The 144,179-nt window shown below is 36.7% G+C and overlaps 1 protein-coding gene across 10 annotated transcripts; it reads right to left on the bottom strand.

The window, feature by feature from the left end:
* Positions 1–5,278: 5,278 nt before the first annotated feature.
* CEP120 (centrosomal protein 120) lies at positions 5,279–82,638 on the bottom strand. 10 transcript variants are annotated; one of them, XM_073994105.1, is made up of 22 exons: positions 82,335–82,416; positions 81,998–82,078; positions 77,452–77,608; positions 75,129–75,243; positions 71,549–71,690; positions 63,016–63,086; positions 60,159–60,307; positions 54,598–54,795; positions 52,429–52,656; positions 51,218–51,434; positions 49,699–49,873; positions 47,529–47,678; positions 45,972–46,154; positions 44,010–44,106; positions 43,764–43,916; positions 43,147–43,236; positions 39,341–39,433; positions 38,076–38,237; positions 33,414–33,536; positions 24,997–25,095; positions 11,842–11,987; positions 5,279–7,120 (listed from the first exon to the last, which is right to left on the bottom strand). In XM_073994105.1, the coding sequence occupies exons 6-22, from the start codon at positions 63,044–63,046 to the stop codon at positions 6,886–6,888; spliced, it is 2,529 nt and encodes an 842-aa protein (XP_073850206.1). In that variant the 5' UTR covers positions 63,047–63,086; positions 71,549–71,690; positions 75,129–75,243; positions 77,452–77,608; positions 81,998–82,078; positions 82,335–82,416; the 3' UTR covers positions 5,279–6,885. The 10 variants fall into 10 exon arrangements, with proteins under 10 accessions (XP_073850206.1, XP_073850207.1, XP_015307307.3 ...); XM_073994106.1 differs by having other exon boundaries at positions 82,176–82,416; XM_015451821.3 differs by lacking the exons at positions 63,016–63,086; positions 82,335–82,416 and adding an exon at positions 82,563–82,638.
* Positions 82,639–144,179: the final 61,541 nt, after the last annotated feature.

A 144,179-nucleotide genomic window follows, 5' to 3' on the forward strand; every position in this document is an offset into this window, starting at 1 on the left:
CAGACAACAGTATCACTTGTACCCCAAATGTCAAAAATGTTATGTTCTATAGAGTGCATTGGACCCTATGGATTTTAAGGGTACCTTAGAGTCCATCTGAGTTTGCATATACTCACTCCCTCATCCTTTGCTAGCCAACTTTCTTGGAGCACAGGCCTAGAAATAGATTGGGGTGTTCTAGTCTCCTCAATAGGCTTACCTCTGAAGTTCCCTTATGACTAGCAGCTAATCTAATGTAATTTATAACAAATTGCTTCTCTGGTTCAAATGGGTTTGATAATACTTGTAGTTTCAAATTTAGTATCTCCTCTTACTGAATCTGAAAAAAAAGTTCTTTACATAACCCAATTAACATGTATAATTAGAGCTTTCAGTAATAATGCTGTGATTAGAAACTTTTGTGTACTGTGCATCATAGCAACTGAAGCCATCATTGGGAGAGCAGTGAGTGTAGATAAACGAGAAGAAATCTGTCTGTCTATATATGTTTTATTCTGTCTTTGCTATTGATTACATGAAGGCATTGAAGGCCCCCTGACACTTTCATAATTTGTTAATAACGAAGAAATGTGTAAATCTCTTTCCAAGATACCATAATGGGAAGAACAATGGTAATACTTTATACACAACTATGTAAAGTTTTAGACTAAAAAGCTTCCATATAGTTGCTAAATATATACATTTTAGTTGAATGAATTCCTCAATTTATTTGATCACAGTAAATAGGAGATTATTCTCTTTTATCTAGTAGAAGGGCACACCATTGGGAATTATACTAAATGTGTATATGCACTGAGCGTAGCATTAAAATGCCTACTGCATATATAGAGGAAATTTTAAATTCTGGAGTCATGCCAAAACATACTAGGTTGACAATTGCATCCCTTCATATTTGCACTGCTGGGATCACAGAGATGCTCAGATAGATGTGATAATGACACTGCGGTTCAAGTGACAATATGAGGCAAAAAATAATAGTAGAAGCAGTGGAACCATATGACAATTTTATAGACCTTAGAAAGAAAAAGAAAACATAGACCAAATGAAAATTGGGCCCCAAGCTCTGTCTCTCTTCTCCGTCTCTTTCTCTTTCTGTCTGTCTCTCTCTCAGCATATCTCTCTCGCTCTGAGTTTTCTAAATAATCTTTTTAAGACAAATTTGGAGTGTCATTGTTCCTGGCAAATACTTATACATTGATAAGGAGATAGAAGAGAAAAAAAAATGAAGATTGGTAATAGAGGAGAAGACAGTAGGCTAAATGTGAACTTGCAAATGCAATTTTTACTGCAAAAGGAAAAAAGTCTGTGGGCTAAATTACTTCTGAAAACTATTCACACGTCTTTTTCCTATTTGATACTTTTATTCTCTTTGTGCAAATTTTACAAATTTCAGTTAGTTACCTAAATAAACTTCTGCCAGAAACCAAGAGAAGACCATTAATCTCATCTGCCAACAATGAAGCTAAATCAGGAACTGAAATCTCCTTCCTCAAGGCAACAATTAAGCGAATACACCAAGCAGACCGCTACACTATCTTCTCTGACCTAAACAGAATAACTAAAGATGTATGCTAATAGTAACATCTCAGATTCTTGATTTGACTTACCATCTGCAGGGCATCACATTTTGCTCACAATATGAACTGAATTCAAGTAATGCGATAAGTCTTGAGATTCCAAATTTCAAGAAAACAGATTGAAATTTTAGTAACTAAATCCTTCTTTGCAAATTAGACATAGAAATGAAACCAGTGCTTTAATAATGTTTTTAATCCTGCTCAATCTATTCACTAATATGAGAACTTGCATTGAGCAGTATACTGTAACCTACTAGACATAGACTCTCACTATTGGGTTGACATTCACTAAAATTTACAATTATGTCAAAGTAGGATTTTATAGTAAAGTTTTATTTGCTCTAGCCAAATTTTAATCTAAACTATTGGGGAAAATTCTGCACTCATCCAGTGCATCTGCATGCTTTTGACTAGTTAACATGTTAATCAAGAAAAGAGCTATGCTGTCCAACTATTAAATAAGTTATTTGGAAGAGAAAAGAAATTTGTCGACGAATGTGTGAGTGAAATGTTTCCAAGAAGAAATTATAAATGGACTCTATTTTAGTTCTCTCCTATTACGAATGACAGGTTTAACATTCTTAGAAACCTTAAGAATATAATAACATCTTTAAAAGCCTCTAGGGATCATTGTACATTAATGTATCAGTCAGTAAATTATTTATCTAAAAATTAATCTTCCTAAACAGATTTCCATCCCTCTTCAATTTGAAAGCTAAACTTCTGAGTCTCCACTTCAGCAACTTCATATCTGAAGAGCCTACATCTGTAAAAACATTTCAAATGAAAACACTAAGACAACCCCCAGAGAAGCAAATAAAATGGGAATTAAGTATATAGCAGCCTTTCTACAGTTACATTCCTAACAATAGCAGATTCTAATTTGATGCCAAACAGCGGTTATATAACAAAATCAGTGAGCAATCTAGTTCTTTTAGTTTCAGTAGAACATTTAGGTACTTCGGCAGTTCTGTCTCTATTTCCCCATTTATGCCAATATGGATGGATTACGTGTCTCCAAGACCTGGAAGCAGAGGGCACATTAGCTAGGAAGAAGCATGATCGTACACTAGAGCAAGTGGCAGAAAAAGGGTGTGATGAAACGTCTAGGCTCCAAGGGATATGCTGTTAATACAATTGCCAAAACACAAACGTCTAAGACGGATTTAAATTTTCAAGTCATAATTTAAAATTACTCAGCCAGACTTTAACAGGCTTACACAAACCACTTTATTGGTTAATAAGACCACTAACCGACAGTAAGACAACCTACTACCAAAAAAAGACACTAAGCTAGTAGTGTCTTTACTATACTAGTAATATGTTTTGGGTGGTTTTTTTTTTTTTGGTTTTGTTTTTGTTTTTGTTTTTTTTAATTCTCACTCCAATTTACATCCATGGTCTGGACTATCTCTTAAATTTTAAAAACCAATTTTTTTTTCCTAAATTGTCATTAAAGATAACGACATAATTTTATAAAACATGAAGGCATTACAATTCTAAGTTTCGAGGAGTCTCCAGCTTATCTTTAGAACTTAGGATTTAAATGTAGCCATTAGTTTTCACTCATTTCAGGTTTTGGTAAAGGTGCTATAAACATTTAAGGAAGTACCTTTGATCCATTTCTACAATCAAAGAATGACAAGATGTTATCTTCAGAAATGACTTGACAAGTGACTCTTGTGCAGAAAACTTTCAGCATGAGAACACTGGGTAAGCAGATTTGAGGCACAGTTTGAAGCAAACTTTTAAATTGTGGTAAAATATATAGAACATAAAATGTACCATCTTAATTATTTTTAAGTGTACTATTCAGTGGAATTATTCGCAATGTGTGCAACTATTTCCATTATCCATAATCCAGAGCTTTTTCACCATCCCAAACAGAAACTCTGATCCTATTGAACAGTAAGTCCCGCTTCCTCTTTTCCCCTAGTTCCTTTCAGCCCCTGGTAACCACTAGTCTACTTTCTACATCTATGAATTTAAAGCAAACTTTTTTTTTTTAAGCAAAAAACAATCCAACAAACAGAACTCCTCCACTTCTACAGGGCCTGGGTAGTCAGACCACAAGTTCATAAACCTGTCAGTGAGGCCATGGGGTCCTATTTTCCCCTGCATTTCAGCCATCAAATTTTTTTACATCTATTTTGACAGGTAGACCATACACAATCTTTTCATTTTTTTATGAATTTAGCGAATATTATCTGAGTGCCTACATATGGCCAGCACTCTTTTAGTTCTGGAAGAAACTCAGACAGACCTAGAATGTGAGGTCGCTGCCCTCGCAGACCTCACATTCTAGTTGACACTGCTTCACTTTATCCCCGAACTCTGAAAAAGCACGGAAGAGTGTGCAATTTTGATGAGATACTGATGATATGTGTCAATAACTCCATTTTCAGCATTAAATTGCTAGAACATTATCCACTTTTCACTGTTATATTTGGTCAGTGCTTTAGAGGTGATAGAAGAAAAGTTGAACTCTTTTCCCAATGGATGAATATTATGATGAATATTATGCCCTTATGTTGGTCTTCTGAATCTCTTTATCATTTAATTCAACATCTGATAAAACATATAGAAACTAGTGATAGTTTAGGTTTTCTAATATTTTCTATTTTCAATATCCAATTTGGGATTCCATTATATGAAATGCCTAGAATAGGCAAATCCAAAGGGACCGAAAGATTAGTGGTTGTTAGGGGCTGGGATAGAAGGGAATGAGGAGTGACTGCTAATGGGTACAGGGGTTTCTTTTTGGGGTGATAAAAATGTATAAGATAATGGTGACAGTTGTACAACCTTGTGACTATATCAAACACTGAACTGTATACTTTAAAATGGTGATTTTATGGTGTGTGAATTATATCAATTTTAAAAATGAAAAATTTAGGTATTCAATCAAGTTAGACAAAAAGGTAGTGAGAACACATCTTTTAAGTTCATAAATAGCTACCAGAGGGCCCTTCCTACAAACTGTAAAAAACAGGTTGGTCCATTCTGAAGTGGCTGCAAACAAGCAATATATGCTGGGGCAATCTGTGAACTCAGATTCAGGTTGGGCAGCATCTGGACAGGAAGTAGAGGAGAAAATCATCTGGTCAGACGAGACTGTCTCCCCATCAGCAGAGGCCCTAATACGTCCTTAAACCACACTCAAACTCCCACATATGGTTGAAGCAACAGGAATTCAGGTACAGATAGAAATTACTAGGATTTATCTGCAAGGGAACGTCTATGTTTATACAGACATGGTATTAGATATACCTGGTAGACATTACACACCCTCCTATGTAGTACATGCCTGCATTAAACATGGAAACTAGACTTTTTCCATGAAAAAAACACAGAAATTTTAAAGGTAAATCTGATTTCACCTTCAAATATATGATATTTTCCTGTTATTGGAAACTTATTCACCCACCCATGCCTGCACCCACTCACTGATTTATCTACTGTGGTCATACTCATTAACTCCTAGGCAAAATCAGTGTAAAAACATTTGATGCCACTTATAAATGGAATGGTTATTGCTAAAAGGACTACAAAAGAGAGTTAAGATTTTAGACTCCCCTAGTTGTAAAACAAAAAAATAGTATGTAAACACTTGAGAAAAAAAGACAGTCATTTGAAATAGGAAAACCCGAACACTTTGCCAACTCTGTTTAGAAAAAAAAGAACTCAGGCTGCTCAAGAACTCAGAGATGCACACAATTATGATTTTATTTGTTAAATTACAATAGCCAAAAGAGCTTTACAGAAGGGAAAATAAAATACACATCCATTTTAGAAAAGCCCTTTTTGTTTCTCTAAATCAGAGGCCCCCTCTAGTGTTTGAAAGCAGTCTCAGGCAACACACAATGCAATTGCAGTAAACAGTCACAGCATTTTACCCCAGACCTTTCAAAACAAAAGGCATGCTTCTGTTCCATTCAAGTGGCACAAAAATCAATGAGAGAAAAATAGCTAATCATAATTAATATTGCAAATTCCTGCTATGATTCACAGATTCATTATCCTCTCATTCAGTAATTTCTTTATTATTTACTGCTGGGTTATTTTTTAGAAGATTAATACTCTGTTAATAAGGAAAAAAATAAAAGCATAGGGACTTTAATTTCCCTAATAAGAAATATATCTCATTTAAAATGACAGAAAATTAATGTTACCATATATCCTACTCTGCTTTGATGGAAGTTATTGGTAACTTCCTAAAGTATATACTTAATTATATTTGGAAATCAGAACTTTTTAAAGTACATATATTTTGAAATTCAACCTAATCTGTGACTTTGCTAAAACTTTTTCAGTACTCTGTAAAAGGAGGTGGGAAGCGTTGCTTTGAGGACAAATGTTGGCTCTGAAGAATATGATATAAAGGAACTCTTAGAGTTTATACAGACATGGCACTGAATAAATTCAATGACTGAATCTCGTGCACTTTGAAAAAGATTGACTGAAATTAGGGGGAGTAAAAAATAGTTGATTTTCACTCCATTTTTTCAGCTAATGTCTTTATGTGTCTGTTTCCATGTTCTATTACAGAGGGTTTAAGCTGACAGCTAGTATTACTATAACTGGAAAATAAAAACAAATCTCTAATTTTAACAAAATAAAACAATGCAAACTTGAGGAAGAAACCAACAGAGAAAACTATATTAAGCTAATACTTCATGTTCTTAAAAGTTATAAGTACACTGAGAATTTGAAAATTCAATAGCTCTTGAAACAAATTTAATCTGTATTAACTTTATTTAAACAAATGACCAATTTGTCACCAAACATGACATATGGCTTCTCTGCACTGATCTTACTTTGTTTTCAAACTTGTCACTTGCAAATATTATAAGAAAAAAAGGTCATCTAAAATGAGTTAAACTGGTTACAATTGGTCTCAACTTTTAAAAATTTACATTCAAATGGAATAGGACGCAGCATTTTTAAAGTGCAAGATATACTCTTTTGGCTCAACATGAAATATTATAGAACTGGAAATTACCGCAGTCATTTCTCCTACAACTAACTTAGTGAAAAGCTGTTTTGAAAGTTAGCCATCAGATTATAAACTATGAAAAACACTGAAAAGTCATTTAAAATGAGTATATAAAATGCAAATTACAAATAAAACCAGTGTGGGAGAGGTAGCATAAAGTAAATAAGATCAAATAAATACTATACAATAACATACAAAATTTTGCTTATAAAAAATTGAAAATACCATTTTAAAACATCCATTTTCCTCACTTTTGAAGGTTTTACAAAGAAATTAAAATTTAGAGTCTCTATAAAGCTCTTCCAAATGTTATTAATTACTGGCATTGCTTTTTGCCAAAATCTCTCTGATCTGTCGGTCGAGTTCACTTATTATTCGATCCTCGTGATTATACACACCCGTTCTCATCAAAGTATCCCTTTCTTCTATTAGGCGAGTCAAATAATCATCCAAGCCTTCTTCCAATACACTGCCATGGGGACCATCCTTTTTTCCACTTGCAATCTCTCTGGAATCCTGGTATTGTTTTTGCTCTTGTTGCCTTAACCTGAGAAGTCAAGAACAAATGCCACTCTAGCAACTGTGTTGGTTTTCTTAACGTCACTATTTAAAAACAAAATGATTCAATGGTAAAATAAGGTTTCAGTAATATTTTCAGGAAGAAAACAAAAACAATGTTCCACTTGGCTAGTCAACAGTCTGCACATTTATAAAAGGCAACTTTAAAAACAATACTTGTTTTTCTAATTACAAAATACATGAAAACTAGATATTTTGGAGCTATGTAAAGAAAATAAAAATCATCTGTAATGTGATCCCAATTTGAGTAACATTTTTCTGTATTTCTTTTCAAGTTTAAAAAATGCATATATGTACTTAAAATATGTATGTGTTGAAAAACTTAATGATACTACATATGCAATTCTGTATACTACTTTTCTCATTTATATAGTGATTTTTTTATATCATTAAATGTTCTTCTAAATTGTTTTATAATATTCCATCATTTGGGGTATCATCATTTTGTCATCCTTTATTATTGATCTTTAGGTTGCTCGTTTTTAAACCTTTGTTGTTGCTGTTTTGAACATATTAAAAAAAATTCATTCAACAAACATTTATTTGTGCCAAACAAGTTTTGGGGATACAGAAGTGAACCAAGAAAATTCCCTGCTATTATGGAGTTGTATCTCTAATTATTTGTAGAAAGTGAAATTCTATATGTATGTGTGGTTCAAAGGGCATATGCATGTTAAGGTTTTGTATGGATATCTTCAAGTTATGTTTGTTATAATCTCATTTGGGGATGAGAAAAGGAGAGTAGATACTGACCTGCGATTTGGTATTTCCAATAGAACACTGTTGATCAAACTGTCTTGAAAATGGAGCAGTAATAATAATACTTAGTATATTTTGTTTGTTTGAGACAAGGTCTTACTCTGTCGCCCAGGCTGGAGTGCAGTGGTGTGATCACAGCTCACTGCAGCCTCGACCTCCTGGGCTCAATGGATCTGCCCACCTCAGCCTCCCGAGTAGCTGGGACTATAGGCCATGCCACCACGCCCAGCTAATTTGTGTGTGTGTGTGTGTGTGTGTGTGTGTGTGAGATTTTATATATATATATATATATATATATAGTTTTGTAGACATGGCATTTCACTATGTTTTCCAGGCTAGTCTCAAACTCCTGGGCTCAAGTAATCCACTTGCCTCGGCCGCCCAAAGTGCTGGGATTACAGGTGTGAGCCACTGTACCTGGCCTACTTACTAAGTGACAATAACACTAAGTTTGGATATGGAATATGTTTAATGTAGAACGTACAATTAAGATATAATTTTGGCTGGGCACGGCGGCTCATGCCTGTAATCCCAGCACTTTGGGAGGCCGAGGCAAGCGGATCACCTGAGGTCGGGAGTTCAAGACCAGCCTGACCAACATGGAGAAACTCCATCTCTACTAAAAATACAAAATTAGCCGGGCGTGGTGGTACATGCCTGTAATCCCAGCTACTTGGGAGGCTGAGGCAGGAGAATCACTTGAACCCGGGAGGCCGAGGCTACAGTGAGCCAAGATCGGCCACTGCAATCCAGCCAGGGCAACAAGAGTAAAACTCTGTCTCAAAAAAAAAAAAAAAAGATATAATTTTATATTTTTCTATATTAGTGGCTACAAAAGTATTTTAATTTGCAATGATTCTGATATTTTGTCTTGATTGTAAGACAAAGCAGTTGCATCTAAGTTCCTCCCTTTGAGACTGGCTTTTCTGTGGCTTATTTCCGCTGAAGACTAAGTCCACTTCTAAATTTACACACAGGATGAGGGAGAGGGAGAAAGAAGCAGTGAGGAACGAGTCCTGCTCTCACAGACCAGGATGGCCCCAGAGGGTACATGACTGTTGGCAGAACACACTTTCATTTGTTCAGATGACCCTCTGAAACATGAAACTCCTATAATTCCTCACAAAAAAAAGGAAACTACAGTCCAAGAAGGATACCAAATGTCTTTATCTATTCTAAAACAAAAAGCCTAAACAGTACAGGGCACTGTACTCTGGGACCTGGGTGGGAAATGGAGTGGTTAGTGAGACACTGGTACCAAAGTCTTTCCATGGAATTTGAGTGATTCATGTGGATAAGGAAGGGCAGATTTCTGAATCGTTGTTTCTCCTACGCCAATTCTTATAGCTGTCTTGGAGGACAGGGTCCTCTAGGTAAATTAATGCACACAATGCCAAACTATGTACCAGAAAGTTTAACCATTTCCCTTCTGTGCATCATCTGTCTATGCATATGGGACAAATGCAATTTTTGTACAACTGATAAATCATCTCTACCAAATCTTTGCTAAAATGCAATTATCAGTCATGATCACAATAGAATTTTAGAACCTGATGGCTGAAGAAGCCCATAAAGTTGTTAAAGAAAACTTTTAGAACATTCCTGACAACTGCTATTCTGGACTCTACAAGCACACTCCCTGCCACTAGGAATATATTACTGTGTAGAACTGCTCTAACTTAGAAAGTTCCTTCTTGTATTGAACTCGGTATGCCTCTTTATATTTTCAGTAATTGGCTATGATATTGCCTAAGAGGAGAAGCCCGCTTACTTCTTCTTAATATGGTAGCTCTCCAGATATGTGAAGACAGTTAGCTACCACTTTGCCCAAGAGTTCTTCAAGTTCAATATCCCTCACTCTCTTAACCACTTCTTGGATGGCATGATATATTGCCCCTTACTGTCCTGGTCACATTCCACTGGAAGCTCTCTAGGTAGCTGATTTCCCTTAAAGTGTGCTGCACAGTGGTAAGAACACCCCAGAGGTGATTTACCAGTACTGAATAATGAACACTACTTCTATGAATGACCCTAACTGCACTGACTCTTCGGTAGCCAAATCACACCATTATTAGTGGCCACAGAAGTTCTCCTAGGCTTCTACACATCACCTGTTTTATGTCTTATCTATCACTTAAGTGATTTTTCTTATAGCTTATACAGAGGACTCTGCTTTTGTCTCTAATATATTTAATCTTATTGGTTTCAGTTTTCTCAGAATCCTAATTTATTAAGGCATTAGTAAGACTGTGTATGATCTACAGATTTGATAGGCAACATGGATATCTTTAACCCACCAAATCAGTGCTTAGCAAACAGCAGGAGCTAAACATATATTTGCTAAACTGGAACCAAGAAAGTGCTATATATGACAGCAAAATTTTGGAAGGCAAGGATATTATAATTCATTAAGTTGTAATGTCTTGCAAGTCTATAACATGGTAGATACCAAATAAATATTTCCTGAATAAATGAGAATAAAAGTACCACAGATTGAACCCTGTTAAGCATGGTACTTGGAGCTGACCTTTTACAACTGGTATTTCTTCAATTATCTTTTAAATACAGTTATTTAATTCAGCTAGGAACCCACTTAATATAGTGACCACATTTTTCTCCACTTCATACATGGAGATATAAGATACTGTGTAAAATGTAGTATGTATGCTCTGAACTGCGTCCCTGCCAAATTCAGATGTTGAACCCCTAACCTCCAATGTGATGGTATTTGGAGATGGACCTTTGGGAGATAATCAGGTTTAGATGAGGCCATGAGGGTGAACTCTCATCATGGGATTAGTGCTCTCCTAAGAAGAGACACCAGAGAGAGGACACAGCGAGAAGGTGGCCCTCTAAAACCAACCACACTGGCACCATGATCTTTGACTTCTAGCCTCTAGTACTGTGAGAAAATAAACTTCTGTTTACCCAGTCTATGGTATATTTTTTTAACCAGTCCAAGTTAACTAAAACTGCACTTTGCTCAAACAAAAATATACTAGACCCTTGATAAACTAAGCCAAAAAGTCTTCCCCCAAAACTACCCTCCAAAAAAACTAGAATTCATTTTTATGCTGCTTCCTAGTGATTAATTTTCTAACATGAAACACCGTTGAAGTTGTGATTAAGATGAACACAGCACTACAGAGAAGCCCAGTGTAGCATAGTAGTTAAAAATGCAATCTCTGGAATCAGATTTGAACTCTGGCTCCATGATTTACTAGCTACATGACCTTGAATAATGTGTTTAAGCTCTGTCTTTAATCTTCAATCTCTTCATCTTGAAATTGGTGAAAATATCTTCCTCACAAAGTAGCTTTGAAGATTAAAAAAAAAAAAAAAGAGCTGGGCAATACAAGACATTTAAAACAGTTCCTGGCACAAAGTAAGGGCTCATTAAGAGCTATTGTTACAGATATTAATAATATGACTAAATTTGAAATTTCTTATACTTTATGTAAGTGAAGACTCAGTTCAATAGTAGCAATAATCCTGAAATCACCACATAAAAATAAATTTTAAAGTAGTAATGCTATAAATGGAAACACAAGAGCTGAATGGACTTGCCACAGCTGTATTCATAGCAAAAAAAAAAAAGTTTAATAGTCTTTGGCATAGATTTTTTCTTTCTTTTTAAATTTGACACAAGGCCTCACTCTGTCACTCAAGCTGGAGTGCAGTGTGGCGTGACCACAGCTCACTGCAGCCCAGAACTCCTGGGCTCAAACGATCCTCCCACCATCCACTCAAAGTGTTAGGATTACAGGAATGAGCCACAGTACCCAGCTGGCATAGATTTTCTATTGTATATGTCTGCTACATTTTCTATATTTTTATATATGATCTACTTTATCCTTGAAAGACCTGAAGTTGTACCTTCCCTGAACCAAACTTTGGTTTTTGAAAGAAACACTCTTTTAGTTATTATACCTGTTCAATTCATTTCTTATATCCAACAATTCTTGTCGCTCGGTTTTTACTGTATCTTTTTCCTCAGCAGCCAGGTAACGTAGTCTCATCTGTTCCAATTCTTCCTGCTGTTTTTTAAGACGAGCCATTTGACTTTCTTGTTCCCTCTTGAAAGAAACAAAGAAACAAGCCATATCCTTAATATTAGGAACAAATATTTCATGACTTTGACTTGTGATTATAATCCTATTTGACAACACCCATGATATAGCCACACACTGCCAATTCTTTTTTTTTTTAAGAACAGAATCTCACTGTGTTGCCCAGGCTGGAGTGCACTGGCTAGTCACAGGAGCAATGAAGCACACTAAAGCCACAGACTGCTAGGTTCAAGCAATCCTCCTACTTCGGCCTCTGGGCCCAAGTAGGAGTACCTGGGCCCAAGGTGTGTGCCCACCCTTGCACTGCTAATTTTATGAGTTATATATTATCCAGAAAATACCCAGGTAAGTTTTCTCTAAACACTCTATTACTTCTCTTTTACTATAAGTCATAATCCTTCAATCAGTGATTGATATTAGCTGACTATCACAGGACAATAGATGTTGAAGGCAAGAAAGAGGCTGCTGTCAATACAATGAACTGCTAAAAGACTAGTGGTAAGAGCAGCATCTGAGAAAATCGTTATACAAAGATGTACCTAGAAAAATTCATTAACTGTCCCTGTACAAATCCCTAATTCCACTCCTACTTCAGTAAATATGCCTTTCCACTCTGTTCTCCAGACTCATACAAAACCTATGCACATATGTTTTTAAACAAAAATGAAAACAAACAATACGTTCTAGTTTGCATTTTGAAAAAAGTTTAACAATTCTTCAAGTCAATAGATAAAGTCTTAAAATAAATGAGTAACATTCCACATAATGCATATTCCATGACTTATTCAACCACTTTCTCAATAACAGACACTTTTGTTACTACAAACACTGCTGTAATAGGACACTCTGTCATCTATCACACAGGTTAGCTCAGGAATCCTTAAGTCATTTTCTTTTGTTTAGGATAAAATCCCAGAGTGGGAAAGCTGGGTCAATAGGTTTCTGTTAACTATTTTTTAAAGTATTTATTGAATTGTAACAAAACAGAAAACTGCCAAATGACAAGATGCATTTTGATATATTTTCACAAAGTAGACCACTTACATACTCACCATCCGGAGATCAGACTGCCAGAATCCCAGAAATCTGTGTCTCCTCCCAGTCACTAACCATTCACCCTTTCCCAACGATAACTACTACCCTAATTTTAACACCACAAATAAGTTTTGAACTTAATATAGAATCTGTACAGTATGTATTTGTGTCAGGGTTCTTTCATTTAACATTGTTTTTGAGACTCATTGTTCTATGTAGTTAATCATTTACATTATTATACAGCATTCCACTGAATGAATATACAATTTATTCATTCACTGCTGAAAGACACTAGGCAGTTTCCAGTTTTGAATTATAAATAATGCTGATGTGAAGATTTTATACATGTCTTTTGGAACACACTTGTATGCATTCCTACTGGATATATACATAGGCTTCAAATTGCGTGGTCAGAGGATGTAAGAATTAGAACAGCCTTAGTAAATACAGGTTTTAGTATCCCTTATCTGAAATGCTTGGGGCCATAAGTGTTTTGATTTTGAAATATTTGCATATACATAACAAGATATCTTGGGGATGGGACTGTCTAAACATGAAATTCATTTATGTTTCACATACACCTTGTATACACAGCCTGAAAGTAATTTTACAGTGTTTTACACAATGTTTTAAATAATTCTGTGTGAACTGTCACATAAGGTCAGGTGTAGAATTTTCCACTTGTGGCATCCTGTCAGGGCTCAAAAAGTTCAGATTTTGAAGCATTTCAGATTAGGGATGTTCAACCTGTATTTCCAAACAGTTTGCAAGGTAGTCGTATCAATTCATACTTCCACTTGAGCATTCCAGTGCTTTATATTCTTGCCAACGCTTGGTGATGTCATTTTTTTTTTCATTTTAGCCATTTGACAGGTCACGTAGTAGAATCTCATTGTAATTTTATCTTGCACTATTTAAAGACCAGTGAGGTTGAACATATTTTAATAGTTTTATGACATTTAGGTATCTTTGTTTATAAAGTTCCTATTTACGCTTTTGGTACTTTACCTGGTTGTCCATCTTCTGTTATTGATGCTTATAAATATTGGATAAGTCCTTTGTCAATTTTATAAATTACAACTATTTCCCAGTAGTCTTTGGCCTGTCTTTTCACTCCTTTAATGTTGTTTTTAATAAAGAGAAGTCCTTGATTTTAACATAGTTCAGATTTTTCTGTTTATTCCTTTTTTTTTTTTTTTTTTTTTTTTTGAGACGGAGTCTTGCTCTGTCACCCAGGCTGGAGTGCAGTGGCCGGATCTCAGCTCACTGCAAGCTCCTCCTCTCGGGTTCACGCCATTCTCCTGCCTCAGCCTCCGGAGTAGCTGGGACTACAGGCACCCGCCACTTCGCCCGGCTAGTTTTTTGTATTTTTCAGTAGAGACGGGGTTTCACCGTGTTAGCCAGGATGGTCTCGATCTCCTGACCTCGTGATCCGCCCGTCTCGGCCTCCCAAAGTGCTGGGATTACAGGCTTGAGCCACCGCGCCCGGCCCCTGTTTATTCCTTTTTGGTTAATGCTCTTTCCTATTTAAGACATTTTTTGCCTGTCTCAGTCTGTTAGATATTCTTTTATGTTACCCTCCTGAAGTTTCACTTTTTCCCCATATAGAGCTCAAACTGACCTAGCAATATTTGCTGAAAAACACCTCTTCTCTTGTTGCTTGGCAGTTATTATTACCTGTCACATATCACCTCCATCCATATATGTATGTTTTTGTTTCTGGATGCTCTGATCTATTTATTCTTGCATTAACACTACACTGTTTTAATTACTTCAACTCTTGTAACAATGTCTTAATATATGATAGTGTAAGTTCCTCTACCTTTGGCTATTCTTCAAAATGATTTTAGCTATTCTTGGCTCTTACATTTTCATATAAATTTCAATTTCTAAGGCTAAAAAAAAACCTGCTGAGATTTTATGATGATTATATTGAATCCACAGATCAATTTGGCCAAAACCAGTGTCTTTAAAATATTGATTTTTAATCAATGAAATGGTTTACCTAATGATGTAGGTCTTAACTTTTAATAATAGTTTACAGTCCTCTATATGCTAAGACTAACATATTTGATTGTACTGCTAGATATTTGATTTTAGATGCTACTGTAAATGATAGAACTTTACAATTTTCATTTCCTAATTACTTTAGTAGACAAATAACATTGATTTTTACATATTGACTTTGTTTCCAGCAAACTTGCTAAACTCACTTATTCCTAATTTTAGATACTTCTTAGCTTTCTAAATACATCCGTGTTATCTGCAAATAAGGGTAGTTTTACTTTCTCCCTTCCAAATGACACACTATTTCTTTTTCTTGCCCTATTACACTGGCTAGAACACCTCTAATACAATGTTGAAAAGAAATGGTGATAGAGGGAATGTTTCTCTCATTTCTGATCTGAGGAAAGTTTCATTATTTTAAGAATGTTTTTTGTAGGCTTTATGTAAAAACTCCACTAGATTAACACATTTACTGTCTAGTCTTAGTTTGTTAAGGAACATGACTTTTTCTGCAGCCGTTGATATCTTTTTCTCCTTTACTCTTTGAATGTGGTAAATAACCAACCTTGCATTTGCTTAATAAATAAGCTTCGCTGTAATGCTTACAAGTTTAATATCTTAAACTTGTTATCTTTGATGTTTTAAAAGACTGGCCAATTAATTTTGTCCTTGTAGGCTTTTAGGATCAAGGTTATGCTAGTCTCGTTTTAAAAAGGTGAGAAGCGTTCTTCACTTCCCATTTTCTAAAATCTTTGTGTAAGATTAGTGTTATTTCTTCCTAAAATGTTCACTAAAATTCAAGTGTGAAGACATATGGGTCTGGAGCCTTCTTTGTGGGCAGGTTTTTTTATTACAGATTCAATTTCTTTAATAGCTATAAGACTATTTCTATTTTCTGTATCTTGGTGTATCCGTTTTGGAAGTTCTTTTTTCAAATTCACATGAAATTGTTCATACTATCCTCTTATCTCTGTAAATGTCTGAGATCTGTAGTCTTGTCTCTTTTTTCGATTCCTGATATGGATAGTTACTGTCTATTCTTTTTGTCCTTGAATACTTGCTAAGGGGGAGTAGAGGGGTCCTTTCAAAGACATGACTTTTGGCTTTATTGATTTTTATTGTACTTTTCCTCTCAGAAATATTTCTATTCATCTTATTTCCTTGCTTCCACTTTACTTTCTTCTTGTTCTACTGAGTTTTTGAAAGGAATATTTAGAGAGCAGATTTATTCGTCTTATTTGCTAAACATAACTGCGGTTATACATTTCCCTCTAAGCACAGCTTTCACTAAATTCCACACTTTGATGTGTTTTATGTGCACTATTTTTCAGTTCAAAATATTTTCTAATTTTACTGTGGTCTCCAGTTTACCATGGGTTACGAGAAGTACGCTACTTAATATTCACTCATTTGGGGACATTTCGTATTATCTTTTTACTTCTAGCTTAATATCACTGTGGTCAGAGAACATATTCTATATTACAATCTTCTGGAATGTGTTGAGAATTGTAATTTAATCCAGCATATAAGCAACTTGGTTAAATGTTCCATGTGCACTAGAAAATAGTGTATATTCTGGACTTTTTGGATGAAGTGTTCTAGAATATACCAATGGTTAGTTGTGTTGCCCAAATCTTCTACATTGTTACTTATTTTCGGTCTGTTTGCACCATCAGTTCTCTGGAGAGTTATGGTAAAATCTTCTATCATTATAGATTTACCTATTTCTCTTTTAAGCTCTATTAATTTATCTAATTTGTTGCTGTGTTACCAGGTACAAATGTACAATTGTCATCTTCCAAGTGGATTAACCCCCTTTTATAACTATGAAAACTCCCTTTACCTACAGTAAAATGTCTCTCACCCTAAAGTCTGGTTTGCCTAATATGAAGTATTACTACACCAGCTTTCTCTTAGTATTATTGTAGTATATATTTTCCTTCTGTTAGAATTCAACCATCTTATGTTCTTATATTTAAGGTATCTCTTACAAAGCATATTGTTAACTTTTTAAAATTCAGCTTTTAAATATCTGTCTTTAATGGGAGCATTTGGTCCACTTATATTTAAAGCAATTGGTGATATAGATTTAAATCTTTCCATCTTATGATTTTCTATTCATTCCATCTATTTTATGCTCCTTCTCTCTCCCTTTAATGAAATAATTTGTCATTCAATTTTCACCCTCTATCTTGTTACTAAATAATTTTTAACTCTTCTTTTAGAAATATGTATCCCTCACTTAACAGAATCTAACTAGGACTTTTACATCTTCAGATAATTTAACATACTTTAAACATTTCACTCTCTTCATATTTTTGCACTATTTTTGTTATAACTTTTAATTCTATGTATATTTTAAAGTCAACAAATACTCTTATTGTTTTCCTACAACCAATATCCATTTACAGTTAGCCTGATATTTATTTCCATTGTTCTTTACTCTTCTGTATTTCAAAGCTTTCATTTGGGATCATTCTTCTTCTTCTGCCTGAAGAACCCAAGTATTTCTTTTGCTTCAGATTTGCCATGACAAATTCTGCCAATTTTTGTTGGTCTCAGTCTTTCCTTTATAAATAATGCTTTTACTGGGTAACAAAATTTTAGTTCAGCAATTGTTTTCTTTGGTACTTTAGGGATGCTATTTTACCGTCTTACAAATTCCTTTACTTTTGTTAAAAAGTCATCTGTCAGTCTTATCACTGCTCCTTTGAAGGCAATGTATCTGTCCACCCCTGCTCCCAACAGCTTTTAAGGTTTTTCTTTGCTTTTTGTCAATTTTGCTGTGATGCATCTAGGTAGGTTTACTTTGTATTTATCCTGCTTGCAGTTCACAGATATTTTTGAATCTATGAACTGATAGCTGTTTTACTTTGGAAAATTCTTAGCCAGTATCTCTTTAAATATTGCTTTCTCCCCATTCTTTCTCCAATTACACATAAGACAGTCTCAAAATATACCACTTCTCTAATACATTTCTTCATCATATCACCGATTTTCTACAGTATAATGATGGTAGTATTTCAAACTTCTTGTCTGATATTCCAGAATCTGAATTACACTTGTTGATTAATTTCTACTGAGCACAAGACATAAACAGGCACTCTACAGATGAAGAAATGTAAGCAGCGTGGCAAAACCCTGTCTCCACAAAAAAAAAAAAAAAAAAAAAAAAAAAATTACAAAAATTAGCCAGGCATGGTGACGTGCACCTGGACTCCCAGATACTTCGGAGGCTGAGGTGGATGACCTGAGCCTAGGAGGTTGAGGCTGCAGTGAACTGTGAATGCACCACTGCACTCCAATCTGGGTGACAGAGTGAGACCTTGTTTCAAAAACAAACATAGGAAAAGATGCTCAAAGTTAGTTATTAGTAACTACAGGAATGAAAATTTAAGCCCCAATGTGACACTACTTGGGGCCAACCAAACTGAAAAATTTAAGACATCTGACAATAGCTAACTGTTTGCAAAAATGTGAAGGACAGGAACAATTATATGCTACTCTTGGGAATTGCAAATTAGTATAACCACTTTAAAGATAATTACGTAATATTTAGTGAAACTGAAGAAATTAATGTCCCCTAGTACCAGAAATCCCACTTTTAGATATAAATACTAGAGAAACTCTTACAGGCACTAACACATTCAGGGTTCTCTTATCCTGGATAAAATTGTGCAATATTTATAGAGAATGATTGTATGTATATAAAGGTTCAAAACACACAAAACTAAGCAATGTTGTTTGCAAATAGTAGACTTTTAATATATCATGTCACAAAATTATGACAAAAAGCAAAGGAATAATATCAAATTCAGGATAGTAATTACCTCTGGAAACAGAACACAGAGTTGAGAAAGGGACACAGAAGGCTTCCAAAGCATTCATAATGCTCTGTTTCTTAAACCAGGAGGCAGGTGGAAAGAGGAGAAGAACCTTCTTTGAAATGTGTATTTCATTTTAAAGTTATTTAAAAAGAAAAACATATCTGGGCAAAAATGCACCAAACTCTCTTCTTTGGCTAAGGAGAGGATTACTGGTGATCTGTAGTGTCTAAAGTTACATGGTGCTGCAAATTGAGTAAGTATGACTGCAAGCAGGAAATATGTAATAAAAGTTGATTATTAGCTTTACTCTGTAAAACTAAGTTTTTGATAAAATTTAACATTTTCTAAAACATAAGAAAATCCTTTAAATGTTTGGAATTTTGAATCAAGAATAGGGCATTAATAATAATCACACACACACACACACACACACAAATTAGAGGTTAGTGAAAGAAGTCCTCTCCAGTGCCAGGTGCTCTGGGTTAAAGGATCCTCAATCAAGTGAGTATAATCTTTATTTTGCCTTGGCTGCCTATAAATCCAGAGAGGAGATGTAAACATACATACACTAGACTAAACAGCGGCTAAAAAGTGGCCACTACTTACCCTCCCACTCACACATACCATGTAAGTCTGTGGGAAAAAACTTACAACTAAACTAAGGAACTCAAGTAAAGTTTTCTGAAAATAACCCAGAGCTGACAAGTCAGTAGGAGGGCCTGGATGGTTTCAAGACACAGTTTTTAACCAAGACTTGGACCTCCAACTGTTTTCTTAAACAAAGATTTACATCCCATCCTTGGCTAAATTACTTATAAATTAATCAAATTAATTACTCAGAGTGGATAAGCAGGAGGCTGGACAAGATAGTGCTGATGTCAGCCAATGAAGTCTGTGTTGTTTTAACTAAATATATCAGCTCAGTTTTAAACAGATCTACTGTGCACAAATATGGTAACAGACCCACAATCCTTCCCAAAATATTACTTCTCTTTCCTGTCCTGGGAACATACATACCTACTTTGAATATATCTGACATAAAAATGTTAAAATTGTCTACAACAAACTCATACTTCATAACAATGCTTCATTTATTTTTTTAAAAAGTAGGCTTTATTCTACTTAATGATATTCTAAGGTGTCAAGAAATGTTTTTAAGTAAACATGCAAATAGGTTATTTAGAGCACAAGTAGGAAAGCACACAACTTTACGTGAGTATTTGTAGACCAATGCAATTCAAGTATTTCTTTTGGTTTTAAAATATTTCTATAGTATATCTTGAAGAAGAAAAAAGGAAACTAAATTACCTCTTACAAGTCTAACAAGTAGAACTTTTAACTTTGTCCTATGATATCAAACTTAAGGGTATCACTTCCTTGTTTTCTAAATCAAGACTCATTTTATGTTATGCTTATTTATATTTTACAGCTGTTGCCTTCCCAGTTACCAAAGAACAAAAAAGCTTTCCACTGGGCAACAGGCTTTTACAATTGCAAATCAAAAGAAAAGATTTTTTTCTAAATAATTAGAAGGTTACAAAATAGTTAGAAGGTTATATTTTTTAATTCACAAATTTACTATTCTGGGTCACCTTCGAGTAATGGAAATCTCTGTTTAAACATTCTTCTGGCAATGGGCACCAAGCATTAGGTCTTATTTCCAAGCTTTACCAGCTGGGTTTTGTCATTAACATTTATTAACAATCTAAGATATGGCTTTCACCATCTAATCCGTACTACACAAATGTTTTGTATGGCTCTCCAGAGGGTTTTGATGTGACAAATTACTGGCAGAGATTACAGCCCCGTGGCTATTCACCAGAGGCAATGTAAAATTAACATGGTACTAATCCAATTTAAACAAGAAGTTGCACAATCTTCTGAACAAAACCAGATAGATGATTCCAAAATTATATTCAAGCACAATAAATGTGTTTTTAATAAAAAATTTAAGGAAAAAAAACTGAGTAATTTTCACACACATGAAATGTGCCTATTTGATGAAGTTATTAATTTTAATCTTACTAAAACAGTTAGGGGCAGAGCACAACTCACTATGGTAACCCCAAGGTCTATTACTTTTCTTCTTAAAGTGTTGCATCTCAGTGTAGTGTGCAGAACATCAGTGATTCCTAGTGACCTCAAAATGTGTTTACAGAGGTGCCTCTAAAGCAGAAAGTTTGTGGGATAAGGATTAAATTGGTTTGCAATGAAAAAGCAATGAGCATCTCTGCACTCAAAGAACTTTTCTTTCATGAAGTATAAGTTTCAGAATTGAACCACTAATTTAAAACTTTTTTTTTCCTTTTCTTTACAAAACATATCTGAATGTGATATCCTCCTTATTTGAATAAAATAGCTAAAATTACTTTGCAATGCTTTTTGGGCAAGAGGGTAGGAAATACACAGGAAGAAGGTTAAATAAAAAATGGATTAAATGGAAAAAAGATCCAGAAGATAACAAAAGTATATGAGGATGTGTGTGTTAGGAAGGAGGAATTCTTACATTGGAGCCTTTCACACTGAATCTTCTTTTAAAGGAGACTCCTTCAATACCCCAGTGTAAAACTAATCAAAAGCCAGGAATTTGGGGGATTCTATTCAGAACACTGTTTGTTTACTTATATTTTTTGAAACTACCTCAAATGGTGAAAAACTTAAAGAATGTAATCTATAATATACACACATGAACATGACAAAGTAAAAAGTTCTTGCATAGATACTTCTCAATAAAAAAACACATCAATTATAATGAGATTAAGTTTCAATAATTAATGATTATTCAGTTCTCCACAGAAAATGCCCTAACCAATAGTTAACAGTTTTCTCCCTTTTCAGCTGATTTGGGTAATGTGTAATGACTGTTCACTACTCAGCTTCTTCAATGGAAGCACTATCTTCCACTTCTTCCCCCTCTACTCTCCTTTTAAAAACTTGAAATGATTTCCTATCTAGTAGTGTTATTTGAAGCATTTTCTCTTTGAAATATTTCTCCCTTAGCTTTGAGTGACATATGTGGTGATAGCCCCCAGTGGTCCCCTTGTTTTTCTAATACTTGCTGACTTCATTTACATTTCTTAACACCCTGCTATATTCTAAGTATCAGTCCTCCTAGGTGAACTTTAAGTTCCACATGGGAGCAACTGCTATATCCATAGCATCCCACTGTGCAAGGTGCATAGCAGGCTCTCAATAAGCACTTGCTGAATGAATGAAAGTATGAACTAACTACAGATGTTTCTTCATCTCAATGTACTCACATTCCTTTATACTCAAACTTGGGAAGTTTACCTACTGACACTCTTGCACATCTGCACATTTAGCCCTTCATACTTTTTCCTTCTGTAGTTTTCTACAGAATGTCTAACTATCACTGCATAACAACATCCCTCAATTATGCACACTTAAGAATTTTGACTCTCAGTCACAGAGCCCTCTAGTATTTGTTCTGTTCATCAATATCCAAAGCTACTGTCCAAATAGGTCCCCATTGACTGAACGCACCACCACCACAGAATGGCTTTATGGCTCATCTCTTTTTAACAAGTTACTTAACATTTACTGAGCACATACTATGTATAAAACACTGTATTAAATACACACTTTAAAACCACTCGTTTAATTCTCAGAATAACCTGTGGAAGAAAATTTCTCATTGTTCAAATGAAGAGACTAATCAGAGAAGTTAGAGAGGTAGAACCAAAACTCAACCTAGCTCTCTTGACTCCAGGGTCATGTTCTTAACTACTATTTATGCTGCTTTTGATGGAGTTTATATCTTGTTACCTTTAACAGCCATTCTCATCATATTTCCTTGGCCCCAATTCCACAGGGACTCCTCTCTATTATATTATATGCAACTTAAATATCTTGGCAGCAGGACCATATATTAGCTGCTTCTCTCTCAAAATCACTTTAATTCTCATTACCAGACCGGGTCTCTCTTGTGGTCAATGATGCCATTTTCCTTCTTAGGATATACCAACTCACCTAACTCAGTACTCTCGTCAGAGTGGCTAATTTTCTTCTAGAAATTCTTTCATTCCTTGACTTCAATGGACTAAGACCATAATATCATAAAAGGGAAAGAAGCCTCAGGCTGGATTCCTCAAAAGCTTTCAATGCTAGGTCTATCACTTAGTACCTATGTGATCACATGAAACTTAACTTCTTTAAGTCTCAGTTTCTTCATCTATTAGGCTGGTGCAAAAGTAATTGCAGTTTTTGCCACTTTCACTTTTGCACCAACCTAATAAAACGGGAATATTACCTGCTATATAGGGATCTTTGTCACGATTAAATGATAAATTCTGAAGGGCTTAGTGCTACACTTGGCACAAAGTAAGCCTTCAATACACGCTAATTGCTCTACCAGTATCATCATAATGATCTTCACATTTTCTCTAGTTGTTATTTCCTTCATTAGCTTTCTTTTTTCTTTCTTAAACATAAGAATTCCAAGTTCTAGCTGGCACAACTTTAAACACTACCTCTGCAAAGGATTCCTTTATGTCTATTTTTAAGCCCAATCATTCTTTCTAACTGGTAGCCAAATTTCATTCTGTAAAAATTAAAACATCCAAATTTGCAAATCCTATCTCCTTCCCACCCTCCAAACAGCTTTTTCGTAACTATATTTCCCAAACTGGACCAGACACTGAAGCTTGGGCCCTTGGCATCATCTTTGACAAGAATCTTCTTGTTGCATTGCTACTGCTACTACTTAAGTTCCAGCCCTTATCACCAGAAATGACTTAGAAAACGGGTCCTCCTCTGTTTTATAAGAAGAGCCTATGCTTTCCCACTTTATGCCTCTTTGCTATGATCATTCTATTCAGTATATTCACATTTCCCCCACTACTTTCCTAAATCACAACCAATTCCTCTATTAAAATCTTAAGTATCTATCTCCAGAGGCCTATCACAAATACCTCCTCTCCTATGACACCTTTCCAACTCCTGAGTACTCTATATGGTCTGCGTCAAGGCTCTTACTATTAGGCAGTAAATTTTATATTTATGGTTTCTTCCTTATTACTAAATTGCAAGCTCCGTGATGGAAAGGCCAATGTCTTGCATAGATTTACACCTGGTATAATATTATTTTATACTTATTATACATGTAAGACACTGCTTTCAATACAGGAGACTCTTAGTACTATACATAATGTCTATCCTTAGTCCTGTCAGTATTAACATAGTCACATGGCACATTATTTTATATCTATATCTACCTGTCTTCATTTGTAATGCTTACAATCCCAACTCCTCTGTCATCTATGTTAGGGTAAACTATCTACCCTAGTTTTTAATTCTCATGTAGACTGGTAGTACTCTATGAAAGGGGTAAGCATTTAGTATAATAGCATAATGACATTTAATAGTATTTGACGCTTATGGAGACACATTCAGAAAACTACAAACTTGAAAGACCCTATGTGTGAAATTTCATTCAGAATAAAACTGACACATTAAGTAAAAGTGAACTTGGAATAAACGAACCATTATTACTCTCTAAAAGATTTAGGTCAGTTAGGGTTAGATTCAAAATAAAAATCTTATTCATAATTTCTTCAAATGATTAAGATCAAATATGTCCAAAATTAAGATTAATTTCTTCTGAAGCACACAGCATTTGTTGATTGGTAGCAGGAAAGAAAAAAAAATATAACAATTCAGAAAACTTCTATCAAGGTTTTTAAACTTTTTAAAAATCATGCAAAAATTCCTTGTAATTCCTTTTCTTGACTGAATTACTGTGTCTTAAGAATAACATTTGAAATATATTCTTAAACTTGACAAAATGTTCAAGTTATCCTTAAATTTCGTCCTAAAAGGCACTCCCAGTGGAAAGTTTAATCCTAAGAAAGAAAAGAGTGGTTGTTTTACAAGTGAAAGTAAAATAAATTATTCCCAGTTTCTTCTGGGGAAAGGGATAGCTGGCATTTTTTTTTTAAAAGACACAATTGTTTCTAACTATAAAAAAGAAAGATCTTGCCTTTATAACATTTTTATAAAAACCTCTAATCTAAAAAATAGCAATATTCAAATGCTGACATCTGAATGTAACAGATATTGCCAAACACGCGAATTTGCAAAGAAACAAGGGAAAAAGATATAAAAAGAATAAGCTATAAACTACATACCTGTTTAAGTCTGGCAAGTTCTTTCAAAGCTCGTCCCCACTGCTGCTTGTAATGCAGTTTAGACTTAGTTGCAGATTCCAACTTTCTTTCAAGTTCAACCTAACAGTGATTAAAATCATATCAAGTGAAACACTATACCACTGTGTACAACCACTGAAAGATAATATATACAAAGAGTCTGGCTTAAGAAAAGAGTTTATACAGTGTAACATACGACATCATCTAAAACTGTTATATAATTTACTATAAATATTATGGCACATGAACATTTTCTTGTTTAAAATATAGTCTTATTTTTATTGCCTAACAGTCTATCCTAAAAAGAACTGAATTAGTCTTAACCTCCAGACAGTTACTATAAATGTATTTAAACATATATATTATATAAAGATCATGGAGTGAGAAATACATTCATTTTTTACAAAAAACAGTTCTAACTGTTAACATTCCAATTTAGCTGGCACTCTAAATCTTAGAAGCCAAATTTTCTTTTTGGAGGCCTATCTTCATATGGAATTTTGTCTTATGAAGACAGCCAGTAGAGATGCTTTTATAACTGTATTTTGGCAAAATTGTGAAACTCTGAAAACAGTGAAATGTTTTATCAGAAAGCAGTCTACTAAGAAAGAGTACAAAGTCAAAAATATTTTAAGAATGTTAACATAAAGCCAAGAGTAAGAAAAATAATGTTCCTTAATAACACACATTCTATTTTCTATTTTTCCTCAAATATATAAAGAAAAACATTAAAGTGATTCAATTAAAAATATGATTATTTATACTTGCAGCAGGCAATCTGTTGTACATGAACTGAAGCCAACTTGGCTATGTTTTGGAATGTACTCAGTGTTTCAAACCAAGTACCAAACAAATTCATGTAGCCAACAGATAGTTTTACTATTAAGTGATAATGTAATAATCTGCTTGAATTAGAGTAAAACACTGTTACTCTGAACCGGTCTAATTTTTATATCAAGTCTAGTTTTTCCCATACATATAGCTTGTAGTATTTTACAGGAAAACAAAAATGAAGATACTATCCAAAAATTCCAACTTCAGAAAACTCATATGAAAATAAAATGAAAGGAAAAGCAGATGGCCAAATTCCCTTCACAAAAGTGCAGAACATTTTCTGCAGTAATATATGACTACATGGAGTCAAGGTCTTTTCTGCTTTACAAATCCCTAGTGCTTGGATTTAAATGTGTTGACATTTCACAACTAGACTCAAGCATCTTAAGTTGAATAATACTGCTGAGATTATTGAAGATGATCTCTTCTACTTACGCCCCAAAGATGTATACCTATACTACTTGTTAATGTAACAAGAGACCATACCTCAGAAGAAAAGAAAAAAATATTTTTATACCTGTGGGATAAGAGGATAGTATTCAATTATATAAGCAATCATCCATGGGTCTTGGAGAAGGTCTAGTATACTAGACGAGCCCCAGAATGAGAGTTAGGCTAGAGATGAACCTAGAGGGATTATTTATACTCAATGCACCATCAGAAAAGATTGTGGATAGGTTATATCTGTTCTGCCATAATTATTAAAACAATTTGTATTTGCATAGTCGCACTAATTTAAAACACATGTATAGTTATAGACATAATTTCTTTATTTTTAATAAAATCTTGTAGCTAGTAAATCTGAGACACAAACCTCATTCTTCTAATTTATTCCTACAACCAAATCAACGATTCCTAACTTTTTATTTTTTAAGATATAGATGTCTCTGTGATTCTAAAGAAATAGATGGACCCAATTCCCAGAAACAATGTACACAGCTAAAATTTTATAATTTCAAGACATTCAAAGACCTTGGGTTCTTAAGAGCCCTTACTGTAAGTAGATTTAAACTTCTGGAAGCCTTTGTACTTATATTTTTCTTTAGGTTTTCTTGGTCATGACTGAGGTAATAGACCATAAGCCAAGTTATATACTCCTGAAAGAAAAACTCAGCTCAGTACCTACAGTCCATTCAGAGGCTAGTAAAACTCAAAGCATAGATGAAAATTCACTGGTTTCCAATCTCCCTATTTCTACCCTTGATACACCTACAATTCTAGTTCTTTACTAGACGTATGGCATTGTCTTTGTCTCTTAATCTGCTATTCCCAGGTCAATTCTGTCACAAGGAACTCTACATTTCTCTCTTGAAATCTTTTCAAATTCTATTCCTTTATATTCCTACCACTACTTCCTTAGCCCAGGTTCTTCTCAACTCATCTTGACTATAAGAGGTTCTCTTGTCTCTCCAGCCTCCCCAGCCTCAAATCTATTCTATCTACAAATCTTGTAAAAACTACTATTAAATAAATCTATAGTAGCTACTATTTATCTACAGTATTAAACCTAAACTACCTGACCTAGGATTGAAGGCATTGCAAAATATAGTATCTGTCCTATCTGCTCAACCTGCTTTCCTCAACAGGAAACCGACTCCAACCAGGTTTGTGTCCCCTGTGTCTTCCCCACTCCTTGCCCAAGTTACTTCCTGAGCCTGCCAATTCTTTTTCCTCTGCTTACCTAAATCTTAAGGCTTAGCTCAGATTCTACCTCTACATGAAGCTGTCATAAAACTACTAGATTCCGAACGCCAAATGGTTTCTACCACATTCCTTGGAGTTTGATTATTCATGGTCATTTACTGCTCTCTGACTAATCTCCCAATTACTTTACGAACTCTTTAAGTGAAGTCTCAAAAGGAAGTCCCAAAAGGATAATGTAAGTTTTCTCTTCCTATCTTTGATTTTTCTCTTACTTTCCCATTTGCCCCAAGTCAGGGGTGGCATATAGTAGATACTTGCCAAATATTCTTACGTACATAAATTTTAGCTTAATTAAAAATATCTATGTTCTTTCAATATATCTTCAGTCTTTTCAGCCTCTGTAGGCCCTACTAAATTATATGCCTTCCACATTTCATTTTTAAAGTCCCCATTATTTAAGCTATATATATATTAAAAAATTTCCTAACTGAAAGAAAACCATAAACTAATACTCACTTCTTACACAATACAAGTTGGGTATCCCTAATCCAAAAATCCGAAGTGTTCCAAAATCCAATACCTTTTCAGCACTGACATGACACATAAGAAATGCATCTCAGACTTCAGATTTTCAGATCAGGGATGCTAAACAGGTAAATACAATGCAAACATCCCAAAATTCAAAAAAATCTAAAACTGGAAACACCTCTTGTCCCAAGCATTTTGGATAAGGGATACGCAACCTGTAAAAAGAATCAACAATTCCATTTGCTAAAACTATATGGTTATGTTAACTTATTTTCAGACAATTCCAGTAAAAAAATGGGAATATGCATATTACACTGAAAAGAATAGGTAATGAGAAAAATCAGATACTTTTTAACTTGGGTCTTTCTTTTTGTGCAATTATCTCTTTGTCACTATTTTAAGAAATAAGATTCTGCCCTCTTCTGGCTCCAAAAAGATTTACAAGGAATTTTCAGAAGAGCTGAAAAGCCTTGTTTCACTAGGCACCTTAAACATGCTGGATGAATGTATTAAGTCTAAAATAGAGGCAAATCAATTATGTACTTTTCTCTCTCAATGCAAGCTCACAGTACTGCTTATACCTTTAATATGTTTAATGATTTTTATCCTTTTGATAAAAGCGTAGGAAGAAATTTTAAAAGTCATTTAAAATTTATTTTTATCGTGGACATTACTAGTCAACCAGTCTATATTCAGGGATGAATAAGATAATACCTCTGTTACTATTTTGATTTCTGGTCTTTAAATTTCCCCGGGGTAAAAGAGAAGTACTCTTAGACACCCACGTAATAGATCTTCTGAGAATCAATGTGACATTATCCAATGAGTGCTTTAAATATTTCTGGTAGGTGGCCGGGCGCGGTGGCTCAAGCCTGTAATCCCAGCACTTTGGGAGGCCGAGACGGGCGGATCACGAGGTCAGGAGATCGAGACCATCCTGGCTAACATGGTGAAACCCCGTCTCTACTAAAAATACAAAAAAAAAAAAACTAGCCGGGCGAGGTGGCGGGCGCCTGTAGTCCCAGCTACTCCGGAGGCTGAGGCAGGAGAATGGCGTAAACCCGGGAGGTGGAGCTTGCAGTGAGCTGAGATCTGGCCACTGCACTCCATTCCGGGCTACAGAGCAAGACTCCGTCTCAAAAAAAAAAAAAAAAATATTTCTGGTAGGTACAACAGAATTCATATTTATAAACACAGAAATACTTTAGAAGTAGGAAATGTCCAGCTGGATTCAAGTTCACTGGCAGAAAAATGAAGAGACTGTCCAAACAGGTAAGAAAAAGAATCAATTAAGACTTGCAATTAAATCAATGTGGGCATAAGAGTACCCCAAGATAGCTTGGCAGTTAACAGGCTACAGAAACATTTACTGAGTTCAGAAACACTAGATGAAAAATGTATTTCAGGGAGATGACTGAGTTTAGTTTTGGACATTCTGGGATATCTTGAAGACTGACCTCCAAGGGTCCAGGAGATGGACACTATTTTCATAATACCAAAAGATTATTTGTCTTTTCCACTTTCATTCTTCTATGAATGTACACTGGAGTTTTCCAGAGGCTACATGATGTATAGTATCACAACAGAGTGAATTCAAAATCAGATATAAGAATTCAGATGTCTATTATCCAGACACTAAAGAGATTTGTAAAATAGTAAAACAATGTTACTCTTCTCAATTTTTTGTTTTAGAAAATACTTTTCATAAAAACGTTATCTAGGTATTTTTTACCATTTCTAATACAGTGATTATCAATAAAGGGACCCTGAGTCCAAAAGTTTGAGAACTACAGTTCTAAGGCATTCAAGAAAAGATGTTGGGTAGGCAGTTGAATATATGGGTCATAAGCCAAAGAGACAGGTTTTGTCCTCTAATACACATTTCCTACACACTAGATGAGTATTTGTTTTTCCTTAATGTAAAGATCAAGTTACTCTCCTACTTAAAACCATTCAATGGTATCTCATTATTTACTTAACTCTTATATTTACAAACACAGGATTTAAGTAAAACAATGTCCTAGGTTCTGTGCTTAGCATTTTACAAATACTGAGTCATTTAAATCTGTCATCGACCTTATTACCTTACTACCTCCATTTAAAAGATATGGAAATAAGTACAGAGAAGTAAACCAAGTGGCAGAGCTAGGAATTTGAACCAAGGTGATGTGGCTCATTTTCATACTGTTAAGGACTATTATACTATAACTCTATTAGAATAAAAACCTAAACTCCTTGTCATGGCTTTAATGGCCCATACTTTGAACCTCATCTTGTATATTCTCCTTCCCTCATGCTCTAGGATGGCCTTCGTCCTCAACCTCAAACAATCCAGGCTTAGTCCCACTTCAGTTCCTTTGTAGCTAGCTGTTCCCTGGACACCTTCCATAGCTTTTCATATTGCTAGCTCCTTCTCTTCTCACAGGTCCCAATTAAAATGTCAGTTACCTCCTCAAAAAGGCCTTCCTTAACCACCTTATGTTGGGTAGTATCTATCCTGACAGGCCACCTACATCGCCACATTCAATATGACATCACCTTTTTTATTACTTTTATGTTTGACATAAACAAAAATGATCTCGTTCTTTTTTTACTCTCTCCTCTATAATGGATCTCCCTGAGGAATCTGTCTTGTTCAATGCAAGACTAACTATAATCCTAGGAACACAGAAAGTACTCAATAAATAGCTGGTGGAATGATTAGCAGCAACTTAACATCTCAAAACAGTTTTGTACCAAGATGACGACATGCCCTCCATTAATTTTTGCTGAATAAATGAATAAATGAAAATTCTGAGTAGCAAAGATGGTGCTGGTTCATCATCATGATTAACAAAATGTTTACTCAGTGCTATAAGGTACAGTGTGCTGTCCTAAGAACAGGTAATATGAAAATAGCTATAACATGGTTTCTGCCTTGGAAAGTTTAGAATTTAGTTTGGATTATGGTAGTTCTGAAATAAGTATAAAAAGTACACAATAAGTATTAAAAGTTCCTAAAGGAATCTATTCCACAGCCTACTGTCAGATTATAGTATCTCAACATAAGCTTTAAGGATCTGAGTGCTGGATTTATTAAGTAAAAGATTTTGAAGCTATTCCATAGTCTTTCTCTCCCTGCCACACTTTAGCAGACACCAGACACTACTTCTCTCAAAGTACTCTTGGCTGTGATTGTTATTCTTTAGTCCATTTTCCCAAACATGGAAGTCTATCTCTCACTCTCCAATGCTACTTTGTTTTTTTTTTTTTTTGAGATAAGTTCTTGCTGTCGCCCAGGCTGAAGTGCAGTGGTGGGATCATGGCTCACTGTAGTCTCAACCTCTTTGGGCTCAAGTGCTCCTCCCACCTCAGCCTCCTGAGTAGCTGGGACAACAGGTACATACCACCACATCCAGCTAGGGTGTATGTACATTATATATACACATATATAGGTGTATGTGTGTATATATACACATATATATAATGTACATATAATACACATTTATATATATATATATATATATATATTTTTTTTTTTTTTTTTTTTTTTTTCTGTAGAGACAGGGTTTCTCCATGTTGCCCAGGCTGGCCTTGAACTCCTGAGCTCAAGCAATCTGCCCACCGTGCCTTTCAAAGTGCTGGGATTACAGGCATGAGCCACTGCACGCAGCCCCCAGTGTTGCTTTCTGATTACGATTCATCAAAACTCATTTCTATTAACATCCATTACACCAATCTTACAAACTTGGGAGTAACATCGACTTTTCTTACCAGATAACATTTGAATTCTTTAACTTAGCATCTAAGACCTTCCCCCATATGGCCAAAAATTACCTTTACTTCCAGCATTCTCTTATTAGCCTTATTTTGTAAACTACTACTACAGGTTCAGCATCTCTAATCTGAAAATCGAAAATGCTCCAACATTTGAAACTTTTTGAATGTCAACATGATGCCTATATTAGTTTGTTTTCACACTGCTGATAAAGACAAACCTGAGACTGAGCAATTTACAAAGGAAACGGGTTTAATGGAGAACTCACAGTTCTACGTGGCTGGGGAAGCCTCACAATCATGGTAGAAGGCAAGGAGGAGCAAGTCACATTTTATGTGGATAGTGGCAAGCAAAGAGAGAGCTGGTGTAGGCAAACTCCCATTTTTTAAAGCCATAAGATGTTGGGAGACTTATTCACTATCAAGAGAACAGCACAAGAAAAGACTTGCCCCCATGATTCAATTATCTCCCACCGGGTCCCTCCCACAACATCTGGGAATTATGGGAGATACAAGATGAGATTTGGGTGGGGACACAGAGCCAAACTATAGAAATGCCCAAAGGAAACGCTCACCGGAGCTCTGTTGTCCAGTGAACTACAACGACGGTGAGGAAGAAAGCTGGAGAGAAGGGCTCTCTGATGGGACATGGAACCATAAAAAGATTCTACTACTGCGGGTCAAAATAAAGGAAGGAGAGAGATGGAAAAAACTACTGCAGCATAGATCCAACTTCCACCCACCAGTCTTCTGCTAGTGCCCCCTGGTGGCGAGTCTATGAGGGCAAGGAAACCTTCAACACAAAGCTGAGTAGGAAAAGACAGGGAATGGCTGGCACAATCAAATCCTTAAACTTTGAAGGTAATTTTCCTATGTATTACCTGTGTTATTTTCCTCTGAATGCTATATTTTTTTAATCATGCCTAAAAGTTATCAAATCATAAAATGCAAGAACACATATTGTCAAACTTAGATTGTCTAATGGACATTACACATTTTTAATGCCTAGCACCTGAACATTCTGTTTGTGGAGGAATCTCAATTTAAATGAGAAGAACATGGCTTCCAACAATAGAAAACAAAGTAAGACAACCATCCCTTCTTTCTAGCTGACAGACAGAGTGCAAGTCTGTAGTTCAAATGAATACTCCTATCTAGGACATCGAATCTACAGGGGTGATACATGGAGAGAATACTCACAATGGCTACCACAAAACAGTTCAACAGCATAACACTAGAATCAGAGAGCAGGGAATCCAGTGACATGGCAGTGACAGCACCAACAGGAGCATCCAAAGTAGACTGTTTTCTGACAGGATCTTGGCTATGCCTTGCTTCCCCTATCCTGCCCATATTCTGAAACTAGTTCTTTAGCCTCCTGAAAGTTTTGTAAATTCCTTCCTTACTAGAGTTAGTCAATTCTGAGATGTCTGCAACCAAGGACTCTAATTTGTATAAGCTACAACTGACATAAGCCAAGAAATTCAAGTACTAATAATATCATGTGCCTTTAATTCTCTCATGCGTTGACATCAGAACACTACAGCAAAACATTATTACATTGTATACACATTATTTATTGATTTTATAAATTGATCACTGGGACTAGTTAAACTGTGCAAAATTAACATGTGTACCTTTTCCAAGGTGAGAAGATTTATTTCAGACTGTAGACGGATTTCTGGTTTGTTGTTTTGCTGGTCCTTGAACTGTTGGAACTCCTTTTCCAAAATCTTATACTTATTTTCAGCATCATTAAGCTGTATTAAAAAAAGTTTAGCCATTTCAAAACAATGATATGCAAAGTTTAACAATAAAGAATTCAATTCAACAGGGTCTTTTTTTTTTTTATTCTAAAGCATGCTCATAGTAGAAAATCTGGAAAACTGCTAAGGTATAATGACGAAAATAAAGATCCTTAGTCATTAAAAATTCAGTAAATCAACTGATTATACAAAAACTTTTGAAGAGTATGAAATTTCTTATCAAACAGTATCATGAAAATGTTTTTGGTAAAGCTCAAATGTCAAATTTAAAAGTTACCTTCAGAAATACACTTTTTTTACACTTACACTAAGATGTCGCATGTAAGAAAAAATTCAGCAAGAGACCAACAGAAGCAGAGATGAGCAAACACATTTCAACACTAAGGCAACTGTGTCTCTCCTGGATTCCATTAGAGCAGAGTAAGTGCAAGTTCTCTGCCAACCCAGGATTAGGCCCTACAGCTACAGTGGAAAAGAATCTCAGGAGAAGACTCAGGAATAAAAACAGAGAAAGAGATTTCAGGCTAAAATTACTAGAAATGCTCAGAAAACAAAGAAGGAAAAATAAACCAGAAAAACCATCAGCCCAGTTAAGTAAATCAAGGAGTGACCGGGAGATTCAGTTTACTAAAAGAATGGAAATTTCTTGAATTTGAAGAGTTGAGGATAAACAATCAGGAATAGTCTAAAGCAAGTGCCCAGTGTCCAAAGCACAGGAGCATAAAGAAGAGATGGTGACAAGTTTCCAGACTTTTACCGGACTACTTTGAGGCCAACAACCCAACCCTGGCCCTCTGCTTAAGGAGAAGGCCTACACAGGATTCTGGGATACAGATGGAAGGACGACATCTTTTCAGGTTCTGTCTTTACAAATGTGGTCGTCCTTCCAATTCCTAAGTTCTAACTCCAGGCCTGTGTTTTGAGGAGCTCCTCTGAGCCACATGGAAGATCCTCGGGTACCCCAATGGAGCCCTGGAACATAAGGCCTCCATAGTCAGCTCCATGCTGACTCCTTTTTCCCAGAGACCCCTAGCCCCCAGCAGCAGTGGTCAACCTCTTCTGATTCTGCTCCAGATCTTGAATTTAGAGACAGTGACAACCTGGATCCCAATTCTGTTTGAAAGCAAAAGAATAACATAATCATCAATACTCTGGTGCATGACTCTGCCTGGCCCAATGTAATGAAAATGTGAAAAAAATGAATAATCCTGACCCCCTGCCAAAAAAAGACTGAGCATTACAGATATGCCAGATAAGTATCCATGTAAATAAAAATAAGCTCAATTTTAATGTAGCATTTCTTGTTTCTATAGTTTGGTACCGTATGAATTTTACAAATTCAGATACTATTACAAGTTAAGGTAATTTAAAGATTATTTGGTTCAATTCCTTCATACTAATAGGTTAAAAAAAAAAAAACCTGAAAGTCAAAGAAGCTAAATCAAGGTAGTGTCAAAGACCTAATGAGCTAAGTCAGTAGCAGGGGCAAAAAGCGACTTCAGACCTCTTCATCCCCTTGAATAATGCTTTCATTAAAGCAGTCAATACTTCCTGAAAAACAAAATGACACGACAGTCAGCCTTGACTGAACATTCAAATTTCTTTTAGAATAGTTTCAAATTTTTTCTAAAAAAAGGTACGAAGATGTTCTTCTTGAGACTTTTTTTTGAAATGCGAACAAAGATTGCTGAAGATGTTTTCCAAAAACATGTACTGCTATGACTATCCATCATTAGATAAACCAATTATCTCTTCCCTAAGGCGTAGGACTTACCTAAATCTGAAATATTAATACTAAGAAAATATGCGGCAAAAATGGAAATCATCAGTAATAATTAGGATTTATCTAGCATCTTTAGGAAATGTGGTGTTCCATACATGAGAATTTTCCATATGACAGAAGTTTACCTATTTTTTAACATCCAAAGTTGAAAAGAAAACCTTTCTAAAGTCTCTCACTTTTCTGTTTTAAACAAAAGCTAAGAAAACATTAAATTTGGTAGTTTCTTCACAATTCCAGAACATTATCATAAACAATTCTTGTTACAATAGGGTTATAAAGCAGTAAGCTATTAAGGCATGTTGGGCTCTTTTTCCTTTGCTAAGTGATCCATAAATATAGTGATTTGAGTTCTGGTGCCTGCTATAATCTATTTGAGTACAGATACTTTATCTTCATCAGCTCTCACTGACAGTGTATTTAACTGTCCCTTCTGCCAGTCTAGTTAGAATTGTGTGTGTAATACATGTAACATGGTCAAGGTAAGGGTCCAAAGAGCTTTTCCATACCTAAAATGTGAAATGCATACAGTCATGGACTTAGCAATCTGGGCATCTTGGTAACTCCTCCTGTCCTTCTTACCTCCCCTTTTTTCCCCCAGGTTTTAGAACAGTAGTTCAAGAACAGAAGTGTGCTCCGGGTAATTTTTCCAAAATACCAGTTCTTCCCACCATAGTTAGTTATTCCTACAAAGAAGTAAACTACACAGTATACAACACTATCTGCAAGTCTTTTTTCTTTTTTTTGAGAAAGTGTCTCATTCTGTTGCTCAGGCTGGAGTGCAATGTTGTGATTACGGCTCACTAGAGCCTTGACCTCCTGGGCTCAAGTGATGCTTCCACCTCAGACTCCTGAGTACTGGAACCACAGGTGTGCACCACCATGCCTGGCTAATTTTTATATGTGTTGCAAAGGTGCAGTTTTGCCATGTTGCCCAGGCTGGTCTTGAACTCCTGGGCTCAAGCAATCCTCCCACCTTGGCCTCTGAAAGTGTTGGGATTACAAGTGTGAACCACCGTGCCTTGCTTATACCAGTCTTAGACAAGGTACAAACATGCGTATTTCTCAAGAGCTCTCCTGGTGACCCTAATACGTGTTAAGAGCCTTTGTTCTAGATGGTTGAATCTTCCTGCTAAGTGGAAGAAGACAAGCATTACTGGTGAATCCCACCACAAGTGCTCACTTTTACAACTTTATCTTTTGTATTTTAAACGAGACTACCCTACTTGGTAACAATCAAATTCATATTTTTACAACCACCTAAATAATGGCCCTGCGCTGCTGTGGAAACTGTTCATGAGAAAATTTACTGAAGACTTGGGAGGCATTCATCATACATATCTAATCTACACTGGAATTTTTCAAGAAAGATAAGCTTAATTTTTAACAGCTTGATTCTTTTTTTTTAAGCAAATATTTATTGAGCCCCTATTATGTGTTGACAACTGGCCTGGACTCCTGGGATACAGTTTTCATGGAGCAAACAATCTGATACTGATTAAATTATCATGCTAATGAAAAGAAAAACAAACTGATATGACATATCATAAAGAAAAAGAATAGGAGAATAATGTCCTATGAGACCATAAAATGAAAACCTGACCTAGACTTAGGGAGCATGAAATAGGGAAGATTTCTAGGAGTAGGTGATGCTTTAGCTTAAAACCGAAAGAGGAACAGAGTACACCAGGCCCAGATAATGCAGCAAACATGAAGATCCTGTGGGTGAAGCGAGCATGGCATGCCTGAGAACTTGATGGAAGACAAGCATGGCCAGAGAGTATACAGCACAGGCACAAGAGTGTGGGATGAAGTCAGAGAGACATGCTCTGATCTATGCAGAGGGCTGCAGGACAAGGCAATGATTCTGATCTTTGTCCTATGAGCAATGAGACAATGCTGAAAGATTTTAAAGAGGAGAGTATCAAGATTCCCAAATTTCAAAAATATCATTCTGGCTACAACATGAGGAGTAGATTAGAGGGGCCCATCACTGAAACAAAGAACATTTACAGGTAGAAGGTCAAGTATGGAGAGAAGGGCCACAATGGGTTTTAAATGCCTTTAAGACATCTGAATAGAGATGCCAAAGAGGCAATCAGGTATATGGGTCTAGAGGGCAAAGGTAAGGTCTTGGATATGACCCTGGATGTGAAAGTCCCCAGATGTACAGATTGTCTCTGAAATCATGGGCATGAAATCATGAATAAGATTGTTTTTGCAGAAAGTAAGTCCTGAGCTTGGAGGAAGTCCAACATGTAACGGTTAAAGGAAGACAAGCCTGCAAAAGAGCCTGAGGGTGGCCAGAAAGATAGAAAAAAAAAAGAGAGTGGTGATGTGGAAGTTGAGAAGAGAAAATACAAAAACAAGGACAACAGTGTTGATTATATCAATCAGTTTTACTGAGTATGAGGAGAGGAAATAGGAACACTGACAATTCTCTTATGAAATTTGGATCTTAACTAAATTTGGTCCTTAAATGAATTTGGTTTAGTGCTACATGAAGAATATCTGTTTGCTTAAAGAAGACTTATCAGAAAAAGATTTAAGTTGGAAACGACCTGAAATATGCACAATTTCACACAAAATAGTTAGAAGATCCAACTTAAAGTATATTTGAATCTCAGCGCAATAAATATGATTAATAGTCTAAATTACTGTGAATTTTACCACTTTTTAGTAGTGAACTATTTCTCTTATTATTAGAATGCAAATAAACTAAGTATAAAAAGATGATAAGTACGTTATCCAACCTGTTGCTGAAGGCGGTGTTTATCCTCTTCAAGCTGTTTGATTTTTAACCTTTCTAGTTCTACTTGGTGAATACAGTCCTCTTTGGCCCTACGGATAGAGTCCTGCAGTTCTTGCAGGTTCCGTTGACGTTCTGATTGCAGTTCCTTTTTTTCTCTTTGAAGCTTAAAACAAAGGCATCTTTAAGAGGTTGGTTTATTACTAGCTGTATTATACTATTCAATATTCCAATATCTTTCTATACACTCAAATGTTCAGGATATTTACAAATTTATTTGCACATCTTTTTCAGTTATTAGACAGTTAATGTTCAACTGTACCATTATAAATTTTCAATCACTGTTTAATACTATTATACACACATATAAAAATCTATAAACAATTTGTATAAATTCACTTCAAAACCCTAACCACTTAACATTTCCATTTGAATAAAACCTTTTTAATTGTGTAAGCAAATATGCCCAAGTTTCTCTTCTTTTAGAAACGTATGATTCTTGCCTAATTGCACAGAATAGAGCCTTAGTATTAGGAACATATCTACACTATTAAGTTTAAACACTCTGACATACTTTTCTACCTATTCTAATATGTAAGATATGCTGAATAGCAGTTTGAACAGCAGTTTTCTGCATGTCTAAAAGACAATTTTCACGAAATATATAGAGCACAAAGTAATAAACAGTAAGAATTTCATATATAGACTGTGAAATAAAGATATATGATAGATGACATGCTTACTAATAACACCACTTTCCACCTCTTTGTAAATAATTATGTAAGATTCCCATAAATGGAATCCCTCTAGTTCCAGTCTTTGCTGTCTCATTCTTATAAGCAGCCCATCCTGAATCACTTCTCTCTCGGGACTATTTTGCACCTAACTTTCTTTTTTTTTTTTTTTTTTTTTGAGACGGAGTCTGGCTCTGTCGCCCAGGCTGGAGTGCAGTGGCGCGATCTCGGCTCACTGCAAGCTCCGCCTCCCGGGTTCACGCCATTCTCCTGCCTCAGCCTCCCGAGTAGCTGGGACTACAGGCGCCCACAACCGCGCCCGGCTAATTTTTTGTATTTTTAGTAGAGACGGGGTTTCACCGTGGTCTCGATCTCCTGACCTTGTGATCCGCCCGCCTCGGCCTCCCAAAGTGCTGGGATTACAGGCGTGAGCCACCGCGCCCGGCCTGCACCTAACTTTCAAAATACTATTTCTACTTTGCAAGAAATCCCTCTATGCTGGAAAAAAAAAATATATGATAGATGAATGAAATACCTCTGATTCCGCACTAGCAAGCTGCTGTTCTCTCTTCTCCAAGTCAATTAGAGTTTTTTGAAGTTTTCCTTCTAGAATAGTATATTCAGCCACCTAAAATATAGTATTAAAAAAAAAAAGTTACCTACCTTCTCCCAAACTTAAAACACACACAAATTCAAAAATATGTATCATTTCACTGAAACACAGGACCTGAGAATAGGAAAGTCACAACTTACATCCTCTAATTCAAAGAAAAAATGTGCTTTTATGAATTTGAGACTGGTGATGGCCATATTTCCTCCTTCTGGTCTTTTTTCTTCTCCAAGATAAACACAAATTTTAACTGTTATTCATATATTATGATTTCCACATCCTCTAATATATTAGACTTAATCTAAATTTACAGAGGATGGAAACAAAAGACTGTTAAATTTGAAATGCGTATGTAGTGTAAGCAACTAAATAGCCAAATGCAGAGTCCAGGGAAGAAGGAAGGGGATGGGGGTGTGTGTGTGGTGGGTGTCTTGGTGTATATAATGCCAAGAGACTGAATGAAATCATCAAAGGAGTGAGCATACTGAGAGAAGAAAAGATGATACTTGAGGACAGGGCTCTGGGACAAGCCAATAAAGCCAACATGAGGAGAATCTAGCATGAAAATTAGGAAAGAGAGACCAGTGAAGACAGCGGAATACAACAGTAGTAAAGTATAGCCCCCCAAAAAAGTATAGTCAAAGAAGCCAAGTAGAGGAAGTGTTTCAAAGACAGAGATAAACTGAGTAAGGATGAGGAAGGATTGTCTGTTAAGACAAAAACTAACTGTTCTGGTGAGTGAGAAAATGAATTGACTAGGGAAAGCAGTAGGATTGTAAGCAGCCGTGAGGACGTCTTAGCGCTTGAGGTCCTAAACCTCCTTAAAATCATCTCTATAACACCCATCTTTTCTCCATAACCTTTCGCTACTGTAAGTTTTTGGCTTTCGTTTTCTTTAAGACATATTGCTTTCCTGGTCTCCTGGACGTTAGTTTCACATTCCTCTATTCTATCCACTATACTTCCATCAGAATTATCGTTACAGAATGAAAACCTAATTATCTTATTTTATATAAAAATCTTCATTTAAAAAAATTCTGATATTTCTACCTTTCTCAACCAGGGTTTATCATCTGAAACACAAAACACAGAAAATGATTTAATTATTTTCTCCATCCTCTCCTAAAATGGTACATAACTACCATTTTAGATGCGTAGGATAAAGTTAATTTATTACCAATAATGGATCCCTTAGGGTATTAAGGGCTGCATTCTCTCAGGAAGGCCTGGTTAAAAAAAACCCTACAGTACCTAGTCTAAACTCTACATAATGGATTATGAGATCATTTATTCTCCGGGGCATCAACTTCTCTTATTTCTTGAGGCACATTCTTTCCTCCCCTCTTCCAACATCAAACTACTTATAATTTTCTTAATGCAGAGTCTATTTCAAACTTCTTTGCCTTTTCCTATAGGGGCTGTGTCTGCAATACCTTTTGAGTCTACCTGGCAATATCCACCAATCTTCACCAAAGTGAAAGCATGATCTTATCTACAGAACACTTCCTCATGCTCCCTTATGTAGAACTGAGGTCTTCCTTCTACGTGGGTAATGACTATCTTCAGCTATCTGATGGACAGTCATATGTAAGACAGAGTATATCTCAGTTGCTCCAGAGGGCAGAACATGAACGACGTAGAGATTTACTCCTTCAGGTAAATTTTCAAAGTATGAAAGAAGTTATATATCATTTAAAAAAAAATTAGGTAAACAAAACAAAAATAAACAGAAAAGGCTCACATAAAATTGACATTTAAAAAATACTATAGTGAGAGTCTGAGTATTTAGCTTTAAAATATTTGATCATACTGAAAAGCAACTTTTTTTTTTTTTCTCACTACTGACTTTATTTTGTAGTGGTTGAAAAAATTTAAAAGAAAAACTGATCCCATGCAAGACAGGATACTTTAAGACAAATGAATTAAAGTATTTGGTCCCAAAAATGCACTTAAGTTGAAAGAAAATGGCAAATCTCAATCTCAAATCTACCTTTACCATATGATTAATTTGAGTAAACAGCACAATCACTTATTAGGTAGGCATCACATTGTTTTCTGACTGGAGTTATTAACTAGCCAGGAACTCATCATTCCAGGCTGAAAGAGTAGAAGCTGTATAAATGGAAACCAATTACAAATTTTAGCTGAAAAGATCATTATTACCAAAATGACAATAAACCAAAAATTACTTGGTGAGTTTTCACAGAAAGTTTAATTATGGCACAAATTGAATTTTTGTCACGTTTCTAGTAATTTTATTAACTTTTCAAATATTTCCTGATTTGAATTTTGTAGACCTCAATACTAAAATACTCTTTAACAGCAATGAAGAAAAATGGTTCAAGGATAAACTCATCTTGTCTAAAAGGCTAGGCTAAAATGTTTAAAATTAAAATGGTATTTTCCAGCTCCCCCAGATTCAATGAATATCTAATAGGTGAGGTCTATAAATATTACTTAATATAAAACTCACTCTTAAATAACAAGATAACTAGTATAATGTTAAAATGTATGTCAGGGCTTCTAATTATTGTAATATTGATTATCTGAACTTTTCTAAAGAATAGAGACTTTGATGTACTCTTATTTTTGTCTTTCAGCTTTTTAAAAAGTTCACTGGTTATTCAAGTTTTTAATGGTGAGAATTAAGTTAGAAAAAGCTGATATGGTTATTTTAAAATCAAAGGCCTGTGTACTTCTGTTTCCACCCATAAAAGACAAATGGCCCTCCTCTACAAACACAAATTAAACAACATTTATGAAACAACTGTTTTCAGCCATTGGGCAACTGGCAGCACAGGACGATGATCCCTAAAAGGTGGGAAATAAATAAGGCAACCCCTACAATATATCTAGCTTACTGCCTGAAGACTGTAGCTCAAGAAAGGGGAACCCAAACAGACACTAGCAATCTTGCTGAGCTGAGAAAATGGAATGGAGACTAGAGAGGCTGAGGCAACTAGAGTTGATGAGAGGATGGGGTTACAGAGAGAAGGAGCACTGGAGACCTGTAGAGCCATCCCCTCAAATCTGAAGCTGAATACTGACTAACCACTAAGAGTATTTCTAAAGTCCTAAAATTATTAATAGAATATTTGAAGAAAGTCTAACTGTTAGGGTTGTTTTATTTAATAACTTGAGTGTAAATGGACAAATATTAAGCTCTTGCTTCAGGAATAAAATCAGATGGTCTCATGTTATCATTTTTAAAAATGTGACTTATTTCATAATTCTTAAAAATAGCTTAAACATTTTTGAGGCATCTTATTAACTTACAGATTATAATATGTAGTTATATATATATTGAAATGTGCTATCTTTTTCTTTTTTACACATCAGCAGGGTTTTTCTCTATTCATTTTTGTATATTCATATACACACACACTTTAAGAGATGGGGGTCTCACTATGTTGTCCAGGCTGGTCTCAACCTCATGGCCTCAAGCAATCCTCCCTCAGCCTCCCAAAGTGCTGGGATTACAGGTGTGAGCCACCATACCTGGTCTATATTTATATATTTTTTGAATAGGTAATACATTTGCATATTCCAAAAGCACAAAATACTTTACAGTGAAATGCCTCCCTTCTATCCAGAGCCACCATCCACTTCTTCCATGCCAACATATCACCACTATAATTAGTTATTCCTTCCAGAGACTGTCTTTAATGCAAATACAAGATACTATCATTAATATTCTTCCTTTTCTTCCTCACTTTTACACAAGTTATTACCTTTTTCTTTACTAGTGATTCTCTTTCTCGGTCCCTTTTCTTCCATTCCTCTGCAAGAGCTTGCATATGAGCCAGTTCTTTCTGCTTCAGCTACAAAAGGAAGAAAAATAAGGTCGCCAGAAAACCCCAAATATGTCAAATAAATGAATCAGTTGTCAAAGAACCGACACTAATCACTAATATGATTTTTTCACACATTCTTTTTTATTCTTAAAAAAAAAAAAAAAAAAGATGCCTGAGGCAAATGATATCCATTTGAGTTCACTTCAGGAAAGTATAAAGCTAACAGTGGGTTGTGCTTTCTAACTTGTTTGGAGACTAATGATGCAAGTTCCAGGAGGGTGTGCCAAATGAGGACATGAAATTTAAAGAGTAACTTCCTAATTTTACCCAATAATCATGAAGAAAGTTTACAGAATTCTGAGTGGCTTCTGCCAAGTTGCCACATTTCAGGTATTTTTGATTCTCAATTTTTTTTTTTTAAGTAAGGCATTGTTGACATTCAAAGAAATTAGATAAAATACCTACAGAACTTAGAGATTAAACCTTGCTATGGAGAAGGAAAAATATACAGAGTAGACAAAACAGAATTTTTAAAGTAACGTTTAAAAAGTAACCTGATTTTCAAATATATCTTCTTGCATCTCCTTCCACATTTCTAGTTCAAGTGCTGCTTTGTATTCTAAGGTTTCACGAGGCTCTGTCTGGATCTCTGAAGGACAAGGTGCTGGAGGAAGAGAAGATGGCTTTTGTTGTATGGCAGACACACCCTAAGAGATGAACCAAAAAGTACATTTAAACACACACATATGCACATTAGATTCCTTTTAAAAAATAATTTGATAAGATTAAATTATATTTACCTGAGATGAATCAGAGACAAAAATCTCACGCATTTTTACTAGTCCGTAATCTTCTAGAGTCACTGTGTAAGAAAGATCTGCTATCCTGTTATTTGATCTACAAATAAAATAAGAAATACCTTAAAATTCACAGAAATACTTTTATATTATTTTTCCTTTTATTTCCACAGTGCTTTAGCAATGGGGAGTAAGCAACATTTTCTGCACCTAACTCTATTGTTTTTGAAACTGCAGCAGCTTCTGTAGGCTTCAACACCTTCTATATATATAAACTGATCATCACAAACACCCTGCTAAATACATGCATACGTTTACTACAAAATGACCCCGTTAAGAGTTGTAAAAGGTATAAAGGTGAAATTTAAAGTCTTACTGCCCACAGGTAATTATTGCTAATATGTAGTTTATTTCCTTCCTGTTTTATTTACATATAGATATACATGCACACATCCATGTTGACTTCACATAGTTTTGTCTTGTTTTCCTATTTACATCAGGGGCATTTTCTCACATCATAATATTCATTTAAAAATGTGATTTTTTTTTATTGTCTGTAAAATATACAAATGAATTTATGTAGTAAAATATACTTAACAATTCCCCTACTCTTGATTATATTGGTTATTCTGAATTCTTTTTTCTACTTTTCCTGGGATGTACACACTCATAAATATTTTACTAGATATAAGCAATGCCTCTAGGTATAATTGGCACATAAGCAATGCTTCTAGGATAATTATATGTTAGTATTATCATAATGAGCACCTCTTTGCATCATAGAACTGCATGCAGCATTTGCCATTAGCCAAATGAAAACAAGAGAAAATATTAGAAGAAAATAAAATATTAGCAATACAAAACCATGATTTTGTCTAAATCAAATATACTCTGGTCAAACAAAACTTGAATGAATGGTTCTCACACAATTAGAAATCTTAATTAACCAACTTTTACATTTTCTTCTTGTAATCTCACAGATTTCAGAAGAAATGAATAAGGCTAAATGAAGCATTACTATATCTGACAGAAGCTCCTGAGAGTATCTAAGGTTCTCACTTAAGTAAATCTCCTAAAACTTTCTGTCTACAAAGTAGGGCAATGAAAGTAAATATTCATAACAAACAGGCAGCATTAAAATAGCTTTCATTATTAATATTTTATCTTATGATGACAGAAAAAATGCTAATTTTTAAGAAAGATTCTTCAACAATAGGAGTTGACACAAAATGGCTACGAATGGTGAGGAGTGAGGAAAGACATTTCAATAATACTTTTAGATCTAAAATTTTACTGAGCCTCATTTCTATCTTTTTTTTTAGTCTTTAACAATAAAGGGCATATGATATATAATGTTAAATTAAATTTTAAACTTTTATTGTTAATTTTAAAAAGATAATTCAACAAGTATTTTACTGTATTTAAAATATGTTAACAAAAACCCAAGTTTTTCTTTGTGGCAATGAAGTTCAGGGCAAAAAAAACAATAATGATTTTAAAAACCGCCTCTGACTGCCAAATATCTATAATGTCCTCAGACTTTTGATTTGGGGTAGGAGTAAAATATTTTAAGTGGGAAAACAGTCTCAGCCATTCCCAATGCAAAATAATATAAAACACATTATAAAGTTTAATCTCAAATTACAAAATAAAAAAAAATAGGTCCTGCATTTAAAATTCTAAAGCTAGAGAGAGGAAGAAAATAATTAGCCATCTGACTACTACAATACCATGGTAGCACAGACTCTTGACTTTTGTGAGGTGAAATGCGTATCAGAAAGCTAAAGGGCAAAGTGGGGTATAGCTGCCACAGGTCAGAGAAGATCAGAAAAAAGAGGTTATGAAAGGGTGAAGTGGTGGATCAGAAAAAAGAGGTTATGAAAGGGTGAAATGGTAGCTTGCTAATCAAAATCATTCAACGAATTAAAAAGAAAAAGCAAAGACCAATTCTGTGAAATGCATTACCCTTGTGCTGCTATAATAGGCACAGTTTCACTGTAAGTTTGACGCCAACACTGTTCACCATTAGAACCTAAAAAACGAGTTTTTTCTGAAGACAAGACATTAGAAAGCTGGATTCTCGCAATTCCCAGAAGTAAATCTTTACTCATTTTATCCTTGTGCCATAGTTCAACCAGTAATGGAATCCTAAGGAAGAGAGAAACATGTGTTCATACCTATCAACTCTGACCTAAAGTCTTTTCTGAACTAAATTCTTTGAATTCCCTTAATGGAGTCAAAGATGTTTTTTGTTACCTGGAATGTCATCTAACACAATTGTTAGACTGAACACTAAATTTCACAGGCAGCAAATATGAAATGATGTTTCCATCAATGATGAGCCTCGTATACAATGGTGGTTCCATAAAATTATATCATATTTTTTACTGTATCTTTTCTGTTTAGCTACACAAATACTTACCTTTATCCAACTGCCTACAGTACTCAGTACAGTCACATGCTGTGCAGATTCGCAGTCTAGAAGCAATGGGCTATACCATCTAGCTTAGGTGCACAGTAGGTTATACCGTCTAAGTTTGTCTAAGTACATACATTCTACAATGTTCACAACAATAGAATTATCTAATAATGTATTTTTCATAATGTATCCCTATCTTTAAGTAATTCATGACTATACTTTTTTTTTTTTTGAGACAGAGTCTTGCTCTGCCACTCAGACTGCTGTGCAGTGGCATAGTCACAACTCACGACAGCCTCAACCTCCTGGGCTCAAGTGATCCTCCCGTTTTAGCCCCCTGAGTAGCTGGGACTGCAGATGCATACCACCATGCTGGCTAACTTTTGTATTTTTTGTAGAGACAGGGTTTCGCCATTTTGCCCAGGCTAGTCTCAAATTCCTGGGCTCAAAGCAATCTGCTCACGTTGGCCTCCCAAAGTGTTGGGATTACAGGTGTAAGCCACCATGCCAGGCCTACTATTACATTTTTTGTACCATTTTCTATGTAATAAAAACCTTCAAATGCTGTAATTACCACAAATGGTTAGATTTAAGTTACCCTTCATTCGTTTTTAAATAATGTATAAATTTGAATTGTGATACTCTGAGAAAGTAAAGGTGTTTTGCAGATCTCAGATTTTTTCATGAATCCATTTCAGATAGTCAGATTAACATCTCTAGTTATAGCTTCAGAAAATTAGAAAAAACAATTTTTTTCATTCAGTGAATCAACAATAATATTTAGTTCTTAGCTTTTTATCTTCCCATATTATATTAGGAAAAGGCAAGACCACTTTTCAAAGGTCCCTCATTACATATAGTTTGTTTTAACAAATTCAGGTAAATAAGATAGGAAAATCTAAAAAGAACCTTTATAATAAACCATGCAAAACCCTGTAGCAGATGCACAAATTTCATACACATCATTAGTAAATTCGTTTCTTGATCCTCAAATGCATAAACTGCTATGGATTTAAACCTATAGGAATTCCTTTTTAATAAAATACAAATTTTCAAGAATTGACTTAAAATAATTAATATCATACATACACTGTATGCATTACCTTAAGAAAGTGTCTTGCAGCTGATGAGGCATAGTTGCAAAATCAAATGCACAGTAAGATTGTGGAAGAAAAACTTCCATGTTTTTCCGAACTTCTACAGGAGGATTAGTCATAATAGGAGCTGCACTTCCAAAGAATGGATATGAGTACCTAGAATTAAAAAAAAAAAAAAAAAAAAAATCTTATGATATGGTATACAGACGAGATTTAGTCTGTTTTTTAGAAAAAAAGTACAATATGAATATTATGAGCAAATATAACTTTTTAATAGAAACATGGTAGAAATACCAAGCTGCCATCTGTGTAAGTTTCTTGAGGGCAGGCCGGGCGCGGTGGCTCACGCCTGTAATCCCAGCACTTTGGGAGGCCGAGGCGGGCGGATCACAAGGTCAGGAGATCGAGACCACGGTGAAACCCCGTCTCTACTAAAAATACAAAAAATTAGCCAGGCGCGGTGGCGGGCGCCTGTAGTGCCAGCTACTCAGGAGGCTGAGGCAGGAGAATGGCGTAAACCCAGGAGGTGGAGCTTGCAGCGAGCCGAGATCGCGCCACTGCACTCCAGCCTGGGCGACAGAGCGAGACTCCGTCTCAAAAAACAAACAAACAAACAAACAAAAAAACAAAAAACAAAAAAGTTTCTTGAGGGCACATGTCCTACCTCTTTTTATCTCTGCACTCCCAGGGACACAGGCAGTTTCTGCCATATGTAATATTCAAGAAATGTTTCCTAAATTTATTTGTAAACCTAGTTTATTTTATACAATAGTGTCCTGATTTTTTATGGGATAAAAAGCCCTTAGTCAACTCCAAAAGGATGCATTCAGGGTAATCTGGTAATTATGGTAATCTTGCAAGGATGCAAGCAATTTGAATGTATTATGGATGAATCAGAGAGTGACATAACAACACTGTTTCTCCCTTTCATCACAAACCCACGCTAGATTAAATGGAAGAATGCTTGACTACTGCTGAACTTACTTTGTATTTAAAGCCAAATATAAAGATATTATAATGCTCATTTAAATTTAATCTTGCATCTTGTTATTCATATATGAGAACCAAAATTTAAACACTAATAGTAAAAACTGCTTTCCAATAAGAATTCTATGTATTCACCCAATTCCTATATAATTACATATCCATTTAAATCAAGTTATCTCTGAGAAAGTTAAGTGCCCTAGAGTTTCAACTCCCTATGCTTACCACCACACTACAGGATTTAGTGATTAAAAGAAAAATAAATAAATAAAGGAAGTCATGCAGATGAGAAACTTTTCAAATACCAGTGTTACCTAACAAATTCCATGATACAGTTGCAAACTACAATTCCATACCAATAGAGAGCAGTGTATGAAAATTTATCAAACAGAAAAAGTTAAATGGTCAGCATTTTTAAAGTGCCTTAAAATGATTCAAAGATAGAACTATTAGTCTGTATCAAGTGAATTCTATGAAGAGTGTTAAGTGGATTTAACAATTTATTTCCTCAACTTTTGTAAATGCTAATGCTTGTTCCAAGGAAATTTATGAGGAGATGCTAACTACCCCAAACTAAACACATTATTGTATTATATTTAATTTATATCTCAGGCACAAAAGACTATAAAAATGTAACATCATTAAAAACAAATTGTGTAAAACTACTTAACTGACATATATATTATATAAAATTCTTAATATAGAACAATGTAGACACATTCCACTTACAGCTGATTAAGTATGGTGTTTAGATTCATAGCTATGAAATGTGGGTATTAGGAATATGAGCTCCCATTATAATACAGTTATATAGAAAAATCAAATAATACACTACCATTATTTTGACTGGTAATACCTTTTTCCAGAAAAAAAGCACTTTTGAAGTTTAAGAGGCACTGTACTTTAAATGGCATATTATGTATATCAAAATACATATAATAGTTATATTACTTAAATTATTATAAATGCCTATAATTATTATAACAGAATAGATAAGACAGTTACCTCTCCTCTACCAATGCTACCCTTGTTTGAATTCAAAATCATTAGGATATAGCCTTACCCCCTTTTAGTCCACTGATTTAACAAATGTTATAACTTCTTTGGTGACCATTTCTCTTTGCAATTCCCCAAACACAGGAAAGTCCTTTCTCTTCAGAAAATAATACTTTGAAACAAAATCAAATCACACCTTAATATACAGTTGATTGGAAAACCAATCTCCAAGGCATGTATACTCCTTAAGTCTATTGAAAAGCAAAAATGATGTGATGTTGCTGGAACAGCAATCTTCTGTCCTGAAGCTACTTCTGAAGCATTGGATGTAGTCACTGGCTGGGCCAGTGAAGCAGGTACAGAAGAACTGGCTAAAATGAACATAAAATAAAACAAAACAATCACACTTGCTAACAGTTTCTCTTAAATTGTACAGATAGTTTAAGGCTATCATCTCATTTACCTTTAAGCAGGAATTGGGCTATTTTGTCTCATGAACATATGAATTGAGGTATAAGTACCTTAAAAGTAACTCACACAAAATAACCCAGGTTTCAATTTCCATTCTAGAATTGTGTGAAAGAAGAGCTTACTCTCAACACACATAGAAAATGTACAGAACCAACAGAGAAATATGTATGACTGCAGCCTAGCAGGCACTAACTTATTTCCAGGAGGCACATAACTTAACATTTGAAGGGCTGTATATGAGACTTACTGATATAATGACATCACCTTTTTAAAGTAGTTTTGGTTATTGTAGGCATATTTAAAATAACAGAAGGCTAAAACTTAAGAAGACAGATATCTAGTCCAACCCTATTAGAGATCAGAGATACTTGGTGAGTGGCCTAAGTCACACAGCTACTCAGTGACAGAGATGTAACTTACAGCAAAGAGATCTAACTCTTAATCCACTACTAGTTATTTACACTACTAACTATAACTGCAATGGAAGGAAATTTTTTATTAAATCAGATAATCATGCATTATCAGACTCTCCCTTAACTTTAGGATCAAAAATGGCTATTATGAGTTTACTATAAGAGGCAGTTAATAACTGTTCTCTCTAAAATTCAATATATTTAAGAATCTAATCATTTAAAAAATCTATTTGCAAAAACTGTATTATTTAATGTCTATTGAATACGATATTTCCAGTGTACAAGTAAAATAAAAAATCCCTTAAATAAATTTAGTGAATTCTATTTTGAAGTTAGATAGATTGCAATGACTTTGCATTGAAATTTTTTATATTTCCACACATTATTGGTGGGTTTTTTCTTTACTTTTCTTTTTTTTTTTTTGAGACGGAGTTCCACTCTTTTTGCCCAGGCTGGAGTGCAATGGCTCAATCTTGGCTCACCACAACCTCTGCCTTCTGGGTTCAAGCAATTCTCCTGCCTTAGCCTCCCGAGTAGCTGGGATTACAGGCATGAGCCACCATGCCCGGCTAATTTTGCATTTTTAGTAGAGACAGGATTTCTCTATGTTGGTTAGGCTCATCTCAAATGCCCAATCTCAGGTGATCCACCTGCCTCAGCCTCCCAAAGTGCTGGGATCACAGGCATGAGCCACCGTGCCCAACCTTATTGGTTCTTAACAACCCCATAATTTTTACTTAAAACTCATTTAAGTTCTCATAGTCAGTTTTTAGATGGCTGCAAAATGCAATACCTCAAAGATCTGTAAACAAACAAACAAAAAAACCTTACCTTTTGGATTTGGTTTGGTGTCCCTATCATACTGTAAACTTTCCACTTCACTTTCTGTTGCATCATCTTTTGTTGGAGGTGACTGGTTGTGAGATGGAACAGGGGACACTCTTGGTGATTTTGGCTCAGTAAGTGTCTTCTCCTTTATGGGGGTTAAAACTTTCTTCTTTGAATGCTCTGGCTCATGTTCATTCTGGGTTTTTAATTCAATTAAAGACTAAAAACAATTTTTAAATAAAGTATAATTTGCAAAGAACTTTCCTTCATAATTAAGCAAAAAACTTGGCGTTGTTTTTTAAAAATATAAGCTTCCTTTCCCAGTTTGGATATTCCTAGTCTATTTTTCTTCATAATTTGCAAATTTCTTTATAGCATCTAGGACCAGAAAAAGGAAGATGAACAGAGGAAATATGATATCCAGAGCTGAATACCAAAATGCATCCTAATGGGTAAGAAAGGATATTTGAGAAAAGAAGTCAGGCATAGGTGTCCCTGGGAATGGTTATTCCTACCAAGGCAGTACAATGGAGAACTATACTTCTAAAGAGAAAATGTCTAGTATGACTTTCTTTCTCTCCTTTATTCCACTCCCCAATAAAAACGTATGTATATATATCTTTTAAACACTCATTTCGGTTTTTCTATCTTTAATTCACAACCTGTATAAAGATCAGCTTTTTGAAAGAACAAGATAAAGTTGATTCTGGGAATAGATACAATAAAAAAAAAAATACACGGCCAAATAAATGATCACCTGTATTATGAAAAGTGACTAAAGAGAGTATGAGGACTACAAAGCACTAAGGAACCAAGGATTTTATTTTGGCTTCGGTTGCATTAACCAAAAAGATACCAGTAATGCAGATTCTCAGAAACTAGGTCTAAAAATGTTCTCTTTCACTGGAGTTCCTTTTCTGCCTTAGTCATTAACTGAGTTGGGGGTCGGGGAGACCATAAGTGGGTTTCCACTACACAAGAAGACTGTCCCAAAGGCTAAGAGGGCTCTGGGTAGGATCACTTATAAACCACAACAGAAGTCACAGCACTTTTCAGAAAGGTCTTTTCAGAAAGGGGGTATCATATAACACAGGCCACTAATTAAGATTAATAAATATATCTTTATGAAGGTAACTCTTCTGAAATTCAACTTTTGTAAGTAATCATGAGTGGGACTAGTGAAGCCGGGGGAATGAAGGAGGGCCACTACTTGCCTGGGAGTCTATGCCTTCTCTCTGCAGAGCCACAGACACTCCCACAGTTGGGGCTAGCTCCACAGGAATAGGTGCAAGCTTCTGTTTGGCTCTGTTTGGAGGGTCAAGGGTAAAAGCACCTTCGACTGTGACTGGGTGCTGGTTGATTTCTGTACTGCCCTTTTTAAGTAATCCAGTTAAAGGTATTTCTGTACTTCCAAGTGACTGGTCTCCACAGCAGAGATGAATCTAATATGAAAGGGAAAAATCAAAATAGGGCTTTATACTTTCTCCTTTTTCCTAAACATCATAAACTTAGTAAGAAGTTGTAAAATGACTCACGGAAAGAAAATATAATGCACCTCATTGACCTGAAGTGACTAAGTAATGAATTCTCACACATAACTGTTAAAACTGGTGATAAAACAGTTTACTAGAAACTCAATAATAGTTATTACCCTTTTCATTTCTTTTGGTATTACATAATCATATGTTATTGCTCCTTTTTCTGCCTCTTTGATGAACTACTTTAATATTTTATTATGAAAAGTGTATAAGAAAATAACTAATGCATGAATTTAAACAAAAAAATACCTCAACATTTTTCTATTTCCATTTTACCATTAATTTAAACATGGTTTCAAAACCTAAGTCAGTGGATCAATCCTGATTTGGAATTTGAAAACCTCAAATAGTTTTGTTTTTTTCACTCATAAGATATCTTGAGTATTTCTCTTTTCTTGCTTTTCAGACCTCATATTAAAAAGAGTGCTTAACAGTAAGTAAAAGAATATCTCTGGAGTGGAATATACTGTTAATCACTGATAGCTAATTAAAAGTTCAATATTACACCTTTTGACAAGTTTAAAAAAAAAAAAAAAAAAGACTGCTCCAGAAAATTATATATAACTTATTTTCCCTTACTATATTGAAGCCTTAGCAAACTTAGTATTTTAATGAATAATCAACAAGCAATCATGCTGTAAAATATATTTAGCTCTAATATCATCAGTGAAAGAGTTAAGAGAGACCTGTAACTTAGTCTCAAAGTTATTATATTAAGGTGTAATATTTTTATGGGCTGGAAAAAAAAGTATTTTTATGATGTAAATGTCCTCCATTAGAAACTAATAAATAAATCAATACTTTTGGTAAGGACTGATACGTCAGATACAGAATAAAATTCAAACTGCTTTTTCCTGCATGTCATCATTTTATATAGTCTTCAGTTTTCGAAATATCTTGGGTTTAGTAGAACCATCTCTAAAATTCAGTTCTACTAAAATTTCCTAATGCTTCTTCTCACCTCCTGTCCATTACTTTATTTTAAACAAATGAATATCTAACCATATACAACACCACCCTATTTTGGTTTTGATCAAAAGGAAGTGTCATAAAAGACAGAAGAGTAATGTTTACTAGGTAAGGTTAACTTATCTTTTTTTTGAAATAGAGTCTTGCTCTGCTGCCCAGGCTGGAGTACAGTGGTGTGATCATAGCTGACTACAGTCTCCAACTCCTGGGCTCAAGCAATCCTTCCACCTCACCTTCCCAAGTAGCTAAGATTACAGGCACACACCACCACGTCTAAGTAACTTTTTATTTTTTGTAGAGACAGGGTCTTGCTATGTTGCCCAGGCTATTCTTGAACTTCTGGCCTCAAGTGATCCTCCCATCTTAGCCTCTCAAAGTGCTGGAATTCTAGGCGTGAGCTACCATGCTCAGCCAATGTTTGCTTTTAAATGGAGTCCAATTCAAAAAGAGTTCATAAAAAATACTCAAATCAAGGGCAGATTTTAGAAAGCTGTCTTACCTCATTGCTTTTAATAGCAGTAAGGCATATATATTTTGAAATCAAGAGTGTGATCTGTGTGCCTACACATAATATCTCCACTAACAATAATCAAACCCTGCCCATGCCCACTGCTCTAGGCTCCAGGTATAATTGTTTTTATTGCAAAAGACTGGTAACTGATATACCTCTTTTCTCAATTACGGGGAAAAGAGGTGCTATCTCATAAAATTCTGAAGTAACTATAATGCCAACAATGTCATGACACAGGATAGTACCTAAAAAAATTAGATGTGGCAGAAAGATAACCTCTACTACTGAAATAAGATTAAGTTTAGGTACTAAATTAACGCTTAAAAGACCACCTCCAGTTAAAAACGATTTGCTGCAGTACTCACCTGTAGTTTAGACTGAAGAGCCAAGTAAACACGAAGAACTTCTACACTGCTACGGATGCGAACTGATGCTCTCTCTGGCTCAAAGTTTGGGTTGATCAAATCATTGAAGGGTTCATTTGTAACATCATTTCCCAGTAAAGAGTAGTAGAAGAAAAACTCAGGCTGTCTTTCTGGAAGTTTCATGGTACATGGAATTAACTAAACATTTCAGGAAAAAGAAAACAGTATTACTTTCTAAACATGCTTAGTGTATCTAAACCACTAAACACGCTTAGTGTATCTATTGCATTCCAAAAATATTTGCTAAAATGTTGATTTTTTAATTTGATGTCTTAACCCTCAAATAAAATTTCTGAATTTCTGCCAAATTGCTACCAAATGACTGTTTTAAAAAAGGGTCGTCTTAGAAAAGCAGAGTCTAAAAGACTTTATAGATTTATGTCGTTTTAAAGTTTTCATTGCATTCAATTGGTCCATGAATATGTGAAAGTTCTACTTAGAAGAAAGAGATTAAGTATTTCAAACTGAGCTTTCCTTATTTTCACATATTTTATTTCATCTTATACTTCCTCAGCCATCAGAGGCTCTATGTTATGAATGAGAAAAGGTTTGTAAAAAAATTTAATCCAGGCTATTTAATATATAACATCTTAGTTGAGGTCTCCAATAAAGTTTTTAGCTATTCTGTCAAAATTTAGAGGCCTATGAATTAACACCAAAAAAATACCTTTTGTACTATGAGTGTTACTTTTCAGAGTCACTAGCTTCATGGCCACATATGACCAAGAGATGGGATTCCTGTCCTACAAAATATAAAATATTTTCTAACAGACCTGTAATGTTCACTAGCATATTGTTAAACAATAAGCTATAAACATTCAATATGTTCATCAATAGGGGATGCCTTAAATATAATTATCATACAGCATGGCTGCTAAATAATAACATACTAACTTGAAAGTTATCTAAGACAGTGGTCCCCAACCATTTTGGCACCAGGGACTGGTTTCATGGAAGACAATTTTTCCATAAACAGGAGGGCATAGAGGGAATAGTTACAAGAGGAAACTTCTACCTCAGATCATTAGGCATTAGATTCTCATAAGCAGCACGCAACCTAGATCCCTTGCATGTGTAGTTCACAATAAGGTTCGTGCTCCTATTAAAATCTAATGCCACCACTGATCTGACAGGAGGCAGAGCTCAGGCCATAATGTTCACTTGCCCACTGCTCACCTCCTGCTATATAGCCCGGTTCCTAACAGGCCACAAACCTGTACCAGTCCACAGCCTGAGGGTTGAGGATCCCTCTCTAAGATATACTGTTGGTTTAAAAAAATTACAGGATAGTTTGTATAGTTTGTGAAAATAAAAGTACTAATCACTTAGATTACAACAGCACAGTACCAGTCACATAATAAATGTAAGCTATTTTAATCCTACTTTAAAATGTATTCATGTTTAAGTGAGATTTTAATCATGTGGACTTACACACATTGAGAGGAGCACCTATGCACTTATAATTGTTACAGTCACAAATTCTGGAGTCAGATCCCAAACCCCAACTCTAGTTCCATCAGTAACTTACTGTGAAATTTTAGAAAAATTACTTAATCACTGTGTGTATCCACTTGTTTTAGGGTTGGAAAGATTAGAGATACATAGTTGCTGCTACAACAACACCTAGCACACAGTTAGTTGTTGTTATGTGAGAATGGAAAATCCTGGGGAAGAACATACTATCCGTTACAGTGATTATTCTGGAGGAGTTTAGAGAAGATTTTCATTTTCTTTTACTTTCTTTCATAATCATAAAGCAACAAAAATACTAAGAAATAAAGACCCTTAAATATTTCACAGTATATTTAATTCTAAATTATTCCCATTATGGGAAGAAATTATTTAAAAATTATTTATTATTCTCATATTTAGAGACTGTATTTTTTTCCTACTCTTAACTTTCAATATTTAAGAAGGAAGCAAGATTGTCACTAGCCAGTGTTTCTGCTCCAAACTCAATCCTCCATTCTATTAAAACTTTATAGTAACATGTGCTAAGTCCCTGACTTGCATCTGAAAAGGTTTGTAAATTTGTTTATTGCTAGATGCTTTCTCACATTGCCTTTGACTAAGTTGAGAGGAAAAAACTAAACAGCTAGTTTCATCCCAAACATAAACAATACAATCATTAAGCAGCAACACCCCACCACCCATACTCTCCTGTTCCCAGTCCCTGGAATCACAAATCTGCTTGAAGGAACTTTTGCCTATTGTAGATGATTCATATAAATGGAACTACACAGTATGTGGCCTTTTGTGTCTGGCTTCTTTCACTTAGCATGTTTCCAACATTCCTTTATGTTGTGGCATGTACCAGTACTTCATTCCTTTTTTTTTTTTTTTTTTTTTTTTTTACTATAAAGATGGCGATCTTGCTATGTTGCCCCGGCTGGTCTTGGACTGCTGGGACTTAAGGGATCCTCTTGCCTCAGGCTCCTGAGGAGCTGAGATTACAGCTGTGTACCACACCACCCACAGGCAGTACTTTGATAGCTAAATTGTACTTAATTGTGTACATATACCAAAGTTTGTTTATCCATTCATCTACTGATGGGCATCTGGGTAGCTTTCACCTTTTGGCTATCGTGTATAGTATTGCTATAAACACTCACATACAAATTTTTATTTGAACACCTGTTTCCAATACTTTTGCGTATATACCTAGGAGTAGTATTGCTGATCATGTCGTAATTCTGTTTAACATTCTGAGGAATCTATCTGGCTTACTTTTTTATAGAGATAGTAAACAGTTTGCCAGACATCAACCTGTGTGTGTGTGTTTTTTTTTTAAAACTAAACTGAAATAGTAATTTGTCCCAGTAATTCACCTGTATTACCAAGAACTGTATTATACTGGTTTTTAAAAGTTATGGACTCAATAGGTCAATTACCCACAGGAAACTTTACCATACAAATGTACTTTCTCACAAACAACATGGTCAGCAACTTACTAATATTACCTCATTCCTCACGCACAACTGAAAAGATGGTAAATATCACCACTGTATAACTATAAAATCAAGCCTCAAAAAGGTTATGTAACTTGCCTACGTTGAAGGAGCTAGAAAATAGAATGAGATTACAACTCAAATCTATTTTATTCCAAACTCATTAAGAGGCAAGAGAGCATTATATGGGACCAAGAGAACATTAAAAATGACCACATGGTCAGATATACTTGGGCCATTAACTAGCCGTAAGATCTTCCTAAGACTTGGTTTCCTTATCTCTAAAATGAAAATGAGCAACTCTAAGATTGTGGTAGGATTAAATGCAAAATATGCAGAGTGGGTGGCACAATGTCTATTATACAAAGCATTACACAGTAAGTAATCAATAAATATGAACAATTATGCCTCCCTAAGGAGGATAAAATTGTTAAAACAGTGATTTAAAATTCAGCTGGGCATGGTGGCTCACGCCTGTAATCCCAGCACTTTTAGGAGGCCAAGGCAGGAAGATGCCCTGAGGTCAGGAGTTTGAGACCAAACTGGCGAACATGGTGAAACCCCATCTCTACCAAAAATATAAAAACTGGCCAGGCGTGATGGCAGGCGCCTGTAATCCCAGCTACTCGGGAGGGTGAGGCAGGAGAATCTCTTGAACTGGGAAAGCAGAGGTTGCAGTGAGCTGAGACTGCACCATTGCACTCCAGCCTGGGCGACAAGAGCAAGACTCCATCTCAAAAAATAAAAATAAAAAATAAAAAGCTTAGAAAATATGGTAACAACACAGTAAAAATACAGTACATTCCTAAGTATCTGACATGTGGACAAGAGTGTTCTGATGTGGTTAATAAATAAAAAGCCAACAGATATCTGTCTTTCCTTGCAACTAGAGTGGCATATTAAACTATAACAAATCCAGAAGCAGAGCTTTAAGAAGAGAAGAAAAATACGGAAACTGATATAAACGCAAAAGTACGTATGTATCAACAAGGAAATTCACAGTACCAAATTAGGAGAGAAAGAGTAAATACTCAAAGAACGCCAAGTTCTTTATATAGTGTGCATGAATTCAGTGTGACAAAGTAAACACATTTCCTGATAAAAATCTTTACCTGATGTACCTTGCAAGTAAAATAAAAATGTGGCCACTAATTGCATATTTCATTTGTGAATGTGGATTACATGGATATTCTGTTCCTCTAAGAAAGTAAATAAGGCTGGGCATGGTGGCTCACATCTGTAATCCCAGCATCTTGTGAGGCTGAGGTGAGAGAATCATTTGAGGCCAGGATTCTGAGACCAGCCTCAGCAGCATAGTAAAACCCTGTCTCTACAAAAACTTTAAAAATTAGCTGGGTGTGGTGGCACATGCCTGTAATCCCAGCTACTCAGGAGGCTGAGGCAGAAGGATCAATTGACTGTCGGAGCTTGAGGCTACAGCGAGCTATGATCACGCCAAGGCACTCCAGCCTGGGCAACAAAGAAAGACCTGTCTCTTAGGGGAAAAAGGGGGGAGGGGAATCATCTGAGAAAAATTGTACAGTTATAAGCCATATCATCTGTTTTTGTAAGTATTAATTCATTTCAGCTACTACAGAACAACATAATGCCAAGAAAAGTAGACCTGTAAAACCAAGTTGATGGCAGAGGAGGGAAAAAAAGAGGAAGTGGACTTGAGAAGGACAGTGGAATAACAGCTAGTTTTGTGTTGAGCTGTTGTTGGGAGGAAAGCAATCTACAATGAGCCCTGAGCATCCCTACACATTCTTGCAGAGTATGACAAGACTGCAAGGCCCAGACCACTCTTTTACTCAGCACATTTCCCAGGGTTGTTTAAGCAGCTTGAGAGATAAGGTAATGTGTCTTCCTGGACAAAGACCAGGCCTGCTTACTGCTTACAATAAAAGTGGCAGGTTCCTCAAATTCAGTTTCCTCAGCTGTGATAAAACCCACTATGTGCAGAGCAACCACCTGGGCCCCTCTGTGTAGTCCCCATGGGACTTAGGGTAAGGGCAACTGAAGGAAATATACCAATATTCATGTTCTTGCTGTGCTAAGGGTAATAAATTCCTTCGTTTCTGATCGAAGAACCTGTGTCTTCTGCTAGCATCCATGATAGTAACAGCTTAATTTGTTAGTTTATAAACAAGGTAAAATAGAACCCAAAACTGTATATGCATTAAGCATTACTGGCAGAAAGTATTCCTGACATTTTAAGTTTCTCCAAAAAGTAAATTATTCGCAAATTTAAAAATCCTTTCATGTCAGTCCTTACAATGCCACACAGCACAATGGAAAACAATGTTAACTGATGGTCACTCTCCGAAATCCTGAAGATTTATTATCTTACAATCAAGATCATCAAAATCTATTCTTTTTTCTAAATTAAAAAGTTTTCTCTCTAGTATGAAAGAAAACATGTTTTGTACTCATTTCTCAAAAGTAAAAAAAAAAAAAGTCTACTTGCAAGTCTTTTTAATAGCTGAAAGCTAAAATGTTTTACATAATGTTTTCAAATTATTCATAAGTCACCAATCTCACGGAAAGTCTCACCTGTTCCAACTGGGTGGCAAATGCTATGGTCACTGACATAATGAAGGAGTCAGTACAATATTCTGCTGGTCCAATCTGATGGTAGCCTCCCTCTTCATTCAGCACAGCCACAATGTCCCTGGGGTCAAGTCCAGCCAGGATGGCAGGTACTTTACAGAGAAAAACACGATTAAACTACATTGCAGTTTGTTATAAACCATTGTAAGACTTTTAAAACTGGTATTTTTTAATTTGCTTGGTAATTTTCATGAATACAGTTAATATCTAGTAAGGTTTCCTTTACTCTCTTACATACTCTCTTACATACTCACCAAAGAAACCTTACTTAACCAGCATATTCTTTCTGTATATAAAATTCTGAAGTAACCCTTTAAAACCTTAAGGTAATAAACCACAAAGAAAAGGCATCTAACATAGGTTTTATAGTGAATCTAAACTGGAAAGTGAATAAACTAGATTTGGCTAAGAAGAAAAGGGTAGCTGAACAGGGAATGGGGGAGTAAAAAAAAAGAGTGTTCTAGACAGAAGGGACAGTATGTACAAAAACACAGAAGCAAGCAAGAGAAAGTATGTGTGAGAAAACTGACACAGGCATAGGGTGCCAGATTACAGAGTGAGAACTGACATACAGAGGGAGGTGGGGCTGGATAAGCAGAAGCCATATCATACATTCTTTCTGTATGCTATCCAGACACATTTTTGGATAGTTTTCTAAGAATAAGAGAAAATCATGAAATAAGTTTTGAGAAGAAAACTGACATAATCAAATAGGCTTTAGTATGAGGAGACTGAAGAAGGACAGCGTTTTTCAAATTGATTTAAAAAACAAAAAATATACACAACTAAAATAATTGATAATATCCAATGTTGAGGAGAAAGCAGGAAAGTGAGTGCTCTCAATGTTGGCAGGTATACACTAGAATAACGTACTAGAGGGTGATGTATCAGGGCCTATCAAAATTTTACATGTGCATACCCTATAAACAAGCAATCCTTCTAGGAGTTAATCCTAAAGAGTTGTGCTCAAAGTAGCAGTGGCTGAAAACAGTATAATGATTAAGAGCACAGATATCTAAGTCACATAGACCAAGGTTCCAATCTCAGTTCTGTCCTTCACTTGTTACATAGGGAAACTATACCCATCTCTTTTAGTCTCCATTTTTTTTTCTAGAAAGCTTTTATAGAGTTGTTGAAAGATCAAATTAAATAATGAAAGCAAAGCATCTAGCACAGCCTCTGACCCATTAAGCACTTTAATAAAGGTAGCCATTACATAGTAAGGCCGACAGAGCTTAGAAGTTAAAATAACTATGACATGTTCTCACTGACAGTGAAGGGTGTTACAAATAGGGTGAAGGTGAAAACTAGAATAAATCTTGTGGTGTTGGAATGGAATTGAAGGTGTCAATCTGAATTGGTGTCAATCTGAACTGAATTATATATACTGAGGCGTCAATCTATATACATATACATAGAAGAGCATCAATTCTGATATTGAATCTGAATTCAATATATATAGAACAGCATCAATTCAGATATCATATATATACATACATATATATACACATATATATGGTGTTTTTTGTTTTTGTTTTTTATTGAGACAGAGTCTCGCTCTGTCACCCAGGCTGAAGTGGATCTTGGCTAACTGCAACCTCTGCCCCCCCGGGGTTCAAGCAATTCTGCCGCCTCAGCCTCCTGAGTAGCTGGGATTACAGGCTTGTGCCACCAAGCCAGGCTAATTTTTTGTATTTTTAGTATAAAAGGGGTTTCACCATGTTGGCCAGGCCAGTCTCGAACTCCTGTCCTCAAGTGATCCACCTGCCTCAGCTTCCCAAAGTGCTGGAACAGGTGTGAACCACCGCACCTGGCCCTGTTCAATGTATATTGATAAACATAAGCAAAATGGTGTACATGTGCTATGGTTTCAACATGTCCCCTCCAAAACTCAGGTGTTGAAACTTAATGGCCAATGTGATGATATTACGAGATAAGGTCTTAAACAGGTGATTAGGCCATGAGAGCTCCTCCCTAATGAATGAGATCAGGCGCTCTTATAAAAGGGGTTGGTGGAGAGAGTTCCTCTCTTGCTCTTCAGCCTTCCAATATGTGAGGATGCAGGACAAAGTCCCTCACCAGATGCCAGTGCCTTGATTTTGAACTTCCCAGCCTCCAGCACTGTATGAAATAAATTTCTGTTCTTTATAAATTACTCAGTCTGTAGTATTCTATCATAGCAGCACAAAACAGGTAAGATCATATGTATATATACAAATGTGTGTATGTATTTATATGTGTGTGTACACAAATATACACAAATTCCCTCACTTTGTCTACTGAAAGGGCCTGGGAGCAGTGACACCTCGATATCAGCTAACATACCTAGCACCTAGATCTTGGCTTCTAAAAATCATTCTTTACTAAAAGGAAGCAGGGCTCCTTCGAGAAATGGCTGAATCCAGAGCTGAGACAGGGTAAGCACAAGATAAGCTTGGAACATCTTGCTGTGCCTGAAAATATTTGTTGATAAGTTCAAGGAATCATGGAGACATTCAAAAGCAAACAAAAGCAACTTGAAAGGGCTGCCCAAATCCGGGACAAATATTCAAGGGTAGTTAAATATTATAAAACACTAAACAAAAAGAGAAAACTGTAAATTCAGACTGATACAAATAAATGAATTGAAGGTCTAATAAGAAATTGAATATATTCAAAATTTCACAATTCTGCCCCACAAAAGTTATTAATTACAAAGGAAAAAAGAACAAGTTTACAGTTGAGAACACTAACACACAACACTTTAATCAAGTCATCAAAGTTAGCATCAGTAATAGGACAAATCAAAACTGTGCACCACCTGATAAGATGCAATGGGAAGAACGTGGCATCTCTTCGGTGATATTTCTGCCAAAGATGCATAAGCTAAATCTAAAATCAGACAAACTCAAGTCATGAAACAATCTACAAATTAACTGGCCTGCAATTTTCAAAATTTTAAGGTCATGGAAAGATCAAGGAACTATTTCAGAATACACAGATACAACAATTCAATATAAACATCTAATTTTAAACTAAATCCTTTACTTATAACAGAAATTATTGGGAAAAGACAATTGGTAAAACAAAACTCAAATGAAATTAGGTGGTAATAATGTATCAATGTTTCATTAATGTAATAAGGTTACATGTGTTCATATATTGATGTAAATTTCCCAGTTCTGATGGATATACCATGATTATGAAGGAGAATGCTCTAATAAATACTCCAAATATTCAGGTGCATTAGTTAGTAAATTCCTCTCAAATAGTCCAGGGAAAAATATTCTTCTTCATAACATACTTCCAACTTTTGGGGAAGACAGATTATTTCACAACAGAAAACAAATTCTTAAAAATATTTTTTCACTGAGGGAAAAAATAATAAAGGCTCTAGAATCTGACTTCCAAGTTCATATCCTGATTTCACTACTTATGACATATGCCATTTTGGCAAACACATCGCTGAAGTTCAATTTAACCATCTATTGCGTTCATGGTGCCTAGAGGTCATCCAAAAGAAGATGTCCAGGAGGCAAGTGATATTTGGGTCCAAAGGCCTAAGTGGGGGGTCTTCGGCACAGAAGAGTATGATTGATGCCTGGTAAATAAGTAAGATTGCATTAGAAGAGTGTATACAGAATGAGAAGAGATTTCTTTAACATATAAAGGTTGGGAAGAGGATGAAAAGGCTAAAAGGAAGTTAAGAAGTACTGGTAAGAGAAGAAACTGAGGAAAAGTTATTGTTAAAATACTGAATTATAATTATCTTCTCAATTCAAAAAGTAATTCTCAACTCAGAATTAAACTTTTAGGACAAGACTATTTATAAATTCACTGAACTAAGAATATATGTGCCAATACAAAGAGTGCTATTAACGTTATTTTCCAGATAAGTCTAGGACATTGCATGCAACATGACTGAAGCACAGAATGCCAATTGTATGATTTCAATTTCACTACTCGTTTCTCTCACTTCCAGAAGACACCTTCTTCCTTCTTCCTCTACAGAAAAAGTTTACACAAGAGATGGAATCACTAGATATTAGAGTAGGAAAGAACTTTAGAGACTATCTCATTCAATTCCATCATTTTACCAAAAAGAAAATAGGGACTGTAAAACACTGAAGAAGAAATAATGCAGTCTGGCACACAGAGCTTAGAAATCTTCACTGAGCCCTAATAGCAAATAAACAGCTGGACGAACTAAAAATTAACAACTCTCCATAGATCTGTCAGAGAAGTGAAGTCTCAAGAAAACTGCTGCTCCTCAAAACTAAGGAAACAAACAGGGAGCTACAGAGAATCACAATTTTGGAACAGAAAGAGCCAATGCAGGAAGTAGGAAAACCTGAACTGGGAGGAATTGCTACTAGCTTGGTGTGAACCAGCTTGAGAGATAAAAACTCCAGGGGGACCCAGTCACAAGGGAGCCCCACACTTTTGTGACTTTTACCTCCAGGAGCTCTACCAGGTCCTCACAGTGAATATCAGAGAAAAGTTCCCTCATTCTTCTGGCATAGGGAAGAGAAAAGACAATTCTGCTTTTGTTAACAAGGCCTGCCCTCGGGAGAAACTATTTGCCAGAGCCTAACCTGTTGAGGTTCTATCAGAGCTTAACTGACCTGGGAGAAGACAAATACCCAACTCCAGCTGCCTCTGGTCTTCCATGCAAGGGAAGGGAATACACAACTCCAGCCCCTCCAGACACTCTGCCCCATCTAAGGGAAGAAAAAACTGAGAAGCAATGGTGAAGTTCAGACCCAATGGGCACAGGGTCAGTAAAAGACTGAGACCTAACCATAAGTCTATAGAATGCTTCTCCTTCCCCACTCCTGACCACTACATTACTAAGGTCTATTTATAGCAGTTCCTTTTGCCCCATACATCATGTCTGGCTTGCAACAAAAAATTGCAAGGCATACTAAAAAAAAAAAAAAAACAGAAAGAAAAAACACAGTTTTGAAGAGACGAAACAAGCATATGGCAGGAATGCTGGAATCATCAAAACAGAAAAAAATTTTAAAACTATGATTAATATGCCTTATAAGGATTTAATGAAAAAAGTAGACAGCATACAAGAGCAGAGAGATAATGGGAGCAGAAAGATGGTAAAGTGTAAGAAAGAATAAAAAAGAAATGCTAGAGACAAAAAAATACTATAACAGAAATGAATGACTATGAGAATTGGTTCATTAGTAGATGGGACACAGGCTAAGGAAAGAATCTCTTAGCTTGATATGACAATAGGAATTTCCAAAACTGGAACGTCAAGAGAAAAAAGACTGGGGGGGGGGGGGGCGGGGGGGGGAACAGAACAGAACAGAACAGAACAGAACATCTCAGAACTGTGAGATAACTAAAAATGGGGTAATAAACACAGACTGGGAATACCAGAAGAAAAAAGAGAGAAAGGAACAGAAGAAATATTTGAAGCAATAATTACTGAGAATTTCCCCCAATTAATGACACACCAAACCACAGATTCAGGAAGCTCAGAGAACACTGAGCAGGATCAATGCCAAAACAAAACTTGCTGCTAGGCATCCCATATAAAAACATCAGAAAATCAAAGCTAAAGAGAAAATATTGAAAGAAGTCAAACAGGAAAAACAAATCTTACTTCTAGGAGACCAAAGATAAGAATTACATCCAATTTCTCAGAAGCCATGCAAGCAAGAAGGGTAGAGTGAAGTATTTACAATGTTGAGAGAAAAAAAAAAAAAAAAAACCACCACCCTAGAATTCTGTGCCCAGTTAAATTATCCTTCAAAAGTGAAGGAGAAATAAAAACTCTCAAATAAAAATTGAGGGCATTCGTTGCCAGTAGACCTGTGTGCAAGAAATATTAAAAAGCTCTTCACAGACAAGAAAAATGGCATGGGTAAGAAGCTCAGATCTACACAAAGAAATGAACATCATCAGAGAATAAATGAAAGTAAAATAAAAACTTTTTTTTTATTCTTAATTGATCTAACAGATAAAAGGTTCTTCAATTATGTGTGTGTGTACGCATGTGCGTATGTATGCTGATGTATAACTGAAAGTAATGATACAAGGGACAAGAAGGAGGGATTAGTAATATTTTATTTTAAAATACCTAAAACAACCTGTGAAGCAGAATTGTGTTATTTGAAGCTGGACCTTCAAAGTAAAAGCAGTATACTGTTATTCGAAATTTGTAAATGTATAGTGCAAACTCTAGGGCAACCACTAAAAAAGTAAAAAAAGAACAAAAACAAAAAAGTATAACTGATATGCAAGAAACAGAAAATAAAATTAAAACCACAAACGTGGGAAAAGAGTAACAGACAAAAACAAGACTAAGGAACAAGAGAAACAAATACAAAACACTAACAAATAAGGTTATTCACACAACATATTAATAATCACCTCCAACATCAATAGTTTAAATGTACCAATTAAAAAACAGATTGTCAGAGTGGATCAAAAAACAAGATCCAACTATATGTTATCTACAAGAAACCCACTTTAAATATAAAAACAAATATAGATTAAAAGCTATACTAATCAAAAGAAAATGGTAGGAGTTATATCAATTTCAGATAGAAGAGACTACAGACCAAAGAAAGTTAACAAGGAAAGAGGAATATTTCATGATCATAAAGGAGTCAATTCTCCAAAGAGACAAAATAATTTTTAATGTGAATGCACCTAACAGAGTATCAAAATACATGCAGCAAAAACTAACAGAACTGCAAGGAGAAACAGTTGAATCCAACTTGCAGACTTTAACACACACTATCAAAAATGGACAGATCCAGCAGGCAGAAAATTATTGACATAGTTGAACTCAACATTATCAATCAACTGGATGCAATGGATATCTATAGACCACTTCAAACAACAGCAGCAGAATACATATTCTTCTCAAGCTTACATAGAAAGTTCACCAAGACAGAGCAATTCTGGGCCACAAAACACACATGAACAAATTTAAGAATAGTAATCATGTCTACTATCAGGCTACATAAACTAGAAATCAGTAACAGAGATAGCTGGAAAATCCCAAAATACTTGGAGATTAAACATACTTCTAAATAAAACATGGGTTAAAAAAAAAAATCTCAAGATAAATTTAAAATATCTTGAACTAAATGAAAATGAAAACACAACAAAAATTGTGAGACACAATTTTTATTTGAGAGTTTTTATTTCTCCTTCACTTTTGAAGGATAATTTCGCTGGGCACAGAAATTGTGACATGCAATGAAAGCAGTGCTTAGAGGAAGATTTACAGCATTAAATGCATACGTTTGTTAAAAGAGAAGATCTAAAATCAAACATCTAAGCTTCCACTTTAGGAAACCAGAAAAAGAAGAGCAAATTAGGTCCAAGTAAGCAGAAGATAATAATAAAAATTAGAGAAAATCAATGGAACTGAAGACAGGAAATCAATAGAGAAAAATTAACAAAATCAAAAGCTGGTTCTCTGAAAAGATAAATAGAATCAATAAGCCTCTAGCCAGGCTCAATAAGAAAAAAAAGAAAAGAAAAGAAAGGATACAAATTGCCAATATCAGAAATGAAAGGGATCACTATAGCGCCTATGGGTATTAAAATAATAATAAAGGAATACTACGAAGATGTCTAGGCCCACAAATTTGATAATCTAGATGAAATAGACCAATTCCTTGAAAGAAACAATATGCCAAAACTCATACAAGAGTAAAAAGACAATCTGAATAGGCCTATATCTATTAAAGAAATTGAGTCAATAATCAGTAACCTTCCCAAACAGAAAGCACCAGGTCTAGAAATCACTGATGAATTCCACCAAACATTTAAGGAAGAAATTATACCAATTCTCTATAATCTCTTTCAGAAGCTAGAAACATAGAGAATACTTCCTAACTCATTCTATGAGGCCAGCATCATCCTAATACCAAAATCAAAGACATTACAATAAAGAAAACAAAAAATACAGACCAATATCTCTCATGAACACAAATGCAAAAATCTTCAACAAAATATTAGCCAATCAAATCCATCAGTGTATAAAAAGAATTATAGGCCAGACATGGTGGCTCACACCTGTAATTCCAGCACTTTGGGAGGCTGGGGTGGGAGGATCACTTGAGCCCAGGAGTTCGAGACCAGTCTTGGCAACATAGGGAGATTCCATCTTTACAAAAGGTTTTTAGAAAGAAAAATATACACCATGATCAAGTGGGATTTATCCCAGGTATGCAAGACTGATTCAACATTCGAAAATCAATTAATGTAATCCATCACATCAACAGCCTAATGAAGAAAAACAAAATCACATAATCTTATCAGTAGATGCAGAAAAAGTATTTGACAAAATCCATTATCTATTAATGATAAAAACTCTCAATAAACCAGAATTAGAAGGAAACTTCCTCAATTAATAAAGAATATTTAAAAACCTGCAGCTAACATTATACTTAATGGTGAAAAACCTGAAGCATTCAAGATCAGGTACAAGACAAGGATGTCCCCTCTCACCACACCTTTTCACATCATACTTAGAGCCTTACTAATACAAAAGAAAAGGAAAAGTATACAGATTAGGAAAGAAAAAATAATCGTCTTTGTTCACAGAGGACATGATTACATTAAAAAGTCTGTGGAAAGAATCAACGACGACGACGAAACGAATTTAAAAAAAGGCCAGGTGTGGTGGCTTATGCCTGTAATCCCAGGACTTTCGGAGGCTGAGGCAGGCAGATCACCTGAGGTCAGTAGTTTGAGACTGGCCTGGCCAATGTAGTGAAACCCTCTCTCTACTAAAATACAAATATTAGCTGGGCATGGTGGCATACACCTGTAGTCCCAGCTACCTAGGAAGCTGAGGCAGGAGAATCGCTTGAACCCGGGAGACAGGGATACAGTAAGCCAAGATCACACGACTGCACTCCAGCCTGGGTGACAGAGCGAGACCCTGTCTCAAAAAACAAAACAAGCAAAACACACACACACACACACACACACACACACACACACGAGGTTATAGCAAGGTTACAAGATACAAATACACAAGTCAACAGTTTTCTTATATGCCAGCAATGAACAAATAAAATTTGCATGAACACCCCCAAAAATAAAGAACTCAGATATAAATCTAACAAAATATGTAAGATCTATATGAAGAAAACTATAAAACTTTGATAAAAGAAATCAAAGAACTAAATAAATGGAGTGCATGTTCACAGACAGGAAGACTCAATATTGTCAAGATGTCAGTTCTTCCCAACTTGATCTACAGATTCAACACAATCCCAATAAAAATCCCAGCAAATTATTTTGTAGATACTGACAAACTAATTCTTAAGTTTATATGGAGAAGCAAAAGAGTCAGAACAGCCAATTCAATATTGAAGACAAAGAATAGAGTCAGAGGACTGGCACTGACTTCAAGTCCTACTTGAAGCTACAGTAATCAAGACAGTGTTGCATTGACAAACAAATAGACAAACAGATCAATGGAACATAATAAAGAGACCAGAAATAGACTCACATAAGTAAAGTCAACTGATCTTTGACAAAGGAGAAAGACAATGCAATGGACCAAAGAAAGTCTTTTCAACAAATGGTGCTGGAACAACTGGACATCAATATGCAAAAAGTGAATCTAGACACAGACCTTACGAACTTTCCAAAAATTAACTCAGAAAGGATTACAGACCTAAATGTGAACTGCAAAACTATAAAAGTCCTAGAAGATAACAAAGGAGAAACCTAGATGGCCTTGGGTGGTGGCAATGATTTTTCAGATACAACTACAAAGGCACAATCCATGAATGCAACAACTCATAAGCTGGACTTCATTAAAATTTAAAACTTCTGCTCTGGGAAAGACAATGTCAACAGAATGAGAAATTAAGCCACATACTGGGAAAACATATATGTAAAATTCATATCTGATAAAAGAACTATTATCCAAAATATACAAAGAACTCTTACAATTCAACAAGAAAATAAACAACCCAATTTAAAAATGGGCCAAAGACCTGAGCAGATACCTCAGAGAAGATATACACATAGTAGGTAAGCATATGCAAACATGCTCAACATCCTATGTCATTGAGGAACTGCAAATTAAAACAACGAGATACTATGATATACCTAGTAGAATGGCCAAAATTCAAAACACTAACACCACTAAATTCTGGTAACAATATGGAGCAACAGAAATTCTCACTCATTGCTGGTGGGAATGAAAATAGCACAGCCACTTTGGAAAGTAGTGCGGATATTTCTTACAGAACTAAACATACTCTTACCACATGATCCAATGACTGAAATCCTGGAAATTTACCCAAACGAACTGAAAACTTCTTTCCACATAAGAACCTGCACACAGATGTTTACAGCAGTTTACAGTAGCTTTATTTATAACTGCCAAAAGTTAGAAGCAACCAAGATGTCCCTTAGGAGCTGAGTGAAAAAATAAACTGTGATACATCCAGACAATTGACTATTACTCAGCACTCAAAAGGAATGGGCTATCAAGCCATGCAAAGACATGAAGTAACCTTACATGCACTTACGACTAAGGGAAAGAAACCAATCTGGAAAAGGCTGTATATGAAATTACTCCAACGATATGACATTCGGGAAAAGGCAAAGCTATGGAGACAGTAAAAAAGATCAATAGTTGCCAAGGGGGCTGGGAGGAGGGAGGAATGAATAGGAGGAGCACAGATGATTTTTAGGGTAGTGAAACTACTCTATGATACTACAATAGTGGATACTATGAGTCATTTACATTTGTCAAAACCCACAGAATGTACAACACCAAGAGAGAAACCCAATGTAAAACTATGGACCCTGGGTGACACTGATATGAATGATATGTGTTTATGCACTGTAGCATCACCACTCTGGTGTGGCATGTTGACAGCAAGCAGGCTGCAAATACGTGGGCACAGGGAGTATATAGGAGAACTCTCATTTCTCTCTGCTTAATTTTACTGTGAAACTAAAACTGCTCTAAAAAATAGAGTGTATTAATTAAAAAAGAAAAAATATAAAGGTTTTGTTAAACTACAGTTGATAATAGAGAACAGCATGACCATTTTGGGCTTTCCTGTACTCATTCTAGGAAGAAAACTGTCCTAAGTAGCAAATTTTTAACACTATACAACATTGTGCTTTGTTCTATTACATAACAAATAAAGAAAAAAATGTCCTAAGATTTGTAAACAAGAGCTAAGAGCAACAAGTGCTGCATGTGTAACAATGTCACAACACTTGTCTGATGAACAGTTTACACCCTGCATATATCTCCCTATAACACTCCCCCTTCCTAAAGCTCTAGTCCAAAGATGGAACTTCTCAGAGAATGTTTTTAGAGATGATGCACAAACCTTTTCCATCTCGAGGGGGAGCCCCCTTTGCTTTAAAGCTATCCACTGGTGCCTTTGTATCGGTTTCCAAAGCAATACTTATCTGTATCTCAGACTTGAATTTGGTGTATTTATTACTCAGCAACTGGTACCATTTTGGTGCCTAGAGAATAACAAAATAACAAAACACCTACTAGTTAATAAGGGAAAAAAAATATTGGGAAATGCTATGTGGTTCTAAATAAATTTCTTGTAGCTTTTCAGTACTTTATCCTCTATAAACAATTTTTTTTCACATTTTTCTCAAAACAAATTAATCCTCCTTAGGAAGCCATCAGCTGAATTTTCCTCTGGAAAAACTATGTAGAAGTTTAAATTGTTTTCTTTGCTTGTCTTCTATGCTTCAAGAGGTAAAATATTAAAAGGAAGAAAGCATAATATATTTCTTTCTACCTTTCACCTTATAGCCCCAATGTCACTCCATCCCTTAAGCAACACAAAAAACTACCAGTTTTCTAATTCCTGAACCTCTATTTTCTCATATTTTAAAAGTATACCTTTTCTTTCTGCCATAGACCTGCTTCGTTCTGCTTATATCAATAAGCAAAGGAAAATCTTGGATGGATGGCTCATGCCTGTAATCCTAACACTTTGGAAGGCCGAGGTGGGCACATCACTTGAGTCCAGGAGTTCAAGACCAGCCTGGGCAACATGGCGAAATCCCGTCCGTCTCTAGTAAAAATACGAAAAATTAGCCAGGCATGGTGGTGCACACCTGGGAGGCTGAGATGGGAGGATTGCTTGAGCGTGATAAATTGAAGCTGCAATGAGCCATGATCAGCCAGCCTGAGCAACAGGAGTGAGACCCTGTTGCAAAAAAAATAAATAAATAAGAAAAAGAAAAAAGAAAATCTTATTAGTGTTAATAAAAAGCATTAACAAAATACTAAAGTCAAGGACTGATGGAAGAGTGGTGGATTATGAACCAGGTACTTGACTGATACTGAAACAAAACCCTTCTTACAGAATAAAGCATCCTAAATTATTTTAATATCCCCACTAGGCCAACCTCAGAAATTCTAGTACTCAAGACCACCTGAAAAATATCATGCCTACATATATTATTAGTACAGGAATCACTGGTCAGTGGGAACACCATCTCAATACTTGGAAACAGCATTTTTTACTCTGATAATTTGTTATATAAAGATATAGTAGATAGTGCTTATATTGTCTTTGTTACATAAAGACATTAATAAATGGTGCCTATACTGCTATTTTACATTCAAGTCATGTTTGATAAGTAAAACAGAATTAAGTAGGCCATAGGTTTAAATAAAAATCAACAACCTAATTTTTTAAAGATAAAAACACATAATACAGTTTGTTGATGTATTTCTTATGACAAATATGTTATAATTTTGAATATAAGCCTGAAAGAAAGATTTCCAGCTACTCAGAGAATTGATGACTTTTTCTGTTACATAACTCAGAAAAATAAGTCTGGATTTTTTTCTGTTTATATTTATTTACGGAGAATCAATTTATTTTGAACTTCAAATATTGTACCATCCATTTCAAATATTTACGCTGACAAACAGGAGAGAATAAGCAATACAGCATTTGGTTTAAATAACTGAGCCATTTCTCGCTAACTTTGATTACAAATACATTGACAAATTGTCCTAAAGGACAAGGGGACAAGGAATGCCAAGAGTATTTAAAGGCGTGACCTCATCCCTCAGATACCCTCCTAAGAGGATTTACCTTCTCTGCAACTAAACTGACTGCAGAAGTGTCTTCTAGACACTTGCACGTTACATGAGAGAAGGTGGTTAAGAGAAACATCAAGAACCCAATCAAGGCCCAGGGTCTAAAACTAAAAACGAAAAACCTTTTCAGGATAAGATTTAGGGGCAGAGAGGTAATGAGTACCAAGGATGGGAGGAAAGCAAGTCCTCTTTTAAAGCATTTTAAAATTGCAGTTTCTTTTAAATTATTCCAACCTCAGGCTAGGCTGACTGATCATATGCAAATATCATTGCTATCAGCAGCAAAAACATTAGTAAGAGATAAATTTTTCTTCACAGAATACCAATTTAAGATTCAAATCAAGAAAGGAGTTTTAAATAAAAAGAAGATATTATTTTAATTTTTTAGCTTTTTTTCCCCCTTAAGAAAATTATGACCCAAGACAAGCAGAAACATCACAAGGGAGGTTTCTAAAGGCAGTCACATACGAAAAGGGCAGAAGAGACTCAAAGCCCTAAGCAGCGGCTGGGCGCGGTGGCTCACGCCTGGAATCCCAGCACTTTGGGAGGCCCAGGCAGGCAGATAATGAGGTCAGGAGTTCGAAACTATCCTGGCTAACATGGTGAAACCCCATCTCTACTAAAAATAAAAAAAATTTAAAAAAAACTTAGCCGGGCATGGTGGCAGACACCTGTAGTCACAGCAACTCGGGAGGCTAAGGCGGAAGTATGGCGTGAACCCAGGACTTGGAGCTTGCAGTGAGCTGAGATAGCACCACTACACTCCAGCCTGGGCAACAGAGCAAGACTCCATCTCAAAAAAAAAAAAAAAAAAAAAGCCCTAAACAGCACCATATTAAATAATAAAAGTCACTATCACAGGAATCAGGACGATTCTGAGTTCCTTTTCTTGGGAGTAGTGGGGCAGAGAGAGAGGTACTGGTTAGATAACATCAAGTGTGTTTCAATAAGTTCACTTGCTCTGACTGCTATGCAAGGAGCAGGAAGCAGGGAAGCTATTATGATAGCCAAGGTAAGAAACAATAGCGGCTAAGTTTGGAGTGGCAGCAGTGAAAAGGAGAATAGCAGAGAGATCAGGAGGGAAAAAACCCAACTGGAATAGGTGGTTATGGGGGAAGGAAAAGGAAAAATGTCAAGGAAGACTTCTGTATTTCTAACTTGTATAACTGAAAGGGGAGTGGCGACAATTCACTGAAGCAGGCAACATTGGAAGAGGATTAACCACCTTTAAAAGGAAAGCTCGGGGGCTAGGCATGTTAAGCTTCTGATAATAGCAACTTGGATACAAGTGAGTTCAGAGACTTTTTTTGAGAAAGACAGTTCTTGGCCAAGAAAATGATTAAAATGTTGAGATTTTCTAAATCTAATTCATAAACTAAAACATAAGAACTGCCATACTGACTGGGTGCAGTGGCTCATGCCTGTAATCTCAGCACTTTGGGAGGCTGAGGCAGGCAGATCACCTGAGGTGAGGAGTTTGAAACCAGCCTGGCCAACATGGCAAAACTCCAACTAAAAAGACAAAAATTAGCCAGGCGTGGTGATGAGTGCCTGTAATCCCAGTTACTCAGGAGGCTGAGGCAGGGAGAACTACTTGAACTTGGGAAGTGGAGGTTGCAGTGAGCCAAGATTGTGCTACTGCACTCCAGCCTGGGTAACAGAGACTCCATCTCAAAAAAAAAAAAAAAAAAAAAAAAAGAACTGCCATGTTAGCTTAAGCCTATGATTGATCAGGTCTAGTATTTCACGTCCTTTTCATCAATCTGTTATCTACTGAAAATAATCAACTGTCTAACATAATCATTAGCAAAACATCAAAAGGGCAATACCTGCTTTGTTTCTTGGGCGGTTCTTAAATCCAGAACGATGTAACCTATGGTTTCCTTGGCTGAAGTTATAGGATCCAAGGCAAAACACTGGAGTTTGATAGGAGTACGTTGCAGCCTATAACAAAACATGTGATAAATAAAATGGTTTTTGCTTAATAAACTTTCTATTAGCCTTGAAAATATTACCTATTATCAAGATACTTATAATTTTGTTGGATAAAACTATATCTATTTTATATTGTCTAAAAAACTCTTCAACAGGCAAGAACTAGGCCAGGTGCAATGGCTCACACCTGTAATCCCAGCACTTTGGGAGGCCGAGGCAGGCAGATCGCAAGGTCAGGAAATCGAGACTATCCTGACCAACATGGTGAAACCCCATCTCTACTAAAATACAAAAAAAAAAAAAAAAATTAGCTGGGTGTGGTGCCACACGCCTGTAATCCCAGCTACTCAGAATCCCTGTATTCCCCTACTGAGGCAGGGGAATCACGTGAACCTGGGAGGCGGAGGTTGCAGTGAGCCCAGATCACACCACTGCACTCCAGCATGGGCGACAGAGCAGGACTCCAAAATAAAAAAAAAATAAAGAGGCAAGAACTATTAATTATATCTACTAACCTCTACACCAACTAAATATTATACAAAACATGTCAACATATTTTACATTCTTTCATCTAAGAAGCCATCACGTAGGTCAATGTTTCTCAAGCTTCTGTAACGTGTAAAACCTTCTGAAAGTAAAAAATTATCATGAATTTTCAGGATCTATTTTATTTTTCTTATACTGCAACATATATAAAATTAGAAATACATGCTTATAGCTCTTTTGTAGCTAAAAAAACAAACAGGAATATAAAATAAATTAAAATTTAAATTAATAATTTAAGACAATATTCTGAAAGAATGATATTGGCTTGTTTAGCATGGGCTCTGTTTTAGTTGGGAACCCCTAAACTGGCTCATGCATTAAGCTGAATAAATTTTGCCACTGCTTTTATCTAGTGGAATTATTATAGAACTGCACTTAGCACAAACTCATCACGTATAAATTCAATTTATCTGTATTTTCTCAGCCTACAACAATCAGAGTGGTACTAACCTGGCACTAACAAAATGGAAGCTCTAACAGCTCATAGCAGGACTCCATTACAGACACCACTAAAAGGAAATCCAACAATGATATTCTCTAAAGATGCAATAATTCTTCAAATAAATCCATGGACTACTCTAGCAATAGAGGCAAATTGAGTTTTCCTTGCTTTAACTTTCCATTTTGATTTAATTTAGTACTGAGAACAAGCAAGTATTAAAGTGACAACATGTTTCCCAGAAGAAAATAATTTTTAATCCTTTAATAAATAAGAGTATTGCTTTTATTGTTGTTGCTTGCTTCCAGTCACAGAGTTCACAAAAAATATATGCTATAACTTTAAGTCTATTTTATATACTAATAAAGTGGTTTTGTTTAAAATCAAACATAAATTAATTAGAAAGAAACCTTGATAGAATTACTTTCATAGCTTTTCACTGGATACCCTTCTATATATCCTTGGCAAGCCAGGTAAATATACAATAAGTAAATTAACAGAATTAATGAATTCCAACCATATTTAGTACTGAGTAGGTATCATCAAGGTATTTCTAGAATATCTACTGTCTCACACATAAGGAAAAAAAACCCCAAACAGCTCAGTGTAAGTGTAGTGTAAAAGCTTAGGCTTTGGAGCTGGACTGGCTGGGCTCTACCACTACTAAGCTAACAGACTCAAAGCAAGTTACTAATACTTAACCTATCAGGCCTCAGTTTCCTCATCTATAATACAGCGGAAATAAAAATACCAGCTTCATAGTGTTGTTCTGATATTTAACTGTTTTTGTTGCAAAGCACTTTAAAAATTTCCTGTCACATTTAAAAAAACACTCAATAACTGTAATTATTACTATAACATAATGAGAGATACAAAATTTATAGGTTGAACATTCCTGATTTGAAATGCTCCAAATTCTAAAACTTTGAGTGCTGACGTAATGCCACAAATGGAAAATTCCACACACAAGCATTTAACACATACTTCATTTTATGAAAAATTTATTTAAAACATTATGTAAAACTACCTTTGACTGTGTATAATGTAAAACACAAATAAATTTCATGTTTAGACTTGGGTCCCATCCCCGAGGTATTTGATTATGCAGATATTCCAAAAATCTGAAACACTTCTGGTCGCAAGTATTAAATACTCAACCCGCATTTATTCATAACAGCCTGAAAAACAAGAAACCAATAAAGAAGCTACTTTAAAATGAAAATGATAATCACCTGTGCTGATGAAGTGCCTTCCTGTCAATTTCCCAGGCTAACTCAGTAGCAAATTCTGGCTGGTCAGTGTGGTCCACAGGATCAGTAGCCAACTGTTCTCCATCAAACTTTGCTTCCACTACAAGCATATGCTTTGGACGTTTGGGGAAATGGCGACCTGGAGAAACAGAATATACAGATTAATCAAAAGTGTACAAAAATCAAACAGGATCATTTAGCATGTGTTTTTTTGTTTGGTTGGTTTTTTTTAAGATGGAGTCTTACTCTGTTGCCCAGGCTGGAGTGCAGTGGTGCAATCTCAGCTCACTGCAACCTCTGCCTCCCAGGTTCATGCGATTCTCCTACCTCAGCCTCCCGAGTAGCTGGGATTACAGGCGCATGCCACCAAACCCAGCTAATTTTTGTATTTTTAGTAGAGACAGGGTTTTGCCACGTTGGACCTCCTGACTTCAGGTGATCTACCCGCCTCGGCCTCCCAAAGTGCTGGGATTACAGGCATGAGCCACCACGCCCAGCCTACATGCGTTTTTTAAAACTAGTATCTGTTAAGTGTGGTTGACATTCCATAAGCTACCTCACTAATGCAGGCTCACATGTACACCCACCTTCATAATTCATAAGACACATGAATCAAATAGAAAGCTATAATTTACAAATATGTGCTTCTCAAACATTAGTGTGCACATGAATCACTTAGGGACCCTGTTAAAATGTAGATTCTGACTCAGTAGATTTAGGGTGGGCCTAAGATTCCACATTTCTAACAAGATCCAAGGTGATGTGAATGCTGCTGTCCTTGGTTCACACTTTGAGTAGGAATGATCTCAACAACATCTGGAATTAAAGACTTAATGTGATTACATGAATTTTAGATATTACTATAGCAGTACTTAATAGAGAACAGTCATCTGAAGAGCTGGGAAATAAATTAGTAAAAACAAACTTGTCTGCATCTTAATTTTTCCGTTAACTCAGTTAAGAATACTTTCCTGGTGAAATCCTGTCTCTACTAAAAATGCAAAAAATTAGCCGGGCGTGGTGGCACGCACCTGTAGTCCCAGCTACTCGGGAGGCTGAGGCAGGAGAATAGCTTGAACCCTGGCGGCAGAGATCACAGTGAGTCGAGATCCTGTCACTGCACTACAGCCTGGGCAACAGAGCAATACTCTGTCTCAAAAAAAAAAAAAAAAAAAAAAAGCATACTTTCCAAATTAGCTAAAGAAAAATAGCCACATAGATTCCTTCATTCTATTCTCAAGGACAACATTGTATACTATCAAGAAGTATTCAAATATTCTATCTACACATCACTTTTCATTTGTACTGCTAAACCCCATTTCATCAATGTTTACTGAAGACATATTCAGAGTCAGGTATTATATCAGATGGTGGAGTGCAAAATGAGTAAAACAGAGTACTTGCTCTAAAAAACCTGAGGGTCTAGTTAAGAGAAACAACCAAAAAAACTGAAAACAGCTAAAGAACATCAACGAAGAAACACTAAGAATCTTGCCCTGAGTCAACTAGTCCTCCTGTTTATAAATCTGGTAAGGTGGATCCTAGTGAGGGGAATTTTATCCACTGATTAATAAAGAAATCCCTGCTGCTACTCACTCTGGCGCAAGCTACTTGTGGGGGAAGTGTAGGAATTAAGCTGTTAAAAAGACCTTGACTCTAACCTTGTGAGTTTAAGCCTGAGGCTCTCACTGAAACTGTATTGGGAGTATTAACACACATCACACAGCTCTCCCAACTAGCATTAACAGAGGCCCCTCTCAGGACCTCATTTCTGCTGCTCCAAAAGATACCCAGCTTCCTCAAATGAAATGTCATATACGTCAAAGAACCTACATTTTCCATATTATTAGAACCAACAGCTTCCAACAAGCTTGAGAACAGAGGATGTGAAGTGGAACAAACAGGTGCCTGCCTTGCAGCGGAAAGTGATACAGAGAGAATAGAAACCGTCTTCTTCCTCCTTGGAATCTAGTACATAGCCCAAATTTTGTACATGGTAAAAGCTTAACCATTTTCTTTTGAATAAAGGGCATTTCTAAAAGTGTAGTCAAGAAATTGCAAGTAACTCTTAAGGGCTATAGTCCCGAGTCCTCCGCCAATCCGAAGAGCTGGGAATACATGAGGGGAAATGAGACTGAAAAGGTAGGCAAGAGGTCTACCACAAAGGGCCATGTATGCCATTCTGAGAAATACAGACATAACCCTTTACGACACTGAAGGACTTTAAGAAAATCAGATTTGCATTTCAGAAAGATTATCCCCAGTGAGTAATGGAGGAAGTCTAGATGTTTCTGGAAAGGAAGAAAACATTCAAGAATCAGACTATTGAAAAGATTATTACAATAAGTTAGGTGGATGATGAGCGCCCCTTACCAAGGCACTCACAATGGAAACTCATTCATTCAAAAACTTACATGTAGAATCTATTATTATTCAGAAATAAAATCAATTTTACATGGTGACCATCTGGAAGTTAGAAATGGAGAGTGAATCCAGGCTGAGGATGACTCCTAGGTTCTTGGCTTGAGGCAACAGCATGGTTATGATGAATGGAAATACAGTACAAACAAAAGAGAAGAATAGTTTGGAGGAAGGACCACATGCTAGTTTCGGGTATGTTTGTGGTAACAACCTAACTGACATCCTTGACTCCAGGTTCTCTTCCTTGCACACTGCTACTAAACTGAACTCGAGAAAAGCATTCTATTTAGGAATACATGAGGCCAATCTATTTCTTAGAACATTAATTCTAAACTGGCTTTCAAGGCCCATTTGCTCTAGTTGTACAAGCTCATTTCTTACCATGACATTTCTAAATATTCACCCTGGTCATCTTGCTGATCTTTTCAATGTTCCACCCACCATGCTCACCCTGGCACAAGTTACTTGGTTGGGAATCAAGCTGGTCAGAAAGACCTTGACTGCTAACGTTTTTAGTTTAAGCCTGAGGCTCTCACTTGAAACTTTGTATCAGGAATATTAACACACATGGCAGGGCTCTCCCAGTTAGCACTAACAGGCCTCTCTCAGGACCCCATTTTCTGCTGCTCTAAAACCAGCTTCCCCAAATGAACTGCATGTATGTCCTGGGTTGTCAGATTGGCCTGGGTCGTCCATAGAATTCAACTGTCACATATCTAAAGCTCACTTATTACTTAAAGAACTTCAGCCATCCCGCCCACCCTACCCTCAAACCTATATTTACAATCCATATCACATATTTTAAATATTATATTATACCCCAACATATTGTGTCCTGTGATCTCCCCACATGGACAGACCTCTACATCCTTGGAGGGAAAGTAGATGTTTGTTTTCTCATAGCATGGTCAGTTTTAAGTCTAAAAAGTGTTGTTAACCAAATTTGAAGGTTATTTCAGTCCTGCGTTTTTAAACAATAAGTAACCTAACAGCTAATAGTGCTCCAAATCTTTATGGCTTCTGGTCAGTCTCTTGTCCCAAAATTCAAAGATTAGGATTACAATGTTTCATTGCTCTCGTCCCTCACACAGCGCCAGGCCTTCATAAAATACTCTCCCATGGGGGAAAGAATGCAGCCAGGCCTCTGCTCTGGCTCAAGATGACTCCTTCTTAACATATTATTCGTAAAGTGTCCTCAATTCACCTGTTATCTCCTCTGCTCTCCACTTTCTTGCAAATCTGTTCTCCAACTACACTGAACGTAAGCAACATTTACTGAATGAATATAATGAAGCAAGGCAAAACGTGTCTTGCTTTTCCATACTTGAAGTGCTCTCTGCTCTTCCCTTTGCCTGGAATGCCCTTCCCTTTTTCACCTGACAAATTCCTAATCATCTGTAGGACCCAAAAAAACGCCACCTCCTCTGGTGAATCTTCCCCAGTTTCCTCAGACAGAGGTGGTCATTCATCAGGGTCTTTCATATCCCGATGAATTATTTGCTGACACACTCTCCAAGCTACATCCTTAGCTTTTTAGAATCAGAACTGTTATTATTACATTCCCAGCACAGTGTCTGACACTCAATGAGTCCCCAATAAACAAATGTCATTCACCCAAAACACACTTTTTAAGAAATGTATAATATACCCTCTTAAGAACTGTAGTCCCCTGAGTCCTCCACCAAGACGTGTAAAGGCAATTGCCTCCGCAACACTCTGGAATTGCAGGAAACCTGTATTCAAGTCAAAGCTCTTACAAGTGCTATTATTGGGAACCGCTGATCAAAACGCGCTTCTCAGGACCACGTTCAGCTCATATATAAAAGCCATCGACGTGCTGCTTTGGATGAAAATCGTTTTCTCTAGATTCTCTGGGGCTATGGCTAGTCACGCTAAATATCACTTATTCCTAATAGCGCTCATATCCCTGGAGAGATTTTTAAATCAATTGCCTAACAGACTTCACTACGTACAACTTTGAACAAGTCTGTGGGGACCATAAAAACACAGATGACAGGGTTCTTAAGGTTAACAAGGCCTCGGTCCCACACTAATCTTTTAAAACTCGGGAGGCAGCAGTTGCAAAAGCAAGCCTCAGGCCGCTCACCTTCTAGGATGGACACGACGATGAGCAGTTGGTCGGATTTGGAGACCATGGTTGCGGTGGGCGGTCTGGGGGCGAAGTCGCCTGGGGGGAAGTGAGGTCCAGGTAAGTCGCGGGTAATCTGAGACCCCCGGCGGGACCCCCACTGCCCGCCCCGGGTCCCGGTCCCTGATGCCCGGACCCCGCTCCGCAGCCAGGTCCCACCGCCGTCTGCTGCAGCGCGCCCGGCTCCTCTGCCCCGAGCCGCCAGCCCAGACCCTAACTCTGCCCCGACTCAAGGAAAAAGCCGCTCTGCAGCCCTGCCAGTCTGCAGGCAGAGACTAGCCCGCCGCCCGAGGACCTTTTGCCGCCTGCGTAGCCGCTTTTCAAACGCCCCGGCGGCCGCAGCGGCAGCCGCCGCGCCCAGCTTCCGCCTAGCAACCAGGCCCGCAGGCCCAGTGCCCAGGGGAGGTTGGAGGACAAAGGGTGATAGAGACAGAGCAGTCAAGGCTAGAACGCCCGTCAGCGAGCTTCGCCTCCCGCCCTTTTACGCTCTGTTCCAGAGCCCTAAGGGGGACGCCTTCATTACCTCACAGCGCCCTCTGCTAGCCGGACGGGGAGAGGCGGACGACTTGGTGTGGGACCAGCTGCGCAGGCGCACTACTGCTGTAAACGCTTCCTGAAACTGCGTAGCCTATAAGGAGCAAGAGTGTAGCGTATTACGTGCTTTGTGCCTCAGCGACAACCTGAGAGTTGTGTTAGTGGGAATTAAAAAAACAAAAAAACCTAGCTTAGTTGAGGCACCCAGTGTCAACACTGCTTTAAAAATTAAATCACAGAAAAATAATAACTTAAATCTAAACTCTAAAGTCCCTAAATCGTGCTCACGCGGCACCTCAAATTTCCAACCTTTGAAAACAAGTAGCGTCAATACGGTAACCACAGTACTTGTTGCAGCTGACGTAAACTCCCCGAGAATTTCCTGTCCTTAGAAATTCCCCCTAAAACAAAAACATTGTCACGTGGGCAATGAAATATAAAGGTATAGGTTCTTCCACCCCCGATCACAAAGTTACTAGCAAAGTCAAAACCAAACATAAACAAGGCATTGAGATGCTGTCTGCCGATCCTTTCCACTTAACGTCTCCCAAATTCAGACTTAAGAAATGGTTCAAGACTTGTAAAGGGAACGGCCTCCTAAATACTACTCAAATTGCATGAAGCATGTATTCAAGTCAAAGGCAAAATTCTTTTGGAGGTTATCTAGCTTGAAACCTAAATAACCAAATTGGTTGGAGCGATCGTGGACACTATTAAGTTTGGGAAAGATTCTGCTTCAGAAAACAAAAGTAAATCATAATAGAAAAATAAAGCTGTAGAGATGGCACTAGGTAGTGAACATAAGTCCGGCTTCTCCTATTACTTTCTTGTTTTGTAAATGTAGAAGTTATTTTGAGAGCAAATAATACAACATCACTATTGTTTTCTTCTTCCTCTTCTTCTTCTTTCTTCTTTGCTTTCTGCCCAAAAGAAAAGGAGAAATATGTGGAGATTGGACTAATTACTTCTAAGGTCCTTTCAGGTCCTGTCACAGGCATTCTTAAAATGAAGCACTATTCAATGTAAAATCAAAGTAATGATCTACTTTGCATTCATCATTGAACAATGCATGATTTTTGTGGAAGATGTCAAACATACTTTAAAGAAAGCAGAATGATATAATGAACCCCCAGGTACCCAGACCCCAGCTTCGACAATTAACAACTTAAGACCAATCATCTTCATCTGTTATATTATTTTTAAGGAAATCCCCAACATCACATCAATTCATTTTTTTGGATACGTACTTCTAAAAGATGAAGACTTTTTGGCCAGACGTGGTGGTGGCTCACGCCTGTAATCCCAGCACTTCGGGAGGCCGAGGTGGGCGGATCACTTGCATCAGCAGTTCGAGACCAACCTGGCCAACATGGCAGAACTCCGTCTCTACTAAAACTGCAAAAAGTAGCCAGGCGTGGTAGTGCAAGCCAGAAATCCCAGCTACTTGGGAGACTGAGGAACAAGAAAACCGAGGCACGAAAATCGCTTGAAATCAGGAGGCAGAGGTTGCAGTGAGCCAAGATCATGCCACGGCACTCCAGCCTGGGCAACAGAGAGAGACTCAGTCTGGGGGAAAAAAAAAAAGATAAACACTTTTTAAAGAATCTTAAAATATTAAATATTTAACCACAATCCCATTGTTACACCTAATAATTAACAAAAATTTCTTAATCCCATTAAATATACACTGTTCAAATTTCTCTGATTGTCTAATAATTTTTTTGCAGTTTTTTTTTCAAATCAGGATCCAAACAAATTCCAAAATACAGTGATTGGTGTGTCTCTTGTCCTTTTTAATGTCTATGGTTAGGCTTTGTGCCCTGACTCAAATTTCATCTTGAATTGTAATCCCCACAACCCCCACGTGTCGAGGAAGGAACCAGGTGGAGGTAATTGAATCATGGGGGTGGTTTCCCCCATGCTATTCTCCTGACAGTGAGTGAGTTCTCAGGTGATCTGATGGTTTTATTAAGTGCTCTTCTCCCTTTACTCACTCACTCTTCTTCTTGCTGCCTTGTGAGGAAGGTGCCTTGCTTCCCCTTTGCCTTCTGCCATGACTGTAAGTTTCCTGAGGCCTCCTCAGCCATGCTGAACTCTGAGTCAATTAAACCTCTTTCCTTTTGAAATTACTCAGTCTTGGGCAGTTCTTTATAGTAGTATGAAAACAGACTAACGCAGGTACCCAGTCCTACTTTTTTTTCTTGAAATTCTTTATTGAAGAAACTGGTCGTGTCTGCAGTTTACCAGTCTAAATTTTGTTGTATAATACCAGTGTTGTGGTTTAACATATCCTCTGTTGAGAGGTCTAATAAATACGTACACATTAACAACACTTAAAGATTAGGAAACAAATTAACAACAAGCAAATATAATGTTGTCAGTGGTGTAAGCCAGTACTCAGCATTATAGACAAAGAGAGGCCCAAGTACCTCTGATGGATAGAATACCCCGGAAGATCAGCGTTTGGGACCTACCTCTGCTATTTGCATGCCAGGTGACCTTAAGCAAATCACTTTACCTCTTTGAGCCTCAGTTTCAGCTATAAAATGATAGTATGCATGGTTCTTTAGTACAGGACTTAAATGTAGTAAATGCCACCTAGTTGTTATATTTTTATATGAACAATCTCAGACCTTTAAGTAGTAGCTGTGAAAAGAGCCAGGAACTGTCCATCAGCATACCTTGTTGTTTTGCTTTAGGATATCCAGAAGGGCTTCAAACCTAGATTATAAACCATTACTGTATGCCATAGAATAGTTTTAGGTCATAAAAAATCTGACAATTATTAAAATTAAAGAAACGAACTTTTTCATGTAGTAAATTTCACATGATTCCCTTTATTTGGATTTTCCTCATGAACAACATTATTACTCCTAAAATCACTTCAGCACAGCTACTGAAAAGTCACCAATTTAGTTGGCCTGGTGCTGTCTTTAACAGAATGTACAAAATCAATGATACAAAATTCCCCATCTAGAAATGGAATTATAATCCTATCATCATCTATATCTGTTATTCTATAATCTAATTTCCTTTCATATGTGATATTAAACAGTAGTGACTTCGGTTCTAGTATAAATCATCACATTTAAGCTTAGATTTATGAGGGAAAATCTTGTTATAAGTTTATAAAGTACCAATTACTGCTTCAAAATATGAAAGTAAATGCTAGTAACATGTAATTTTTATCTATAAGACAATATGAGATTTATTACACTATAAGCTTATAAATTTAAACTGACAGGTTTTTTTATTTTATTTATTTATTTTTTGAGATGGAGTCTTGCTCTGTCACCCAGGCTGGAGTGCAGTGGTACGCTCTTAGCTCACAGCTCACTGCAACCTTCGCCTCCAGGGTTCAAGTGATTCTCCTGCCTCAGCCTCCTGAGTAATTGGGATTACAGGTGCACACCACCACATCTAGCTCATTTTTGTATTTTTAGTAGAGATGGGGTTTCACCGTGTTGTCCAGGCCGGTCTCAAACTCCTGACCTCAGGTGATTCTCCTGCTTTGGCCTCCCCAAGCGTTGGGATTACAGGCATGAGCCACCACGCGTGGGTGAAACTGACAGGCTTGACTAAAGGCTTGATTCTGAATTCATTAGTTTGTCAACCTAGTAACTAATCATATTAGGTGGCTTTCTAGTTCCATAACTTTCTATCAAAAAAAGAACAAAACAAAGCATTTTGACATATTTTAAGCCTTTCTTTGCTGTAGCTATTTTACCTTTTGGGAAAACATTTTACTTTGTAGTAGTTCTCTATATTTTTTCTCTTTAACCACTTCTGTCGACCACCACAGGAGGAATTATGAGCTATATTTCTCTTCCTCAGCCTTTTCCACTGTATACACAAAAATACACATACACTTCATAAAATTTTAGGCAAGCTCCCAAAGACTAATAAAATTAGCACGTCTATTGAATAATTGCAGTTTGTAAAAGCTTGGTGCCAGACCCAACTTCAAGAGGTGCTTCTAAAATTACTACATTAGAAAGGGAATGGGAGTAAAAGTGATAACTAGTCCTCATCGCTTAGTGTCAAGAAGACAGAACCTTTCAATTCAGGATTTACTGTAATTAAACTTGGCAATTAATTTGGGCATCTTTGATCCCTGGAAGTAGGGCCTCTATCATCTATCATAAGAGAGGCAGGATAACCCAGTATCAAAGAGCCATATGTCCCTGAATTTCAAGTAGCATGACTTATGAGCTTTGTGACGGCCAAGTCACTTATCTCTGAACCTCAGTTTTTCCATCTGTAAAACAGGTTATTAGTCCTTTCCTCACATGGTTTTTGTCAGAATTAAATGGGATTGCTTCTGTGAGGGACCTAGGCCACTATGAAATCTCCAAATGTGGTAGCTAGTTTTATTGTTAGTATGGAGGGATAATTTGTTGTGGGATTATTCTGATATTTGTTCCCTTTCTTTGGTTCTACGAAGTTAACCAGACCCTTTATATTCCCTCACCTTGGCCTATATTTATGTTCTATTGGTGATATCCCCAAAACAGCTCCTCTCTCCCTGGCTGCTTTTAATTTTTGTGGGCACATAGTAGGTATACATATTTATGGGTTATGTGAGATATTTTGATTCAGGTCTGCAATGCATAATATCTCCTTGACTTCTGTGAAAGACCACAGTAGAGCATGCCAAAGTCAAACCATCCTGCAGGTCAGGTGTGATCAAGTAGTGAAGCGGGGTGAGGGCAGAAGTATGGCACACAGCTGTCTCAAGGAGGAGCCCTGCTCTGCTCCAGCTGATCATTGCCATGCAATAAGACAGATTGTAAGTTTCATAAGGAGATAGAATTATAGATTTTTTATGTGAACTCATGCAATTTTTAAATGCCAGTAATGAAATTTAGTTTAAAAACAAAAAGCAGGCCAGGTGCAGTGGCTCACACCTATAATTACAGCACTTTATGAGGCTGAGGCAAGCAGATCACTTGAGGCCAGGAGTTCAAGACCAGCCTGGCCAACATGGCCAAACCCCATCTCTATGAAAAATACAAAAATTAGCTGGGCATGGTGGTGCACACCTGTAGTCCTGGCTACTCAGGAAGCTGAGGCATGAGAATTGCTTGAATCTGGGAGGCAAGGTTGCAGTGAGCCAAGATTGCATCAGTGCATTTCAGCCTGGGTGATAGAGCAGGGCTCTGTCTCAAAAAAACAAAACAAAGCAAAATAAAACAAAAAACACTGCATGAGCCAGACCAAACACTTCTGCCAGCCACAGGTTAGTTACCTACAGCCAAATTCATTGAGATGGTTGTGATAGGTGTCAGGGGAAGAGAAAAGAGAGCAGTAAATAAAAGAGATTGCCTACAGCTAGGAAGAAACAGGATGAATGAAAGTATAGTGGAGACCAACATTCCACTCCTTGGCAGAGTCTTGGAGAGGGGACAGACACAGAAAGTGGCCCCGTGGGAACCCTAGGGAAGTGAGACGTTAGGTCCTGGTTTATCATCCTTGGCATAGATTCTTATGCCCCTAATTTGATGGACTCAGCAGGTTGGCTTGGATATTAGTCAGCTTATCAGTGACCAGCAAGGCAAGAGCCAGCAAGGCCTCCCCCAATATTTGCTCTGTGTGAGAACTCCAACACCTTTGCCCAACACTGTGTATGTGGAGAGGGAAGCCCCAGTGATTACTGAGATTGAATTTCCTGTTGATTGGCAGAAGGAGATTGGGGTTGAATTTGAGTATAAAGAAAAGCAACATTTCTTGCACACTCTCCTTTGTGTTCTAAGCTTCATGGGATAACTTTAGGCTGAGATGAGCATTGAGCCACTCTGTTGTGGTGTGTGTCACAGTGGCTCTCCCTGAGGCAAGGTATAGAGTGGAGGGTGGGAGAATGCCCCCTACTCTATGGAGGAAAGGCAGAGGTAGGGACATTCTGGAACTGTAGCAAAGGGTTTCAGGCCAACAAAAAATGCTACTCAGGTTTGCTTTGAAAAAACTATACCATTGGCAAAATGACCACATTCTAGAGACAGCTGACTTGTGAACAGGTTTCATTTTAGGAGTAGAGATTGGAACAGATGGTAGATGCTGGAACCCCTCTCTGTAACACTGTGACATTGAGAAACACTACATGACATTGTGGGACTTTGATTCACTTATTGTGTAATGTTTGATGTGTGTGGATTTTTTTTTCATCCAAAAATCTTTCTTTTGACACACTGGAGCCAATAGCAGAGGAAGAGCTGGTGCCGGCCTACTCAGCTCTCTGGTGAAGAAATTCCCCAGGCTCTGGGTCAGTGTTTGGGCCCATAAAAGTCTGATCTCAGTAAATGGCAACACAGAATCTTCTGTACTACAAGCTATCTCTGGCAGAAGGGTTCTATTTAATGCTAACATTACAAGTACACCTGAAGGTTATAAGACTATCCCCTACTTCTCTGTGTTTCAAGGAACAAAATAGATAAATAAATAAATTATAACAACAGTCAATAATAACCCCCTTCCCCTTTGAATTCAGAGGAAGTTTCTAAACATACAATCTGGGTTCAGAGACGAGAAAAGCCTCCATCATACATTAAGCAACTGCACAAGAAGCTTCCGCAGCCAGCAGCTAGTAAGCTGAGTCACCCATTTCACTAGGGGTATAACAAAGCTCTATCCCTTGACTATTGCATCAGCCACAAAACTGTTCTTCCTGAATTATGGTAGGTGTTTCTGCTGCCAACATAATGCTTTGTATTTGCATAAATGTGTATGTTTCTAAGCATCTAGCAAGTGTAACAGTTAACAGGAAGTTGAATGGTGACTTTTATTTATTGCCTTAGTGTTACCACCTATGACCCAAAAGATGACACAGAGGTGGTGTTTCCCCCTTCTCTAAAGAACACCCAAGGAAACTGAGGCACAGATACCACTCCCAGTCTTGGTAAGAGGAGATGACACTGACTTTGCTACCTTCAGCCATCAGTTTAGCACCACCTAACTTTATATTCCTAGATGATGGGCAGAGGAGTATTGAGTGATAAGCCTGAGGCCCTTTCTATTTAGAAGGTGGGAGCACTTCCCTTTCTCACCCCCAAGCCAGGTAGAAGAGGGCAGGTAAAGGGAACCTCTCACAGAGATGGGTGAACCTGCTGATCAGCAGTTCACCATGAATGCTTGAGTAGAAAGAAAAGAGAGAAAGACTGTGTGTGTGTGTGTGTGTGTGTGTGTGTGTGTGTGTGTGTGTGTGAGAGAGAGAGAGAGAGAGAGAGAGAGAGAGAGAGAGAGAGAGATGATTAATTGATTAGCAGCCTGTGTCCAAATTTGTCGTGGCAAAAATGTGTGAGATTCCTGTGGGTGAAAAGAATATAATGGCAGGTCACTCTCAGTTATTTTGGTGTCCAAGTTGACAGGCCACCCAGTGAGAAGACTGAAGCAGCATAACGTTTCCTGGTATAGAATCCAAAATAAGAACTGATTTGGTTTCAGAAGAGTTGAGCAGATGTCAGAAGTCACTGCATTATGCAGGTCTCCCAGAACAGAATATATGGCACTGGGACCCCCCACTCCACCACTCTGCAACATCAACCCAAGAAATAACACCTGTGTCCCAGGAGAGACTCTACATTTATCTGGGATCCACTTAGCATCAGCGACAGATGGATCCTGAACAGAAAAAGAGCAAGAGACAAGTGAGGAACACAGCCACATCACTAAGGTAAGGATATTTGTAGTCTGTCTCTGATCCCCAGGAAAAGGCTCCCCAAAAAAGGAGTGAAAAAAATTGATTCCACTCCCTCCCCAATCCAAGTCCCTCAGAGAGCAACTTTGCTGAAATTGGAGGGGTAGGAGGAGATGAGACTTCAAAAAGATATGAGATTAAATTTTAAATTAGATCAAAATGGAATGAACTGACATTTTAATAGCTGGAAGTGATCAGAAAGCTTATGGGATCTGACAAAGTTGTGAATAAGGGATGGGAAAAAGACTCAGTGGAACATAGCTGAAAGCAGTATTTGGAGAAAACATGAACTATTTCATATTTGTACTTGACCCTAGTTCAGATTGTTGAATAAACCAATCATACATATTGCCACTTTTGATCTCCTAAGCAACACCGTGGAGGGAAAAGCAGGAGTTTTACCATGTTTTAACAGATGAGAAAATCTGAAGTTTGATAACCTGAGCAATTTGATAACAATCAGAGCTCAGGTCTTCTGAGTGCTTATGTTAAGCTACCCAAGTTATTCTCAAAGTACCCTGAGAACATGGAGCTGTGCCAGGAAACTGGAGTAGAAACAATGTATCATGTTGTAGAGCAACAATGTTCGTCAATGGTAAGAAATTAAAACATTGTATTTATAATAAAAAAATAGAACCTATGCGGATACAATAAACATTTGCATGTTTTATTTATTATTATTTTTGGAGATAGGGTCTTACTCTGTCAGCCAGGCTAGAGTTCAGTGGCATGATCATGGCTCACTGCAGCCTCACTCTCCAGAGCTCAGATGATTCTCCCACCTCAGCCTCCTGAGTAGCTGGGACTACAGGCAGGCACTACCACGACCAGCTAATTTTTTAATTTTTTGTAGAGACGGTGTTTGCCCAGGCTGGTCTCAAACTTCTGGGCTCAAGCAATCCACCCGCCTTGGCTTCCCAAAGTGTTGGGATTACAGACATGGGCCATCACACATGGCCTTGCATGATTTTTAAATATAAAATATACCTCAAAGTAATTTGTTTTGGATTATATCTTCAGCCTGTAACCTACAGAAACCATGTCTATGTTAACCCTTTTCTGCACTTAAGAAGTAACTTGGGAAACCTTTGAGAAGCTCATCACCTACATTCTTGAGCCATACTCACATTGAAAGCTGTTTGGAATAGTGAAAGGGAAACATTTCCTAATGTTTAAGAGAAAGTAACGTGCTACTTCCACATTATGCTCCATATGGTAGAAGAAGATTAAAGTTATTATTCCAATTACATGTTAAAATCGTTGTTAACATCAATATAGTGAATGAAATTCTTAGGAAGTTTCACTTGGATATTCTAGTTACTCCAGATACATTTGGTTGAATGTTTAACTGAGAAGTACCCTTATAATTGCTGAGTGTGAAAACAGAATGTTAGTGTACTCTATAAATGGTTACGAATGTGAAGTACGTTTGCTAATTATAAAATTGATTAATATCCCAGATTAGTGAAATCAGAGATACAAAATAGTGATTTCTTTAAAAAAAAGTTTCTGGCTAAGAATCTGTAATGTCAACATTTACAGGCTTAACATTAAGAAAAATATAATCTTCCAAAAGTTGACAAATGTAAATTATAGTAACTTATAAAATGTGTCTTTTTTTATTACCATATTCCTAGTGCCTAGAAGTGTCTTGAATAAATTTATAGTAAAGACTCAATAAATTCCTATTTAATAAATAAATGAAGCTAAATTTATAACAATGTTAGATCTTTACGCCAGTGATAGAGTAATAGAGACATAATTCTTATATGTGTAGAAGACAATAATGAATACATAATTAAGTGCAGATAAAGAAAAATGTGGCTGTGAGAGATTGTCTTACTCAAATTGCATTTGAGAAAATTGCCAGCCATTCTTTGATGCATTAAGAAAAACATTATGATGCATTTATTTGATTTCAGAAGCTTTTTGATAACATGAAAGGAAATTATTTATTGCACAGGAGGAGAAGAGAAAGATTTACAGTAATGCTTTGGGAAAAGGCTCAAATATTAAGGTGACTGTAAACAGATGATTTTGGAGGGATATAAGGGATAAGGGTAAATAGTTTAACAACTTTGTTGTGAATTTTAAGAGTTTTGATATAGTGCATGCTAAATCCTTGTTTAAATTAGTGTCATTATATTGCTAGCACAAGTGCCAATGAAGTACAATCTATTAAGTTACCTGAGATAGGTATCTTGTTTGTTCACCTGTTCACCTCTCTATCCCCAGGGCCTAGAATAGTGCTTGGTATACAATAAGCGCTCAACATGATACATAATAGATTTTAGTCAGTAGATGGACTGACTGTTAAATCTAATCCGACATGATATATTCAAGTAATATCCTCTTTTATAAAGTAAATGAATCAAAATATTAAATACTTTCTTGGAATATTCACTTCTTCACAATAAAATGTTATAATATTTTATTATATTTGGCTAGTAGCTTTCTCATTTGTCAAACTTCTAAACTTCAATTTTTTTATGTGGAAATCAGAGGTTTTCAAGGACTTTCTCCTATTTCCCGACTGGACCAAAGTAGAAACATCAGGCACTATAAGATTCCCAGGAGTTTCTTCAAATTTCAAATACCCCAATCCACATTGTTATCTATCTTGAAAAATTTACCTTTGAATGTACACAGGGGAATTGAATAAATTTATCACATATCTATTTTCAGTAGAGTTTGCTGGTGATTTCTTTTTCTTTTTTCTTTCTTTCTTTTTTTTTTTTTTTTAAATTAAAGTAACCTTCTAAGTTTTAGGAAAACTGAGCAGACATTCCAGGGCTTGAGTTTGCTTCCACTTAAAAAGCATTAAATGGTATAACAAATGGAGCTCAATAGATCCAATTGTCATCCCCTGCAAACAGTCAACTTACTGCTTCTAAGAGTAGAGCTTAGAGTGCACTCATCTTACACGTGTGGTCATGTTTCCTTTCTTGTTCTTTCCCCTAAAGCGTTTCTGCCTAGCTCAATTTACCTTTTCTCCTTGCCCAACCTGGTTTTCATGAGTATGGGTCCCTAATGTTATCATTTTGATATAAAGAGATGGAACTTCCTAGCAGTTTTTCTTATTCATTAACTTCAAATCTATTTAAATCAAACACACTTTAACTTGATATCAAGTAATGAGAGAAAAATTATTCAGTACATTCTTCATCTCCCCACCCCCCTCAAATAGGTCGACCATGGCTTTATTCAAAGTTGATAATGTATCCATCTACGGCATTTATTTCAATCAAAACTTCACTCATTAAGATATTTTGTTAACAAGCCCTCTTCCCCTAAACAAAGTCTCCTTGGATTCAAATGTTTTAGATTTTTAGAAGTAGAACCTACAAATCATCTCATTAGTTGTCTAATTAGTTGGTAGTTCAGATACTGTCCTCCCTCCTAAAATCTCAAACATGAACTCCACACCCAAAATAATAGAGTCAATTTAATGCATTTTTCCTTAATTTAACAGCTTTCTTTTTTGGTGCAGCAATCTTTTTTCCTACTTTCTTGTGTCAGCAAAATGGAAATCAATTTAAATCTCGATGATCAATATTCAGCCAGCTTGAATACTTTATTTCCACTGTGGCCATATGCTATTATAACATGTAGAAATGTATGAATCTAGCAAACTAAATGTAAGTAAATAATGGAAGATGGATGGCAATATGCCTGTGGATCTGCAGTCTGCAAAATAAATACTGCTGAATTTAATGAAGAGAAATTGGAAACCCCCAAATAAGCATGTTTGAAGGGCAGATGATTTTTGTATCAAAATGTAATACAGGTGTGCCACAATTATTTTGGCACCTAACTAATCTTCAAAAACATGTACTTTCAATGCAGTTACATTTCTCCTAGAAAATCATCATGTGATTATCTTGCATCTGTTTTTCATCACCTCCTCTCCTCCCCATACCCTAAAGGTAACTGACTTCCTAGACATACAAGTTACAAAATAGAATATAACATAATTTTACTAAAGAGGGAAAAAAGAACTCACCTTAAATTTTGTAGTGTTAATGTTGCTGTTTTAAAATATTTCAATAACTTTAAAGGACTGAATGAGTGATCTGAAAAGACACCATTTTAAAAAACATAAGGATTATTTTTCCAGTGTTACTATAGAGTTATTGAACTCTCTCTTTAATGTAATTCTTCATCTTGATGATGTGATACATAAATTATTCACAAAAAATGTATTTTAATCATTGCTTATCAGCATTGATATTTTAAGATAAGATCCCAAGGACTATACAGGTAAAACATAGTTTAAGCATAAATCCTATTATTGAAATTTGCTGAAAATCATTGACATTTTGTGATTGCTAAAAGCCCTCACCTCTTATAACCTAACCATGTTATGATGCTGTATTTAATGGAAACTTTTAGAATTAATATTTAAGATGCTATTTTAGGTAACTAACTTCAATCAATAGTTAGAGAGACTAAAGCCACTTCTTTTTTCTTATTCATTCCAACCTATGAAGTGAAACTCAATTCACACAAAAACCATGGTGTGGTAAGTTAAATGATACATATATATTTCGAAGAATTCTTCAATATTATATATGCTGTATCAGTATTAGTGTGCTTTCAGCTGCCAGACATGGAAAACTTTACCCCAACTGGCTTATAGAATAAGAAAATGTATGCCTTTGATATTTTAGAAGTAAGAAGGGTTTTAGGATTAGTGCAGATTTTTCATTTGTGCTGTCTTCTCTAAGTTGTTTCATTCTCAGGTCAGCTTCCCTCCCTGAAGCCAGGCTTTAACAGTCCTGGGCATTGCAACAGCATGCCAGACTGCCAGAGAAAGAGGGGATGTCTCTTCTAGGAGTTTTCTCCTAAAAGCAAGAACATTTCTTTCCAAGCAGCTGGAGTCTCACTGGCTCACATTGGCCCTCAGGCTCATTTCTGAACTAGTCCTGTGGCTAGGGGAATGCCACAGCTGACTTGCTCAGGCCCAATTTTTAACCCAGTCATTGTTGCAAGAAGTTGAGATTGCCTTTAAACCAACCAGGCCCAGGAAACGAGTGTTAACTGCCATACCGAGAATGGTGGCTCAGGGTGGAGCTGGAAGTTCCATTGCTCTAAGGAGTGTCCCTTAGTGGACAACTCAAGAGTCACTAAAACCAGTATTTCTGCTTTTATGGTACAGCAGCATTTCCAAGACTTTAGATCCCTTGTAGACTACCTTCATGATTTTTCCGTATCTGCCTACCACCTGTGCTATCATTAATATTTTTCATGGAAATGATTCACTTCTTAAAATATAAATATGTATTAAATAAAATCATATTATTTTAATTTTAAGAAACAGTATCACTTACCACAAAGATATGCAAGGCAACCTCATTAATTCAATGAAAACAACCAGAAAACAATTTAAAAAAGTATTTAGTTAAGGCTAGTTGCTGTTGCTTGCCAAAGGCTCTTGAGCCTGAGGCTTGATTTCTGTTTGTTTAGGAAAAGAAAAGAAAAGAAAAAAAAAAGGTTAGGAAGTAGGTAGGAGGAATTAGCAACTGTTAAAAGCATTAACAAACTGGTACTGTTCAAGGACTTCCTCAAAAGAACTGCAAGCACGTTGAGTCACTTTCTCTATATGATTCGATATTATTTTTACAACCTCACTTCCTTTCCAGCGTGCACACCTCTCTAGCAAACACTTGCTGGAGGAAGCTGCCCTGTGTAAAGCGTTAGGGAGCAGACTTGGATGTTGCCCTAGGCCAGCCTTGGAAACTGTTCAGGAATTGAGGAGTTACCATGAACCCCTACACTCTACAACTGAATGACATGTTGATCAGGGAATGCTATCCCATCTGATGAACTCTCCTGATACAGGCTGGCTTGTGTCCCTCCAGAATTCATCTGTTGAAGTCGTAACCCCCAGAAACTCAGAATGTGACTGTGTTTGAAGATAGGGCCTTTGATGAAGTAATTAAGTTAAAATAGGTGGGCCTATTTTATAGGGTGGGCCCTATGACTGGCGTCCTTGTAAATAAAGATTAGGACACAGAGGAGAGATATGTGAAGACGCAGGAGATGACAACCATCTGCAAGCCAAGAGGCCTCAGGAGAAACCAGCCTTGCTGACACCTTGATCTTAGCCCTCGTCTCCAGAATTGTGAGAAAATGCATTTCTGTTGTTTAAGTCACCCATTCTATGGTACTTTCTTATGGCAGCCCTGGAAAACCAATACATTTCTCAAGTGGAACAACATTCAGAAGGCACAGATTTTGTATAAGTGCTTTGACTTGCTTCCTGAAGTATTACAGAGGCACTAAGGCCTAGAGCACATGTGGAGACCATTTGGATTCGTTTCTTTGCTGGTATGGGGATTTTTAAGATACCTGATGGAAATCATGTGTGGGGAGACAGCCAGCGAGTACATGTGCATTGTTTAATGACAGGATACATTCTGAGAAGTGCATCGTTAGGCAAGTTCATCATTGTGCAAACATCAGAGAGTGCACTTACACAAACCTAAATGGTACAGACTACTACACACCCAGGCTATGTGGTATAGTCTATTGCTCCTAGCCTATACACCTATGCAGCATGTACTGTACTGAATGCTGTAGGCAATTGTAACATAATAGTAAATATATGTGTATATAAACATATCTAAACATAGAAAAAGGTGCAGTAAAAATATGCAGTAAAAGAGAAAATTGCCGGGCGCGGTGGCTCACGCCTGTAATCCCAGCACTTTGGGAGGCCGAGGCGGGCGGATCACGAGGTCAGGAGATCAAGACCATCCTGGCTAACACGGTGAAACCCCGTCTCTACTAAAAATGCAAAAAATTAGCCGGGCGAGGCGGCGGGCGCCTGTAGTCCCAGCTACTCGGGAGGCTGAGGCAGGAGAATGGCGTGAACCCGGGAGGCGGAGCTTGCAGTGAGCCGAGATGGCGCCATTGCACTCCAGCCTGGGCGACAGAGCCAGACTCAGTCTCAAAAAAAAAAAAAAAAAAAAAATTTCTTTCTTCAATAATAAAGTAGCCTTAGCTTACTGTGGTTTTTTTTTTTACTTTATAAAGTTTTTTTAGCTTTTGACTCTTTGTAATAGTTAGCTTAAAATGCAAATATATTGTACAGGCTGTACGAAAAGTTTTCTTTCTTTATATTTTTATTCCATAAACATTTTTCTATTGAAATTTTTTTTAATTTTAAAACTTTAAAAAAACCTGAAACATAAACACACACATTAGTCTAGGCCTACACAGGGTCAGGATCATCAATATCACTATCTTCCACCTCCACATCTTGTCTCACTGGAAGGTCTTCAGGGGCAATTACACACACGGAGCTGTCCTCTCCTATGATAACATGCCTCCTTCTGAAATACCTCCTAAATGACCTGCCTGGGGCTGCTTTACAGTCAACTTTTTTTTTTTTTGTAATAAGTAGAGGGAGTAAACACTAAAATAACAATAAAAAGTATAGCATAGTAAATATACAACCCAGTAACATATTTATTATCAAGAATTATGAACTGTACATGATTGCATGTATTATACTTTTATAAGACTGGCAGCACAATAGGTTTGTTTGCAACAGTATCGCCACAAACACTTGAGTAATGTGTTGCACTATGATGTTACTATAGCTACAATATCACTAGGCAGTAGGAATTTTTCAGCTCCATTATGATCTTATGGGGTCACTGTCATACATGCAGTCCATCATTGACTGAAATGTCATTATGCAGTACATGACTGTGCAAGGAACTTGTTCCAGTCAAGCAATTAAAGGCAATCCTGTGTATCATTTAAATAATCATGTACATACTTCAATGGTGGAAACAGCCCTGCGCTTAAATGGAGCTATGAATCTGATTGACAACGTCCTCAGAGGTGTAGCTCTTGCCAGAAGATGCAATTGGACCTTATTCCAAAATGATGCCTCCATAAAACCATAAAATTAGTCATAAATAAGATAATAATCAGTTAGTCTACATCAACTGAAAGCCATCTCTACCAAGGTACAAACTAAACACGCATGGCCTTACATGCCAGGTGGGCCTGAGACCCATTTTGAGGGGAGTAGTTCGACTCCTGAGGGAGGCAGCAAATTTCTGTAATGGAACTGGAATCATCCCTTCTGACATAACTCCTTGTAGCTTCTCTTATGGGTTAGAGGAACAATTCAGCTGATAGATTTGTCAATAACACAAATCAAATGCTTTCCTGTATTCTGTTACTTTAACCTCCTTGAGAACTGAGACAGTGCAGGATGAAGAACATCAAAGAGATGCTGTTGCAGGAATTAGATGACACAGTGATGTCAGGAAGAACCATCTGACTCAGTGCCACCCCAAGCCTAGGAACTGTATGCCTGTGCTGTAGCCATACACACAAATCTGTAATTATTTTCGTCATTTGTCTTATTTTTTGCTGTCTGTCTCTCCTACTAGGCTACACTGAGGTCAGAAAATATGCAGCTATGTTTTCCTCAGCATCCAGCAGGGTACCTGACACATTGTGCATGCTCCATACATATTTCTGAAGCAATGGTACGGGAGCTAAGGGCATAGACTATAAAGCTAGAGCAGCTAGATTTCAATCTCAGCTGTAAAGCCAGAGCAGCTAGATTTGAATCACTACCTCCGTGACCCTGGGCAAATTATTTAACCTTTTCCTAGGCCTCAGGTTTCTCATTTGTAAAATGGCTTCAGTAATATCTACTTCATAATGTTGTTTTAAGGATTCAGTGAACTAACATAGTGCCTGGCATGTAAGTGCCTAGTAAATATTATCATCATTTTAATGATTGGTTCCAAGATACAGAAAAATTGAATACGTTTAGTTGGCAGAGGATGGACTATTCAGGCAAAAGTAGATCATGCAAATCATTGGTTTTCTTACTATCTTTTTTTCTGTGTGCAATGTAGATTCCTATTTAAAAAAATATGACCACCAAAACGTGTTTGAAATACTCGTATTATACTATAGTAGTTATAAAATTCACAGCCTATTTTTTTAATTTTAGAACTTCAGTGTTCAAATCTGGTCAATCTATTTTATGTATAATTAACTCACAGTTTATTATGTAGGCCAATCCAGGCATTTGTTGTAAATAGTTATTATAGCATTAAACATATTTTAAAAAATTAAGACTACTATGCATTTAACAGCATTCCACATCTTAATCCATTAGTAAAGGCCTATCTAGGATAGTAGTATCAACATAAGTTACTATGAAAACTTCAAATTGTTAACTGATTTGTGCAAGCATCCAAGTAAACCACTTAAAGAAAAATGCATGTAGTAAATATCTTTTAATCACCTGCTGTCTGGAAGCAATGTGTGTGTGTGTGTGTGTGTGTGTGTGTGTGTGTGTGTGTGTGTGTGTGTTTCAGAGACATAGATGCCACACTCTTGGCTCCTCTGAATATAAAGGGTTATAGTTAAAGAGGGAGGCAAACAAAATTTAAAATTCCAGTTTAGCTTTAGAGATATATGCAATGACAGCCTTTTATGGGAGAACAAATAGCTGATAGTCAAATTTCTGTTTTTATTGTTATTTTTGCAGGAAAAATAAAAGTTTTTAATAATTTAGTCTTACCTAAGAGTGAAACAGTTATAAAATGCTGTATTTCTATTCTTGATTATTTATCATGTTTGGGACAAAAAGTTATTTTCAACCATGATAGGGAATGCATGTACACACATATACGTATGCAATATACATACAGAATATATAATGGCCTCTGTTTAGTGGAGGTTCAATATAATGTCCTATGTTTAGTGGAGGTTCACTGCACTCTATGAAAACTTAGAAATGTCTTTATTTTCAAAGAAACTCTTGTCAGATTTTTAAAATTTATTTTTATTTTCTATCTATCTATCTATCTATCTATCTATCTATCTATCTATCTATCTATCTATGTAGAGGTAGAGAGAGAGAGAGAGAGAGAGAGAGACAGGGACAGGGTCTAACTTTGTTGCCCAGGCTGGAGTGCAGTGGTGTGATCTCAGCTTGACCTCGACCTCCTGGGTTTAAGCCATTCTCCCACCTCAGCCTCCAGAGTAGCTGGGACACAGGCGCATGCCACCATGCCTGGGTAAATTTTTTTTGTATTTTTAGTAGAGACTGGGTTTCACCATGTTGGCCAAGCTGGCTTCTAACTGCAGAGCTCAAAGGATTTGCCCGCTGGGCCTCCCACAGTGCTGGGATTAGAGGCGTGAGCCATCGCCTCAGAATTTATTTTTTGTTTTACAGGCAGGGTCTCTCTCTGTCACCCAGGCTGGATGCAGTGGCAATCATAGCTCTCAGTCAGCTGGAACTCCTGGGCTTAAGCGATTCTACCACCTCAGCCTCCTGAGTAGCTAGAATTACAGATGTGTACCACCATGCCCTGCTAATATTTAAATTTATTTATTTATATTATTATTATTATTATTATTATTATTATTTATAGAGATGGGTCTTACTATGTTTCCCAGGCTGGTCTCCAACACGTGGCCTTAAGTATCTTCCCACCTCAGTCCCTCAATGTACTGGGATTACAGGCCTCAGCTACCCAGCCTGGCCTTAGAATTATCTAATAGAGAGTAATATTGTTTCAAGGCACTAACTTTTATTATGAGTACATTTTATTACACGGTTTTCATTACTTTTAGCTCATTTACTTGAAGCCTTGCAAAGCAATCTGTAAACAAATATTAATTGTATATGCTAAAGGGAATAAAAAAAGATGATGAGATAAAGTCACTGCCCAAAAGGAGTATACAGTCTAATTAGGAAATAAAACATCCACCTGAACCAAGCAGTAACTGTATGGACAAGACAGAATTTTATACGCATTTAAAAAATCACATTTTATTCTGACTTATACAAAGGTTTGGCATCCTCTACCCTTTCTCTAAGAGACAGTTAAAGTTAGAGGAAGAAGAAATTCACATGTGTATTTTTCATCTTGCATTACTCATGGCTTGATCTGGGTGAATGACTGTATGTTTTACAGGAGCAGATTGTGTCACAGACATACACATTAAGTAAAAAGATTATTCTTTCTGCTAGAAGGGAGTGAGAGGAGAGCTAGATTAAATAAGATGGTTCTTCTCTTCTTGAATTGTGTTCTTTTTTACAGGTAATAAAGATTTAAAAATACTGTGTTAGGTCTGTTTATTGATGATCAGGAACTCAAGCCTAAGTTTCCGCTTATTCTTTTTATATAAAATCTGTATGTATTGTATTATGTCTCCGATGACTTGAAAAATTAACAAAAAATTCCATATTTTGAAAATCAATATAAAAACCCCAAAAAATCTATACCATGGCAATAAACCTATATATGCTATACTTCTGATCTAGTTTTTAGTCTTCTCTGCAGAATAGGGAGGATGGCACCTACCTATTTTCTCTGCTCAGAGAGAATATGGAGAGTTTTTTTCTCTACCTGTTCATCACATTCTTTAGAGCCCCTGGAATAGTGCAAAACCTGGAGACTGAGTTGAGTAGGTGTGTGAATTTACCATGTTCCTCAGGAAACAATGGAAAAGCATTAATTTACAGTGGCTTGCTATCCCCACTATTATGTGGAACACCTTAAGTATAACTGGGGACACAGGTGGCTACATAATTTTCACAAAGGGAGCACACTGTTATGCTATTTTACTTCTTGAGTTCCTTTTGTTTTCCATAAATGATACAGAAAGTCAACATAATATACTAGTAGATTGCTGAAGAAGAATTTACAAGGACTATAAGCTGAAAGCAGTGTACATGCATAAATAAATCAGTTTTGCACTCTTTAGTTTGCCTTGATTTTCATTGCCACTAAATAACCAAATTTATTAGATAGTGACTATTACAAATTATCTTCAAATATATATATATACACACACACACTTTTTTTTTAAGACAGGGTCTTGCTTGTTCTGTTGCCCAGGCTAGAATGCAATGGCACAGCCACGTCTCACTGCAGCCTCAACCTCCTGGGCTCAAGAGATCTGAAAGTGTTGGGATTACAGGCGTGAACCACCACACCTGACCAAACATGTTTTGCTTTTGTGGTTAGAATAAAAGGCAGTTGATCTCCCTTTATTTTTTAGGTAAAATATTTTATTAATGACAATTGTAGTTTTTTTTAAAAAACTGGAAAACACCTCAGTTCCCTTATACTTTGTAGAGGAACATGTGTATTATACTTATACAGGTTTTTTTTTTTTTAGTAAACCAGAGTGAGTCTTTTGTGTCTAAAGCTTTGTCTGACTAAGGGTAACCAGTAAAACAGGTGTGCTAGGAGGAGAAAACCATCTGTTTCTCTTTGTAGAGATCTTTTTAAAGGGGCGGAAATTGATTTTAAAAGTCTATCTCCATTTACTGGAAAGCTAAAAGAAAATGAATACCTTTCCTACAATCCAGCGTTACCTTCTGTTGTTATTTTCAGTGAACATCTCTTTAGAAAACTACCAACAACTATTTACCAAAGTTTTAGAAATACAAGTTTGATTCAGGCTTGAGTCTCAAAGTTTACTCGCCAAAAGGGTATTAATTAGTAGCTGAGGTTAAGGTGGAAACAGCCATAAACATTAAGTTCTTTTCAGAAATCCCTGCTTACTATGATTAAAGCTTTCTTTTGTGCTAGAAAGATTTGGGTCTCTCTTTAGTCTGGAATGGAGAAAATCTCTGCCTATCCTACCTGCTATATTTCCTTCTGCATAAAGTGAGAATCATGTTGGAGTACTTAATAAAGAAGTTGGTAAGACCTCACAAAAGTGCTATTTTCGATCTTTAAAAGGGCCACAGTTGAACACCTGTGAAAAGAAGGGAAAAGAAAAAAGGGGAGGGGGCACAGAGTAGCAATACTGATGTCCTTCAATAGGTAAATGGATAAACTAACTGTGGTACATTCATACAAAGATAAAAGGAGATGAGCTACAAAATCATGAAAAGAGATGGGGGAAATTTAACTGCAGATTGCTTAAATGCATGTTTTAAATACACATCTGAAAAAGCTATGTACTATGTGCTTCCAACTACATGAAAAGGCAAAACTATGAAGACAGTAAAAAACCAAAAAAACAAACAACAAACAGCTGTTGCCAAGGGTTTGAGGCAGGAGTGAGTAAGGGAGGAAGGAAGGAATAGGTGGAGTACAGGGGATTTTTAGGGCAATATACTGATCTCTATGATGCTGTAATGGTGGATACATGTCATTATACATTTGTCAAGCCCATAGACTATACAACACAAAAAGGTGAACTCAACCATAAACTGTGGACTTTAGTTAATAATAATGTATCAATACTGGGACTGGGTCATTAAATGTACCACACTAATGCCAGATGTTAATGACAGAAGAAACTGTAGAGGGTAGGGAGAGGGAGTGAGGACAGGGAGTATATGGGAATTCTGTACTTTCCACTCATATTTTCTGTAAACCTAAAACTGCTCTAAGACAAAGTTTATTAATTAAAAACAAACAAATGAAAAGGCCATGAATGGCTACTATGTGAACACCTGATCATCAGAGAGCTCTGATGGTGTCTGTAGCCTTGCTCTAACAGGCACTGCCAGACCTGGGCTGGGGCTTTGTGTCCTTCCTTATACAGCAATATACAGTACACATGAGTCGCACAGTCATGAAAAAATTACATCAGGTATTTTACTGTGTGTATGGAAGCTATTATATTAATTTTTACCATATTAGAATGTTTTGGTCTCAAACCATATATGATGGAAAATTTTCACACAGAGTTCCTTTAAAAATGTCCCAAATTGGCATAGTTTTTGGATGTATAATTCCATTTGACACCTGCTCCTTTGAGGGTAAGAACACAAAAATCATCCAACCTTTAATTTGGTCAATTTTATCCTTTGAAGCACAATCCTGTTGAAAATCTGTAAAACTTACACCTATACTTTTGTGAATTAAATTCTGATATTTATTGATTACAAAACTTTTTATGAATATAATTACATATTCTGCATTTTTTTTTATTTGGGGGAATATCAATTTGTTTTTGGTTTGTCATACAGTGCCCAAGTAGACATTGGATCTTTAGAACTGATATGTTTCTCACTTTCCCTCTCATTGATACGATGAAAAAAAGCATAAGAGAGATTTCAGTATAGCACAGATTGCTTAGGTAAACATCTTTGTTTTCTCATTTATGTGCCATGAGGCTACCTTAATTCTTTCTATATGGAAGTAAATTCCCTTAATAATAAAAATATATTTTAAAGGTTTTTTGATTTTTTATTTTGAAATAATTATAGACTCACAACAAATTATAAAAATAGTACAGGCAAGGCACGGTGGTTCACACCTGTAATACCAGCATTTTGGGAGGCAGAGTGGGTAGATCACTTCAGCCCAGAAGTTCAAGACCAGGCTGTGCAACATGGCGAGACCCCACATCTACCAAAAAAAAAAAAAAAAAAAAGCCTCTTACGGTGGCATGTGCCTGTAGTCCTACTTACTTGGGAGACTGGGGTGGGAGGATTGCCTGAGGCCTGGAGGTTGAGGCTGCAGTGAACCAAGATTGTGCCACTGCACTCCAGCCTGGACAACAGAGTAAGACCCTCTCTCTAAATAAATAAATAATAAAAATAGTACAAAGAGGTACTATGCATTTTCCATCCAGCTTCTCCCAATGATAGCAAAGATTAACATGATTAACAGACTTTTTTATACACAACAAAATATTTCCAGTCCATGACCATATTGTTTTTAATTAAGCAGATTACATATTTTTCAATAATTTCAACAGCCCTCTAGATGAATTCACTTTACTCATCTAGCGAGATTTAACTAATATGGTGTCTCTTTAGTATGCCTCAGAATTAGCTGCAGGCACATCAAACCAGAGGTTACTGGCTTCCTCTTCTAGAATTTCAGATTCAGTAGGTTTAGGGTAGAGAACCAGAAGCTGCAGTTCTAATAGGTTCCCAGGTAATGCTAATGATAGTGGACTGGGAACCACACCTTGAAAACAAAAGAATGAAAACCACATAACCTATGGCTAATTTCATGTTTTTAGAATGTACACTTAAGAAAGTCAGAACGAAGTTGAAAGTGAAAACACAACTAGTGAAACTAGACATTTTATTATCTCTAAATGAGTAACAGAAAAGGTTTGGGAACAACCGAGTCTGGCCAAAGTACAAAGGTTGTATCTTCAGTGAAATGAAATTACTAGAAAGAAACTGTGACAATGAAAGCTAAAACTTAATCAATGGAATTGTTCTCTGTCTGAAGAAAATAGGTATTTATAGGGAGGAAATGATCTGTATGGATTTTGGAAAAGAACATCTTCCAAAGTAAAATTTGTGGTTATTCAGCATTATTCAGAAGAGGGGGCACACTGACGAAGTGAATATGAATAATCAACCTGGAATGTAACCTGAAGTGGTCATACGTGTACCAGACTTGGTGAGACTTACCACTGAGAGCATTATCTCTTTAATTTAGTTACACTGGATTTGCATGTAAGAGTTCTTTTTCTGGCAAACTTCTGATCCACTTGGAAATTATACAATTCTTTCTTGAGACCAGGGTCTTGCTCTGATGTCCAGGTTGAAGTGCAGTGGCATGATCATGGCTCACTGCAGCCTCGACCATGGAGGCTCAAGTGATCCTCCCACCTCAGCCTCCCACGGAGATACCACTACAGGCATGCACCACCATGCCTGGCTAATGTTTATTTATTTATTTTTTTTTGTAGAGGCAGGGATTTGCCATGTTGCCCAGGCTTGTCTCGAATTCTTGGGCTCAAGCAAACTGCCTGCCTTGGCCTCCCAGAATGCTGGGAGTACAGGCATGAGTCACCGCACCTGGCCAGAGATGATATTTTTTGATGTGAATGAACGCAGAGGCATTATGAACTATATATCGATCTCATATGAGTTTTGTTTGTCCCTAGGCTGTAACAACTCTAAGGACCCAGACAATACAGAATTTCTAGATATGCAAGTACTGGTACTTCTAAAAACTTATTGGGGTGATCAGACAGATAGTATTCATATCTCTGTATCTACTCTCCATATGACAGTAAAACTACTGTTTATATATCCTGAAAAATTATCTATTTTAAACACATGAAATTTTTCTATTTACTAGAACTCCAGAGAAGAGACCATGATGTTAATTACAAATGTCAGTGTTATCAAGAACTGTGAAGGTTCTCAGATTTTTACTTTGCTTGCTGGCTTACAAGTTATGCTGCCACAGTTTCATGGATGCTGAAAAAAAGACAAGATTCCTGGATCAGAGATGAAAGATAGCAGTAGCCAGTGTCAGAATTTTTGTGCTGGTTCTCTGAGCCCCAACTCTTACAGGACAGCACAAAGGGGGCCGATGACAGCTGTAATGCACTGTTGGTTGTGTTACAGGAAAGGAACCTGAACTTCGCCAGAATCTTTTATAAGGGCAGTGAGCATGCCTGCCCTTTGCTTTGGAATGAGATATTCTCTTTGTTATACTGAATATTAGGCATGCCTGTCCATTGCCCCAGAGGCTGATACTGTCTGTATCTTCCAAGGCTGTAAGCAAATCTTTGTTCAGAAGCACAACACTTTTTTCATTTGCCAAGTCCATACAAACACCCTTGAGATTGTCCGCAAAAAAGGGCAGTCACAATGTGTGCATAGATGTGAAAGACCCATGGAGAATTGTCTCCCAACCAGTATATATTGCAACAGTTCTCAGTCCTGAAAACACTGAATAGTGGATTAATGATTTTCTTCTAGAAATCTTATCCTCCCATGATTCAATTCATATAAATTAGAGCTAGCTAAATCTATTACCTAGGCTAGTCTACTTTGAGGTAAAGGCGGATTTGTGGTGATATATAATGGCATATATACATTTGTTTTCAATTCATGCCCTTTCAAATACTCCTTTTTTCCCTTAATTTTTCTAATTATTTCCATCAATGCAAGTTTTCATAATGATTATTTGGTTTCTATTTTTCTCTCCTTTAGATCTGTTAAAAGTGTTCTGATTGTGATTTTATCTCTGTAAAATAACTTGCTGCTTTTGAGTCACTTCTAAGTCTTGAAAATTTTGAAAGGTTAGTAAAATGTTATGCTGTTTCATTATTGCTGTGGTAGCTACAGTTTTCTTTTTCCCTTCTGCTTTTTGCGCCTTTGTTTGTCATGCTACAAAATACTTTTGATCCTTTCCTGATAACTTGTACCAGACATAATGTCTCCTATCAGAGATCTAAGTCTGCAGCAGAAAAGAAAATATCTATTGTGTATTTATGCTAATTGGAACATACTGTCTTGTTCTCTCTTCTTCAGTGAAATGAAGAAAACAGTAATTTTGTCTTATTTAATTTTTTTAGAAAGAAATTTTGCATTTTATACAGAATAAGAAAATTGTTGTCTTTTTAAAATACAGCAGATAACTTTGAAAAAATTCCCTGTCACATGTGGTTAAACTCTAAGGGAAAAATTATGACAAACATTTCTAATTTTTGCAACCGTAATTATCTATGGCAGATTCATTTGATGTGGATATTAGATTTGTAGGGAATGGAACACCCTTGAAGTCTGCTATCCTTTTATTATAAGCAAGCTGCTCACTGTAAGAATAAAAACAGTTTTAGCCACTTTAAAAGCTCATTATTTAGAGGGGCAGGCTTTGGCTGGATAACTAGAACAAATTCTGGCTCATGGCCAGCTTTGTTTCCTTCCATACAAACATTTAGTGATTAACTAGACTCACAGAACCATAGTGCGGAAGATGTAGTAGGAATCATTTAGTCCCATTGGTTTTCAACCTCTTATATGGTATAAATCCAGCAAGCTCCTGGGTCTCACCATAACAGAAAAAAACAGTAAACAACAACAAAATGCAAACACAACATTTCCTGAGTTTTGTGCTTCCTTTCATTATAATAATGGCTTAAAATTTGTTCAAAAGACTCAGGCATGCCATCTATGCTACATATATATATTTGTGGTAAATTAGCAGTGGTTGAGATCCACTGCAAGTTTCAAGATTAGAAAACAGGCTTGATCAGCTGAGGTCGCACAGCTGTTTAGTGGCAGAGTCAGGATTAGGGCCCTACATCTCTTCATTCTCAGACATGTTTTTCAATATCTTGCCTCCTGGGGCACTGAACAGATGCTTAGTTGCCCCTGGAGTGATCTAAACCCTGCTTCTCTTTATGTCTGTATTCTGGGTGGGACTTTATTTGATAAATGAGTTAGCCACAGGCATAAATTAGGCAGTTTTCACTAATGTCCAGAGGTCATTAGGGTACCATTGGTAAAATAGGTTTTATCTTAACTAAAAGGGCATCCTAGTAGCCTGAAAGAATTTATGTACCTCCAAACACATTAAACCAGAACTGAAGACATTTAGTATAGTCATTTAACAAATAATCCAAAACTTCTATTCTCTCAATAATTATTTAACTATCTACATTTTTCACTTGATGAAAATTTTATCACATTTTCTTCACATATGTGCCTTGGTGACTATTTATGAATCACTGATTGGTTGCATATTCACTCATCTGGGTCACATACTTCTATTGAGTGACAGAAGCTTGGGAATAAAGATGAATCCAGTACTCCCTGAATACAAGGCACTCAAAATCTAGGAAAGAATAAAAAATATACAAATGAAAAGTCATTCAACTTGAATAAGACTGCAGAGTACAAATTGTAGTATAATATACTTACTTTCAAAAGTATATTATAAAATCACTGCTTTTGTAATTAATAAAGAATATCCTATTATATTAAGATAATCATAACTACTAATGGAAAAGCCATAGCACACAAATATATAGTTTAAAGAATAATTGCTTACTAATTTAAAATCTATATAGTTTTCAAAAAGCTTACATATATATCATCTTATTTAATCTTGAAAACAATTCTGGGAAGTAAGTAGGATATACAGTGCTATCATTATTTTATAAGTGAAACTCAGAAATTTGGCACTTAATATACGGTAACCAGGATGTATGTCCCTCCTGATCTCTGCCCTTCGTTAGGTACCTGTGAGCTGGGGCCCAAACCTAATACAGCTTTTAATCCCAGACAGTGTTTTGGGGCCCTGATCCTTTCCTCCTTTGCTTATCACAGGAAGCCAGAAAGAAATGTAAATTTGCTCTTGCCTCCAGGTTCCTTCAGCCTGCAGTAAAAACTTAAACAGAATGCAACCCAGATGAAAAGGTTGAAGGAAAGGGTCTCAAACCCTGACAGGCTGAATTCTCAAAGACCATAACTAAAAAAAAAAAAAAAAATCAAAATGCTATATTTAAAAAGCGTTTCTACCTCTCCTAATGGTCAAGCCAGACCCTCCTCCTATTAGATGCAAACACCATCTTTAATCTATAATGCTTCTGCTTTCACAACATAGAATGATTAAAAGAGAGGAAGGCTCCCCTCCGTGCCCTATTCCCCTATTCTACTTACTTTCTATGCTTTTCTAACTAGCTTATTACTATGAACACTGCACATTTCTGGTGATGTTTTTGGAGCTCTTTCCTTTGTTGTCATATACTAGACTCAGAGCCTCTCATTAAGGAAATTAATGTAAGTATAGTAAAAGATGTGGCCAAAAGAGTCAAAATTGAACTAGGTTTTGCTCACTCCATGTCCATTCCATATGCCAAGCTTCCTCAACTAATCTCTTTGTATTTTTTACTTTCACTAATTTGACTGCTATTCATGAGTATGTAGATACAGTTATCACATTAATAAATGAGTAATTCTAAAGTGCCATTTTTCTTGCAAAGCCAATGATACTTAGACAACTTTTGGCTGGGCATTGTGGCTCATGCCTGTAATCCCAACACTTTGGTAGGCCAAGGCGTGCAGATCACTTGAGGTCAGGAGTTCAAAACCAGCCTGGCCAACATGGAGAAACCCCGTCTCTACTAAAAACACAAAAAAGTTAGCCAGACGTGGTGGTGGGCTCCTGTATTACCAGCTACTTGGGAGGCTGAGGCAAGAGAATCGCTTGAACCTGGAAGATAGAGGTTGCAGTGAGCCGAGATGGCACCACTGCACTCCAGCCTAGGAAACAGAGCGAGACTCTGTCTTGGAAAAAAAAAAAAGAAAAGAAAAAAAGAAAGAAAACTTTCAATGCTAATTAATTTATTGTAATATAAACAGTCTCTAGTTTTTACTTAGATTTATAAGGGTTAGATGATATTCCTGAAAGAAAATAGAAAGTCACATAGTTAACCTGATTGATCTCAGACCAGTGTGTTTAATACTGCAAGGCAGTATAGTAAAGGGGTAAAGAGAGAAGTCTGGGGTCAGATTGTCTGGGTGGGTCTGATTTGGGGCTCTACATTTATTACTGTGTCACCTTAGGTAAGTCATTTAACTTTTCTGTGTCTCAGTTTTACCATCTAAAAAAAAAACCTTGAGATGATAATAGTATCCAACTTATAAAGGCGATGATTTAGGACTTGTAAGATGCTCAAAAGAAATGTTGTCTGTGGTCATTATTGCACATAGGCTGATATTGAGGGAAGAACACTGGTTCATTCCCCTGCCTGCGATTTCAGGAATTCTGTCCCACTTAAAGTCTTACCAATTTATTTTTGGATTTCCCACTTATGGTTTTCATGGACTCACAAAAACTCAGATTCTGCCTAAGCTACCCGAGGGTACGTTTTGCCTCCCCTGCTGCTGGTCCTGTGGCAAGGCTAATGTCTAGCCACACCAGGGTGCCTCCCCTAGATGCTCCCAACATTGGATTTCCAGGAGTCTTACTGTGCCAAAGCCAAGGTCTTTTCCACTCAGAAGGGAAGGGAATACTTAGCCTCCTGCCTCTTGATGTCACAGTCTACTCCCTTAAGTGCTTTAAGGAATTTGCTTCGATGCTTCATGCCTACTATGTCTTTCTCTTTAAACTTCACACTGGGGGCCCTGGCTACGAAACAGGTATACCTAAGGCACAAAACCTCCCTACCTCTCCCTGTTTTTCAAAGAGAAACTGTCCAGCAAATGGACTCATGAAAGTCCTGCCTAAAATTTCCTCAGACATGTTTGAATGGGCTTAAATCTTACTTTAGGCTCAGTCCAGGACTCTGATTCCCCCTACCTGGTTACATAAAGATGCTAATAAAATCCTGAAACCTCCTTTGAGCAATGGGCAGAGAGAATCTCCTCTTAGTTTTCCCTTTGGGCAACTGTACATTCCTGTACTATATTCAGTAAACATATTTCCTAAACAAAGTAAAGCTTTCTATATGCTTTTGTGATTTTAACACATCACTAATTGAGCACAGTAAAAGCCTTAAATGCATGCAATGCTAGTAAGATAGTCCCATGGGTATCTATTTCCTTAAACAACTTTCCATCAAAAGCACTAAATGTCCCCATAATATCAACTATTGATAAAGTTCTCAATTCAATGTTATGTCAGTTGAGGCAATCCACTGATTTATATTTCCTAGAAGGCTTTTTCTTTGAGAGTTAGAATGGCAGACAGAAAAGGAAATTAATCTACATGAAACTCTAAGGGAAAAATGTAGGTTTTTAGGTAGTGAGGAATGGCAAACTATTTTTTTTTTCTGCAGGACGTTTCTGATGAGTCACGTTTATATGCACAAGTATGTATACCCACTGTTACTACAGGCATAGTAGAGATACAGTTGGCTGCAGACTGTATACAATAATCTGAAGGCTAGCTGTAAACCTTCTCTTCACCTCCCATTAATCTGCCACACACTGATGATTAGGAATCCCTGGTCCACTAATAATCTTTTCTACTATGAATATATAGCTGAACAATTTGTGATTACAGTTGCTAATATATCCTGAAGTACATCTAACCTCCAGTTGATGTCCCATCTGCTGGCATTTCCAGTTTTGTGAGCTTTATTTCTGAATCAACTTTAATAGAAAATGGTAATGTCCTGAAGCCCTAGTAGTCACTTGGTTCTGGAACCCTATTTATCTCTGCATTTTAATAATGGGCATTTTTATTTAATGACAATGAGCAGGGAATGTTCACAGAATGCATTATGTAGGGATTCCCTAATATCTGCATTGTAGCAGCATCTAACCATATGCCATTCGAGTATATTGTAAGAAAAAGGGATGGCTTAGCCCAGTGTGGAACAATTAGAAATGAGCCAACTTGCCTGAAACAAAGGCTAAGGAAAGAGGTTAAGAGTAGAGACATCTGCTTACCATCAAGGGTAGACTCTACAAATAGCAGTAGCAACCCAAAACCAGAAAGTGATATACATATATAAATGGAAAGGACTACTGTTCACATACAAACTTTCCAAAACCACCACGACTGCCCCATCATCATTATCACTCCTATTCCTTTGCAAATATTTATATTTAATATGCATTGAAAAATCAGGTTGCTTGTTTTAACAACCAGAGTGTGTGATATAGAATGGTATATATCATTTTCACATTTTAAAGGGAAAAAGAAAGCTCATAAAGGAATTACCCCAGTTATTCAGAGAGTTCAAATGTTTCCGTTTTAGTTATCCGTCCTCTCTGTTACAGCTCACAGGGAAGCTTCAAGTAGTTAGGAACTAGAGTGTATAAACCAACATTCACTGAGTCTTCTGCAAACACCCTAACTTGCAGTTTCAGAATTTGAAGAGAGAGCACCCTGGAATGCCGTACTGTGCTTGAACATATGCAAAGAAAGATAATGATTATCATTTTTCAGTCTTGTGCAGCTAGAAATGGAGACACTGCAAACTTCATTATGAGGCCACCAGGGTGTCCATCACTGTCAAATTCCTACTGGCATTTCAATCAAAGAGGAAGGATCGGGAGAGGGAAAGGGAAGTGAAAGGAGGACAAATATTAGTTCTAGAAAGTAAGCTCAGATATTTGTACTTAATATTTTCTACATTTTGATTATTTGGAAAGTGCGATGGGAGAGAATGATGTCCAACTTTGCTTGTCATTTATCTCAGCTTATCCTTTGTTCCCAATCACAGACTCAACTGGAAGCACCATGCAAATTACCTCATGATGTAAGAATGCACTTAAGCCAATGGGTTATTTTGTATTTGAAGATATCCCACCAAATGAATAACTTATTATTTATTGAGGGTTTTTTCCCTTAAAGGTGTACTAGATTTTCACCTAACAATCTACATACACTTATTCAGTTCCTGCCTGTGACCAAAGGCCAGTTGTTTTATCAGGTGATTACCTAGGGCATGGAGTACAATGTATGATAACGTGGACAGATATTCTCCATAAAGTAAGAGGAAAATCATATGGAGAGTGAATCTTTGACCTAAGACTCATAAATACAAAGCACTTGCCAACTGAACTAGTTGGCTAAAGAGAAAGAAAGCATTTCCAATTAGGAAATAAACCTGGTTTCCCGATACTGTCTATCAAATATTAAGAGATTCTCAGCACTTTTGTACCAGGTCAAATAATTCTATACTTTTATTCTTTACCCAAAAAGCTCTCATTTCCAGAGACTAAACAACCAAGCACATCTGTGAATCTTGATTAAATCCTTATTTTAATAATTATAAAGACATTTTTGGGATGATTGGAGAAATTTGAAAATGATTATATTAGGTAAATTAGTGTTATATTTCAGAATTACTGTTATATGTGCAAATTACTGTTATATTTCTTAGGGACCATAATGCTATTACAATTTTATATGAAAAAATCCCATCTTCTAAGAAATTACAGCTAAAATATTTAGAAGTGAAGTGTGATATCTGTAACTTTCAAATGATACATATACACACACACAAAGGAAATATTGCAAATTATTAACAAGGTGGTGGGTTATTTATTTTACTATTTTTTCAACTTTTCTATATGTTTTAAAATTTACATAATAAACATTTTGGAACAGTAATTTCACTTTCTTAAAGTTAGGACAGCTCAATGAAAACAAAAACAAAAACAAAAAACCACCACTCCAGACATTGCCAATGTTAATGGAGATGAGAACTCCTCTCCAAAGTTAGGTTGCAAAGAAAAATTAATTTGGTTGAATTTGTTTTATTTCTTAATTAATTTGACACATATTTGTTGAATATTTATTCTGTGCTACATACATGGGGGTAAAATAATAATCTGAAATTCCTCTAAGAATTTGTAATTCAATAATGAATACTAATTATTGTGAATTCTGCCTCCAACCTCTTTCTATCCCCTTCATTAACTCTGTGTAACCATCATCTAAGGACTACTACAACTAGTGCTTAAAATCTTTATCATAGCCTATCTGGATCACTGTAATTGCTCTAGACCTGATCATGCCATTTCCCTGCTTAAACTCGGTACTGCCTTGTCACTGGCCTCAAACTTCTATTAGGTCTCAATTTACCTCTCCAGATTTATCTATCATCACTCATACCTCAAAATCTACCATCACTTTAGATTAAATTGTTTTCCGTTTTCCATATTGCCATACTCCCTCTTACTTTTAGGGTTTGCACATGACACTCCCTCTGCTTGAATCATATTTTCCACCCCACTCCTCCTCTATCTTTGTCTGTTTATTTCTTACAAGCTGTTCAGGTCTCATATTATACGTCACTGCAGGAAGCTTTCCTTGACCTTTGAAGTCATTGCCTTGATGATAGCACCTCCCACTTTCCCTGGCATTCCCCTATCACACCACATTGTAATTGCCAGTTTAATAGCCTAGTCGGTGTTTAAAAATTAGCATGCTGCACTTCTCACTATGAACTCTGGCATAATTGTTAAGATACAGTTAACAACATTGACTGGAAACTTTAAATGGATATTAGAAGAGTGTAAAGTTCTTTGTGTATGGGTAAACTTCAAGTAATGGTTATGTCAGAGCCAAAGAAAACTTCCCCTTCATCCTCTGAAGGTTTGCTGAAAATCACTGACAAGAGGCAGGTTACTAAGAGGAAAGGCATACAAATTTATTTGATCATAGTTTTACTTGACATGGGAGCCTTCAGAATGAAAACCCAAAGATAGAGGGGAAATTGCCCATTTTTATGCTTGGGTTCAAGAAAGTATGGAAGCTGTATAAAAATATGATTGGACAAAAGGGTAAGATCTAATGTTAATAGGCTGAGGGGGAAAACCCAGCATGGCCTGTCCGTCTAGATTCTTTTTGGCCTCTCTGATCATGCATTCCTTCCTTCTGAGTGAGGGGTGAGACCCTCTCAGGAATGGGAGTCTTATGACCTATACTCAAACAAAGTAGGTCAGATAATTTCCCTATGACCAGTCTCTTTCTCTATTTCTTTCTTTCTTTTTTTTTTTTTTTTTTTTGAGACAGAGTCTCACTCTGTCATCTGTCACCCAGGCTGGACTGCAGTGGTGCGGTCTTAGCTCACTGCAACCTCCACCTCCTGGGTTCAAGCGATTTTCTTGCCTCGGCCTCCTGAGTAGCTGGTGTTACAGATGTGCACCACTATGCCCAGCTAATTTTTGTATTTTTAATAGAGACAGGGTTTCACCATGTTGGCCAGGCTGGTCTCGAACTCCTGGTATGGCCAGTTTTTACACAAAAGTAGGGCGAGAAAGTTAGAATAATATTTTTAGATTTTATGGCTGGCTCTGAGGAAAGGGATTCTGGTTTCTATGACTCAACTCAGGGAGGAGGGATCCTAATTTGTTTGGCTAGTCTTGGGGGAAAATGAGAGTGAGAGACAGGAGGGCAGGTCAGAGAAAAACTTTGCTTCTGTGGCCTTCCTTTTGGGGTATTATTTTCTGAGTCCAATGATTATTACTAAATGTTGCTACTGGCAAATTATCTAGTTAAGAAGTTCCAACAGAGACTATATGGCAATATATTACCTACCTTTTGGTTTGGAATTGTAATATTTTTAGAAACATGTAGGAAGTCAAACTTCAACTCCCTTATATCTATGTGTGCCTTCTATTATAAAGGCACCTGGTACCATGACTTTTAAAGGCACACACACTCACATGCACACAATTAAAATGAAAGGGAAGAGGTGAAAAACTCATAACTTAGCAATATGCTTATCAACCCCCTGGTTATTTGTTGAATTGTTCACTAGATAGCTTTTCCTCAGTACTCTGGTAATAGAAATAATGCTAATTATAGGATACTTCATTTTTACTGTATATCCCACTACAGAACACTGTCCTCTACCTTTTTCTTCTCTTTCCTTTCTTTCTCTTTTCCCTTCTGTCATGGATTATTAATGATGGTTGGCAGTGATTTATTGGCTGTCTTGCACAGTGTTTCTTAAGTGTATCATTGACATTAGCTAATTGCCAATGCTGCAACCCCACCATAATCTCTGTCACACTGTTTTCCATTTAAACACTTGCTATTTTGCCCAAACTTCCTTCATCACTGATCTTCTAAAGACCAAATACAATGCTATCTACTATTCTCTATTTATAGTACTGGATTGATTCTGTATAAAGTCTGAAGTTTGACTTCAGGGAAGCTCAAATATATTATAAATTGTTGTGCCTGTATCATTACATATTACGTTTAAAGTTTAAAAAATCAACTAGCTCACATAATATACCAATTACCAGGCTGAAGTGATAATTCACTCTCACTTGAAAAATGAGAAGTCACCCTGAGTTATAGTTTGTACCATACATTTATAGTGTATGTAATACAAAAGCATGTCTGCCCAGGCATTCTATCTTGTGACACTTCCAAATATCTACAGTAAATAATGTTCATAATGAAGAGCCTACCAGGTTTTGAATATTAAATTGTGGTCCAGGTAGTTTTAGTATTGAATGCATTTAATTGTTAAGCCCTTTAGAAATGTAATGTGTGTGTTGTATAGGTGTTCTAGGCGAGTATCTATTTTTAACTGTTAATTGTCAGTAGTCACTTTTAACACTGTGTCCTCTATGCACAAAACTGTTATATGCTCTAGGCATCTGCCTATTTCTCATGGAGATGGTTTTTTTTTTAGTGTGTGAATAAGTGAGTCATTTCAGAATCCTGAAAAAACATATAATACACAGTTATAAAAGTTATTTCTCTCTAATTATCACCAGGGAGAATCTGATATTGAATCACTAACTACCCTTTAGATCTGTAATTTAATGGAAACAAATGTGAGCATTACTTGCAGTAGCTTTAAACAGAATTCCTAGCCCACTTATATGCTCTGGTGGTCAATCTCTGTCTCTGCTTTCTTCCTGTGGAGGAACTGAAATTCAAACTGTTCATTATCCTGTAGAAGTATAGCATGGAACTTGGCCTTGAATCTTTGAGTTTCTTAATCTGTGCTTATTTTGTAACCCCCCCCATAAAGATATTTTTATTATTATTAACACAGCTATCACCACTCATGCTGTACTTTAGATCTCCAAAAGTTGTTCATCTTATAGCTAAAAGTTTATACCCTTTGACCAACATCTTCTCATTTTCTCCACTCCCCAGCACCTGGCAACTACTATTCTATTTTCTGCTTATATATGAGTTCAATTTTTTTTTTTTTTTTTTAGACACAGTCTCGCTCTGTTGCCCGGGCCAGAGTGCAATGGCCCCATCTTAGCTCACTGCAACCTCTGCCTCCCAGGTTGTAAGTGATTCTTCTGCCTCAGCCTCCTGAGTAGCTGGGATTACAGGCATCTGCCACCATGCTCAGCTAATTTTCGTGGTGTTTTGTTTGTTTGTTTTGTTTTGTTTTGTTTTTTTGTAGAGATGGTTCACCATGTTGGTTAGGCAGGTCTCGAACTCCTGACCTCAGGTGATCATCTACCCACCTCAGCCTCCCAAAGTGCTGGGATTACAGGCATTAGTCACTGTGCCCAGCTGAGTTCAACTTTTTTAGATTCCACATATAAGTGAGATCTTACAGAATTTGTCTTTCTGTGTCTGGCTTATTTCACTTAGCATAATGCTCTGCAGGTTTATCTATGTTGTCGCAAATGCTAGGATTTCCTTCTTTTTTTGCTGAATAATATTCTAATGTATATATGTCCCACAATTTCTTTATTCATTCATCTGTTGATTGTTGATTGTTGTTTTAGGTTGTTTCCATGTCTTGGCTGTTACGAATAATGCTTCAATGAACATAGGGGTGCAGATATTTCTTTAAGATACTGATTTCATTTTCTTCAGATATATATCTAGAAACAATTGATAGATTATATCTTAGTTCTATTTTTAATTATTTGAGGAAACTTCATATTGTTTTCCATAATGACTGTACCAATTTTTATTCCACCAACAATGTATAAAGGTTCCCTTTTCTCCATACCCTCACTGACACTTGTTATATCTTTTATTTTTCATAGTAGTCATCCTAACAGGTGTGAGGTCTAACCTCATTGTGATTTTGATATGCATTTCTCTGATGATCAGTGATTTTGAGCATTTTTTCACAGATCTGCTGGGCATTCATCTATCTTCTTTTGAAAGATGTCTATCCAAGTCCTTTGCCCCTTCTGAAATTGGGTTACTTGAGTTTTTTCTATTGAGTTGTGTGAGTTCAGGAACTTTGATATTTTGGATATTAATCCCTTATTAGTTACATGGTTTGCAAATATTTTCTCCCATTCCACAGGTTGCCTTTTCATTATGTTGATTGTTTCATTTGCCACGCAGAAGTTTTTTTGTTTGTTGTAGTCTCAATTGTTTGTTTTTGCTTTTGTTGCCTGTGCTTTTGGTGTCATATCCAAGACCAATGTCAAGTAGCTTTTCTCCTACCTTTTCTTCTAAGAGTTTTATGGTTTCAGACCTTATATTTAAGTCTTTAATCCATTTCAAGTTAATTTTTGTATATGTTGTAAAATAAGGGTCCAATTTCATTTTTTTGTATGTGGATACACATTTTCCGTAACACCATTTGTTGAAGAGACCGTCCTTTCCCCATTGTGCATTCTGGGTGTCCTTGTAAAACACTGGTTGACCTTACATGTGTGGGTTTATTTCTGGGCTCTTTATTCCTTTCCATTGGTCTACATGTCTGTTTTTATGCTATATAAATGTATTCTTTAATCCGAATGCTACCAGGATGTCCAGGATTGAACAAAAGTCAGCAATTCTCACTGACTAATCCAAGAAAACGTTGTCTTTAGTTTAGGGTTTAATGTTTTAAAATAAACTTTAGAATGCTAAAGTTGTTGATCAGAATTGCAAGAGATGAAGCAGCACTAAAATGCTCTGTTTGACTTTCTTTTTCACTCAATGAACATTATGTCTTTTCTGGTAACCATAGTGTGATGGTTAATTTTGTGTGTCAACTTGACTGGTCTAAGGATACCCAGATAGCAAGTAAAACATTATTTCTGTATGTGTCTGTGAAGGATTTCTGGAAGAGATTAGCCCATATAGAACAAAAAAGATAGAAGAAGGATGGAGTCACTCTTTCTTCTAAAACTGGGACATCCATCTTCTGCCCTTGAACATCAGAACTCCAGGTTCTCAGGCCTTCAGACTTGGAATATGACACTACCAGCTTTCCTGGTTCTCCAGTTTGCAGATGGCAGATCATGTGACTTTTTGACCTCCAAAATCACGTGAGCCAAATCCCATGATAAATCCCCTTTTATACATATCTTCTATACATATATCCTATTCATTCTCTTTCTCTGGAAAATCTTGACTAATGCAAAAACTTTTGCTCGAAACAGAAAGTTTGAAAAATAAAATGAAATAAAAAATACAGAATCACTTGTAATTTTTCTTGATTTCCAGAAAAACCTGTTAATATGTTTTATTGTGTCTTTCTAGTCTCTTATTATACATCCCCATAGCACTAGATATTTCCCGCATTGGAATACTCATCATGCTTGTAATATTAGTTTAATGTTTTCTTTTCCCAAGATATCACAGTCTTTGTGAAGCAGGCCTTTCCCTGCCTCATGCAGTACCATATCCGGAGTGCCTAAAGTAGTGTCTGGCACATAGCAGCAGACATTCAACAAATATTGGCCATAAACAGATAGCTGTTTTCTATGCATTTATATATATTGTATACACATGCTTTTTGCTTCCAAATAGTTTATACAGCACATGTAGAATGCATTTTCACATAAAAATCCTTTTATGCACAATTTAAAATATTATCTCTGGTCAAACAATCATTGACACCTTATTTCCCTTCTACTTTGAAAATATACGCCTAATAAATCTTTAAGTAGGTATTTCATAACATATTACATTTTCCAAGCCAGATCACACTTACACAGTAAAAAATCAATAGAGCCAAGCATGGATATTCAGCAGAAAACATTTATTTAAATATTGAGAATGCCGTAGTAGTGTTTCCAAAGTTGTGGAAGAATACCATATCTTTTTAATTTTTGACAATTTCTCATGAGGAAAGCAGTTGAATTGCAATGCTCCCATGAGACTAACCTGATGTTTTTATAAGGAGGTGGGGAACTAGGATACAAATCACTGACCTATCCGAAGGCGATGGAGTCTCCTTAAGAAATTTTAAAACCAACGTATGATTATAATGAGAACCGGTATTTTAAAGTGGAAAAGAATGATAGGACCTCTTATCCCATGACTGATTACTATATATTTCTCAGAAAATCTGAAAGAAGGGGAAAATTAAAATGTTAAATTTGATGCATCATATCCACTCTACAACTTCCCGTGTGGTTACCAAGAACTCATTCATCACTAAATATAATCATCATCTCTTTTAAACTCTCCATTGACATATTTTTTTTCAATTATAAAATATGCAAGGCACTATTCTAAGCACATTACAATTGGTATCACCATCTTTACTTTCAACACTTTGTATTGGTTTTCCTCTTACCTCTCTGGCCATATTTTCCTGTCTTTTTAATGGGCTTAGTTTCCTTTTCTTCTTCTGTAAATATTTGTGATCTTCTTCCATTTTCTCATGCTGTGAGCTCTCCTTAAGCAGTCTCATGTACATAATTTAAACTATAGCAATGTCTAGAACTATATTTCTTTTTTTTTTTTGCTATATATAATAGTCTAGTTTTTCTAGAATTTTTTTATAGTTTAAGTTCTAGGGTACATGTGCACAATATGCAGGTTTGTTACATATGTATACATGTGCCATGTTGGTGTGCTGCACCCATTAACTCATCATTTACATTAGGTATATCTCCTAATGCTATCCCTCCACCCTCCCTCTACCCCACTACAAGCCCCAGTGTGTGATGTTCCCCACCCTGTGTCCAAGTGTTCTCATTGTTCAATTCCCACCTATGAGTGAGAACACGCGGTGTTTGGTTTTCTGTCCTTGTGATAGTTTGCTCAGAATGATGGCTTCTAGTTTCATCCAAGTCCCCGCAAAGGACATGAACTCTTCCTTTTTTATGGTTGCATAGTATTCCATGTATATGTGCCACATTTTCTTAATCCAGTCTATCATTGATGGACATTTGGGTTGGTAGAACCATATTTCTAATATCCTGGTCATGTCCTCTTCCATTCTCTGAAGTTTTTGGCACTCTTCCTCTGTATCTTAAGCTAGGCTTTCATCCTAGGTGACACAATATCCTGGGTGGTCTATGTGACACCTGTGTCACACATCTTCCACAATGACCTCCATCATCCCACCTCAGCCACCCACTCCCATAGTCATTCTTTGGAACTTCAAAGGAATTAATTTAAGATTCTGTGCTGTGAACAAAGCTTCCTGTTTTTTTTCCATTTTCTCCTTGAAATATACTCTCACCATTTTTAAACCTCATTAGATTTCTAGCCCATTGATCCTTTGTTCTCCTGACAACCCTTTGATTCACTTCCTTTCTTATATACCATAGATAAAATAATCCAACACTTAAATGTTCTTTTGCCAGTATCCTAAAATTATTTTCAAAACTGTCATTCTCTCTTACCTTCTGGAATGTTACTATCCCTAAATGAGTCTAAGTCTGCCTTTACCAAACCCACTCAGGCTCTGATATTCTGCTGAAGAAAATCCTATGCCAGGTAGGTTAATATTGCCATTTATTAATGACTATTAACCTTAACCACACATGGCTTAAAGAGATATTATATTACTTGCCCAACTCTCCAATTGTTCACCATGATTATTCCAAAATATTTCACATTATCCTCAATATCTGCTACCCTTTCTTCCACCTCCCAGAATCTTAATCACTTCCAGAGGACTTTCTCATCTCCTACCTTACTGAGAAGAGAGTAACTACAAAATGCAGTTTCTTGAACTTGCCACCCTTTAAAAATTTGGAATACAGTTTATTTAACTTTGAAAACATTTCAGAATTTGAAACATAAAAAAAAAAAAAACCCAGAACATTTCAAATCTTGTTTAAGTATAGAAGGCTATTGAACTTTCATTGACACAGTGGCTCTTTGCTTTGCTGACAGTGAAGAGTTCTACAGTGTGTTTAAAAACAATTTTAAAACAACTGCATTTAACTAAAAAAAAAATCCAACACTTCTCCCGCCACCTGACCCCCCTTATTCCAAGCAGCACAATGCTATGTCACTACATAAAAAAATAAGACGGCCTTAAATAAATGGAAGCCCATCACAGTGGAAACAGGTCCAGCCTCACAGTGCACCCTCTGAGCAGGCCCCTACAAAATACATCTTTCCCTATAGCCTCAATACCAAGCATCAAGAGTTTGTGTTGGTTGTTTTGCTCTTTTTACAAACTATAAATATGAACAGTTAATAACTCAGGATTTCTAGCCAATAACCATACAGTTAACACCACCTTACAAATTTAAAAATGTCAGAAACATCTTTAAATGCCTTGTCACACCAACAACAAAGTACACAGTGAACAGATCACAAGAATGCTTTTTCATTTTCAAAATGTTTGGAAATATATACAACTTTGATACCATTTCAGGGTGTTCCAGACACCCATGGCCACTTCACGTAAACCACTGACAACTTCTAGAGCACTTTGAGAGACTACAATATGATCATCATCAGATTTTGTAATTAAAACTAATGAGGCCAATAGACACTTCACAATAAGAAACATATCAATTACTATGCTCCCCTACTCTAAGACATTCACAAGGAGATAGATAAATGGTTTTAAAGTCATCCTCCTCCACCGCCGCCTCCTCTTCATTCTCCTTATCTTCTTCGTCTTCTGCTTCCACCTTTGTCCAGGCAACTTTAACTTTAGTAGGATGCTTTGTGCCATCAAACTTTCCTTTATACTTACAGTAAGTAACATCCTTCTCATACTTCTCCGTCAAACTGCTCTTCACTGTCACTTAAGTTATTCCTCATCTCACCCAGCCTTTTTTTTTTTTTTTTTTTGCTACTTCTCCAATAGAGACACAAAGGTTTGTGGATTTAATCTTGGGACAGAATTCTGAACAGAATGGGAAATACCAGATGGTGGTCTTTAAGGGGCATAAAGGTCCTTCTTCTTGCCTCTCTTAGCTGGTCTGTAATCCTTCATTTCCCAATCATAGCATACTTTATTTGCCTTTGCAATTTCATCAAATTTAGACTTCTCTTTACCAGACATTCTCTTCCACCTCTCAGACTACTTCTTGGAAAAATCTGCAAAATCAAAAGGGTCCTCTGGATTTTTCTTCTTACATGCTTCTCTTCACTTCTGTGCAAAGAAGGCATAAGCAGACATCTTGCCTTTTAATTTGTTACAATCATCTTTAGTCATCCTGACTGTATTTTTGTTAGTCTGGGCAATGCAGGGTACCTCAACTTGTCATCTTAAGACCTACAAATTTACATTTGCACCCACTCTTTCCTCCTTTTATCTTAAATCCACTACTATTCACTCAACAAACATTTACTGAGTGCCTACTATGTGCCAGGAACTTTGCTAGGTGTGCTAGGAACACAAATATTAAGCTAACTAGTCTCTTACCTCATGGAGCTTGTAGTTTGGTGGGAAAGAGATCCCTTAAATAACTACATTAATCATCAATTAATTACATTTGTGATAAGTGCCATGATGAAAACAAGGTGCTATAAGATCATATAACAGGAAGATATGGCTTATACTTAAAATAAAGACTTTACATAAGTAAGATAAGCAGGAGTTTTTCAGGAAAAGAGGTATATAGGTGGAAGAAATTTCAGCCAAGAGCATGGGGTATTAGTCTATTCTCATATTGCTATAAAGAACTACCTGAGACTGAATAATTTACAATGAAAAGAGGTTTAATTGGCTTATGATTCTACAGGCTGTACCAGAAGCATGACTGGGGAGGCCTCAGGAAACTTACAATCATGATGGAAGGGCAAAGGGGAAGCAAGCACGTCTTCACATGGTGGCAGGAGAGACAGAGAACAAGGCGGAAAGTACTACACACTTTTAAACCATCAGATCTCATGTGAATTCACTCACTATCACAAAAACAGCAAGGGGAAAATCTGCTCCCATGATCACCTCCCGCCAGGTCCCTCCCCCAATATGGGGAACTACAATTCAACAAGAGATTTCGGTGTGAACACAGAGCCAAAGCATATCACATGGATAAGAGCATGTCTTTCCAAGGAAATGAGAAATGACTGAAGTGTCTGGAGTATAGAAAAACCAGTATAAGATGAGATTGAGGGCAGACTGGTCCTTGTTAATCATGTTAGGAATTCTGGTCATTTTTGAAACAGGAAGACATTATAAGAAGGGGATTATGTAATTGGGAGACATCAATCTATATATATATCAACATAGAAAGATGTTCACAATGCAGGCAAATGATAACAAGTTACTGAATAATATGTATAGTATGTATGATTGCATATGTGAAAAAACTGTTTTCTTACACATAGTAAAAGTCTGAAGAGAGACACAACCAGACGGCAGATAAAAAAAATTGGAAGAATGTGTAATCAAATGGTAAATGTGATTGAGAGTAGAATTGTGGATGCTGTCTAGTTTTGTTTTTCTTATTTATGTTTTCTAGGTATTTTCTAATTATTTGGTAATTGACATATATAATATAAAGGAAAAAATGTTTTTAAGTTAAAAATCCAAAGGTAGATAATCTGAGAGAAGGTATACCAATGTTCCCTCTCATCTGCATATATAACAGGCTATCCATAATAAAAGGAAAAATAAATTAAAATTTTGGAGATAGGAATAAATGAAAAGCTCTTCTATGCTTAGGATAACACAGGCTTTTTTTTTTTTTTTCTTAATATGATACTATGCTAAAAGAATCTCTAGGGACATGGAAGTGTTAATGCACTTCCCTAAGTACTCACCAAAAAGTAAGGGGCAGCAAGTTAAAATGGCCCTTCAAAATTGGATGGATGCCTGAGCAAAATCCAATTAGCGGCAGCCTCTTCCAGAGTTGAGACTTAGAACTCATTTCCATTAGAGTGGGTCCTTGGTCCAAATCAGATAATTCTTTTAGGAACTCAGGTCTCTCCATGACAGATCCAGCTTAGTTTAGGACCCTTGGGACCCCAGTACCTAATGTACCATTGGGAGTGACTTTTATGTACGAGACTCACTGAAATGAATGAATTAATGAAAACATAATAATAATATGGTTAGAAGGGCAGTCTGAGCATCAGAAATTTTGAGAAGCTGAACACAATAATAAAACAGTAATGATAATAGTGACAGTAAAAGTAAAATAGTTGCTATCAGGTAAGGCAAATACCCAGCTCCTAGAGTCTACACTAAAATTGACAAAAAAGAATGTTATCAGAAAAAATGCTGTCTTCATTTTGGCTGCTATAATTAATGCCGTAAACAGAGTACCTTAAACAACAGATATTTCTCATTGTTCTGAGGCTGGATGTCTGAGATTAGGGTGCCCACTGGTTCTTGGAGAGGGGTTCCTATCTACCTGATTATGTCCTCACATAGTCTCCCTTGGTGCGCATACACCCAGAGAGAGAGATCTCACATCTCTTCCTCTTTTTCTAAGAGTATTAGTCTTATCATGGGGTCTCCACCCTCATGGCCTCACCTAAACCTAATTACCTCCCAAAGGCCCCACCTCCCAATACCATTACACTGGGGACTCTGACTTCAAGATAGGAATTTGGTGGGGGGGCACAAACATTCAGTCACTAGGAAATGCCAACATAATTTACAGAGGCAGAATGTCTCCTTAGTCATTTTATAACTGATTACACATTAAATGATGCCATTATTTTTATAAAGAAAAAAGTAAAGCCAGTCCTGGCGGTAAATCCCTATAGTCCCAGAAACTTAGGAGCCTGAGGTGGGAAGGTCTCTTGAGCCCAGGAGTTAGAGACTGCACTGAGCTATGATCATACCACTGCATTCAAACCTGGGTGACAGAGTGAGACCTCGTCTCCAAAAAAGACAAAAAAAAAAAAAAAAAGAAAAGGTGGGGGGGCGGTGTCAACCAAAGTTGAGTAGTCAGCATGAATGGCTAGATAAAAGGACATCAGAGAGAAAACTTGGCAATACCCGCTCAGCGTGTCCAGTGGAAGAGAGATATTTGAATCCTAACTGCTTTATTGGGTCCCTGTGGTGAGTGACCCTATTTTGGAGGCTGATAAACCAGGTTATTATGGGGTGATGTCATTAGGCATTTAAGCACTACAATTCTCCTCTTCCCCTCTCAACTGTCACCACCCTTCCCTCATCCCATGTTCATTAAATGGCTTCTGATTGTAATATGCTTTCCCATGCACATTTCCTACAGGGAAGGAATGTGCTGCTCTTGCAGACTTGAACAGTCCATGGGACTGCTCTTCTTAACTAGCTGTCATTCTCATTTATACAAGCTGTCTTCTCCAAGCTCCTCTGGCATATGACTGTATCTAGAGCCTAAATATAGGCCACAAATGCTAATCAAAAGGGATGAACTTTCCTATTTTACTTATTTATAGATTTAGCCCCTTACTCACAGACTTCCTCTTCATCCCAAACTCTGTCCTCCTCCTGGGTGATTTAAACATTCATGTGGCTTCCCTTTCAGCATTTTAGCCTCTTGCTTCTTTGGCATGAACATATTCCATTAGCTTTTCCTTTACTCCACCGCAGCCACCTGCGCTCATGGCCATATCCTAGATCCTGTCACCACTTGAAATTTTTTTACATCCTAAGTCATTAACTCCAGTTTCTTATTCTCTGACTACAGCTTTTTCTCTTTCTAGCTTGCTAGTTCACTACTCATACCCATTGCCTCTTTAGTTCCTTTAAGGAATCAGAGCGATGCAATGTTTTCTCACAGATTTTTGTCATCATTCTCTAAAGATTGTTACTTGTATACCTTTTTTCTATTGTGGTAAAATATACATAACATAATATTTTCTATTTTAACCATTTTGAAGTATATAATTTAGTGGCATCAAGTATATTCACATTGCTGTGTAGCCATCCATCTCCAGAACTCTTCATTTTGCAAAACTGAAACTTTGTATCCATTAAACAATAATTCCTCATCTCTTCCTCCCCTTAAGGCCTGGCAAACACCATTTACTTTCAGTTTTTGTGAATTTGACTACTCTAGGCACCTTATACAAGTAGAATCGTATAGTATTTTTCCTTTTGTGACTGACTTATTTCATTTAGCACAATGTCCTCAATGTTAATCCATCTTATAGCAAGTATCAGAATTTTCTTCCTTGTTAAGGCTGAATAATAGTTAATTGTATGTATACGCATATTTTATTTATCCATTCATCACCTGAGTTGCTTCCATCATTTGGCTATTGTGAATAATGCTGCTATAAATACTGGTGTACTCATTCATCTTTCTTATTGCCAATCTGAGAGATTCTGTAGTTTATTTGAATATGAATGAAACCAGTATTAAAATGATTCCTAAAACATTTGATATTTATCTTTCATCTTTACTTTTTCTGAAAATGGCAACAATAATTCATACGTAACTTGTGATGGTCCTTTTTGACTAAGCTATTTTATACTTGTAAAGGCTGTTCATTGATTGGGCATGCTATCACTGAGTATAAGTACTCCATTAATGCTGGCTAGCCAACATATGTTTATTCAACACCCAAAAATATATAAGGTACCACCTTAAGAAGATTTAAGACTGGGTGTGGTGGCTCACGCCTGTAATCCCAGCACTTTGGGAGGGCTAGGCTGGTGGATCACTTGAGGTCAGGAGCTCGAGACCAGCCTGGCCAACATGGTAAAACCCCATCTCCACTAAAAATAAAAATAAAAAAGTATCTGGGCCTTGTGGGGCACATCTGTAATCCCAGCTGCTCCAGAGGCTGAGGCAGGAGAATGGCTTGAATCCAGGAGGCAGAGGTTACAGTGAGCCAAGATCATGCCACTGAACTCTAGTCTGGGTACTGGGTGACAGAGTGAGGCTCTGTCTCAAAAGACAAGAAAAAAAGAGAAGATTTAGACTAATAATATGGCTTTCAAATATAGTTTTTCAAAGGGATTTTTAATTAAATGCAAGGCCAACACTCTTCTCTTTCAGGCATATGCGAGAATTTTAGAGAATTTTACTTCTCGGCTCTCCTTGTAGTTAGGAAAGGCCAGGAGACTAGTTCTGGTGAATGGATTGCAAGAAGTGTATGTGTGTCTCTTTCATACTGAAGCAATATGGGCCTGCTTCTGTGCCAAAGCTCCTTCTTCCTCTGTTGCATTGACTAAGGAGACCATTTGTTCCAGATGGCACAGCAATAGGATGGTGGAATCCATAATAAACCATCACTGAGCAGCCACATGGAAGGCATTTGCCTTGGACAGTTGCCCAGAACTTCAATAGACATTTTGTAAGCAAGAAATACACCACTGAGGTTTGTAGGGTTATTTGTTTCTGCAACATAAGCTAACCTATCCTGACTAATACAATAGGGGACTATTTAAGTAAATTGTGGGTTGATAAATATTTATTAACCATGAATCTATTAAAATAAATAGGCTAATATGTGCTGATATAGAAAAATCCCCCAGTACACTAATTTTAAAAAGCAAGATACAAAGTAGAATTTATATATTATGTTACCATTTATGTAAAATACAAATAAACACATAGGCACTGAGCATCTTTCCAGATACTCAAAAACCCAGCGAAAGTGGTTGCCTCTGGGAAGAGGAAAGGAGAACACACAAGTTTGGGTGTTAGGCATTTTTTACTGTTTTATGTATTTTTTAACCAAGTGCAGGAATTATCTGGAAATAGATGAATAAGAAAATGTTAAAAGCAATAATTAAAGCCTAAATTAATCCAGTGGTGAGGTGATCTGAAAAAAAAAAAAAAACCAGTAAATTTGAGGAATGAAGCAGAAGGCAGATTGATAAGATTGAATAGTTTATAAATATTAGAAATATGGAGAAGGGCGTAGTCAGAAGTTAACCATAATGTAAGTTCCATGAGGGCAAGAATTTTTGTCTCTTTTGCTTTTGATAGTAGATATTGAATGAATAAAATATCAATCCTTATTATGTTAAAAAAAATTGTCCTTTGTGATTGGCATGTTTAGAAACAGATAATGGCTTTTGTTTTCTACATAGGAAAATTTCAATAAAATGATTTCTTTATTTTTGTTTTGGCGTACATGGCACTTTCAGCTCCTGGTAACTACTTAGTAACAATATATTTTAAAAGATAAAAATATGGAATTAAACTAATGGTTTGGAGTTTACCAGATATTAAATCGTTGGGACTTAAAGATCAACTGTTGGCTATCTAGAAAAATGTAAGCTGCTTTAGAATTCAAAAATCACTTTATACAAAGCAATTTTGCCTATAAGGCATAATGGCCTTTATATAAAGCTATTCCTGAATTTTGTTTAGAGTGTTTTGTTTAGAAGTATCCAAACAATAACACTCATCTATCTCGTTATTAATTACTTTGCCAAATAGATGGATCTAAGGTTTGGTTCCTTTCTCTTCCCTTCTGACTGTTGGAATTTTGCATTGATATAAATAAATAGCATTGCCTATAAGAACGATTGCCCTTCTTTCCCCTGAGAATTTTGAAGAGACAGACTTTTCAACCATGTAAACCAATGGTAGTTCTATCATGTGTCATAGGATAGTTTGTAATTTCTCAAACGTAAGAGGAGAACAAATTGCTTGGCATGGGGGGGTCCCCTTTACACATAAGCAGCCAGTTCTATCTTCACATTAAAGTGGAAGAGGTGCTAAGTCCTCATGTAACACGATGAGGCAAAGTGGATCACCTTTCTTCTTCACAGGCACAAGTAGCCCAGTGACCCAGAAAGGGATATGGCAGGCATCCCCAGTAGCAGAGCTCTGCATCCCAGCACCTATGTTATGAGCATAGGTGCAGACAAAAGCCTGTTAGTGCTGCCTGGGCTAAAACCCAGAGGCTTTAACATTTTATGCTGCTACTTGAACTCAACCTTCCCTCTCTGGTCCAGAAACTTTCTAATTAATGCCTGGTCCTTCATGGCTCGTAACATTCTCTGGACAGTTCACATACCATGTAACCAGTATGCTGGCGTCTTTTGTGGACTCTATGCTGAAACCTTTTTCCCTGACCCTTCTACTTTCAGATTTATTTCTGCTTTCCTGGCACCTGACCTAACTCATAACTTTTTTCTTGTCTTTGGCATCCCTTTTCCATCATAATTTATACACACTCCATTACTTATGTGCCTCTGACTGCTTAGGAAAACATTTCACCTTGCCCTGTTTGGCATCTAGCTCCTCTCAGGCTTCTGCAGGCAATACCTTGCAGCATACCCCGACCCCTTAAATGGGATCTAGACAAGTAAATAGGATAATTCAAGAGGAATATCCAGGAAATCATACAATTAGTCACCTTCAGCATTGTGAGAAATGACACTGTCAACTTGTCACTGCTTGTGTCAGTGTTATATGTATTCTGTCCTCAAAAGTTAAATCTCATTTCAATTAATTGTAAGAAACTGTCAACATTCTTTTGCAACACTAGATTTGTGCTGTGTTGAAACAAGACTGGGCTGTTTAAAATCTAAATTGCTTTTATAGAGTCAAATATTCAATACTTTTTAATTTTACCTGTAAGTTGATGTAATTATTTTATACATATACCACATAATAATTATAGTGATATCAGACAGTTGATTTTTTTAGCTTCCTTTCTTTTGTGTGAGAACAGGGAGAAATTCCAGCATTTCAGTCAGAGATTTGGGCAGAACCTCCCATTGTGTAATCCCTTCTGTTACAGTAACCACAGGAGCCAAATATATCATCTCTTCATGCTTGTGGAAACTTCATTCAGACATGTGATCAAGACTCTATTCATCTGAAATTATTCTTGAGAAATACAGGGATATCAAACAATCATTCATGGTGATGTACTGGAGGGTTTATCATCAAAGAGGGAGGCCATTCTCCTCATGCTCTATCATCCTCTAAACTCATTTCTCCAGACTTGTAGAGAGAACCAAGTCTCGGGTGCTTTGGGGAAGATTATAAGGTCATACACAAAAGGAAAAGTCCAATGCGACAAAATATTTGCATGACTAGGAGGCATCTCAGATATCCCCTGTGTTGCATCGATATACCTGTTTATCCCTTTGCATAGCAGCAACTATGCTACCTTGGATAGACAGATTCAACTCTCCTAAGCATCACTATACCCAGGGACTCATTAGTCTATAGGGTGTTTTTATGCAAATTAGGAAAAGATGCCCCTTTTTTCAAGACACTTTACTGATATCTGTCAGAAAATTATTATACTAATTTTATTAGAATAAGACTTTTTACTGTCTTAAGCCAAGTAAGTCATAATATATATGAAAATTCAAGATTCCAGAATGTAAACAGCATACTTTATGTAAGACTTGACTGTATTCCCTTCTTAGCCTGTTTCTCAATGGCACAAGGAATCAAATAGCTAGGTGGAGGTTGTTTCTCCTAATTCAATGGAACCATGCTTTTTCACATCTGGAGGAGGAAATCATTGAGTACCAAGAATTCTAAATCAGCAAAGTCTAAGAAAGGAAGGAACAAAGGATCATTAGTTTAATAGTAAGAGGCACCACTCTCTGTTTCACCCATCGGTTCTTGGACCCATATAGTATTGCTATATGCTATGGTTTGAGTGTTTGTGTCCCTCCAAAATTCATATGTTGAAACCTAACCCCAAGGTAATGATATTAAGACATGGGGCCTTTGGGAGGTAATTAGATCATGAAAGTTCTGTCCTCATGAATGAGATTAGTACCCTTATAAAAGAGGTTAAAGACAGCTGCCTCGATCCCTTTTCTGCCATGTGAGAATACAGAAAGAAGGCACCATCTATGAAGCACAGTAAGCCCTTGCCAGACACTGAATCTGCTGGCACTTTAATCATAGACTTCCCAGTCTCCAGAACTGTGAGAAATAAATTTCTATTGTTTTTAAATTACCCAGTGTGAAGTATTTTGTTATAGCAGCCCAAACTGACTAAGACACAATAGAAGAAAGAGAACCAAATATTTGTCTATGGTTCAGAGCACTTATTGCATCTACAGCATAGCACTCCAGATTGGTAAGATATTGTTTTCTAAACTACATAATTGAATGTTCAATAGGCATTCTGCCATTCTATAAAGGTAAACTGCTTTCAAGTGATGGGGCATATAAAAACTGTGATTCCATGAAGATCAGTGTATTGCCATATTTCACTAAAAGGTAAATGGATCAAAAGTAATATTTTGAAAGAGAGGTTGTTAATGAATAAAGTGTTCATTAAATTCATAGATGGTGGTACAGATGAATGGCAATCAGTTAAATTCAAGTCCAAAGTAAATGTCTATTCCAATGATGATAAAAACTGTCCCTCCATGAAGAAATGTAATCAGCCTGATACCAAGTGCCTTTCTGGTTCCCTGGAATTCAGTACCACCTCAGAGGCTTATCCTATTGGACACTTGGCAGTGGCAATAGCCAGGCCAGCCTTGATGAGGGCAAGTCCATATAGTTGAGCCCATGTATAGGTTAGGTTTTCTCAGGGTAACCACTTTTTTTCATGAGCTTATCAAGAAAACAGAAGAGTATCTCAGGGAATATCCATTTTTTGCAAATCTCTCTAATTTAGCCTGTACCAGGACCCAACAGCAACCAAAAACTGTTTCTCAAAAAGGGAATTATTGTTTGGCAAAGTGGATGTGCTTATGCTCAAACACCCCAGGGGCATCTGCTGTGATTTTTAAATTGGAATTTCCACAGGGTTTAGAGAGCATTGCAATCAGTTACAAAAGCTTTGAGTCCTGTTGTATTCAGAAGGTCACAAAAGCCAAGTAAAGCTGCCTGCAGTGAAGCTTGGACTACCTAGCCTTTTCTAGTCCCAGGTCCCAGCCCAACCTTGCAGTCATTTATGTCACCCTGTAAATTAATCAAAGAAGCACACCCATATTATCAGTTGCTTTCCAAATCCAATGAAGCCTATAAAATGTTATGTTTCCTTCTTCAATGGCATCAGGTGTGAGGTGCAGTAACTTATTCTTCATATTGGAAAGGCTATCGCTACGTGCTTCAGGCAGGTGAGAGCCCATGTAAATCACTGCAACATTTTATTTCTGGGTTTTACAAGCATGATACAGTAACATAGTTTACTAGCATGATGCCCTATGATATGGTGAGTCAATCAAGTACTCTGTGGACCTAATTGTAGCACAGAGCTCAAGAACTATAATCCCAAGAAAAGAAAAGTATACTATGGTTTCCCAAAAGTAAAAATAAACTTCTTTTGAGATTCTCTATTTTTTGAAATAGCATTTGCCAGATCAACAGATGCAAATGAAAAATTGTTTTTATTTGCTCCAGTAAAGAAACTATATCTAGATTGACCACTATGACTCAAGAAGCAGATTCAGTTTATGATAATCAACTGGGCAAGGGTTTTTGTGAAACATTTTCTGAGTCCCAGGTGAATTCTGCATAAGCTAAACAAGCTACTCCCTGCATCTTTTAAGTCTTCCAAGGTGGCATTTAGCTTTGCATCTCCTCCCTACCTCTCCCAACCTTCTCCCCAGAATATGGCTTTTGAGTTACTCTTCCGACAGGGAGGGGGAATTCTAATAGTTTTCCTTGGTCTTTCCTACCAAAATGGCTAGCATGGCCATATACTTTCTCTTTAAAACCAGGATATTTTTCATAGTAAAAGGGAATACTAACTAATAATTATGCCAGAAAACAGATGCAAACTGCTAATTTGGGGTCAGAAATGCAGTGCGGGGATTTGGTCATCAGCTTAGATTATCTATACTGATACTACACATTTAGGAATCAGGAATATTATCATTATATAGATTCAGGAGCCCACTGGGCCTCCATGGGTCACAACTCTATTCATTACCTGATCTCTTTAAGCCTTCATTCCAACCAGTGAACCACACTGATAATCTACCCCCCTCCCCTGGAATTAGCGTTAGCTCAGAGCCAGTGTCCAATCATCCCTGAAAGGCCTGGGTGTTTCTCTTTCCTTAGCATACGGTTACTCTAGTAAACAACTACAATTTCCTTTGTGGATATTTAGAAAGAAAACCATAGTACATACTTGTTATTACAGGGTCCTTGCTTAAGTGTATCCAGCCTCCTCTCAATACTCTGGAGATGTCTATATGTCGACTCAGGTTTGAGAATTAGATGAAGAACTGTGACTGTTGTGATAGCTCAAGGCAGGCTCTCCAAATTTCAAGGCTGTGTTTGTTATATTAATCAAAGAGGCCCTCTAGGGACTCTAATTACAGGCCAGGAGACAATCAAGGTTGGTGGATTCAGGTACCTGGACTCAGATTTCTCTTGTTTGACAACAGTCCTCAGGTAAGGCCATTACAGGTTCTTCAAGAAATGCAGGAACAGCCTTATCCAAGAAGGGAGAAGTTACCCTTTGAGTCATTCAATTCTTTCCAAAAAAATCACCATTCTAGTTCTTTTTTCTTTCTTTCTTTCTTTTTTTTTTTTTTTTTTTGAAGACAGAATCTCGCTCTGTTAGGCTGGAGTGCAGTGGTGCAATCTCAACTCACCGCAACCTCCGCCTCCCGGGTTCAAGCGATTTTCCTGCCTCAGCCGCCCAAGTAGCTGGGACTACAGGCGCCTGCCACCATGCCTGGCTAATTTTTTAGTAGAGATGAGGTTTCACCAAGTTGGCCAGGATGGTTTTGAACTCCTGACCTCAAGTGATCCGTCCACCTCGGCCTCCCAAAGTGCTAGGATTACAGGTGCGAGCCACCACGCCCAGCCTATTCTAATTCTTACAGATCTGCTGTTTCTCAATAGCTGCTCTAATTTTTACACAAGAGACCTGGAGAAGCTATGGGTTTAATTGACATTATTCAACAGCCCACTGGTCAAATTTTGAGTTTTATTTTTGGCCATTTTATCCTAGCAATTTGAAGACATAAAGTATTTTCTGCGTTTATCTGCTTTCTTTTTTTTTTAAGCACTGCCACAGAAGTCTGTTGCCATTCACCAACTTCAAGTTGTCTGACACCAACTGAAGCAGCTACTACATCCAATTTTCACTGATCTCCTCACCCTAAGATTTCTCATCCACAGCAAAAATAATGAGCATAAAATATCCAGGATAAACTGGATACAATCACTCTATTCATGTGTTTTATAGGGTCTATGGCATTGGCCATGAGATTGCCCAAAGAAGTCTCATCTTAAATGGGTATTCATTCTGGGTGAACAGAGGTGATAATTCAATTAAATGTGAATGACCAGGCTGCCAAAGCAGCATACCTTAATACTAGCTTAATTTTATTGTCTTTAAGCCTAAGCATACCAGACAACCAATCCCAGATTCCTTGCATTTTGATCAGAGCCTGTTCCTAGAAGTTTCCTGTACTCAGTCAACAATTTCCAATCAGTTACAATTCTTATTATCAAATGATACCTGACAAAAAGTATTGGACCACCTGGTGGATCTCGCTATTTCCTGCATAGGATGGCATATGCTGCAGTGTCTGGAAAATCCAGTGTGGGGCCATCTAGTTCAATGGTGTCTGATACCAAGAGCAGATCTACCAGGAAAACTGCACAACTCTCTTTAGTTATATTTTTGACATCTAATTACTATCATGTGTTCTAATGGGAAGTAGCCTATTCAAAAAAAATTACCCTAAACATTTGCTTTCTACATTGATGAGCACATGCCTGTCATTTAAATGGGTGTTCTTTTCAAGGCAATGCATTTGTGTAATTTGCAGAGTTAATTGTGTCGTTTAGAGCTAAGCCTTTCTTTTAAAACCCAGAATAAATGAGCTATTCCAGTATATGTGGAAAGAGAATAGAGTACAGTGCCAATGAAATGGCAAACATGACAAAAGCAATCATTTTTATGCTTTGGAGAGGTGAACCAAAACCAATCCTCTAACTCTAGGACACAGTTTTGTCTCATCAGTAAGAGAAGTGTTAGATTGGGTGAACTATAAGATTACTTCTATTATTTCTATGAAATGCCAGCATGGGAAAATACCTGAATAATGACATATTATTTAATGTTAGAAAAGGATAGTATTATAGTTAACTAAAATGTATACACGTACAAAGCTTAAGTGTTTGTTTTTGTTTTTCCTACTAGCAAGAGAAATGGGACAGAGGGGAAAAAAAGCTATTGGGTTCATTCCATGCTTTGGCAAAAGAAATTAGTGTAGTAACAGCTCAGGAAATCATTCTGTACCATTCTGGAAGATTCTGCAAAGAAGGGCTTAAACAAATATGCTGGGATACAGGGAGACTGTCTATGTGAACAATGTAGATTTCAGTTTGGTTGTGGTGCCGTTGGCTCTCTCCTTTTATACGTGGACTATATCATTTACAATTTCAGGCCTCTCTTATTATGGAAGTCTACCATTTGCAACAAGGTACAACTTTTCCTGTGGTTATAGGAAGTTTTGTTTTGTGAAAATAAACATGACTCATATCCTGAATATTGCACTCCAAAAAATTAATAATCTTTTTATATTACAATTTTTTTTTTTTTTGAGACAGATTCAGGGGGATGGGAAGAGCCTGTTGCCCAGGATGGAGTGCAATGGCGTGATCTCAGCTCACTGCAACCTCTGCCTCCCGGGTTCAAGCAATTCTCGTGCCTCAGCCTCCAGAATAGCTGGGATTACAGGCATGTGCCACCACGCCCAGCTAATTTTTTGTATTTTTAGTAGAGACAGGGTTTCACCATGTTGCCCAGGCTGGTCTCGAACTCCTGAGCTCAGGCAATCTGCCTGCTTTGGCCTCCCAAAGTGTTAGGATTACAGGCGTGAGCCGTAGCACCTGGCCTAATATCACTATTTTGAAAAGTCCTTTGAAAAATATTTAAATGACCATCTTCATACTTTTAATGTAGAATAATTGTGGCTTTACTTTGGACTTAACACTTCTCGGATAGTAAATGTTCCCCAGAAAATATGTTTTCAAGAAGATGCTGAAGGAAAGAAATATTTAAAAGCCAATGTCTTATAACCACTGTTGTGTTGTGAGAGGCAGACACAGTTCATCTACCACGTTTGCTTTTTGTATGTATGTGACTCTTTGATTTGATTAATGACATTTTTACAAAGCATAGACTTGTTACTTTATGGACTTGCTCAAAGTAACTGAAATTACATTTATCAAATATGACACTATAATTGATGTTTCTTTATTGGGAATCTAGTTTTCACAGTTGAAATTTGGGCTTTGATCTTTTCCTGTGAATTACTCAACATAGTCCTCAACATGTTCAATTTTGTAAGAAATCATTGTGCTCCACTTCTGGAATGAATTTCCCCAGGGCTTCTGTAATGGTCTGTTTTAATGCATGATAGTTTTAAAATTTTCCAATTTGATCAATTCTTTTTAAATTTAAATGAGATTCTGCTTTTCCTCATGTACTCAGATAATGCTATTGACTCAGTCAGTAGGGCATGCACTTTGAGTAGGTTTTGCAGTAATGGTGATGTGAATCCATCCAGATCCAGACTCTCTTGGCCACTTCTCCATGTGACTACAGATGCTCTTAGCTAGGATATCCATGTGGTCTTTAGCTGTGGAGCATAGTGAAACCAGGAATTTCACATTGGGCCTAATCTCAGCCTGGGTCACCACGGTACCACCTTCTGACTAGCTGAATTAACTACCAGTAGACAGTTACTTTCATCCCTGGAGTATATACAGGCTTTCAATGTCTTGTTTCCTCTTGCCATTTTCTTAGGTTTGAATTATTTCATTTGCTAATATTTCCTAGCTTAGGCTGAGTTTCAAGCCAAGAACATTACTGCAAGAGTAGCAAGAAGAGAAAATCAATACCATATTGATTGCCAGTAAAAATGGCTATGAATAACTTCAGTTACCTCTTTGTAGTTTAAGGCTCATTGTTTTATCTTCACCATTTGTGGCTCTTTGAGTTTTTATAATGAAAATGTTGAGATTGAGTCAAAGACCTGGAAAAAATTTCATATCTATACAAGTTCATAAATTCCTAAATGATGTGCTTTAAGAAAAAAGAAACAAACCTTTGGACATGGAGCTAAAAAGAATTATTTTCTGCTTTAGCTTTTTAATAAGAAAATGATTATTTTCTTGGTCACATTTCTAATAAAGTGGTTATGTTTAGCTTGATCTAATGTAGGTAAATATCTTTACCTGTCCACGATCTTTTCACTCAATTTCAGTACATCAAAAAATACATTGTTTGTATGACAATGTATTTGTTTTAGATCTGACATTTCTTTCCAACATTGAATATAAAGACAATATTTAACCAACCTATTAACATAGAAATGTTTTAAATTGTAGAGAAACCACAGAGAATTAGGTCATGCTCTAAGTATTTCAGAGCTTAGGAAAATGTTTTCATTAGCTGTCAGAATGTAGGGTGGGAGGAGGTTAGGATAGAAGAATCTGCCTGGCTTGGCGGAGTTCTGGAAAAATATGATTCTGCAGATAGAGGGCAGCTCTTTGGGGCTCCCCAGATTGCCGACTTGGGGACATTGATTCTGACTCTACCTTTGGGAAGGCTGATTCTGAAAAGAACCAGAATCTTGCTATCATTTTTAACATTGATACTTTGTTTCTTATCAACAGAAATCACCTTAGCTAATTTAAAGAAAACAAATAATACATTGGAGGGATATGGATAGTTCCAAAATTCAGGAAATAATGAAGACCCAGACTTTAGCAAGGACAGGAACTAGACAGCTTGGCAACTAGGTGTTCATTGAAGTCCAGAATTAGGAATAAAATAGCATCAATTATTTTCCATGCCATCCTTCCTTCCTCTGAGATTAACATTCTGGGAGGAAGAGAATTGATCTAGCTAGGGTCCCAGGCCTAGGGTGGGCAAGAATCTTTGACAACTGCTATGCCTTTATGGTAAATAAGGAGGATTCTCAAAAGCAAACTAGGAAATTATCTGTTACCAGAAAAAGGGCAGGAAAAAAAAACAACAACCCAACAGTTATCTCCTATAGGCAGTATTTTTTCACCCTAACGTTTCAGGATTTGTGTAGTCATTGTCCCAATATCTTCTTCTCACCACAATCTTTTTTTTTTTTTGAGACGGAGTCTCGCTCTGTCGCCCAGGCTGGAGTGCAGTGGCGCGATCTCAGCTCACTGCAAGCTCCGCCTCCCGGGTTTACGCCATTCTCCTGCCTCAACCCCCCGAGTAGCTGGGACTACAGGCGCCCGCCACCTCGCCCGGCTAGCTTTTTGTATTTTTTAGTAGAGACGGGGTTTCACTCTCACCATAATCTTATAGTGCTCTCACAACCCTTTTCATTATAGACTTGCCCCTTAATTTTTTTTTAATGCCAGTCCAGCTTTGAGAGGACTGTGCATTGAGATGCTCTTGCTTTGGTGAGACTATGCATTATGGTTTAGTTCTAGCATAGGTCCTGTATTGTTCTTGAGATCCAATTTCCTTGTTTCTGAGACTCCAGTTCTAGTGACCAGGGCCTTGTCTTATTTCCTGGATCTGAAGTTTGGAGTGAAACTCTGCTTTTCTTCTTGCTAGTCCCTCATCCCTACCAGAGGCTTGGGTGCTTTTCTGAACTTCCAATCTGTGATTGGTGTCCTGTTCTCCACTGTTAAACAACCCTGGGGCTCTTTGCCTGACCTCTCCTGGATTTCCCAGCACTGTGATTCTATGAAAATACTTTAAACATTCCTGGTGGGATCTGGCCAATGCCAACTAATTGTCTGCCAAATTCTCGCTCTCTCTGTTTTAAATTCAGACACACCTGTTTATGCAGTCCTGGCTTATCCAATATCCCCATTTAATTTTATTTTAAAAATTGTTTTAGTAAATATTGAATAGATATAAAATCCCAATAACACATTTAATGTTTTAAGAAATATCAAATAATAATCTCCAGTGTACCCATCACCACCCAGTTTAAGAAACAGGATGCAGTGTCATTCTTACTTAAAGTAACTCTGCCTGACTGGTTAGAATGGGCCCATTCCACCTTTAAAGTCAGGAAAACTATGTTACAATCTCAGCTCTAATACTACCTATGTGATCTTGAATAGGTCACTTTGCCTCTCTGAACTTCAATTTAAACCTTGTCACTTTAAGTTGGATAACATTATAGTTAGCACTTTGTAGTTATAAATGTATCCTTCATCTAATGGCTCTCAGTGAATGTGTCCTGCACCCTCCTCCTCCTCTTACATCTGCTGTTCATGGCCATCACCAACTTGTTCACTCTGGCACAAGACAGGATGCTCTATGCTAGCTGAAACAGGGATCCTTTTAAATTGAATACAAGATTGGCCTTAGAGTCGAGCCCAGCAGGAACCCAGTGGTCCTGACTATGGGGAAGAAGGATACACAGAGAGCCACCAGTATGTGAGGATTCATCATCCACACCTCTAAGTTACAAGGTTACATAGAGAACTAAAGGTACAGAGCAGGACATTATTTATCCCTATTCTGACCACTTAAACATTGGTCCCATTTAATCATTCCTCCTATCTCAACACCAGCCTATTAAGTCATCTTTGTTGGTCAGCCTTTCCTGGAGTACATGTTTCAATTATAGAAGGTATTTGACTAGATGTTTATTATTTGTTTAAATACCTCCCTTCACACTAGACAGAGCTCCATAAATGGAGGGCTCCTTCTTGCTCTTCCTATCTTGTTGTCTCCCTATACTCAGTTCTGTGACTGGCACCTAGCAGGTGCTCCATAAATGTTTGCTTCATGAAAGGTGCAGAGGCAGAGTTTAGCCTGCCCAGCATTTCTTAACAAAATTTGATCTGAAAATGGCCTTTAAGTATTATAGGCACAAAGAAACTAGCTCTAAGATTGCTGCTTTGATACTTGAAAAGAACCAATAATGAAACTTGTACACATAATTCATGGAAAGATGCAACAGCATCAAACTGCCTTTTTGTATAAATTTTGAAACCCCTCCCCTATATTCCAAACTTCTGTTTAATAAGATATTCTATTGTTTTCTACTCCCCAGTTCTGACTCTGTTTCAGTCTGGCCTAGTCTGTTCTTGAGTGGGCAGAGAGAATACTTCATATTCAGCTAGAAACAGTAAGCAGGAGCTCTTAATGGGGACACTGCATCTGCCAAGCCCCCCACAGCCGCCCCACACTCCCCACCTCCAGTGTGCTGTCACATTATGAATGTGGGGAATGCTCTATAAATGTTGGCAGACAGAATCAAACCCATAAGTTAGTTCATTTCAGCTTAAATGGATATGTCCAAATGAATTGCCACCCACATCTGAAATTCCCTGATTTGTATAGTACCATTTTTTTTTCTTAAAAGAAATTGCATTCTGCCAGCAATAAAAATTACTCAAAATCTCAACAATTGTGATACTGTCTTGTAAAGATCACAAAGAGTCTTTTAAAATCCAATTTAGAAATAAGTCTATAAATATGTACACTGCAATGTTGCTTTCAATTAGGAAAAAAAACCAAAATTTAACATATCAGATTTTAAAGAGGACATAATAAGTATTTTAACAGTTATTATGTGGGGGTTGATTCTGTAGTGGCCGTACAGCTCAGAATATTGAAACAGCAGTATTTTCGCGCGTGGGTGGTGGTCGGGAAGGAGTGTCTCACATGCAGGCAGCTAAGCGGCAAACATGTTTATAATTGCAACACAGCAGAAAACATTGGTAAAGCTTATGAGCATAAAACAATTACACACAGACTTTGTGTCAGCCTGCATGCCTTAAAGCAAGGGTCAGTAACCTAGAGCCCATGGTCTAATTCTGGCTTACTTAAGAGTCCTAAACAACCCACAGTCCAGCTCTTTTCAGTCCAAACACGTTGGCAGTTTAAGGTATCGTAACTTTCCTTTTTTCATATGTCCTTGAGATCTAACCAATACTGTACTACTCAATTTCATCACAGTTTCCTGAATTTAGAATTCAAGTGGGGTTGGCTTTATATGATGACGAAGTAGCCAATTGACATTTTGATGAATAAATCTCAAATTTCATCGTTCTTAAAAAGATGAATTTTTAGACTCTTCAACATACTCTGCTTTTAGTTTTTCTTCTATTATTAGTTCTTGAGTGTTTAAAGAGGCCTTAAGACAATAAAACCTAGGTGTTTGTGGGGAGTGAGGGGATACAATCACATTCAAAAGCAATTTGAATTCTGGAAGTCATTTTAAGTGAGAATATTATTAAGTACAGTAGATAAAAGAACAATCTTAAAACAAAACAGCTATCACATAAGAAATATCAATCAAAAAACCTTGAAATATAAAAAGTAGCTTGAATATGTATGGGAATGGGAAAAGAGAAGGAGTAGCTAATGGAAATACTCTAGGAAAGACAACGCTCTTGTAAAAAGACACTTTGGCAAGCCAAGGTACTCTTTTTATGGAAAAACTGGATGGGAGCAATCACTTTCAGAGTTTGATTTCAGAGGTTTGGGGAAGGTGTGTCTGCAACAAAATTCTCACCCACCTGTCACTGTCTCCTTCCCTTGAAATTCCTACAGGAGATATTCTTAGGGGCAAGGAGTGTGTGGGGTTATATCCAACAAGTGTCATGATCTAAGCTGCTAATATCCCTGGAAGTGGTAGTGCATTATGTTATCATTAACAATGAATTGTTTAATCAAACACCTAAAGGGATAGGAGTTCATTGAGAATTAAAAGGAGGAGATCATCCTGGATCATGGACCACTGTCCTGGGAGTATGAGAGCACTGGGCTAGGATAGAAAAGATGGGAAGAATTCCAGTGGGTTAGGGAAAGTGGAAGTAAGGATAGTGGGAACAATGGTTATGGGGAAGGGGTGGGAAAGAGAAGATATTCTATTTAAATCACACTTTTTCCTTAGGATAGGAGTTTTAGTTTTAGTTTTCTGAAGTTAGAACAAGGATGATGTTTTATACATCTGGTAGTTTCTCCAAACACTTGATACAATTTAAAGTGGAGAGAACACAAGCTTTAGAGTCAGGATCTAGATTTAAACCACTCTCAATCGTTAAACTCTCTGAGCCCAGCTGCAGCTAAGAATATGTGGACATATGCCGATTGCCTACACAGTACTCAGCTCTCTCGTCTTTTTTTTCTAAGAGAATCCCAGAGTTCCCAGCTAGTGGCAGTTTGGGAAGGATTAAACCCAACCAAAGTCTAAGAGTTGGCTTTGATGGGTTCAAGCAAATCATTTCATTCCATTTGCATGTAATCCAATCTAAATTAATGCTTAGAGAGACATTTCACAAGGGCATCTGGGGTACATGCTGAATCTTCTAAGACATCTACTTTAAGAGGCACTCTCTATCCCTGGGTAGGATGAGATATGCTGATGTGAGGCCTGAAATGACTGTAGCCATTTTGCTGCCATGAAGGAAGCCAGCTGGAATTGAATTAGACATATGAATGAGGGCAAAGCTGAGAGAACAGAAGAGAAATTCAGCCACTGCAGTGTTGAAATTGTATCTTAAGCTTCACATATTACTGGATTTATTAGTTATATGAGCCAATAAATTCCCTTTATTATTTGAGCTAGGTTTTTATTTAGGTTTTCTGTTGTTTGCAACCAAAACATTGCTAATCAATGCATTGAATCTCATTGGGCTTTTGTGAAGCTTATGGCCTATGGTGTTTGGCATATAAATATTAGGTGGAATTAACATTTATCTATTGATTATTTTTAAAAAATTAATTTAACAACTGTCTAGTGAACCCTCATTGTGCCACTTTGTATAAACTATGGTGCTAAGTTCAGTGGATCCCTGCTCTTAAGGTGTTCACAAACTAT

The sequence above is a fragment of the Macaca fascicularis genome, chromosome 6 (assembly GCF_037993035.2).
Source record: "Macaca fascicularis isolate 582-1 chromosome 6, T2T-MFA8v1.1".
NCBI lineage: Eukaryota > Metazoa > Chordata > Mammalia > Primates > Cercopithecidae > Macaca > Macaca fascicularis.

Excerpts from the sequence above, each read along its gene's own strand:
- CEP120 (XM_015451821.3), bottom strand. The coding sequence starts at position 82,046 with ATGGTCTCCAAATCCGACCAACTGCTCATCGTCGTGTCCATCCTAGAA. Across the intron at positions 46,155-47,528 it reads CTGCAAGACACTTTCTTAAG|GATTCCATTACTGGTTGAAC; the intron begins GTAATGCATACA and ends TCTCTTCCTTAG. Across the intron at positions 33,537-38,075 it reads AACACCGCCTTCAGCAACAG|CTTAATGATGCTGAAAATAA; the intron begins GTTGGATAACGT and ends TTTTTAATACAG.